The 121,896-nt window shown below is 43.1% G+C and overlaps 4 protein-coding genes across 9 annotated transcripts; 2 read left to right on the forward strand and 2 right to left on the reverse strand.

Annotated features, from left to right (window-relative positions):
• Positions 1–12,333: 12,333 nt before the first annotated feature.
• Positions 12,334–15,626, forward strand: LOC118384011 (frizzled-9-like). Its single transcript, XM_035770369.2, has one exon. The coding sequence runs from the start codon at positions 12,837–12,839 to the stop codon at positions 14,586–14,588; it is 1,752 nt and encodes a 583-aa protein (XP_035626262.2). The 5' UTR covers positions 12,334–12,836; the 3' UTR covers positions 14,589–15,626.
• Positions 15,627–30,782: 15,156 nt separating this feature from the next.
• LOC118384022 (tyrosine-protein kinase BAZ1B-like) lies at positions 30,783–59,069 on the reverse strand. Of its 4 annotated transcripts, XM_035770386.2 has the most exons (22): positions 58,570–59,068; positions 58,303–58,422; positions 56,771–56,887; positions 55,712–55,856; positions 55,331–55,550; positions 52,744–52,865; positions 52,271–52,468; positions 50,433–50,606; positions 48,745–50,269; positions 47,572–47,710; positions 47,189–47,334; positions 44,013–44,127; positions 43,763–43,861; positions 41,547–41,727; positions 41,123–41,308; positions 40,219–40,366; positions 38,386–38,532; positions 37,646–37,793; positions 37,239–37,357; positions 34,454–34,587; positions 33,765–33,871; positions 30,783–33,459 (listed from the first exon to the last, which is right to left on the reverse strand). In XM_035770386.2, exons 2-22 carry the CDS (start codon positions 58,419–58,421, stop codon positions 32,862–32,864), a joined length of 4,887 nt encoding a protein of 1,628 aa, XP_035626279.1. In that variant the 5' UTR covers position 58,422; positions 58,570–59,068; the 3' UTR covers positions 30,783–32,861. The 4 variants fall into 4 exon arrangements, with proteins under 4 accessions (XP_035626279.1, XP_035626282.1, XP_035626287.1 ...); XM_035770389.2 differs by lacking the exon at positions 38,386–38,532 and having other exon boundaries at positions 58,303–59,067; XM_035770394.2 differs by lacking the exons at positions 30,783–33,459; positions 33,765–33,871; positions 34,454–34,587; positions 37,239–37,357; positions 37,646–37,793 and adding an exon at positions 37,835–38,057 and having other exon boundaries at positions 58,303–59,069.
• A 13,551-nt stretch (positions 59,070–72,620) lies between these two features.
• Positions 72,621–75,834, reverse strand: LOC118384055 (B-cell CLL/lymphoma 7 protein family member B-B-like). The gene is made up of 6 exons (XM_035770409.2): positions 75,654–75,834; positions 75,147–75,222; positions 74,949–75,036; positions 74,559–74,729; positions 74,182–74,285; positions 72,621–74,023 (listed from the first exon to the last, which is right to left on the reverse strand). Exons 1-6 carry the CDS (start codon positions 75,743–75,745, stop codon positions 73,943–73,945), a joined length of 612 nt encoding a protein of 203 aa, XP_035626302.1. The 5' UTR covers positions 75,746–75,834; the 3' UTR covers positions 72,621–73,942.
• Positions 75,835–79,586: 3,752 nt separating this feature from the next.
• LOC118384067 (huntingtin-interacting protein 1-like) lies at positions 79,587–121,301 on the forward strand. 3 transcript variants are annotated; one of them, XM_035770423.2, is made up of 31 exons: positions 79,587–79,874; positions 95,399–95,462; positions 95,838–95,980; positions 97,044–97,100; positions 101,724–101,804; positions 102,267–102,343; positions 102,653–102,714; positions 103,747–103,887; positions 104,153–104,210; positions 104,352–104,427; positions 104,688–104,837; positions 105,171–105,271; positions 105,548–105,620; positions 105,769–105,952; positions 106,131–106,219; positions 106,464–106,580; positions 106,912–107,013; positions 108,316–108,510; positions 108,615–108,762; positions 108,973–109,059; positions 110,432–110,539; positions 110,879–111,015; positions 116,110–116,220; positions 116,468–116,526; positions 116,716–116,809; positions 117,080–117,180; positions 117,416–117,521; positions 118,511–118,634; positions 118,757–118,818; positions 118,918–119,035; positions 119,165–121,301. In XM_035770423.2, the coding sequence occupies exons 1-31, from the start codon at positions 79,755–79,757 to the stop codon at positions 119,173–119,175; spliced, it is 3,156 nt and encodes a 1,051-aa protein (XP_035626316.1). In that variant the 5' UTR covers positions 79,587–79,754; the 3' UTR covers positions 119,176–121,301. The 3 variants fall into 3 exon arrangements, with proteins under 3 accessions (XP_035626316.1, XP_035626310.1, XP_035626323.1); XM_035770417.2 differs by lacking the exon at positions 79,587–79,874 and adding an exon at positions 79,893–80,131; XM_035770430.2 differs by lacking the exon at positions 79,587–79,874 and adding an exon at positions 85,910–86,383.
• The last annotated feature ends 595 nt before the right edge of the window (positions 121,302–121,896 follow it).

The raw sequence follows: 121,896 nt of genomic DNA on the forward strand, positions 1-121,896 counted from the left end.
GAGTGTACAAAACATTAGGAACACTTGGTCATTCCATGACATAGACCAGGTGAATCCAGGTGAAAGCTATGTTTCCATATTGATGTCACCTGTTAAATCCACTTCAGTCAGTATAGATGACGGGGAGGAGACAGGTTAAAGGATTGTTAAGCCTTGAGACAATTGAGACATGGATTGAATGGGCAAGATATTTAACTGTCTTCGAATGGGGTATAGTAGTAGGTAGGTGCCAGGTGCACCGGTTTGAGTGTGTCAAGAACTGCAATGCTGCTGGTTTCCCAGTGTATCAAGAATGATCCACCACCCAAAGGACATCCAGCCAACTTGACACAACTGGGAAAGGGAAAGAGGATACCTAGTCAGTTGTACAACTGAATGCATTCAACTGAAATGTGTCTTCCGCATTTAACCCAACCCCTCTGAATCAGAGAGGTGTGGGGTTGCCTTAATCGACATCCACGTCATCGGCGCCCAGGGAACAGTGGGTTAACTGACTTGCTCAGGGTTTTTACCTTGTCAGCTCGGGGTTACTGAGCCAACGCTGCTACCCGCCAGGCTACCTGCCGCCCTGTGGGAAGCATTGGAGTCAACATGGGCCAGCGTCCCTGTGGAACGCTTTCGACACCTTGTAGAGTCCAGGCCCCATCGAGGCTGTTCTGAGGGCAAAATGGGGTGCAACTCAATATTAGGAAAGTGGTCCTAATGGTTTGTACACTCATTGTATGTTTTACTCCTTTTCTCTAAAACTCAGGTTCATTCTAAAACACAAAGGAGAGAAAGGTATTTCAGAGGAGATATTAGAAACTAGAAGTTCATTTCAGATGTATTGTTTTTACTATGTCTGGGGGTTTTCAAGCAGCACATGACAGATTTTGTGAAGAGGGATGGCAAATGCTAGTTTTACATTGATTTAGGAATATTGCTTATTACTTTAATAGCTACACCTGACCTTCTTGGCTACATTTCCTTCCAGTCCAAATGTAGTCCTTCCACCTCAGCCTTAACACAGTAGTAGTTTACTCCTTCCACCTCAGCCTTAACACAGTAGTAGTTTACTCCTTCTACCTCAGCCTTAACACAGTAGTAGTTTACTCCTTCCACCTCAGCCTTAACACAGTAGTAGTTTACTCCTTCTACCTCAGCCTTAACACAGTAGTAGTTTACTCCTTCCACCTCAGCCTTAACACAGTAGTAGTTTACTCCTTCCACTTCAGCCTTAACACAGTAGTAGTTTACTCCTTCCACCTCAGCCTTAACACAGTAGTAGTTTACTCCTTCCACCTCAGCCTTAACACAGTAGTAGTTTACTCCTTCTACCTCAGCCTTAACACAGTAGTAGTTTACTCCTTCCACCTCAGCCTTAACACAGTAGTAGTTTACTCCTTCCACCTCAGCCTTAACACAGTAGTAGTTTACTCCTTCCACCTCAGCCTTAACACAGTAGTAGTTTACTCCTTCCACCTCAGCCTTAACACAGTAGTAGTTTACTCCTTCCACCTCAGCCTTAACACAGTAGTAGTTTACTCCATCCACCTCAGCCTTAACACAGTAGTAGTTTACTCCTTCCACCTCAGCCTTAACACAGTAGTAGTTTACTCCTTCCACCTCAGCCTTAACACAGTAGTAGTTTACTCCTTCCACCTCAGCCTTAACACAGTAGTAGTTTACTCCTTCCACCTCAGCCTTAACACAGTAGTAGTTTACTCCTTCCACCTCAGCCTTAACACAGTAGTAGTTTACTCCTTCCACCTCAGCCTTAACACAGTAGTAGTTTACTCCTTCCACCTCAGCCTTAACACAGTAGTAGTTTACTCCTTCCACCTCAGCCTTAACACAGTAGTAGTTTACTCCTTCCACCTCAGCCTTAACACAGTAGTAGTTTACTCCTTCTACCTCAGCCTTAACACAGTAGTAGTTTACTCCTTCCACCTCAGCCTTAACACAGTAGTAGTTTACTCCTTCCACCTCAGCCTTAACACAGTAGTAGTTTACTCCTTCCACCTCAGCCTTAACACAGTAGTAGTTTACTCCTTCCACCTCAGCCTTAACACAGTAGTAGTTTACTCCTTCACACTGACCCAAAGTGAAATCTAACCAAGCCTGGCATTCCCTGTAACGGAGAATGCCTGCTGAGAAATCATATTCCGGGGAAGCAGAATATAACATATTCTCCAGTTATTTCGACCTTGGCAAACAGGCATTATTCTTCTGTTACCCGTCCACAGAAATGTGAATAATCCAAGTTTGCGAGTGTCAACAACAAACTACCTGATATCATTTGTATGCCTCCCTTCGAAGAGTTATCTTTATACTCTTCCAGAGCATTTCTGACCCCACTTTACCACCTTACAACCATCCAATCCTTCAAACCCCCCCCCCCTTCCCCTTACATTAGGCCTGTGACCACACAGTAATATTGCTTTCCATGGCATTGCTCCCCCAGGACCAGAGAGAGTACACGTGTGTATGGCCAGAAAGTTCATCTTTCAAAAACAAAAGGGAAAAGGTCAACATCAGGCTTCCCTTTCCTAACTCTCTTTATTACCTATATCTGTCACAGACTACACACACACATGCACACACACACACACACACACACACATTCTCTCTCTCTTCCTTTCACTTTGGACGTGGTTAAAAGGATAGATGAGAGTCAGGGGTTGTGGATTGGAATCACTGTTTTTAGAGAGATTATATTAAATCTCCTTTAGTTTTCTCTGCAGTAAATGATATCGCACATTTCTTGACATAGTTTGGTTGGATGCTATTGTTTGGACCTTTTTAATGAATCCTTCTCATAGAACTGAGAGCCCCGTTTATTTTTGAAATCCTTCAAAAAGATTTGCTTTGCTTGGCACCTCACATTCTTACCATACGTCTGAGGAGCCTGTCTGTGCTGCCTGGGTCCCTTGATTTGGAAAAGTGCTGGGTTTTGCCTACCTCGTTAAGTGCCTGTGTTCCCTCCCCTCTGACAGAGAGAGAGGAGTGGGGAGGACAAGGAATAGGCAGCCATTCACTTATTTTGTCTACCTGCCACCATCAGAGCTGTAAAGAACATTATCTTTCCACATCACTGAGAGATGGAGAACACAGATGGGTTGTGATGATGAAAGAATTTGTTCCTTTCAATTCTCTTACAATTCTCTGAACCAGTTACAGAATAGCAGGACAATAATAGTCCAATACTGTAATTCATGAGAGTTCAGAATATTAATAGTGCAGTAGTGCACTAGTGCATACCTTGTGCACTCACCCACTGCAGTCAATTAGGCAACATATTTCCTGCTACTGAAATGGTTCTGAAACTAACTGTGCACAAACATTCAGTGAGCACTCTACCCCACCCTCACTGACAAGGGATGGCCCCTCATTCTATAGGGTGAGACTTAGCTAAGGCCAGGGTATCAGAGCAGTAGAGGATTGGGACTGAATGAACAAAGAGTTAATTGCATCATCCGACCTCCGACAATATGCCATTATGCTCCCCGTCAAAAGCAGTATGGCCGACCAGATGTAGTGCTTTAAGTGAGAGATGTCTCTTGTTACACCCATAACGACCACAGACAGCCAACGTCTCTGGGAGAGTAATGTCAACCCAAGCTGTGGCAAGCTCTCCCATTGTTCTCCACGGCGTGTTTATGGCTTGGTGTCTGATATATGATAACCAATAAGTAAGAGGAGTAATAATTACAAGGCCCACACGTTGGATCGTCTGATTACTGGATGTAACACAAGATGGCGGGTTTGTTTGAAGGCTGGTTATTATAAAGACATACTTTACAAAAACCTGGCAATGGCAAGCTGTGTTATATTGCAGTGTTGGAGAAGGGGGAGTGTGTGTGTGTGTGTGTGTGTGTGTGTGTGTGTGTGTGTGTGTGTGTGTGTGTGTGTGTGTGTGTGTGTGTGTGTGTGTGTGTGTGTGTGTGTGTGTGTGTGTGTGTGTGTGTGTGTGTGTGTGTGTGTGTGTGTGTGTGTGTGTGTGTGTGTGTGTGTGTGTGTGAGAGAGAGAGAGAGAGAGAGAGAGAGAGTATGAGGGATTAGAATTAACCTCAACATTTGTACTTTCTTCCAAGAAGTGGGAAGTCAATTCTCGGGTTAGCCACCTCTCTCATGTATTCCTTCCTGATAGGTCATTCCAGTCATTGCGCCTTTGTAATGGGTTCAATTGACCTTTCAAATGGACTCAAAACTGTTACACCTTGAGAAGCTAAATCTAGATAAGTATATTTTTGTTAAGCCTTTTTGACTCTTAGGCCCTCTCACTTTGCCTCATGGCTTTGAAACCTGGGCCTTTTAGAAGTTAAGCATACGCTAGCTCTTTCAACGACATGAAAGAACTGTGAAGTATCGTACTAGATTTACCAAAAGCATCATGCTGATGTCGAGCAAGATAACATCTCTGTGTCTGGAATGCACTTCCTCTCTGGCTAGATGAGTATCAAGCCCCAATTTGAAATTGATGGCAAGGTGACAGCATATTTTACCAACTGCCAAATCTCATGCATCACCACATTATAACACTACGGCTTAAGTGGTTTTATTGCCTGCTTTCATCACCATTTGTCAGAAAAGATAAATAGTCAAAGCTTTCTCTCTTTCTTTCTTTCTCCCTCTCTCTCCCCCTCTCTCTCTCTCAATTCAATTTATTTTCAATCTAAGGGGCTTTATTGGCATGGTAAACATGTATTGACATTGCCAAAGCAAGTGAAATAGATAAAACAAAAGTGAAATCAACAATAGAAAATTAACAGTAAACATTACATTTACAAAAGTTCCAAAAATAAAGACATTTCAAATGTCATACAGTTTTTCTCAATTGCTAAAACACAATTTCTGAAACCTTGCGCCATTTCCTGAAAACACTAAACCTCATCTTCAAGCACTATTTACATAACCTCCGGCTCCTCTCGCAAAATGAAACATTCGCCTCAAAACAGTTTTACCTGTGTTCAAAATCAAACACTGCTCTCAAATCATAAACAAAGTGATCAAAAGTATACACTCTCAAGCAGTCAGTAAATACACTGAAAAATAGAAAACACATTGTTCAAAACATACAATTCTCAGGGAGAAGTACATTTTTTATCTAAAAAAATAAAATCTTATTTTTCCGTCATGGTCTTTTGATGAACGAAAACATGTTCTATTATAGTAGCTCGAAATTGATCAGAAATTACTCTGCTTTGCAATTTTGTTTTTTGTTCTTCCTCCTCCTTGTACCCCTATTTACAGTACTGTACGCTGCATCTCACAAACGTGTCCTTTGTCTCTGTGATACTGTAATTCTATGAACTTGCAACCAGTCAAAATCTATTGAGCAGTCAGTACTGTTACAGTTTCTCAGTCGCTTTGGTGCATTTCTTAGATCAAAAGTGCAATTCTTGATACTACTTGTACAAATTCCAAATCTAGTCACTTGTGCACATCATTAGTTTTTTTTGATTGCTTAAGCACGATTTTCAAAACAGGGCTCATGTTTTCAAAACACAATTAGCACAACCACACACCCAATTAGCAAAACACTACAGATCCTTTGCAAAATTAAACACTCTTGTAAAAACTATACACTTTTTTTAAAAACCACACTTTGTTACCATATGAAACACACACGTTTCACATTATTAAACTCTGTTTGCACGAGTTACACTCTGCTGTGATAAACCTAAAACCCTTTTAGCACTTCTACTTCCCTATGATTAGAGTAGGCTACTATTAACAAAGTACAAATATAATGTCAATTCACCAAACAAGACCAATGTTGCAGACTGAAGAAACTCATTTCTCAACACGCCCAAAATGTTGACATGGAGATTCATAATACTGTAACCAAACATCACTTTACGTATTGTAAGTAAAAAAAAAAAACTTTAAAAAAACTAGACATTGTCTCTTCGCCTAGCTGGATCTGGCCAGAGAATTTCATCAACATTAGCAAGACACCTTGGAAAGAAACATCTTGAATGACGAATCCATTCTTGTATTGCTGCTACCTCCATCTGGTCACAGGCCTCCTCCATGGCTTGGATGAGGGGTACCTCAGCCTGGAGACGGAGATCATATACCTTCCACCGCCATGCCGAGAAAAACTCTTCTATTGGGTTGAGGAATGGAGACTATTGTGGAAGATATAGGATAATCATGCCGCAGTCGTTCCACCATTTCGGAATTGCGCTCGAAAGGCACTGGATAAATTTGCTTCATTTGAATATGTTTTTTTTTCGGATGCGTGCCAGTGTTGATGTTGAGACCTGATGGATATCGTTGAAAATGGCATGGTTATTGACAATGTTAGCTTGGAACTGCTTGAGTGTTATAGCATTGTTGGCCAAAACCATGTTTACTATCTCCCTCTCTTGCTGTTCTGTGAACATAGGCCTTCCCCCTTGTCGTTCCTGACCCTCAATCCTATGTAGAAGAAAAAACAGTATACAATAGTACAGTAATTTCACAGGAAAAGGTAACAGAAGTGCTGATAGTGCATAGAATACAGTACTGTAAGCAGTTACTGAAACCGTGCAGATGTTTTTGATATGATGATATTTTTACAATACCTATTTTCCAGTCGAAATGTTCTCGTCATACTTGCCACTGTATATCGGCTTAGATTTGGCTGTACTCGCAGTCCAGCCTCCCTCAGCGTCAGGCCATGGTTGACAACGTGGTCAACCAGTGTTGCGCGGATCTCGTTTGTCAGAGTCGGTCCTCTTTGAGCACCTTCTTCTTGTCGTCCTTCTTCTTGTCGTCCTTCTTCTTGTCGTCCTTCTTCTTTTCGTCCTTCTTCTTGTCGTCGTCCTCGTCGTCCTCCTCCTCGTCGTCGTCGTCGTCCTCCTCCTCCTCCTCGTCCTCCTCCTCCTCGTCCTCCTCCTCCTCCTCCTCCTCGTCCTCCTCCTCCTCCTCCTCGTCCTCCTCCTCCTCCTCGTCCTCCTCCTCCTCCTCCTCCTCCTCGTCGTCGTCTTCTTACTCTTTCTCTGACTCTTTCCATTGTGCTTGAAGACTGATGAACTCACCTGCTGCTTTTTATAGTGCTCATACACCTGATTGGTGTGTCTACATTTAAGCAAAAGTTGTGTTTGCACACTTGATGACTGTGTTGAACCAATTGGTTGGACAGTGTGGTAATTTGACAGTCAGCGCTTTGGTATTGCAAGGACGTGACTTCATGATAGATTTTTGTGTGTAATGTATGTTAAGTGTGTTTAGTGTTTTGCAAATCACTGTGTGTATAGTTTTGCAACAAGTGTGAGGTTGACAATGTGCTTATAGTTGTGCAAATATGGGCTGATGTTTTGCTTCTTGAGTGTAAGGTTTTGCTAATAGTGTACTACTTTTCATTTTAGTGTGTAAGCAATCCAAAAAAACTGTAAAGCAATTTCTTAATCCTTTGAACAAATTGCAATTGATAATGTACAAGTGTCAGCTTTTTTCCACATTATCAATTGCTCATGTCATGTTGATCAAAATATAGTAGATGGTTCTCTGTTGAATAGTCTTACCCCTCAAAACATCTCGGCATTAGTTCCTTGCATAAGCCATTACATGCAAAATTGTTGAACTATTTGTCATAAACTGTCATGCATAGTTTTACACATTTCTATTAGACCTTTTGTACAAAAACGTGAATTGATGAATCGTGCAGGTGAAATTGACCCTCACTCATGAAGGAATGTAAAAGTGTTAGTTCAAACAACAATCAACCAGTTGTCTAAATTGCTCAAAGGTGCATCTCATGAAGAATCAATTGGCAAGCATATATAGACAGACCAAAACACAGAGTTGCAATTTTCCAATAATGGATGGACCAGGAAACGAACAGGGTCAACAGCCAAGAGGAGGAAGAAGAGGAGCAAGGATGCGTTGTGGAAGGCAAAACAGAGGAAGAGGCAGAAGAGGACATAGGCACATATCTGATGACATAACGGCCACTATTATAGACCGTGTTGTCAATCATGGCCTTACAATGGCTGAGGCGGTTCGAAGGGTGCAGCTGAATATTGGGAGATCAACCGTGTCCTCAATAGTTCAAATGTTTTGAAGAGAGAACAGGTATGTCCACCAATGTACAGTGCACTGTTACTGTATATAAGCAGTATACTGTATACTTCCTACAAGGCTTCATATTACAGTAGTCCACTTGTATTTCACAGCATACAGAAATATACTCTATACAGATACATATTGCACCTTACATGCCCCCACCTGTATGTTTTACAGTAAAATGTGTGTTTGCATAGTTTTTATCTATGTGAAAGTGTGTGATGCATCACTGCATTTTTCCCCACATAGGACTGCAAGATTACCTCAAACCGGTGGCAGAGGATGCCTTTTCACACCTCAACAGGAGGAGGCTATTTGCACCATGGTCCGAGCAAACAATGCCATGAGACTCAGGGAAATGCAAAGGACCATTATAGAAGACAACGATGTCTTTGAAAACATCCGTACGGTTAGCATCTCAACCATCGACAGGGTGCTGCATAGAAACCAGATGAGTATGAAACAGCTGTACCGTGTACCATTCCAAAGGAATGAGGACAGAGTTAAGGAGCTACGGTACCCGTATGTACAGGTAAAACATATATCTATGTAACTACTTTACAGCAACATTTTATAGTGATACATAGTTCAGTAAGCATAAACTGCACACATTTCCATAGCTGTGGAAGGAACATGCAATAGATGTACATTTTATGTCACTCTTTCTTACCAAAACAAATTCAACTGTGTGGTCTGGGATATAGCGTATAATGGAGTTGGAATCAAGTGAACCCTCTCACAACTTTGTATACGTGGATGAGGCTGGCTTCAACCTGACCAAATACAGAAGGCGGGGTCGGAATATCATCGGTCACAGAGCTACTGTGGATTTGCCAGGCCAACAGGGAGGAAATATCACCATGTGTGTTGCTATTTCGGAGCATGGTGTCCTAACCCATATCCCCCTTATAGGGCCATACAACACCCAGCATCTACTCAACTTTTTAGAGACTCTCTACAGGGCTCTCATCCCTGATGATGAGAGGGGTCTGTTTAGAGAGGATTTGCCAAAGTATGTGGTCATTTGTGATAATGTGAGTTTCCATCGATCAAACATCATAAGGCAATGGTTTGTGACCCACCCGAGGATGCTCATAGAATTCCTCCCACCTTATTCACCATTCCTTAACCCAATTGAGGAGTTATTTTCAGCATGGATTTGGAAGGTGTACGATTGTCAGCCACACACACAGATGACCCTGCTGGCTGCAATGGATGCAGCATGTGAGGACATCACAGTAGACGCCTGCAGAGGATGGATAAGGCATTCCAAAAGATTCTTTCCACGTTGCATTGGAAGGGAAAATATCCGGTGTGATGTGGATGAGAATATGTGGGCCGACAGACAGGAACGTCTGGATGTGTAGAGACAGCACAACAGTGCTGCGGGCAAAGTTGTGCCTTAGGGGTGGTTTCCTGTGTTTCTTTCTAATTTAGTTTGTTTTCCTTTGTGCCCCTTGGGTTGTCCAGTCTCTTTCAATTAATAACCCACATACAGTAATATGTAAATAGTACTGTTGAAATTGATATATGCCATAGAAGTGCAGCCTTGTGCATTTTCAATACAGTAACTGTCATCCAAACTGTAGCCTAAGTTTACATCAGGTAATACTGTCAAAGTACACAGTTACATTGACAACATGCCTAAACATTTTGACGACCTTGTTCGTGAACAATGACTCAATGACTTATCATTCTGATGACACTGACATGATCATTGGCATGAATATTTACTTTTGAGAGATGTACTAAGGATTTTTAGTGACTGACTAGCTTTAGAAACATATCTATTGTATATTGCAGTTTGTACAAATTGTTCTGAGAAATGCACTTATTATTTTGCACATATTAGGGATGATGTTAAAAATGCACCAAAGCGACTGAGAGAAACCGTAATAAATGGAAAGAGCAATGTTCAGGGCCATACAATTTGTCCATTGTACAGTATACAGCCTACAATGCACTGTACTACAGTATCCATTCTCAGACTTTCTCCTTCCCACCTTCAACAACCTGTTTTCTCTCTGAACTGGCTTATATTGGTTGTGTCGCATCATTTGAAACAGGTTAAATCCATTTTGAGTGGTTGTGTTCAATCAATGACATATGTTCTCTATTTGTATTTGATTGTTGCCACTTGTGTTTCCACTTGTGGATGACATGTGCATTAGAGTGCAGAATGTGTTTTGAGAATGTGTTTAGAGTTTTGCTGAAAAGTCTAAGTGAGATCTGCAAATTGTGTTTTACCATGTGAAATGGTTTAAGGTATTGACAACAGACTGCATAATTAGCTAAATGAGTCCAGGCAACTGAGAAATTTGTTCAGCCAATGGATTTTAGTGTTTTAGCAATTTAGAAAAACTGTATGTCTATATACAGTGTTGTAATGATGTACAAATAGTTAAAGTACAAAAGGGAAAATAAATCAACATAAATATAGATTGTATTTACAATGGTGTTTTGTTCTTTACTGGTTGCCCTTTTCTTGTGGCAACAGGTCACAAATATTGCTGCTATGATGGCACACTGGTATTTCATCCAATATATATGGGAGTTTATCAAAATTTGATTTATTTTCAAATGATTTGTGGGTCTGTGTAATCTGAGGGAAATATGTGTCTCTAATATGGTCATACGTTTGGCAGGAGGTTAGGATGCGCAGCTCAGTTTCCACCTCATTTTGTGGGCAATGTGCACAGCCTGTCTTATCTTGAGAGCCGGGTCTGCCTTCGGTGGCCCTCCTCAATAGCAAGACTATACTCACTGAGTCTGTACATAGTCAAAGATTTTCTTAACTTTGGATCAGTCACATTGGTTGAGTATTCTGCCACTGTGTACTCTCTGTTTGGGGCCAAATAGCATTCTAGTTTGCTCTGTTTGTAAATTCTTTCCAATGTATCAAGTAATTATCTTTTTGTTTTCTCATGATTTGGTTGGGCCTAATTGTGTTGCTGTCCTGGGGTACTGTGGGGTCTGTTTGTGTTTGTGAACAGAGCCCCAGGACCAGTTTGCTTAGGGGGCTCTTCTCCAGGTTTATTTGTCTGTATGTTATGGCAGGTTTGGGAATTGCTTCCTTTGCAGAATTCTGCATGCAGAGTTTCAATTTGCTGTTTGTCCCATTTTGTGAATTCTTGGTTGGTGAGCTGTATGTTCCTTTTGGTGGCATAGAAGGCCCTTCTTGCTTTGCAAGTGAAATAGATAATAAACAAAGGTGAAATAAACAAAAAAAATGAACAGTAAACATTACACTCACAAAAAGTTCCAAAGGAATAGAGACAATTCAAATGACATATTATGGCTGTATACAGTGTTGTAGCAATGAGCAAATAGTTAGTCACGTTCTCTCAATTAAGAGGAGTTCAAAGCCAATCCAGGTTTGGACATTGCCTCTGATGCAGAATAAACACTGCTGCAATTGGCCAACAATGAAAATACATGAATTCACATCTGAAATGACTCCTTGGGGAGATCTCTTTCAGTTATCTGTGACTGATTTCAGGAAACATTTTCATAAACTCAAGCGTTGGTGAAGCTGCCTATTTCAATATTTCATGCATTTTATAGAAATCTTTAATTTACCCTTGAAAGCTCAAACAGATTCAGCATCATGTGTCGGAGGTGCACCTACTTCATGAGCCTAATGTGCAGTTTCTGAACATGTCTGATATAATTACCAAGACCGTGATTTATTATGCTGTGTGTCACTGTCATATTATAAACTGTTGGATCATACTGTCTCTTTGATATTTCCTAGTCTCTCTTTGGCCTTTCCTAAGACAGCTTCATCAATGGGATTTTGTGCATGAGTAGAGTCAGTTATATCACATAGTGAATGAAAAGATCAAACATTTCTTTGAGATGTCAAGGGGGCAATTGTAGCCTACCATTCAGCCACTAGATGGTAACAATAGTATTTTTCCTAGGCACAAACACGTAACATAATATACATCATTGTGATACTGTATGATAAATAGTGACCGTTTCACTACTCACTTAAACCATTGCAGAAGCAGATGTGTAGCCTATCATAAGATGCCTTATAAACTATTTGGACAGAATGGGCCATAGCCTATTGTCATGATCACTCGGTTAAATTACAAGATTCAAGTTTATCCAAACCTCACTCACCACTTTCAAATGTCCAAATAAATAAATGTGGAATTAATATAGTCGTGCGTGCGCTTAAAGACGCTTCTCAGGTCGGTGGTGGGCGGTGCGAAATGGAAGCGTCGCGTCATGGAAGTGCCCACCCTCGCATCGGGTAAGAGCCGCAAATAGAAGAGAAAGTTCAGTGTTCTCAAACGATGGATGGAGAGCGGTTGTCTGACGTAGAGTGAAATGTATGTACTGCTGCAAACAGCTGCACGGATTTAGCTTTAAACATGTTTTATTCAAAACTAAGAAGTCCAGGATTAACACGTTCTATAATGAACGTTATTTGAGCTCACCAGCGTTATTTTCTCATTTCATTGCAAACTTCATTTTCTAGATTGAACTCTTCCGTGCTCGAATTGGCTCGGAGTCTCACCTTCTAAGGACATTTAAACATTTAATACCGTGGAAGCTTTTTAAAAATATATAATAGACTAATGTGTACCAACTGGAATTCATTTTTTTAAATTTGACCTGCATTTGCGTTGTATAGCAGCAGGAAATGCATTTGTAACAACGGATTTACAACGCTTGTTTTGGGGGCTGTGCTTACAATGGTAAAATAATATGGACATATCCGCATGAATTTACATTTTCGGTCTGAACAAATACAACTTGTTCTTACACTAAACATATGACTGAAAAGAAGCATGGAGGGGTCTCCTTTGAAGATACTGATTTCTCTCTGGTGTCAGTTGGTGGTTGCTGGCTACAGTGTGGAGCTAGGAACCTACGACCTGGAACGAGGTAGACCAGCCAAATGCGAACCCATAGTAATCCCCATGTGCCAGGGCATTGGCTACAACATGACCAGAATGCCCAATTTTATGGACCATGACAACCAAAAGGAGGCTGCCATCAAGCTGAATGAGTTTGCACCTCTAGTGGAGTACGGCTGTGATGTGCACCTTCGTTTCTTCCTCTGCTCTCTCTACACCCCCATGTGCACTGATAAAGTGTCTACCTCCATCCCAGCCTGCAGGCCCATGTGTGAGCAGGCCAGGCAGAAGTGCTCACCCATTATGGAGAAGTTCCACTACGCATGGCCTGACTCGCTGGATTGCTCCAAGCTCCCGACCAGGAATGACCCCAACGCGCTGTGCATGGAGGCTCCAGAGAACGACACCAAGACAGAGATCAAGAAGGGAGAGGGCATGCTTCCTGTTCCCCCTCGGCCAAGGCAACCGGGTAGCGGTAACGGGCGCTCCACTGGCAGTCTGGGGTCCTGCGAGAACCCAGAGAAGTTCCAGTACGTGGAGAAGAGCCAGTCGTGTGCTCCCCGCTGCTCCTCGGCAGTGGACGTGTTCTGGTCCAGAAGGGACAAGGACTTTGCCTTCATCTGGATGACGGTGTGGTCAACGCTCTGTTTCGTCTCCACGTCCTTCACCGTTCTCACCTTCCTCCTGGACCCCCATCGCTTCCAGTACCCTGAACGTCCCATCATCTTCCTCTCCATGTGCTACAACATCTACTCTGTGGCCTTCATCATCCGCTCGGTGGCCGGGGCCGAGAACATCGCCTGCGACCGGGAGAATGGCGAGCTCTACATCATCCAGGAGGGGCTGGAGTCCACAGGCTGCACCATCGTCTTCCTCATCCTCTACTACTTCGGTATGGCCTCGTCCATCTGGTGGGTCATACTTACCCTCACCTGGTTCCTGGCTGCTGGTAAGAAGTGGGGCCACGAGGCCATTGAGTCCCACAGCAACTACTTCCACATGGCCGCGTGGGGCATCCCGGCTCTGAAGACCATCATCATCCTCACCATGAGGAAGGTAGCAGGGGATGAGCTGACGGGTCTGTGCTACGTGGGCAGCATGGACTCTGGAGCGCTTACCGGCTTTGTGCTCATCCCTCTGTCCTGCTACCTGGTCATTGGCACGTCCTTCGTCCTCACCGGCTTTGTGGCGCTCTTCCACATCCGCAAGGTGATGAAAACCGAAGGCACCAACACGGAGAAGCTGGAGAAGCTGATGGTGAAGATCGGCATCTACTCCATCCTGTACACGGTGCCCGCCACCTGCGTCATCATCTGCTACTTCTACGAGAGGCTCAACATGGACTACTGGAAGTTCAGGGGGCTAGAGGGCAAGTGCGTGTCGTTCCCCGGGCGCCGGAACGAGGACTGCTCCCTGGATGCGTCGGTGCCCACTGTGGCGGTGTTCATGCTGAAGATCTTCATGTCTTTGGTGGTGGGCATCACCAGTGGTGTGTGGGTGTGGAGCTCCAAGACCCTGCAGACCTGGCAGGGCCTGTGCAGCAGGAAGCTGGCATCAGACAGGACTAGCAGGAAGCCCTGTGGCAGCGTGAGCTGCAGCACACACTGTCATTACAAAGCCCCTGCCGTGGTGCTCCACATGGCCAAGACAGACCCTTACTCAGAAAGCCCCACACATGTCTGACACTGATAGACAATATATTACCAGTATGCAGTTCATTCAATGCTCTGTCTAAACGCATGGAGCTGCTGGGGTGACATTGTAGTATATGGAATAAGATTGAGAGGAATGAAAGAAGTTATAATTCAACTGTCAATTGCTGCTTTTCTGTGCATAGGGAGAAAGCACAGGCTACAGTATGGAAGTAGACACAGCTTTCCTTATTTCAGTATTGATGCATTTCAGTATTGCTCTCTATAGACACACAAGATGTGTGGACTGTAATTACACAGAGATGCTCAACTGCAATGCAGAAAAGAACTTGCATGGACATTTTAAAGGAGAGGCATTGTTCTCCCCTGAACTGAGTATAAATAACTTCATAAATATGTTTAAATGTTAAACAGTCTATTTATTGTATATATATTTAATTGAAGTTTACTTTGGTTTCCCACAAGTTTGATTGGAGTGAACATGCATCTATTAGGCTGAAGATTAAACTCTTGAGAATCAAGGAAAATAAAGTGCCTCTTATCAAGTTCTTAAGAATAATAACATGTGGTATACATTTTCAAACGGTCTTTTAATTGTATGTTCTTGGTCAAGGTTTATTTACTATTATTAAGTTCAGTGTGAATCCTATATATGTTTCAATATGGCGTCGCTTCATTATATTGATTGAGGAAATTATATTTAGTGGAGACTTGAGAGGAAAATACATTGCAAAACATATCGCATCTTACGTTCTCTTTGATAATAATTTGGTTCTATAATAAATAAATCAAAACATTTCTCACAAAAGGAGAACTTGGTTAGATTACCTATGGCTATAGATATTCATGATTCGTTCATTTCATTAACCCAGGACGACCAGAATAAATCAGATGTGCTAGACTGTAGTAGGGTTCATTCTCTTTTGGGTGAAGTAGACTGTAGTAGGGTTAATTCTTTTGCAAATTAAAGGTGGCCTGATTCCTATGGTAATGCCAACATGCAAAAATGAACTGTAAACCTTTGGAGCACATACAATATAAGAATAAATACAACTGTTTATATTCCTAACTTTTGTAGCCTAATACACCCATCTCTTCTCAGCACAATGTTGTAGCCTAATACACCATCTCTTCTCACCACAATGTTGTAGCCTAATACACCCATCTTTTCTCACCACAATGTTGTAGCCTAATACACCATCTCTTCTCACCACAATGTTATAGCCTAATACACCCATCTCTTCTCACAACAATTTTTAATTTTTTTATTTCACCTTTATTTAACCAGGTAGGCTAGTTGAGAACAAGTTCTCATTTGCAACTGTATTAGGCTACAATGTTGTAGCCTAATACACCATCTCTTTTCACCACAATGTTATAGCCTAATACACCCATCTCTTCTCACCACAATGTTATAGCCTAATACACCCATCTCTTCTCACTACAATGTTGTAGCCTAATACACCCATCTCTTCTCACTACAATGTTGTAGCCTAATACACCCATCTCTTCTCACTACAATGTTGTAGCCTAATACACCCATCTCTTCTCACCACAATGTTGTAGCTTTATACACCCATCTCTTCTCACCACAATGTTATAGCCTCTGAATACATTGATCACAGGACATTAAGGCCAACATTTGTTATTTATTTTCCTGTCGACAATTTGGTCCTTAATTACCTCTCTTGCTTTGGCGCAATTTTCTACAGTGAGAATCGCTCGCCAACTGAATGGGCTGCGTATACTATATGCTACATCCTGGAAGCAACATCGACACACTATTACGCAAAGAGAATTGGAGATGAATAGAGTGACAATCCGTGGTAAGTAGTCTCAATGTTCAGGTCATCATCTTTAAAGAGATACTTGGGGATTTTGGCAATGGAGCCCTTTATCTACTTCCCCAGAGTCAGATGAACTCATCGATACCATTATGTCTTGACATCCAGTATGAAGGACGTTTGAGGCAGTTTCGTGAGCCAATGCTAACTAGCGTTAGCGCAATGACTGGAAGTCTATGGTATCTACTATAGCATACTAGCAGTTACCATAGACGTCCAGCCATTGCGTGTGTGCTAACGCTCGTTAGAAACTTCCTTCAAACTGCAGGCAGAGACGTACAAATGGTAGGCGTATCCAAGAGTTCATTTTACTCTGGGGAATTAGATATAGGGCTTCATTACAAAAAATCCCGAAGTACCCCTTTAAAATGCTGGAGCTGTTCACAGAAAAATATATTTAATTAATGGGTGTGCTAATCCTTTCCCTGAACCACTATTGTGCCCTCTCCTCCGTTCTGTTTGATCCCCATGCAAATACACGGCACCTTGATCCAGGAGGAGGAATTTGAAGTAGGCCAACTAGATCTCAGCACTAGTCCAGCGCTTTACACCTAAATTGGGAGGAATTTAATTTAAGATTTGTATTTGACCAAAAAGCTTCACAAATGTCATACTACATCCTGCATATTGGTCATTGGTTGCATGGTTTTGTCTCTGAATTTGGGACATCAAAGCCTTATTCTGGCAGCAACTGTTCAGTAGGCCAATAGATTACACACACACAATTAGGGTGTCAATGTCAATTATAAGCACACATGAATATAAGAGACCAGCTTTTTCACTGTAAGGCTTGCTGGGATGCATGGTGTTTGACAGTAAATGTAATTGTTTATGTCTGTCTGTGTAATTGTGTTCCGTGTCAGGCAACATATGGGGTGATGGCATGGAAAGATGTGAGGACCAGGAGTCACATTTACATCATCAGACTGCTGCTCACTTTAACGTTCAGATTTTGTCAAGCTTTGTAGACAGTTGTGTTGTTTTGGGGTTTTCATTGAACCTTTGTTACATACCATCAACTTCAAGATTATAAAAACTTAACAACTGCATTCAAATTCAGAAGATTGTGTGTGTGTGTGTGTGTGTGTGTGTGTGTGTGTGTGTGTGTGTGTGTGTGTGTGTGTGTGTGTGTGTGTGTGTGTGTGTGTGTGTGTGTGTGTGTGTGTGTGTGTGTGTGTGTGTGTGTGTGTGTGTGTGTGTAAATGTAAGGAGGGAGACGGGGTTAACCTCTGTGTTTTCCTTGCATGGACATTGTAGACATTGTCCATTGCTTGGCAAAGAGAGCTGATGTCTTGACATCGCCAACCACATTTAACTATTAAAAGTGAGTGTGAGTTTTCTTTGGAACACGTCGCTGGAACACAGTAACTGGAGGTAAATCCACATGCATCTGTTCGCGTACGGTTGAACGAGCTGCTGGCTTCCTCTCGGGTTTACGCTCTGTGACATGACCCAGTGAGGTGAAACATTTGCTCTTAAAAAACATCTAAGAAAGCCAGTCTCACCTGTGTTTTCTGTGATTAGATAGGAACTGCAGTGTGCGGAGGACAAGGGTTGAGTAAGGTAATATGGAGGCACTTGCTTTATTTGTGTGGCTGAACAGAGAAAACGAATCCCCAAAGACAACATACAGTGATTGCAGTAACAGGGAGCTTTTGCAAACTTGTGTTGTTTATAAACCTTGTTCAATGGGGCTTGTTCCAGGATTGAATGCTGTCTGTATATTTTCGTGCCAGTAGTTTGGGAATTTTCTAGCTGTTCTGTTCTATCTCCAGAGGAAAAACTTGTTCAGACTCACAACACTACTGAACTTCTATGTAGATGGAAGGGAGTATGGGGCTGGGCCCAGAATAGCTAAAACAGAGTTTGTTTGGCCTGTGTGTCCTGTGGGGCACCATACCTGTGGCCAACAGTGTAAAGCTGAATTTAAATACAAACCAGGTGGTAGAAAGTCAGTTGATGAAAAATTCGAGATTCATCCGAGGAATCAGGTAGAAAATTATCCGACGTGCCGACTGCTTCGAACTCTACTTCATACATAGAGGAAAACACACACCTCTGGTAACACCTGCCCTTCACACACACCTGTGCCAGCCAATCAGCACGACCATGGAAAGACACTTTTTTTAACAGAAAAACTCAATTTCAAGAGTGAGTAAGCTTGGTCTTGGTCGAAAGATTTTGCTTGGCCAAGGCACTGTTTTTTTTCAACCACAAGGCTCAGGGGGTTAGCCTTGAGGAGATATCCTTCTCTAACTACAGTCTGTGAGACAGATTGAACTCAGTGTCTGTCTGTCTCTGCACCTATCTGAAAAAGTTAGAGGGGACTTCAATATACTTTATCTTGCTTGTCTTTGTCTCTAGCTACTCTCCGGATCCCTACAGTGTATTGACTCAGACTGGAGAAGCATGACATAGGGGTCGGTATCTGGTTTGTTTTTGTGTGGGAGGAGGTTGATTTATCACACAGTAGAGTATTACATTAACTGTTTAGGCTGGATGAATTGGATTTATTTTCGAGGTGGGTTTGTTAAAAGTTAAAGGACTACTGAGCTGACAGTGTCTATGTGATTGTCTGGGCAGTCGGTGTGAATAGAAATCCGGCTGTCTGGTCATGCGTCTGATTAGAGGTGATCGTTATGGCACTGAGGCCCCTCCCTCCTGGCCCTAAACCTGCCTACCCCTCTGGGGTGCGGGGGAGAAAGCATCCTTCATTACCCTGCTGCTGTCCCTCCTCTGCCCTCCCCCACTCCCTCTCAGTACTATCCCTTTCCTGGGCGGTTTTGATGTGTAAATGAGTGCATTGAAAACCTGCAGGAACCAAAGAGATGCTTTCCATGAAAATGCTTCAGTCTGAGAGCAGCAGCAGAGTTCACACAGGTCAGACCCTTCACTACTGGCCTCCCACTGGGCAGCCAGTTCAACACCGTCTCTCTGGCTCTCTCTTACCAGCACACACGCACACACATTCACTAACCAGCACACACAGTTATAACTATTTAATACACATACAAAAACATAAACATTTTCATATATACAGTACATACAACTTCCAACAAAATCCAAGCCTAAACTTCTGATAAAGAGACTAGTGTGAAAGAATAACCTTATTATAGCCTGGATTGAAAAAAGAGCAGAATTTGAGAGAAAGGTCCATTGCTGAAAATTGCGATAATATCTACCATGTAAATTAAATTAAATCCGAGGAAAACCCAAAGATTTAGAGCATTCATTATCTGCTGTATATTTTTCAATGCCTTGGAATTTCATAAATATTTCAGACAATCATGAGCTATTTAGTAAGCAGCAATGATGGGGCTCCTGAGTGGCGCAGCAGTCCAAGGCTCTGCATCTTAGTGCTAGAGGCATCACTACAGACCCTGGTTCGATTCCAGGCTGTATCACAACAGCGTCGTCCGGGTTAGGGTTTGGTTGGGCTAGTTCATCATTGTAAATAAGAATTTGTTCTTAACTGACTTGCTTAGTTAAATAAAGGATAATAAAATGCCTATTGTTGTGACACAGAGCTAATATCCCTGTTATAACAGATGGTTACCCAAACCATCTATGTCTTTAAAACATGATGTTGTTTGTCCAACTACACGATAGGTATGAACAATCATAACTCTTTATAATGTAATGTCTTTATCGCTGTTATTTGCTGGCTTGCCAGTGATGTACCATATCATTGTAAGATGTCGCAGTCTCAACCGTCATGACATGCATACCAATGGTACAATCACATTTGATGTCAATATGAGAAATTGTACTGATCCGGTAAGGATCAGTACAAAGAGCTTACAGGAAAATTTACCACAGATAGCAGTTCAGTTGGATTTGGAACAGACAACTCCATTATTGTAATTAGTTGAAATTTCTATTTTTAAAAATATATTTTTTAATATATTTTTTCACAGTCTGTGATCAGTAAATCAGACAGAACTCTAAACGCGTCTCGTCCCTCCTGCCTCTGGATTGGTGGATGAGTTAGAGAACAGAGGGAGGTTCCGCCTCTCTTGCTGTGTAGCCGCTAATAAGCTAACAGCATCGCCGGGATCATAATCGGCTTTGCCTTCTCCTCAGATACATTCATTTCATTTCAAGTTAATTTAATTTCAGTGTTGCTTATACTCATCCTCTGTTTCGATTTAAACTCATCCTTTGATATGACCCGGGGTGCAGTGACTCGGGGTGGAGGCTAGCAATGGCAAGCATTTGTTTGAGGGTTAAAGAATAATGTTGCCCCTTTCATCATGTGGTTGTGTTGCGCCATAGATCAGAGGCTTGGGATTATGTAGGTCAGGCGTTTGAAAGAGAGAGAGCACCCCTTCGGTAGCTGCCATTTTGAATCGGTTGCTAGGCAGCACCCCTTTAATCGCCAGTACCATAGAGTCTCTTTTGGGAGGACATAAAGAGAGTAGAAACCACAAAAGACAACAAAATCAACAACAGCAACAAAGGACACAAAACCATGCTGCATTACGACCTGCTTTATAGAAACACTGAAAAGGAGAAGCGAAGTGTAAAGGACAGGATGTGAGTCTGTCTTCACCCTGCACACCTCTCTCCACTACCCTGCTTCGTATGTCTGTCTTCACCCTGCACGCCTCTCTCCACTACCCTGCTTCGTATGTCTGTCTTCACCCTGCACACCTCTCTCCACTACCCTGCTTCGTATGTCTGCCTGCACTTTACGCCTCTTTCTGTTTGTCCCCATTACTTTCAAGCCTGTCTGTCACACTAACTGACTCTTACCTCCTAATCCCAGGAAACAACATGACACACCGTTTCAAAATGGCAAGTGTGTGAGGCTGGCAGGTGTGTGAGGTGGGTGAAGAGGATGAGAGCTGCTTGCATCTCTGTTGGCTGGCAAGTGTGGCTGTCACACTGTTACCCTGTCCCAAAATATACTCATGTCACGCTCAGCCATCAAAGGCTCCCCCCACGGGTCTGTGCTCTTAGAAAGCCAGCCCAGCACAGCCTTCCTCCTCTCCCCAGGGTAGACAAAAATCTTCCAAGTTCCTCTGCCTTTGAATTCACTCCACACTTTGATTTTAACTTTTTAATCTCTGAGTGCTGTTTCATATTTATTTGCACTCCAAGGAACATTATTTCAGTCAGAGCCTTTTCACTACCACCAGAAAAAACAGCTGAGAACTTAGGTCAGCAGCATACCACCCTGCATCCCACTGCTGGCTTGCTTTTGATGCTAAGCAGTGTTGGTCCTGGTCAGTTTCTGGATGGGAGACCAGATGCTGCTGGAAGTGGTCTTGGAGGGCCAGTAGGAGGCACCCCTTCCTCTGGTCATTTTATTTTATTTTATTCCCCAGGGCAGTGATTGGGGACATTGCCCTGAGTAGGGTGCTGTCTTTTGTTTTGGATGGGACATTAAACGGGTGTTCTGACTCTGTGGTCACTAAAGATCCCATGGCACATATCGTAGGGGTGTTATCCCCGGTGTCCTGGCTAAATTCCCAACCTGGTCTTCATATTGTACCATCATGGCCACCTAATCATCTCCATCTTACAATTGGCTGTTTCATCTCCTCTCCCCTGTAACTATTCCCCAGGTCGTTGCTGTAAATGAGAATGTATTCTCAGTCAACGTACCTGGTAAAATAAGGGTAAAATAAATAAACATCTATTTTTACATCTTTTGTGACCCAGCAGTGTCGCTAACAAACCAGAAAGAACAATGCATTGCGATTGAGTGACAGATGAATGAACTGAGGAGTACTGAAGGGTTTTCAGCAGTGGTGTGATATTCAGCATAGCAGAGGTGTGTGTTAGTTGATTGGGATCTCCCCATGGAGATCACACACACACACAGAGGAGTGATTTTGCCTACTAGCCCTGGAGGCCTATAGGCCTATTGTGTTCTCTGGCCCATTGTGAAGCTGCTGGTAGCTTTATAGAGGGGTGTAAAGGAGAGCGACCTCCCTCACTACAACAATACCACTCCAACCCCAACCCCGCAACACAGGGAGGGCAGAATGGGACTGGAGAGGTGGGGGGCCTACTTAATTAAGCACAACCCAGGTGGAAAGAAGGAGGGCCAAAGGGGAGGGGGGTTGAGTGTCTCCCCCCTGTACCAATCAAACCAACCAGTGGAGTATAGCTGTTCCACTAGACATGCTCTGCATCATGGTCTCTGTTCTATACCATTCCCAGTAAACACCCTATATAGGCCTACATATTTTAGCCCAAAACCTCTCCTTAAACTAATCCTGAGTGTGCTCTCGGCAGATAGAAGACTTCAATCAGAGAGAAGACCATTAAGGCGTGTAACTGAGTATTAACCACCCCTGGACTCCCACCTCCTACACAGCAGAACAAAACACGGGCGATTCATTCAAAGAAACGGGCTGCAGCTGTTGTGTCCTGCAGTAGGTCAGATTCCTGTAAAAGAAAAAGGAGGGTTTTTCAAGAGGTGTGAGCAACCCTTCTAGTGTGTGTGTGTGTGTGTGTGTGTGTGTGTGTGTGTGTGTTTTCATAGGACAGTCAGAGGGGCTGCTGACGGCTCCATAAAGGACCCTTTGAATGGCGGAGCTCTGGCTAATGCACAGCAGATGTGGAGGAAAGAATATCCACCCAGGTTGAGTGGCCCTCCGCAGCCAGGCGACAGGAGCCCTGTCCAGGGCAGGTAGCCAGACAGCGGGCAGACACTCTGGTTCTCTGGACCCACCGCGTCTGGAGGTCTAGGCTTTATGTAGGCTTTATGCCACGTCTCCTGGCTCTGACGCCAGCGGGGGCTAGGATGGCGCCTCTTGGCCAATTAACATCCTCTCACACCGTTAGCATGGCCAGGTAACACACGATACGTTCGCCGTCTGAACTGAGCTGCTGACGCGAAGGCGACATTCACTGAGCCAGGTAACACAGAGGGCCTGTTCACTCTCACACACTCTTCATCTGTCAATAGGGCCACGTTGGCCAGGTGATCACAGGGCAGACAGGTGATTCAAACACCTCTGACTAGAGTACAATAAACACCTGCTGTACTGTACAGCTACCGTAGCTTACTAAATACAAACAAACTGAAGTTATTTTAATCCTGTGATTCATTTGATCTGGAAAAGCAGTGAAATAGGGGACAAGTAGTGAAATAGGGTACATTAGTAATACTATTACAGGTCTCACTCTTGTGAAGATAACTCAAGTAAAATGTTCACGTACAGTTCAAACCTATGAAGGATGAGGGGAGAATGGGCTGGCCATAATTCCAATTTAACAAGATAGTAACATATCCTACTCCCAGTGAGGGGAGAAGAGAGGGGGCGTTATTGGGGCTTGTCTGTGACCCAAGGTGATCCGCTTCGCCTGACCGATAATGAAAACAAACAACAAGGAGAGAAGTTTCACACCATCAGCACCTTCCGTGTAATACACCCTCCCCCGTTCCTCACTGCACACAGACTTACACACACAAACTTCTCCTCATGCCCCTCTGTCCCTCCACACAAATGGGACCCAGGGGGGAACAGAGACCCAGGGTGCGCCTCACTGCCCGGCATCACTTTCACTTTGAATGAAAACTTAACACCCAAAATAAATTTGGCCGAGTGGATCGCCACCCCACTACCCCCTCATTCCTTCCTCACAGAGAAAGTTGACCCGGCAGGCCAGATGTTTGCCTTAGTGAGGATAAATATCGAAGTGCCAGCTTTCTCTGTAAGGCAATCTGCTCGCTGTGTCGTTTGTCGGATTAACGAGGGTAAGGCAAACATGGGGATTATGTTCCTGTGGCATTTCCCGCTCTCTCTCTAACCGCTCTGTGTAAACACCCCGGGCCTCAGCCTCCCCTCACTTCAACTTTCAAGTTTTATTAGTTGTATGTACGGCGACGTACATGGTATATAACGTCCAATGAAATGCTTACGTGCAGGTTCCTTCTCGACAATGCAACAACAATAATAAATAATAAAAGATAGGAATACGAATGAAGTAAATGACTCAGTAGAATGAAATACATATTTTATCATCAGTATAATAAAGACGGACCAATTTAAAATCCAATATTAACACGTGTTTTGGGGAAGGGGGGTTGGGGGGCAATGTGTTTCAATTGTGCAGTATTTAGCAATAATAATATGAGTCTGGTAGCAGCAGTTGTGATGTGTGTGTGTGTGTGTGTGTGTGTGTGTGTGTGTGTGTGTGTGTGTGTGTGTGTGTGTGTGTATGAGTGAGTGCATGTGTGCTAAGTTGCGGAGGATCAGAGCAGGTGGTCAGTCCAGTTCAAGTGTTCAGCAGTCTGATGGCTTGTAGATAGAAACTGTCTCTGAGCCTTTTGTTATCAGACATCATGGTCTGATACCGTCTGCCCGACGGTAAGGGAGTGAACAGCTCATGGCTGGGGTGTGAGGGGTCCTCAATGATGCTGCGGGCCTCCCTCAGGCAGCATTTCGAGTAGATGTCCTGGATAGGTGACAGCACGGTTCCAGTGATGTACTGGGCTGTCTTCACCACCCGCTGGAGGGACTTGGGGTCGTGGATGGAGCATTTCCCGTACCAGGCCGCGATGCAACTGGTCAGGACGCTCTCGATGGTACAACAGTAGTATTTGGAGGACGGGGGGGTGGCATGCTGAATTTCATCAGCCGCCTTAGAAAGTAGAGACACTGTTGTGCGCCCTTGACAAGAGTGGTGGAGTTGTTGGTCCATGCCAAGTCCTCGGTGATGTGGACGCAGAGGAACTTAAAACTGCTGACTCTCTCTACTGCAGTCTGGTTGATGTGGATTAGGGCATGTTCCCTCTGCTTCCTGAAGTCAACAATCAACTCCTTTGTTTTCGTGATGTTGACAGAGAGGTTGTTGTCCTGTCCTGGCACCACAATGCCAGTTCAATTACCTCCTCCCTATAGGCTGACTCGTTGTTGTTGGTTATCAGGCCTACAACCGTAGTGTCGCCAACAAACTTGATGATGGAGTTGGAGTTTTGAAAAGCCACTCAGTCGTGGGTGAACAACAGAGGGCTGAGGACACACCCCTGGGGGGCCCCTGTGTTAAGAGTAAATCATGAGGATCACTTCCACCTTTGCTGCAGCATTTTGTGGCTGCAGAGTTCCCGGCTCCCCCGTGGCCGTTTGTTTAAGTAGCAGAGCCCCTGGAAGAGTGTTGGTTGTCACACATTGAGTGTTAGATAGTGCTGTCGGTTACACAGTGTGTGTGTGTGAGCAGGACAGCAGTTCATGAGAGTACAGGGGGTACTGCTAATCCCTCCTTCCCTTCTGTCTCCCCCCTCTGTTGTGTTCCCCAGGAACTATTTTGTGACACTTCAAACTGAAAACACTTGTGGAATTCCTCTCACAGGCTTCACTGAGGGCTTTGTCTCAGAGTGCCCTCTTTCTCAGGGTATCACTCTGAAATGTCTCTCACTCACACACACACACACACACACACACACACACACACACACACACACACACACACACACACACTTGACCTAACAAGAGAAATGCAGCCCTATCCCTGACACCCTGCAGCTGGACAACAATACCGGTCATGTTCCCTGTTGGTGCTGAAGGGCCTGGCATGGTGTAATAGAGCTAGAGGTCAACTGGTGTTGATGAGCACCTGGCCCAGTGTGGCTCTGGCCTGCAGTCTGGAGCCACTAATAGGTACTTTCTGGACACATCCGCCCAGCGCTGTGTCAGCCTTAATGAGGCTCTTCTCTGGCCTGTAAACAAGAACAGATGCAGAGCAGACCAACTACACAGGAAGTGTATTATTACCAGAACAAGGAAAGTCATGACGAAGAGAAAATTAAGACTGAGGTATTGAACTTAGCTGCAGCTAGACCTGAAAAAAACCATCACTAGCCGTCAAAATCATCACCGGCCAACCACCTCACTGTTTTCAACGCGTATATCGGCTGGCAGTTGATTTCAGTTCTACATCGAGCTGGCATGTACTGGTCAACACGTCACAATGGAGAACCATGTTCGTCTTAACATAAAGAACAACTTTCATGCAATAACTGTTTTTTCATTAGGTTTGGGGTGATTGAGCATTCCTTAATTTGCGGTACAAAAAAGGTCTAGTGTGTGTGTGACACTGTGGCCTATTGGCAGCCAGCTGGTTCCTCTTAGGGCTGAGCAGTCTAATGTACAGTGATCAGCCTAATTCATACTCCCCTGGCCGGAGACCAGGCTTAATTGATGATAGGAAAAATTGGAGCCAATCTTTCTGAACTGCCTATAGAACTGTCTTAATAGCCCCGTTTATACCTGGTTCTAACTTGCGTCCTTTGTCCTGATCTTTCCACATTGTGATTGTGCCCACAATTTTAGACAGGTGTAGACAATCAAAAGACACATTGTGATCTGATTGTAATCATGTCCACCTCCGGAGGTAGACAGACACACATTGTGTCTGGATATGTTACAAGTGTAGACCGATCTGGACAGAGAAACCAGTAACATTATTCCGAACTCTAAAATAATTGACAGGTGGCACCATTGACTAATTACATCAATATGTGTCTTACAATAAACATTATTCTGAAAAAATAGCTGTTAAATCATTTACACAAAGGAAGGGACCAGGGAATCTGGTCACAATGCAGACAGTGGACAGATAACAGAAACATTTTAATACCATGTGTGGACACATTTCTGGAAATGTGGGTACAATTAGAATGTAGACTAGATGTGGACCAACGACCCATTCTAGCACCAGGTATAAACGGGGTTACTGAATTCTCTGGTTTTCTTTGCCCATGAAACACAGACGGGGAAATTGGCAGGGGGAAGGGGCAGTGTGTTGGGCTAAAGCAATGTGTCCCAAAACTCCTCAAGCACCTCTAGCTGTTCCACTTTGATCTACTCCAGTACCACCAACATATCTGATTCAAATCAAATGTATTTATATAGCCCTTCTTACATCAGCTGATATCTCAAAGTGCTATACAGAAACCCAGCCTAAAACCCCAAACAGCAAACAATGCAGGTGTAGAAGCATTCAGCTGTTCAACTAACCATCCAGGATTAGTTGAATCACAGACAAAATAGGTGAAATGGCTGGGGGTACTTAACTCTAGATTAACTTAACTCAGGAACTAAATCAGCAGACGAGTAAGATGAAGGCTATGTTGAAGACTAGATGTGCTTCTCATGACATGCATACTGTCATATGAGTGGAACACAGGGAACAAAAATTGTAGAACAGGAACCCTTTGACAAGTGACGATACAAGTCTAAAAACTGTATTGAAATGACTGTCATTTGTTTTCCCACGTTAGACAGGCTTTCAATAGCAACCTGAACTGCTATTCTAATCCCGCCAATACAACAGCTGCAACATGTAACATGGCTAAAATGATCAAAGTGCCAGGATGTAACATGTAAAACCAGTAAACACCACAGCACCCCCGGGGTCAGGAGTGGATCACTTGAGCACTCCCCTCAACCTCTCAAATAGAAAGCCAAATGGATTCAGCCAGTATGCAGTCCAAGTCTGTCTGATCCGATGTAGGCTGTTTATTATCTGTCTCTTTATTCCTAGTTATATGTACATATCTACCTCAACTACCTCGTACCCCTGCACATCGACCCGGGTACTGGTACCCTGTGTATATAGCCAAGTTATTGTTACTCATTGTGTATTAATACTTGTGTTATGTGTTTTACTTATCTATTATTTCTCTATTGTCTTTCTCTCTGCATTGTTGGGAAGGTTCCCGTAAGTAAGCATTTCCCTGTTAGTCTACACCTGTTGTTTACGAAGCATACGAATAAAATGGTCTATTTCCGGATCCAGTCACAGCAGTGCATAAATCAGTGATGTAAATGCTGGGTGAGTTTGAACTCATCTGGGATGAGGGAAGGAAGGAGGGAGGATTTCAGAGAGCAGACTCCCATCGGGGTGATCTCCCTGACTTTCCCCAGGAGGAATCTCAAACTCATAACTTGTCTATTTCTGCATGCTGGAGTTTTTTTTTTTTAACAGCATTTTTTTTTATCATCAAAGGAGAGGAGGACGCACTCCTGTCGAGAAATCTGGGGTAAAGGAGTTTGGAGTAGAGGGCTGTTTCGTGAATAATGCATTAGTAATAATCTGAGCTCACATTGAAATGGGGAAGGGGATTTAATTGGGTGCATTGATGTTGCTGATACAGAGGTCTTGGGAGTTGGTTCTGTCAGTCGTTTTCAGGTCATTTTTTCCCCTCTGTGTGGTTCTGTGGCTCAGTCTGCTAGTCAGGCTGTCAGGATTGTTCTTGTCTGTTGACTTTGTTCCACAGAAAACGTTTCATCACCAGACCTTATATGAAGATCGGTACCCACACCACAGCCACATGTCATACAGACACAAACATACTCACACAATCCCCTTGTTGATCCACCTATGAAATATGTTTGTTTGCTGCTGTGAAATGCCCTCTGCACTGAACAAGACCTTGGACAGAAGTTGTGGGTCAATATTTGCTGGGTCAAAGGGGACTCTGCACATGGCGTGTGTTTGCTTGACGGTGGTGATATTTGCCTCGTTAAACCTGGGTACTGTTCATTAGGCACCAAACGGAAGAAAACAGATTGAAAAGGGAAAAGACTACCTGTTATTTACTAATAAGAAACACTAGGGTTCACTTTCCGTTGCAAAAAGTTTCCCCCCCGTTGCGTGCCCGAATGAACATGACAAGCTGTGTAAAACTTTAGATTCCCTGATGTCTGTAGCTTGAAGCCCTGCTAGTGCATTTCCATACTTTAGAGGTAGTTTGCGTTACCTTTTGCCCCAATGACCTAATGGTGTAGTCACACTTTCAGATGAAGAACATTGTTCCGACTGTACTTTATGAAAGGGGTCAAGTTGACATCGTGAAGATAACACTGACATCCATTTTCAGTTTAATAGTTTAACCCTGTGTAGTGAAACCCCAACCTACACAGTATCCCTACAGGGCAAACGCCTGGTCATTCGAATGTTATGCCGAGTCTGGCTACAGCTAAATGTTTTCTACAGGTAGGGCCTGGAGTGACCTAACACAGAGAAAACACTATTCTAGTTATATAGCCTATAATATTAGAGCCTAAAAAAATGTTCCCTGCCCAGGTCACATCATGGCCATCCTACCTAAAGGTAACAGAGCTGTAAGCAAAAGGGTTTGTTTACTCCATCCTCTCATTGCTGGAAGATGTCTGTAGAAGACACTGTGTTTAGAAATGAGCATGCTGTCTGAACATACACTTCTTTTCAAAGTGTAATCTTGGCTAATTTACAAAAAAAAATAGTGCCTTCAGGTATAGTACATTCCATCTGAGTTTGGTCAGTTTGGCTCTGAGGAATCACAGGACTTGTCGTCATACCAAGATGTTCAGAAGAGGTGGAGAGGAGACGCACACCCACGCCAGTGAGCAGACTCAAGTGTACACCGATTGGTCTGGCCTGACCTGATAGTCTCTCCAGAGACCGGTTGCCCTAGGTCTGGGGTTTCCCGAGATTAGAGTGAATATGGCTGAAGGTATTCCATGGCTGAAAAGCAGTGCACTGGTTGAGGACAGAGGAACGCTCTAACCTTTGTAAGGGAGTTTCAGATCCACTGACACATCCCAAAGGATTTAGGGAGGTTGGACAACCCGTCCTGAATATAAACAGAAGCCATGATGAGCCATACCAGATACAGAATACTTGAAGCATATCAACAGTGGTCTTCCCAACCACTGGGACAGAGGTTAAATCATGTGTACTGGCTGTACACTCAATTTGGATATAGTATCAATGATGAGTATAAAACAACCTTTTATGTCTAGATAATTCCCTGTATGGTTAACCATTCTTGAGTCTCCAACTAGAAACTGAGGAGCTGTCACTTCCTTAACTACTACACAGCAGCCCCTACCTGCCGCAGGCCCTCCCTCCCTCCACACAGCAGTGGAAAGTCTGGAGTCTGTGTGCCTCACAAGTGACTAGGGATAATTACCTGGTGCCTCCGGAGAGGTCCAAGAACAACACAAGTGTCTGTAATTAAAATAACGGCATGTTCTCCGTGTGAGAGAGTACAGGCCCAATGAGATGGGACCAGAGAGACCGACAGCAGACAGACTACTGAAGCCCCCACGACAGTGTTCCAGCCGTCACGGCAAGGCAATGAAACCCGAGACAGAGTTTCACTTGACTCCACAAAAGCTTCCTTAATAGGACAGCTTTTCAGGCAAAGTTGTCCCCCCTCAGATGACTGGGAGCAGCTTTAATTCCACAAGGCATCTTCAAACTAATTTCTCCACTAAGCATACATGTACTGGGTTGTAACCATCTTTCACAATGCACAGGACCTTTACCAACATTTACATTTCAGTCATTAAGCAGACAACTTAGAATCAGTGCATTCAACCGAGGAAGGTAAACCAACCACAAAGAATAAAGACGACAGATATGACAGTAGAAAGCGATACCATTGTATGATGTTTTATTAAAAAGTAAAGAAAACATAAGTCAGCCTGCGGTCCCATGGCTTACTCCTCCCCACTGGCAATTCTCTATCAGGTTTACCATTGGCAGTGATGGGCTGGGGGAATACTATTAACCTCAAAACAAAGGGGAGATCTAAACTTCATACCCATATCCAAAAAAAAAAAAAAAAAAAAAAAAAAAAAGGGGGGGGGGGGATTCTTTACATGTGAGCCCCACACCTGTCCAACCAATCCCGACCCCAGTTGCGACGATAAATATTTTTTTAAAGTGTAAAATACTTTTTTAGTTCCTCCGGAAAGAAAGAAAGTATTTACAACAGGAATTTTACTGAGGAGGGCTGTCACTTTTGCAATTCTTTAGATCTGCTCTTCCATCTAAATATTCAATGTAATTGAACAGCCAAAAATTACATTTCAACCATTTCAGACACAGAATTCGAGTAGTACAAAAAAAAAAAAGGCTTTTTAAAACTGCCCAAATGATAAGTACCAAATTAAAAATGAGATCATAGGCTTGACGATTCAATAACAGTAGTGTTAGAAAAGCACTAACATACTGCATAGAACTGCACATACAGGACAGGTCATAGTCAAGACATCTGCATTGTATGACTACCTAACCGGTGTTCTGTAAATAGATACCCCAACACCCCATCTGAGAATTACTCCCAAGGACCATAGTGCTCTCCAAGGTTCGATTATGGTACAGGGTACACACACACTAGCGAGGGAGAAGGTTTTTTTAACACCTACTCCACAGTAGAATGTGCATGAGGTTGTTGAAGGAAAGGATATGAACAAGACAAGAGGTTCTCAAGGGACCATGACTTGCACTATGCTGGTTAAAAGTGCAGGAGTATAGCACCACCTGGTGCTAATGAATGGAAACATACACAATAAGGAGTTTGAAGCAATGGTAATAACCTGAAGGATTTGAACCGAACAATCCGGCTCATGGTCCACGAACCCTCCTCCACACACAGATCGCCAACATCGGACTAGAACCTAACCAGACCTTGTATTGATGACACGGCATAAAGATGACCGCTGACAAATCTTTGAGGAAGGAAGTGGTTATCGCTCGCAAGTATTTCATATACTTCCTTTGAATCAATTCGGCCAAAATGTGCAACAAAACAAATCATGAAAATCCCATTTTCAAGTCAACAAAACACATTTCCATGCATTTAGACCATGGCTATGCTTGGATTTGTGGTTTAAAATAATAAATGCCTATAATGACAGTAGAGCCCTACCACAAAAGGCAGCCCTAATTTTACAGGGAGAGAACTACAGGGCGGAGTTTAAGGGGAATTATCTACTGAATTTGAGGACATTCTGGAGGTGAAAGGTCGGGCAAAGCGGTAGACCAGGAATGAGACACTGCAACAAAACAGAGTCCTCTGGAGAAAGAGGGGGTTAAAATGTACCGTTGTTTTTACAATAGATCTTTTCATTGTCAACACAGGAAATTGAATTGCATACGTAAAAACCTGGATTATCTGTATGGTTCAAATGTTTAGGCAGAATGATGGCTAGGCCGTTGGTGGAAGGAAGAATTCAGACATACACACCAAGGGATTTGGTGCCTTCGCACGGCTGGGTTGCCCAAAGGCCAGTGTTTAGTCACGTTAAAAAGCAAAACCAGAGAATGAGGACTGTACATCGACATTAATTAGTTATTTCCTGGACAACGGTTAACAGCCCATCCCTCACAGCGCAAGCCACACAGAAGCTAAATTACAACTTTAAACCTGGGAGGATGACCAAAATGTAAGGTGTGGGGGGGATAAATTAAAATTCTCAAAGAGCTCTGACAAAACCTCTCGTCTTAGATGTAAATGTCTGTTTGAAAAAAGTCACCAAATATTAAATCGCATTACAAATATAAATCAGTTTCTTTTTTTACTCAAAAATATTAACATAAAACCAAAAACACAAAAAACTCCATCTGAGAAGTTGAGTCCCATTTCCTCAGAATTGGGAGGGGTGTTCTGTTTTCATTTTAGGGGCAGAAATTTGAAAAGACAAACACAAGAAGCACCCTGGACTTCATTATGAACGTTTTTGCAGCTTGGAATGTCGGTGGCTGGCCCCGTTCTCCTCGTCACTATCCCCACCGTCGCCCCCCCGCTGCCTAGTTCTCCGGTTGCCGCCCTCCCCGCCATCACTCTCTTGCTCTCGGTAGTCTCTCCGGCTGGATGTGGTCGCCGCCCGCTTGCTCTTCCTGCTGCCCTCTTCCTCGCTCTCCTCCTCTTCCTTTCTCCTCTGCTCCACCACTACTTTCCTGGGCCGACCCACCTTGCCTTTCCCATTCTGCATCTTCCGAACCTTGGGCGTCTCCTCTTCCTCCTCGTCCTGAGGGGTCCGACTGACCCTCTTCCTCTGGCGCCGGCGCAGGTAGCCGAGGCCGGGTAGCAGCTTGTGGAGCAGCTGGGTGAAGCTCTGCTCAGTCTTGGCCATGCAGGAGAGCACCGAGCTGCCCGTCTGGTTGTACTCCTCGGCGTTGGAGAACACCAGCTTGACGTCCTCCAGGAAGTCCTGGGCGTGGCGGTACTGGCCCTCGCTGAACTTGGCCTGCATGGTCTGGAAGTCCATGGGGCTGGAGATGATGTCAAAGTAGTCCTCCGCCTCCTCTACTGACACCGGCTCTCTGGAGCGAGGAGAGAAGACAGGGAGGTTAGGGGTCAGGTCTACCGTCTCAGATCTATACATCTTGATACTATTTCCATGGAATTCACATGGACACTTACACTGAACCTGCATCTAATCAACGGTCTGATATTTATATATATATAGTTAGTGTCAATGTATATTGTTACATTGAGATAGGAGTACAAGTCCAAAGTTAGTTGTGCCAGTCAAGCCATAGCTTAAACACTTTCAGGGGACACTTCCCAGCTTCACAAATGTTTAACTGCATGCCAGTCTAACAGACTAGTAGTGCATCAGTCTCACCTGAACGGCCAGCTGTAGCGGAATTTGACCAGTTTCTGCAGGATCTCCTCGCTCCTTTCCAGCTCCAGGGCCTGCCGACGCACACCTGCCTTTGAGCTCTGATGCACCTGCAGCAAACCAAACACACCATATTAGTATTGGCAAGGGGTCAAGTTATCTGCATAGAAGCTGGCTTACTAAAGTCCATTTTTTTTGGCACTTTTTTTCTTTACTCTTTTTTCCTTCCCAATTTCATGGAATCCAATTGGTATATACAGACTTGTCCCATCGCGGCAACTCCCATACAGAGAGGAGAAGGTTGAGAGCCATGCGTCCTCCGAAACACGACCCTGCCAAGCCGCACCGCTTCTTGACACACTGCTCGCTTAAACCCGGAAGCCAGCTGCACCAATGTGTCCGAGGAAACACCGTACAACTGGCGACCGAAGTCAGCGTGCATGCGGCGGGCCCACCACAAGGAGTCGCTAGAGAACGATGGGACAAGGACATCCCGGCCGGCCAAACCTTCTCCTAACCCGGACGATGCTGGGCCAATTGTGCACAGCCGCATGGGCTCCCGGTCACGGGCCGGCTGCGACACAGCCTGGAATCGAACCCGGGTCTGTATTAACGCCTTAGACCGCTGCGCCACCCGGGAGGTCAGACCAAAGTCTTTCTAACCATGAGCCATAGGGTGTGTGTGTTCTCACCAGCTCGTCGATGTCTGCAGGACTGCTAGGGGCGGCCCTCTGTTTGCTGGGTTTACTGGGGGGAGAGTGCTTCTTAGACGCCTTACTGGGCGCCTTCAATGCTTTAGAGTTCTTTGTCTTCTTCCTTGATCTCACTGGGAAGCAGTTAAATATACACCGACACCATCAGAAAAACTTTTCAATCAGCCATTTGCTGTACCTGTATGAACTGTAAGAATAGGGGTGAAGCTATAATGACAAGTAAAATGCTAAAACATCCAGATTAAAAAGATATATTTTAATAGACATCCTAAAAATATCTCTGGTCGACTAGGCTCATCAACAAGCCCAACTTCTCAGAGGGAGGGAGCTATGTGAAGTCAAGAGACCTCAAAATGCACTGGGCTGAATTCTCCCTCACAGTTTGGTTTTCAATGTTATGTTGCCAGATCTGCAGAGGGAAAAAAAATGACCTGCTACGTTAGCACTATAACCACCAGTCTTCCAAACCCAATTGTGTGTGGTTACCTTACGTGCAGGCCTAAACTCACAGAGGATCACTCTGCCACATACCGTCAGCCAAGCCGGGGGTGAAAAGCCCACCAGATCAAAAAGGGACGACGACACTCAGACAATGAAGAGGGGAGAGAATGAGCTCAGAATACTGCACCACATTCCTGTCATTCCCATCTTTCTCTGCAGCCGTAAAATGTTTGGGTTGTTCAGTTCTCTCTGGTCAGGACAGGAGAAAGTCTGGGCCCTAGTATCCATGTAAAACCCCTGCTACACTACAGGCCCTTTAAGTCTAAACTAACTTGTCCACTAAGGAACATTCCTTGTGTTCTTGGTAAGCGACTCCGGTGAAGATTTGGCCTTCTGTTTTAGGTTAATTAATCTCCCAGTGTCTGGTGGAAAGCAGACTGACCCAGGTTTACCTCTAGGATTTTGCCTGTGATTTATTATCCTGAAAAACTCATCCTTAGCAATTACAAGCATACCCATAACATGATGCAGCTACCAATATGCGAAAAATATGGAGTGGTACTCAGTAACGTGTTGTATTGGATTTGCCCCAAACATAACACTTTGTATTCAGGACAAAAAGTGAATTGCTTTGCCATTTAAAAAAAAGTATTACTGCCTTTTTACCAGCAGGAAGCTTGTTTTGGAATATTTGTATTCTGTACAGGTGTCCTTTTCACTCTGTCAATTAGGTTAGTATTATTGAGTAAATACAATGTTGATACATCCTCAGTTTCTCCTATCACAGCCACTAAACAAACTAACTGTTTTAACGTCACCATTGGCCTCATGGTGAAATCCCCGAGGGGCTTCCTTCCTCTACGGCAACAGAGTTAGGAAGGACACCTGTATCTTTGTGGTAACTGGGTGTATTAATACACCATCCAAAGTGTAATTAATAACTTCACCATCCTCAAAGGGATATTCAATGTCTACCTTTTTGTTTTTACCTACCTTCCAATAGGTGCCCTTCTTTGAAAGGCCTTGGAAACTCTTCCTGGCCTTGGTGGTTGAAATTCACTGCTTGACATGACAGATAATTGTGTGTGTGGAGCACAGAGATGCGTTCATAAGATAAATCCTGTTAACACTACTGTTGAACACAGTGAGTCCATGCAACTTAATTGATTTAACTTTTTTTTTAATTTTACTCCTGGATGTATTTAGGCTTTCCATAACAAAGGGCTGAACACGTGACTCAAGGCATTGTCTAAAAACATGATTCCACTGGCATTATAGGGTATTGTGTGTAGGCCAGTGACAAATCTAAATGTAATCCATTTTAAATTCAGACTGTAACCACAAAATGGAAGAAGAGGTGGGAATACTTTCTGAAGGCACTGTACATAAGGTCCCTTGGTCAAGAACTGAATTTCAAGCACAGATTCAACTCATGAAAACTGGCAGTGATTGGTAAATGGTTAACAATAACAAACCAGACTTTAAAAGAGCTCTTTAAGCATGGTCAAGTTAATAATTATGCACTGGATTATGTATTAAGCCACCCAGACACAAAGATAGTCGTCCTTCTGAGCTGCAGGACAGGAAGAAAACTGCTCAGGGATGTCTCCATGAGGCAGCAGGTGATTTTAAAACAGTGGTGGCTGAGATGGGAGAAAACTGAGGATGGATCAACAACATTGTAGTGATTACATTTCTAATATATTGTCATTTTATTATTATTATAAGTTAGAATTTTATTACAATGTATACATTGTTGCTTTGGCAATATTGACACCATTTTCATGCCAATAAAGCAGCTTGAATTTGACTCCGAAATAATGACCTAAATGACAGAGTGATAAGAATACAAATGTACATAATACAAAAATTCCAAAACATGCATCCTTTATCATCACACCAAAGGAATAAACTGTTTGGCCTAAATGAAAAGCCTCATGGTTGGGGCAAATCCAACACATCACTAAGTAACTGCCTCATTATTAAGCACGGTGGTGGTTGCATCATGGTATGCTTGATCTCTGAAAAGACGGGAGTTTTTCAGGATAAAAATGAAATGAGATGAGCTAAGACCAGGCAAATCCTAGAGGAAAACCTTCAGTCTGCTTTCCACCAGACAGTGGGAGAGAAACTCACCTTTCAGCAGGACAATAACCTGCAACACAAGGTCAAATCTACACTGGAGTTGCTTACCAAGAACACAGTGAATGTTCCTTAGTGGCAAAGTTAAAGTTTACTTAAATCTACTTCAAAATCTATTGGCAAGACTCAGTACTGTTACATTGGGTAAGTAAGGGTCCCTACTGGGCTCAATAATACTCACAGCTGTGGCCCACGGCCTTGTAATCATTATCCTCCTTATCCTCTTCATCAGAGTCCTCAGATTCAGACTCCTCTTTGTCCTCAGAATCCTCCTCTTCCTCAGTGTCCTCATTGTAGTTTCTGGAACAACAAGTAGCCATCAGCATTCTGTTAAAGAGCGTTCATCCAAAAGGCTTTTCTTTACGCGCCGTAAGTTTGGAAGAACATTTGAAACTAGGGGATGATTTGGGGGCTCATCAGTGGAGTCAAAATAATAAAACACTACAGTATTTTCCTAATGGCTTCTACAGTACCACCTTTTGATTGAAACAGCTTAATTGTCAAGTTTGACGAAGAACCAGAAAGTTTAGACACAGCTAAGTCTTTAATCCTTCAGTGAGGTGTTGTGTGTTATCGTGTGAAACCTACCTTCCGCGGGAGCAGCGTCTTTGCACGGCGGGCTGGCAGGCGGGACACAGCCACTCCCCCTGGGGGATGCGGTAGAGGGCGGGGCGCAGACAGAACAGGTGGAAGGCCTTGTTGCACTCGTCACACAGGATGAGCTTGTCATCCTCACCTGAAGGAAGGATGGAGAGAGGAGAGAAAAATCATCATCGCAGACTTAGTAAATAGTTTAGGCCTAAACTATCATTAACTCTATACATACATTTTTAATTGTCTGAAGTCACTAAGACCAGCAAAAGTTATATTAAATAAGGAGAAGCCTCTCTGTATGGAGTGTGCGTGCAAAACCTACAACTGAGCAAACGCGCTGCATGCCTCACAGCCCAGGACCCACACCTACAAGGAGTAGTGGATGATACGGGATTGAGCCAAGAAGCTGCCATCACATATCAAAGTTAATTTGGCTAGGGCTCAACTTAGTGAGACAGTTGGTCAAACCCCCAGGGATAAAGGCACACCCATTATTTCTACCAAAACAAGGATTCATCATAATCATTTATAACCTATATAAATGTCTCTCATTCCCAAATATTTGTAGTTCAAGATAAGGTTACAAGCCATGTCTAACCTGAAATCACTGGGTGGGTTTCCAATACACCATCTCTGCTAATGTAAGATCAGCAACATGGATAGGAGAAAGCAGTGTGTTGTCACACCAATACTTATACAGGGCCTTATACTGTAGTATCATACTGCTAGTTCACCTGTAGTGTGGCTTTGTGGCAGAATGTGGTACACCTGCACCTGTCTGACACTACTCTGTCCCTGCTCTGGGCTCATCCACCTGCCCTGCTTGGGACTGGGGCTAACCATGTCCCGCAGCATGAGGACAGGAGGCCTCAGCCCTGTCCCTGGAGAGAGTACAGGCTGTTATTGGAAGAGAGAATGGGTTCCAATAACACAACTGGTTAAATCAGGTAATACATTTACTACAGCAAAGATCAACACATACAGTTGAAGTCAGATGTTTACATACACCGTAGCCAAATACATTTAAACTTTATTTTATAATTTTTTATTACAATTCCTGACATTTAATACTAGTAAAAATGTCCTGTCTTAGGTCAGTTAGGATCATCACTTTATTTTAATAATGGGAAATGTCAGAATAGTAAGAGAATGATTTATTTCAGCTTTTATTTCTTTCATCACATACCCACTGAGTTTGAAGGTAGGCCTTGAAATACATCCACAGGTACACATCCAATTGACTCAAATTATGTCAATTAGCCTATCAGAAGCTTCTAAAGCCATGACATAATTTTCTGGAATTTTCCAAGCTGTTTAAAAAAATACAGTCAACTTAGTGTATGTAAACTTCTGACCCACTGGAACTGTGATAGTGAATTATAAGTGAAATAATCTGTCTGTAAACAATTGTTGGAAAAATTACTTGTGTCATGCAAAGTAGATGTCCTAACTGACTTGCCAAAACTGTAGTTTTTATTTTTATGAAGATCGAAAGCCATGCTTCCTCCGAAACATAACCCAACCAAGCCACACTGCTTCTTAACACAGCACGCATCCAACCCGGAAGCCAGCCACACCAATGTGTCGGAGGAAACACTGTGCGCCTGGCGACCTTGGTTAGCGCGCCCGGCACAGGAGTCGCTGGTGCGCGATGAGACAAGGATATCCCTACCGGCCAAACCCTCCCTAACCCGGACGACGCAAGGCCAATTGTGTGTCGCCCTACGGACCTCCCGGTCACGGCCGGCTGCAACAGAGCCTGGGCGCGAACCCAGAGTCTCTGGTGGCACAGCTAGCGCTGCGATGCAGTGCCCTAGACCACTGCCCAACCCGGGAGGCCCCAAACTGTAGTTTGTTAACAAGTAATTTGTGGAGTGGTTGAAAAACAAGTTTTAATGACCCCAACCTAAGTGTATGTAAACTTCTGACTTCAACTGTAGCTGATAACGTCACATAGCAACTCCACTTCAGTCATTCAAAGACTCTATACATTAGTCAATCATGTCTTTCTGCCTGTTTGAGAGGTTTGACTCGAAGGCCATGAAAAGATTTGCTCATTTTTACTGCAAAGATTCCTTTAGTGCAGGGGCCAGCAAACCCCTAAAATGTTTGTTTATAAATGTTTTACTCAAACCACCTCGTGGGCCAGATTGACACTCCGGCTTGAGTGTGGGGTCTCCCTTGGGTGCATATTGTGGTTTTTGCCCAAGCACTACACAGCTGATTCAAATAACCAACTCATCAGCGTGCTTTGATTATTTGAATCAGCTGTGTAGTGCTAAGGCAAAAAACTTGCACCCGGGGGGCAGGACCGAGTTTGGGAAATGATGGTATAGCTGACTCAATACTGAGAAAGGTTTTCTTGATGAGACCTTGGGGCACGATGTGCAACCAACAACACCCCCCGTATTTTTTGAGTTTTTATTTACCTCTGATCGACTTGTGTTAAAATTAGATCCACTTTTAGGACACTATCTGTAATGGTTTCTTACTAATTGGCATTTCCTTTCCATTGACACCAGTTTCGGACTCCCTCATACAGCTCCAGGACATTGAGGATCACCCACCTTTCCTGCGGCACACCTTGCAGCGTGCGTTCTCTGCCGACATGTCCCACTTGATGCAGGCGTCCAGCATGCCCAGCAGCACGTGCATCCGGGAAAAGGTCTGGGCCTCGCGGATCGCTGTCTTCCATTTCTCTACTGCCGTCGCCACCTGCACGGCAGACAAATTACTACTTTTTTTAATAACTTTTTTTTTTATTGTATAGATTTTTACAGAAGTGTGTTTAAAGTGCACTTTAAAACATTTATTTGATTTGAAAAGACAGTCCTCCTTAAGCTCAAATACAGGTCGGGGTAGAAGCCCTTTAAAACCAGATCAAGGATCAGATTACCCTAGCTTCAATCCTATCCTTAACCATTAGCAGGATGAAGAAACAGACTCAGGACCAGTCGTCAGTAATAACCCTTTCATATACAGACACAAATCCCACTATTGTTAACCATGCCATCTTCTTCATACCACATTGTGTTAGTATCTGAACGAGATAGAGGGTAAAAAAAACAAGGTACATTACAATCCACCTCGAGACCTAGTCATGACACTGTAACCAAAAAACTGGTAATGAGTCTGCGAGAAAAGATCTGTTTTATGCAGGTAAATTCAATAACACTACTGTTTAACACCTTCCTAGTTTGAATTGCAAACAGGCTCCATGGTTTAATCATCCCTCTTCCAATTGCCGGTTACGCACTGACATGTATAAAAGGGGTTATTCAAAAAAATATAGATTTTTATTTATTTAACTGGAGAGCGTGAGTTAAGAACAAATTCTTATATACAATGATGGCCTACACTGCCCGAGCTACTTGCACGAAAGTGATAAAAAAGGGGCTGTTTGAAAAGGGGTTGTCTTGTTTTAAATTACAGGTAACATACCATGTTCTGTCTAAAATAGGTATTACTCACCCTTGCCTCCTCCGCCAGCTTCTTCTCCTCATCCACCTCCTCAGTTTTCCTGCTCTCCTCCCCTTCCTGCTTTTTCTTCTTCTGCTGCTTGGGGGCCATGAAGCCCTGCAGGAACTTCTTGATGACGCAGGCCTGGAGGGTGATGACGCACTCCCCAAAGTCCTTTAGGTTCTCCAGGTCACGCACCTGAACACACAGAGACAGACAGGAGTCAGAGGGGAATGGTCAAGTTCAGAGGTCATACTCTTCTGGATGTGCAAGGCCCAAAGACAAATACAGGTAAATGGGCATTGACAAAAATCTCGAAAAGTTTGTAGATACAGAATAATATGTATGGCCATTAGTTTTTCCTGCCCAGATCAGTGTGATCAGGATAAACTCCTGATTCCAAACATGTCAATTGAGTGTGTGAATAAATAGTTACCTTTCTCTCAAACTCATCCATGCTGTCGTCCATGTAACCCAGGCCGCCTTTCTGGAGGCGCGAGGCCACCTCGATGACGTCGCTGCGCAGGTACTTAAGAAGCTCCTGGTGGCCGTCGCAGCTCCTCAGCCCCGGGTTCCCCTTGCGGGCCAGGTTGATAGAATGGAGGATGTCCTGGTACCTGTCAGCGTACAACACCCAGTCAGTCAGTCACACACATAAACCTGATCCATGTGATCTAACCAGGAAAAAACACTGGGCCATTTGCATAAATAGGACTAGATAAAGTGTGGCGTCGCTCACAAAGCAGTCATTGGGTGAGTGAATGAATTGGTGGAGGGTCAAATAAAATTTTATTTGTCACATGCACATGGTTAGCAGAGTGTAGTGAAATGCTTGTGCTTCTAGTTCCTACCACACAGTAGTATCTAACTACCTTCTACACACAAGTGTAAAGGAATGAATAAGAATATGTACATAAAATGTATGAGCAATGGCCGAACGGCATAGGCAAGATGCAGTATATGGTATAGAGTACAGTATATACATATGAGTAATGTAGGGTATGTAATAGACGTCGACCGATTAATCGGAATGGCAGATTAATTAGGGCAGATTTCAAGTTTTCATAACAATCGGAAATCGTTACATTTTTTAACACCTTTATTGAACTAGGCAAGTCCGTTAAGAACACATTCTTATTTTCAATGATGGCCTAGGAACGGTGGGTTAATTGCCTTGTTCAGGGGCAGAACGATAGATTTCTTTACCATGTCAGCTCGGGGATTCAATCTTGCAACCTTACAGTTAACTAGTCCAACGATCTAACCACCTGCCTTACATTGCACTCCACGAGGAGCCTGCCTGTTACACAAATGTAGTAAGAAGCCAAGGTAAGTGGCTAGCTGGCATTAAACTTATCTTATAAAAAACAATCAATCACAATCACTAGTTAACTACACATGGTTGATGATATTACTAGTTTATCTAGCGTGTCCTGCGTTGCATATAATCGATGCGGTGCGAATTCACAAAAAAGGACCGTAGTTGATCCAACGTGTACCTAACCATAAATATCAATGCCTTTCTTCAAATCAATACACAAGTATATATTTTTAAACCTGCATATTTTAGTTAATATTGCCTGCTAATATGAATTTCTTTTAACTAGGTAAATTGTGTCACTTCTCTTGCAACAGAGTCAGGGTATATGCAGCAGTTTGGGATGCCTGGCTCATTGAATTGTGTGAAGACTATTTCTTCCTAACAAAGACAGCCAACTTCACCAAACGGGGTATGATTTAACAAAAGCGCATTTGCGAAAAAAGCGCAATCGTTGCACGACTGTACCTAACCATAAACATCAATGCCTTTCTTAAAATCAATACACAGAAGTATATATTTTTAAAACTGCATATATAGCTAAAAGAAATCCAGGTTAGAAGGCAATATTAACCAGGTGAAATTGTGTCACTACTCTTACGTTCATTGCATGCAGAGTCAGGGTATAACACAGTTTGGGCCGCCTTGGCTCGTTGCAAACTAATTTGCCAGAATTGTACGTAATTATGACATGACATTGAAGGTTGTGCAATGTAACAGGAATATTTAGACTTAGGGTTGCCACCCGTTAGATGAAATACGGAACGGTTCCGTATTCCACTGAAAGAATAAACGTCTTGTTTTCGAGATGATAGTTTCCGGATTCTACCATATTAATGACCTAAGGCTCGTATTTCTGTGTGTTATTATGTTATAGTTAAGTCTATGATTTGATAGAGCAGTCTGACTGAGCGATGGTAGGCAGCAGCAGGCTCGTAAGCATTCATTCAAACAGCACTTTTGTGCGTTTTGCCAGCAGCTGTTTATGACTTCAAGCCTATCAACTCCCGAGATTAGGCTGGTGTAACCGATGTGAAATGGCTAGCTAGTTAGCGGGGTGTGCGCTAATAGCGTTTCAAACGTCACTCGCTCTGAGACTTGGAGTAGTTGTTCCCCTTGCTCTGCAAGGGCAGCAGCTTTTGTGGAGTGATGGGTAACGCTGCTTCGAGGCTGTTGTGGATGTGTTCCTGGTTCGCCCTAATTTCTTGGTATCGAATTGTTTTAGTAGCTACTATCTTGTATCATCGCTACAACTCCTGTACGGACTCGGGAGAGACGAAGGTTGAAAGCCAAGCGTCCTCCGATACACATTATTCATTATTATGTCTCCTCACCTGACTTGCAGCTTGGTCTTCAGCTCACTCTCTCTCACACCCTGCGTGTGGAGGCTCTCGACCAGGTCATCGAGTTCCCGTGGAGCATCACACACAAACCTTCAACATAAGCGTGGTGTAAACACATAATATACCACAGCACAAATATAATCTGATCTCTGGTGTAAGTATAATTTTAACATTGTTATTGAACGACTAATGTGTTTGGTTATCAAGTCAACTAATGAACTTCTGTCAGTGAGTTTCTCACCAGAGGTTCTGTCCCTGGTTGGGAGTGGTGGTCTCGATGCAGATGGCGACTAGCGCCCCCTGGTGGGCTCCTTCGCTCAGAGCACCATCTAGACTGCCACCGTCCTCCTCAACATCTGCAGGACCAGAAACAGAACAGGGTCGTGTTCAGTAGGCACAAAGGCAAAGAACGTTAGGGACTCTCTGAACTTGACCAATAAGAATAGCTTATTTTTGTTTTTCCTGTTGCACTAGGTTTTTCTACAGTGTGACCTAATGAATACGACCCAGGTTTAACGCTGCAACCACTACAACTAAGAATATCAAGAATATTATAGGTTTCACAGAAGTGATTATATTATTCTCTTAATTCTTATTTCTTACTTGACATAGTCAAATAACTAACATTTATTTTCCTAAGTTTCCCAACAGAAACTACAGGGTCATGAGTAATTTAGCAAAGAATGGTAGTGTTATAAGCGGTTTCACTTAAATCCTCATATCAGTCGCCCTGTTTGCCCTAGAGACTAAACTTTGTATGTAGGCGTCTTTTAAATCCTGAACAAATTTGCCCGAAGGGCCCATAAGGTCACTCAGGTTCAGTACGTAGGCCTCTCTTAACTTCAGGGTTCATACACATTTTTGACAGGTGGAATATCATGACTTCTGGCTGCTCTCTGATCCCATGTAGCATCTCCTGTCATTGTGCAAGGCACGGTTAACAGGCTGACTAGCATCTATTGATTTGTCATGTCCCATATATTGGATGCCCAAATCAACTGGAAGTATTTTTTAAAAACAAGTTGAAGCCACATAATCCTAAAGAAAAGCTACAGCTAATCTTTTTAACCTCCTCAAAGTAGAATACCAGTTAGACAACTGTATAAAACACATGTGGTCAACCCTCAGTCTGGAGAGCTACTAGTTCTGCAGGCTTTTGATCAAGCTCTGCTCAAACAGAGGGGTACTGGAATAACAGCCTACACATCCACTAGCTGTCATGTATAACATTGCAACCAAATACATTATGCCTTTTGAAATAATTCACTAATTTAATACATTAAAGATCAAATGCTATGGTAGGCTACAAATATTTTTATTCAGCTGAAGCAAGCCCACACATGTTCAGTAAAATGTACCTTTTTGTGTAGTCATTTTGATCTTAGCTACATTAGAAGTGTTTACTTTGCAGGCTGACTAGCATCTATTGATTTATCATGTCCCATACATTGGATGCCCAAATCAACTGGAAGTATTTACAAAACAAGTTGAAAAAAGAAAAGCTAATCCAAAAGAAAAGCTACAGCTAATCTTTTTAACCCCCTAATGCTAACTAATACAATGGCGAAGTGAATCGTGTTGTACAAAATAATGGTTTAAATTAATCAACTTTATATATGGCCTTATTTGCAAGTTTCAGTGGATTTTTTGGGGGAACATGACGAAAACATACATGCTAACTGCAGCTAAACAGTTAACTACAGGGTACAATATACATTTTTAACTGGCTACCTAGTCTGTTCTCGATCATATTTTACAGGCTATATATAGACCTAACTGCTGCTGCAATGTCCGACAGTATCTCTCTGCGAGCAACGGAGAAGTTGATGGAAAACTTTTTTTTAAATTCCATTACTTCCAGGATTTTCATGACGTACGAACCCTGTAACTTAGTTTGAGAAAAACAAAGGGATTGGTTAAGACAGCGATTCCCAAACTAGGGATCACCCGATATAAAAAAGGGGTCGCGTGAGATTTTTCACATTGAGAGAGGAACTTGTGACTAATAAAATGTGTCTCCTTGCTTACGTAACAGACATATTTGGGAAACTGAACGACCTGAACACAAGCATGCAGGTGTTTAGGTTCCTGACTCAAAGAGAATATCCTGCCATCTCATTTTGATCATTAATGCCAAGTTCAGAACTCGAAAATCAGTGTGTTCAAGACAGCCGGGAACATGTATAAAAAATACATTTAAAAGAAGAGCTCAGACTAGGAAAAATTGTTTTGAACAGGTACAACTCAGAATCTCAGGCCTCTTTCGAGAACTCAGACTTTCTGACCTGAAGATCACTGAAGTCATGATTTGACCATAAAAACCTATGGCACCCTTTGCCAGCTAATGTCTGTGTGAAGCTGGATTTAGTGCTCTTGTCTGCAAATAAAACCAAACATCGATCCAGGTTGGATGTGAGAGCAGAGATGAGGTCGACCACACACCCTGACTTTGACTTAGGCTGAGTTATTAATAAATGAGGAAAGCAGATTTGACATGTCCATTGAAATCCTTTGTAAATCCACTCCACGATGGCCTATCAACTTGAAACTAAGTTTGGCACTGAGATCTTAAGAAATAAGGAAACTATTTTACCAATTCACCTTTTGATGTAACGCTAATGCTCCAGATAATCATTCAAAAAAACCTCAGGGACTAAGTCAGATTTACTCACATATGCTAAAAATACTACCAAAGACTTTTTCTTATGACCAAAATAACCACATTACATGTAGGCCCATGGTACAAGTCTTAACATAGTTTGAGAAAAACTTTGGAAATGGTCAAGAGTTATTTGATGTGTCCATTTAAAACCAGTGTAAATCCACTCAACATCGGACCATCAACTTGTCATCGCTATCGTGGATGTCCTTAAGATAAACCACACTGAATTTCGTATTGACATCTAAAACAAGGAAACTATTGTAACTCATTCTTTGCATATGTAACGCTAATGCTCAAAATCTGCAAGCATCTTCTCCTCATGAACCATTTGTCAGATTCACTCCAGATTTTGTATTTAGACTCATGATTCCACATAACAATAGTTTCTACATGATCGAGTGCTTGTTTTGTTATTCAACTGATCTTGTGTCCTTTCTGTATATATTTATCAATTATATTTATTTAATCTTCTGGGACATGAGGCACTAAACATAGCTAGTGAAGAGCATAAGCTGAGGAAGTCCTAGTACTAAGGTTTGCAGACTTTTTATTTTTACCTTTATTTAACCAGGCAAGTCAGTTAAGAACAAATTCTTATTTTCAATGACTGCTTGTTCAGGGGCAGAGCGACAGATTTGTACCGTGTCAGCTCGGGGGTTTGAACTTGCAACCTTCCGGTTACTAGTCCAACGCTCTAACCACTAGGCTACCCTGCCACCCCGACTCTCAGCTGTGATGACAGTGTACGAACTTACCATTAGTTTCCTCTTTGGTAGCCTCCTCGTCCTCAGGCTCGGCTGTAGAATCTTCCAGGGGGAGGGTGTAACTGTAGTCAATGCTGTCGTGCACCCAGCCCTTCTCTATGTACAGGCCAGGCACAACATCAGAAAACAGCCAGTACCTAACACACAGACAAAGAGTTGGCGGGTCAATACCGATGGTAATATAAACCAACAGTGACCTGCATCAACTGTATGTAGTAAAACGGTTTACATAGTTGTCGATTCCTAATATATCCAATGTCTTGGGACCGTTGAGGATGCATGCACTAAACCAGAGTACTATGTGCATGTATCAATAGTCGACTGTAAATAAAACACCTAAACATATTGTGAACCTTCAAATTTTGCGTGCTGACCTGTTATGGTTTCGATCAGTTCCCAGTGGGATTCTCCTCAGCACCAGTTTGGCTTTGGCGATGCCGTCCTGGAAGGCCCTCTCTGCTGCAGCCTTCTGCTTGCGGACACGCTCCTCCTCCGCCTCCTTCTCCATACGCTCTGAGGGGAGACAAAACAGAATTTGAGCCGGCACTCACTCATAACAGAGCATTGCCATTGCATAAATCACCTAAGCAACTATGGACTCAACCATAGCTATCTTATCCTTTCTAATTGTCCCCCACAATGAAAATCGGGGTGAGGACTGTGGATCTGTCTCCGTCTGTTAATAAGTTAGTCACATGAGACATCAGACCGTATTGGCCCCATTAATGAAACTTGTGTGAAAGACGAGTCTTACCATAGAGATGTGGCATTTACAAAATGGCCAGATAATGGCGCTGTAACAGATTGAAAATGCAAACTTGGAAAGGTCAAGCCCCTCACCGTTTGATCTACAATCATGACATTTGGAACATAGGTCTCTCTCCTCACAAGGAACATATATTTGCCTCAGACTCATAAGGTCAGACATGGAATTTCCACCATTCTCCCCATCTTTTTTTCTTTTATAAATTCAAAAAGAGTTCCCCGCGATTCTTCTGCCACTGAATGACCAATCTGCATGAAACTTGCATTGTCCATAGATGCCACAGCCACATCAAGCAATATTTTCCAGACTAGTACCTAAAAACATGGCCGCTATTGACCAATAAACTTTCATGTGAGCGTGGTCTGGCACTAATGCATATAAATCTGTCAACGATATTCATATTCTAATAACATTTGGTACACATGTTGAAAACACTCAAGAAACAACATATGCAAGAACAATCATATCGACCACACGGTGGCGCTATAACGAACACGTTTCTATTTCTTGATCGGTTTGACTCAGTGATGAAATTTGGACAGGAGTCTAGCTTACCCACAAACTCAAAACACCACTGGCTGAATTTTGACAAAACTTGAGTGAATGATGTGTCTTTCCATAGAGACCTGGCATTTTAAAAATTATACTGATTGGCTCAAAGGGGCGCTGCATCATTTGTGGGGACGACATGTTTACTGTTGCCTAATGATAGGGAGTATTTCCTCACCAGGAAAAGGAAAACTGGCCCATTCTAATGATCTACATGTCCAGCTGTCCTTACCTTTGTTCTGTCTGTCATGCTCCTCCTTTTCCTTCTTGGCCTGGATGGACATCAGCCTCCTACTCTTAACCGTACTGATCATGTCTTCCGGCTCCGCGGCCACCGGCTCTGCTTTCACCTTCACCTCTTTCTTGGTGCTACCCTCTTTCTTCTTCTCCACCTTGGTGGTGGCTGACGGCGTGTCGCCACTGGCAGCCTCCTCGCCTTTGACATCAGCTTGTTCCTTGCGCCGTTGCTTCTCAGCCCGTTTGCGGTCGTTGACCTCCTTGAGCGAGGCCAGCCTATCCTTCCACAGCTCGGCCGAGCGCTGCTGCATGGAGTCCACGTGGTCCTCCACCGAGTAGGTCATGAGGATGCGGTGAGACAGTGCCACCAGCAGGCTGGCCTTCTCCGTTGACGTCAACTCGAACACCTCCACCGCCTCCAGCCGCTCAAGGAACTCACTGCTTACCACCTGGTCGAAGCCCCCTAGGGGGCCCCAATCATCCCCCCCAGAGCCCGAGTCATCGCCGTGGGCGTCACACGGCCGCAGGCACAGGCGCACCAGCTCCGAGACAGAGTGGAGGGTGAGGGGGATCTCCGACAGGGGCATGTCCAGCTCGCTGTAGCCCTCGGCTAGCTCGTCCTGCAGCAGGGTCTGCAGCAGCACCACCAGCACACGGTTCAGGTAGAGGAAACCTGCCTTTTCCCCAGCCAGAGCCTCCATCAAGGCCACTGCCGTCACTGGGTACTGGTCATCGGGCATTAGCAGGCCCGCGTAGCAGTTGAGGAAGTCCGCCACCATGGCCACATCTCCGAACAGGGAATTGGGCAGGCCCTCTGGCATGTCGACCAGCTTGAAGACAGGCAGTGCCTTGCCGCCCTCGATCTCCAGGTCCTCATAGCGGCGCTGTTGCTCACGGCGCACCTGCAGCTCCTTCTCCCGCCGCTCCTTCGTCTTCTCCCGGAGCTTCTCCTTGATCTCCTCACGCCTCTTCCTCATCACGTCCCGCTTCTCCTCCTCGCTCATGGCCGCCCATTTCTTCTTGTGCTCCAGCAACTCCCAGCGCTTCAGGACAAGATCGCAGAGCTCCTCAGGAAGCCGGCCCCGGTCCTCAGGCGAGAGGGCCTTGGCCGCCTTGGATATGAGACAGGACATGGCGTTCCTCTTGTCCTCCTTGCCCTTGTGTTCCTTGTAGTAGCGCAGCAGATGCAGGGCCATGGGGTGCAGGGACTTGCCAAGCTTGGGGGTCCCTGGGCCGGTGCTCCGGGATCTCTTCTTGGGGCTTCCAGCGGAATGAGGGCTCTTGGCCAAGTCCAACAGAGTCATTTGTTTCATCTTGGGCTTTTTGGCACCTCCACCCTTTTCATCTTTTTTGAATGATGCCTTCAGGCCGCTCTTGCCGGGGGTCTTTTTGCCAGTAGCAGATTTCTTGTCTCCAGGTTTTTTGCTGGATTTGGGGGAGGAGAGTACAGAAGCCCCACCCTCTCTTTTCTTGGGGGTTCCGGAGTTCTTTACCTTCAGAGGCGAGCCATTCATTTTCATCTACAAAATAAATGGGATGCTTTATTGATTCAATCCACTGAAAGACTAAATATGCAAATTCAATTGAACATCTAACAAATCCTCTGATTCTTTAGAAAACCACTAAGCCAGCTAAAAATATATGCAAATGAGATTACATCAGCATGTATAAAATTTGAGAAACCTGCATGTGGCCCCAGATTGTAGGGCTCAGGGGCATGCCAAGAGAATCATTTTTCTTCTCGTTCCCCGAATTCCCTCCTCCCGGGGTGTTTGAGGTCTTCAGCTTCTTACTGAGTTTGCCCTCTGTTGAGCTCAGGCTCTTGCGCTTGGCTGAGACTGGATTCTCTGTGAAAAACTAGAAGGCAAACAAAACTATTAGTCACATACTTAAAAACAAATGTTATATAAAAACACAGTGCCTTCAGAAAATATTTATACCCCTTGACTTAAGTTGCATGGACTCTGAAATAATAAGTGTTGAACATTTGTTAAATGACTACCTCATCTCTGTACCCCACACACACAATCTGTAAGGTCCCTCAGTCGAGCAGTACATTTCAAACAGATTCAACCACAAAGACCAGGGAGGGCACCTATTGGTAGATGGGTAAAAAAACAAAGCAGACATCGAATATCCCTTTGACCATGATGAAGTCATTACACTTTTTCTTGGTGTATCAATACATATCACTACGAAGATAAAGGCATCCTTCCCAACTCAGTTGTCGAAGAGGAAGGAAATCGGTCATGGATTTCTCTAGGAGGCCAATCAATGGAGAAAACTGAGGATAGATCAACATTGTAGTTGCTCCAAAATACTAACGTAATTCACAGAGTGAAAAGGAAGCCTGTGCAAAATAAAACATATATTCCAAAACATGTATCCTGTTTGCAACAAGGCACTGAAATAATATTGCAAAAAAATTGACAAAGCAATTCACTTTTTGTCCTGAATACAAAGTACTGGATTTGCCCCAAACATATTACTGAGTAAGCCTCTCAATATTTGCAAGCATAGCAGCGGCTACATAATGTTATGGGTGTGCTTGTAATCTTTACGGACTGGGGAGATATTCAGGATAAAAATAAATAAAGACAGATTGGAGTTAACCACAGGCAAAATCTTAAGAGGTTCAGTCTGCTTTCCACCAGACACTGGGAGATTAATTCGCCTTTCAGTAGGACAATAACCTGAACAAGGCCAAATCTACACTGGGAGATTAATTCGCCCTTCAGTAGGACAATAACCTGAACAAGGCCAAATCTACACTGGGAGATTAATTCGCCTTTCAGTAGGACAATAAACTGAAACACAAGGCCAAATCTACACTGGGAGATTAATTCGCCTTTCAGTAGGACAATAGCGTGAAACACAAGGCCAAATCTACACTGGAGATTAATTCGCCTTTCAGTAGGACAATAACCTAAAACACAAGGCCAAATCTACACTGGGACCGCACACCAAGAAGACAGGGAATGTTCCGGAGTTGACAATTTAGTTGATTTAAATCTACTTGAAAATCTATGGCAAAACCTGAATATTGTTGCCTAGTAATGATCAACAACCAAGTCGACAGAGCTTGAAGAATTTACCAACTAATAAATGGGCACAATCCTGGTGTGGAAAGCTCTTAAGAGACCAACCCAGAAAGACTCAGCTATAGTTGCTGCCAAACGTATTGACTCAGGGGGTGTGAAATCTAATTTTTAAATTAGTTATTTCTTTATTTAATTTTCAATAAATTAACAAAAATATGTTTTCACTGTCATTATGGGGTATTGTATGTAGAAGGGTGAGATTTTTTAAACATTTCAATTCAGGCTGTAAGAACAAAAAGTAAAATAGGTCAAGGTGTATGAATAGTTTCTAAAGGCAATGTATGATGCTGTTTTGTCTTCATGTTTTATTTTATCAACATGTCCATCACATAATCCATTGCTCCAAAATCAACAGGAGATTATGTGGAGGTTTTTGGACAAAAAAAAAGAAATTAAAACCCCATATAAATCTAGGTTTACCTTGTGTGGATCAAGGAGGAAGTCGCTGAATTTGCTGGGCAGGTTGAACTTCTTCACCAGTTCATCCTCCACCACCCAGGGGGCCGTCTCTCCCATCCCAAGCCGGAGTGCATAGTGGCGGATGAAGTAGCGCATGATCTCCTTGGTCGGAGGGCGCTCAGTCCGGAAGAGGCTGTCCACTGGGACATCACTGATGACCTGTTGGTGTAGGGTTTAAAAATGTATAGAAATGACATAACATAGACCCCGGTGTTATGTTCATTACAGCATGCAACGGAAAATATTTTCAATCTATTTGGAAACGGAAAACAAAAACGTGCATTTCTTATTCGACAAATGTAGGTAGCCCCTTCCTGTTCCGATCCCCCCCCCCATTGTGTAACCAATGAACACGACCCAGTTACATAAAACATGTGCACACTTGATGGCCAGAAATGAACCAGACATTTTAAAGCAGTGGAGAGGACGCCAACCTTGTCCTCACTGATCAGCTTCACGTCATACTTGTGTGGCAGGAACTTTGGCATCACCCATCTCTTCTTCTCCTCCTTCATAGCGGTGGGAGTTTTCCTGGGGGAGCGCCGTGCTCGGTCACCTAATGGGAAACAAGCACACAGTATATTTTTACACGCATGTGAATTTTTGGGGATCAGGCCTATGTGGATTTTATGCTATATTTACATGTACAAATTTGTCCATTTGACAATTCTCTTTAATAATGCAAAAACTGAGGTCTCTGAACTGGCACACATCTTAAAGCTCCATGTGCTGTATTTTAGGGATGTGTCAAAACTGATGGTTTTTGGTTTCAATTAAGACAACCAGTTGAGGTAAGTTGCTTTACTAATCAGTGACCTTAAATTCATCAATCAAGTAACAAGGGAGGAGTGAAAACCCGCAGTCACTCGGCCCTCAATGGAATGAGTTTGACACATGGTTTAAACTGACATGTTTATTATTTTTTGCATTGCATTCATATATAAAATAGTTTTCCTTTAACCTCTTAAAGCTAGGGGGCAGAATTTTCCCTTTTGGATAAATAGCGTGTCCAATTTCAACTTCCTGCTACTCATGCAAAGAATATAAGATATGCATATTATTCGTAGATAGAAAACACTGAAGTTTCTAAAACTGTTTGAATCATGTCTGAGTATAACAGAACTTATGGAGCAGGCAAAACCCCGAGGACTAACTGTTCAGAAATATTTTGTGGTGACGATATATATGGACAGAATTAATCTAACAAAAGGACCAATTGTGATGTTTATGGGACATATTGGAGTGCCAACAAAAGAAGCTCGTCAAAAGTAATGCTTGTCTTATATTTTATTTCAGCATTTTGTGTAGCGCCTGCTATGCTAGCTCCATTGTTTACTGCTGGTGCAGATAGTGCAGGCTATCAGATAATAGCTTCTTATCTTTCGCAGAAAAGCATTTAAAAAATCTGACATGTTGGCTGGATTCACAACGAGTGTTGTTTTAATTGAGTATCTTACATGTGTGATTTAATGAAAGTTTGAATTTTTCAAATTTTATTTGAATCTGGCGCTCTGCATTTCCCCCAGCAATTGGCCAGTTGAGACGCTAGCGTCTCCCCTATCCATATTAAGTACCTTACACCACTGTAACTGCACTGCAATTAACATTTTGTTGGGAAAAAACAAAAAAATGGGTCAGAGTTTTCCTTAACCTCTTGCTCCTACCTGACACGCAGGCGTCCCATCTAGACATCTGGAAATGCAAATGCGCTACGATAAATGCTAATAGTACTAGTTAAAACTCAAACGTTCATTAAAATACACATGCAGGGTATTGAATTAAAGCTACACTCGTTGTTAATCCAGGCAACAAGTCAGATTTTTAAAATGCTTTTCGGCGAAAGCATGAGAAGCTAATTTCTGATAGCATGTAACACCCCAAAAGACCCGCAGGGGACGTAAACAAAATAATTAGCATAGTCGTCGCTACACAAATCGCACAAATAAAATATAAAACATTCATTACCTTTGACCATCTTCTTTGTTGGCACTCCTAGATGTCCCATAATCACTATTGGGTCTTTTTTCCGATTAAATCGGTCCATATATCGCCTAGATATCGATCTATGAAGACTGTGTGATAAACGAAAAAAATAGCGTCTTATAACGTAACGTAATTTTTTTAAATTAAAAAAGTTGACGATAAACTTTCACAAAACACTTCGAAATACTTTTGTAATGCAACTTTAGGTATTAGTAAACGTTAATAAGCGATCAAATTGATCACGAGGCGAAGTATATTCTTTAGCTGTCCGTCTGGAAATAATGTCCGGGCAAATCTCAACCAAAATATCCGGTCGGAGACCGGAAGAAATGCGCTGCCTTGCGTCTGTTTGACCAAGAAACAAATAGTAGGCAAATGACAAGACTCTAGACAACGTGTGGAAGCTGTAGGTATTGCAACCTCAGCCCCATTAAATGTGGTTCACCTTTATCAATGGGTTCAAGTCACACATGGATATATTTTTCCATTTTCAGTGATCAGATTTTCCTGCACTTTTCGATGAAATGCACGTTATGTTATAGTCACAGCAGTGATTTAACCAGTTTTATAAACGTCTGAGTGTTTTCTATCCACACATACTAATCATATGCATATAGTATATTCCTGGCATTTTTTTTTTTTTTTTTTTTTTTTTTTACCTTTATTTAACCAGGCAAGTCAGTTAAGAACACATTCTTATTTTCAATGACGGCCTGGGAACAGTGGGTTAACTGCCTGTTCAGGGGCAGAACGACAGATTTGTACCTTGTCAGCTCAGGGGTTTGAACTTGCAACCTTCCGGTTACTAGTCCAACGCTCTAACCACTAGGCTACGCTGCCGCAGCAGGGCTCTGAAAAGTTGCGCGATTTTTAACAGAATGTTTGAAAATGTAGGGGGTAGGAGTAACAGGTTAACTTTAAGGATCCCAATTTAGTTTAAACGTTCACACACCTACTGTGGTGGATTTTGGTGTATGTTACCCAAAATCTAATAATTGTATTTGTTAGCACAACATGTCCCAAAGGTGCTGTACTCACTGAGGCTCTCTCTCCTGCTTTCCCTAGTCTCCCTGGGGCTCTCCTCCTCTCTGGGCAGCTGTTGTTCCTTCTTCTGGTTCTCCTGGCTTGCATTCTCCTTGTCGCTGGAAGGAGAGTCGCAGGCTCCGTCGAGCTTCTTCTCTGACGTCTCCCCCTCAGCGTTCCCCTCAAGCGGGTGTATCTTTACGACCTTAACCCGCAAACTCTTTTCCTTCCCCACCTTGATAAAAACAAAATGAATAGGTGGAGGGGGGTAAAAAGCTATTTCATTTTCTATCAACATATATTCCATTAACAGTATTTCTTCCACCTTCATTGACTACTATCACACCACATGAAAACAAACATTCACAGCATTCGACCAAAATAAAGAAAACTCACCAGAAAGTCACACTCCTCATCTACGGCGTACTTGGTGAGGATCTCCACCCAGGCCTGGTCCACCAGCTTGTCCAGGGAGACCGTGTTGTGGTGGACCATCTCCAGGACGGGCTTCTCAAACCATAGTGGGTATTCCTCCTGAAGCCTGGACATAAAACACTCATGTCAAACATTAATTTATCTAACACTCAATAGAAAATGACAGCAATAAACAGTTCTTACACTAACTGATTTGGGTTTATTGGTGCACTTCCACTCAAATCATTTTGACAGATAGCTTAGTATGGCTACTGTTACTTCATTAATCAAGTCACCTGCAAATGCTTTCCGTAATTCATAAACATGCATGGAGCAGTCCAATCCAAGGAATACGTACAAATTAACACACCTCAATGAAACAGACTGCTAGGACCACCAATGCCTATCCTATCTGTACACAACCACTTCTCCAACAGGGGGAGCCAATTCAAATCCTGGCTTCCCTGCATGGTATAAATAGACATCTTTAAATACGGCTGCTGATCCTGACTGGCCTGCGCTGAGGGTGCCGGAGGAGCACAGCCTGGCTGTGGCACTGCTCTGAGGTCATTCGTGTACACAGAACTCAAAGCTTAATGTCCTCCCACAGCACTCAATGCCACAGCAGCCAATTTGGACACGTATCAAATGAGAGAACCTAGACCTGGTCTATAAACAATCCCTTCAGATGCACACAAGTGCCTAGGGGTTGTTTCTAGACCAGGCCACACTCTTATTTTGCACCCTCTTCATTTCATGAAATAAAATGCATTCTCCCCATCACTGGATTCACTAGATTCCAGGATGACTCAATCCATACGTCCTGCAAATAGAAAGGAAGGAGGCGAGCAGGGAACGTCCAATAACACAGGTGTAAATCATGTGACCTTCAACTGGAGTCAGTGAGCAGTGTGTGCTACAGACAGAGCTACACTGATCTTTTTAGCCTCTGCATGTAATGATGATTTATATTTCTTTTGAAACAGAGCATTTATGTTAGCGGTCGTAATGTCGCTCAAGCTAGACTTGCTTGTTACTCACAGTTCAGTGACTTCTTGCTCCTCCTCCCAGGCCTCCTTGTGTGTGAGCTGGTTGCTGCCGGTGCTCTTGCATGTCCAGATGCGTTCGGCGTATCTCTCCAGGCGCGCCTCATACTCGCTGTAGCCATTTCATCAGGATAACAACATATATTCCCCTCAATCGCATAGTGTGAGAGTACTAGGACACAGGATAGGAACATCCACTTAGTCACTTGACTCAGTTAGCTCTACAGCATACCCAGAGAGACCCCGCATTCATAATAAATGAATCATGTTAGGAGTAATTGATCTCAATAATTAAAAGGCCGGATGTGAGGGACATCCCACACCAAGCATACATTCTGGATCCTTTCATAACAGAGCCAAAGCGCTAATAATAATAATCCCCAGAAACACTGTGCTCCATCTGAAACTAAATGTGACAAGTCTTCCTCTCTGTAGGGACTAAGCAATGTGTTAAAACACATGTTTATATCATTCGGACATTGGCATCTAGAACTAGATGTTAAGCAGTACAAACTTTACTTATTATATTGCACTGACTCACAAAATGCAGAGCACAAACGTTTTGTTTGATGATGCTTTGCACTGGTATAGTAGTAGTATTAGGGTTTGTTTACAGGTGGCTCGTAATTTGCTGTTTATCAGATAAGTTTAGTGTACTGTACCTTTAGACTAGACAGACAAAAAGTGGGGATCTTGGCCTAGTGAGTTATGCAGCCTCAAGGCGCAATACATGTCAAACTCACGTGGGGCACCAAAATACTTCTGTATATTTTGGTAGTAAGGCTAGGGGACCTCAAAACAATGTATTGAACTGTATTTGTATTACACCGCTGAGCAACCTGAACGATGCATTAGTATATCAATCCGGCATGCCTGGCGGCCATGCACCGGCTACACTTGATTGGAAAGCGATTCATGTCATATACACGTTTGCCTTTTCTTACAAGTCATATTACAACCGTTGTATTTCCAACAAGTCAAACTTACAAGTTTGATCTGCAAGTCAAATCCTTCCGATTTGATCATGAGCTAACGTTAGTGTCTGAAGTGACGTGATATAATCTGCTTGTTCTTCAGGCTACACTGTAAAGTTAGCTAGCCATGCTAGTAAACGCGCCACCGAGACAAACTCCGAGACCGTGAGAATCACCCAAACCAGTTATGCATAGATCAGCTAGATAGCGCAATTGTCAAGTAATAGTAGTAACTTTAGTACTTAACTAGACAAACCGTAACGTTAGCTAACAGTTAACTAGTTTTAAAAAGAGAGCACAACTTTTACTACGAAATAACCGTGAGTGACTGTGTTGGCATATTACGATAGGGAAAACAATCCCAAAGAAGCACAACAAATCCGACATAGCTAACGTTAGCTATTTAGCTATTATTAATCTTCAGAAGCTGAACAACATTTAAAACACTGACACAAAACGCGATGTTCCGATAAGTGTGCATAATGGTTTTGCTTTGACAGTCAGCTAGCTAGCTGGCGAACGGAGTCGTCTTTGCCATAATGTGAAAGGATACTCTTTGTTCCTGAAGGCCTCCTTGGTGTGTTCGATGATGTAGACCTCCTCCTCTGGGCCTGGCGGCTCGGCTAGCGGCTTAACCAGCGGGTAGGGTTTCCGGCCCAGCAGTGGTGCCATCCTGAATACGAAACGGCAGCGATGAAGTCTTAAAAAATAAAACTCCTACCACAAAACTACGCAAAATATGACAATATGGCCTTAGCATGTAGTCAAGTATCCAAAAATATTCCAGGAGCATTCAACGTGTAGCATCTAGCTAGCTCACCTAGCAAGTCGGCTAAATCCTCGCAAACAATAACACAGCACTTCTTGCTAGCAGTCAAATCGCATCCTTGTTCTGTTCGCCGGTAGTTGTGACATTGTTAATCAACACAAACTTGACAAAAACAGCTGTTTAAAAATGTGCAATGATAATGGACTCTTCGGGTAGGCTATCCGGAGAAACTTCTGCTAGCTTGTCCCAAAGGAGGATGGAGAGGCGAGCTGACAGAATTCTCCAACTCGCGGCAACAGCGGAGGTTCTCGTCAGGGGGTCTGGCGCGCTCTCCACTCCGGTCTCAAAGACTAAGCCTCTTCTCATGGAGCGATTTTTTTTTTGACTCGCAGTTTCCGTCCATGAAAGTTTAAGTTGTTACAATGATAGTAAAGGGTTGTAATAACTTAATTGAAATGTGCAAGAGATTAATTACTGGGTTGAAAAAAATGGCGGGAGTTTCCGCCCGGCAAAAATACTGCACAACCCCAAAACTCAGTTTCCCGAGCAGCAAATAGCGTCGTGTCGATTTATCCCGCCCCTCTCTCTTTCGATTGGTCTAACAAAGTGCGATCCTATTGGTGCGTTATAGCTCTAATTAGCATATTTCCGTTAAGAAACACCTACTCTGAAATGCGCTTGTGCAATAACTCAATTCGCCGTTGTACTACTTATAAACAACGCATTTGTTTTACTACTTTTGCAAAGGGTAAATTTGACTAAACTTAGTTCACTCTATTCGCAACATATTTTAGTTTTTGGAACAGAAAACTGTATTGAGATAAAACGTTTAATCAGTGAGAAAATTAGCCAAAAATCCATCTTGCTGCATGTTCTCCCATTGCCGGCGACTAGGCTTTTTCTCATCCCCATATTTGGTAGTGAGTGGAAAAACAAACCGGATGCTTCACATTTATACATCTGGTGAAATACCTGGCTCATTGTCCAATCTGTGACTACAAACTGACGAGCTCTATTGTTTCCAACCAATGTGATTAAGCCCATTTCATAGCTAGTATACTTTGATTTGCCGCTGTTGTGTCAACACATTATTTCAAATGTCAAGTAATTTTAGACATTTGTCACTACCCGACCTTTAACTAAGGCTTATATCATGTTAGGGGCGTGGTTTAGCTACGGGGGCTGTACGAATATTAAATAATAAAGCAGTGAGTAATCTCGCTAACTCGTGTTTGGCTCTGCCCCCTCTCCTCGCTTGTTCTGCCCACTATGACTAATTTGTTCCCATTGGAAACGACCGGCTGTGGTCTGTCTTGGGTTAGTTATACAAATCTTTGTTGTAGTCCTAAAACCCGGAAATCTCTGGTTCGTTCAGCCACATTTTCTAAACCCAGAAGGCCACACATTGCGAGACTTCCGGGAACGTTTGCGAAGCAGACTCGGTAGACCAGACCTGGGTTTAGGGTTTGAGAACTGAATGAGAGAAGTGGACAATTCTTCCTTAGCTGTTGATTTTCTTGAAATCTAAAGAAACAACCTATATGTGAGTCAATTCCTCAAGTAGCTGAACATATTATTACTCCAACCTCCGAAAAGTGCCAAGCTGACACGTTTTTATTTTCGGCAAAAAAAATGTTGTTTATATATAGGAGTGCCTTTGAGTTGATAGTTTGCACATGCGCAGTTCGGAGCGAGACGACCGTTAGAACAGATTACGTATTTTTTTGCGCATACATTTAGCAAGCCAACGTCGCCAGGACATTGCCTACAAGCGTGATCAGGAATTTCTATTGAAGAAGCATTTCTACATATCTTCATACTAAACCATCTTTGGTTCAGCCTTCATGTGGGAAGAATTAATGATGAAAGAATAGGGTTTTGGAATTAACGCGAAAATAAGGTCTGAGGCTAACACAGGTTTAGGAGATCTTATACGTTTTGTTCTATGAGATAACAGCAGTCAGTTAACATGAACTTTATGAATTATGAAGTCTTTATGTGATTGTGTTTTTTATTATTACATAAATTCTTCAAAATTCACAAAAAGTTAAAGATTATCTCATGGAACAAAATGTATAAGATCTAAACCTGTTTACCACAGACCTTTTTTTCAGCATTTATCCAAAAACCGTACAAAAACGGCATTCATTTTCCTCATAGGCTTTCTCCAACGAACCATGCCGTATTTAGTTCCTACGAAAAGACACCATTACTATTTCTCTATAAGGTATGTGGTAAACACAGGCTTGGGAGATAATCTTCATCAGTCACTTTTGTGTATTTTGAAGACTTTTGAAGAATTTATGTAATTTAAAAAAACACGTAAAGCACATAAAGGCTTCATAATTCATAAAGCTCTTGTTAACTGACTGCTATTATCTCATAGAACAAAACGTATCAAATCTCCTAAACTAGTGTTACCCTCAGACCTTATTTTGGGGCGTTTATACCAAAACCCCATTCTTTTGCCATGAATTTTTCCCATAGGGATGGCTGAATATATAGCTAATTTCCAGGTTTTAGGACTTCAAGCTGGCGAGCTCTATTGCAGCCGACTTTAAAGGCGAGTCGAGACTGACTGATCTACAAATCACCTGGCTTGCATCCTAAATAACTACTCAATATTATTTGTAGATCAGTCAGTCAGTCACAATTTACCCATGCTACATCATGGTCTTGATGCTCTTGAACACGGCCACTGTCTGTGGAGTATGCAGATGGCAATCTAGACCTTTTGAATATTTTATTTTATCGGGATATGTCATCAAAATAATAAAGATATTATACTGTAACAGCATGTGGGTAGCAGCTTCTGACATGCTGTAAAATTCCATCAGCCACTGTAAATAATGTATCTACAGTGTAAGTACCATAATCAGGATTTGTTAGAATACCACAGTATGTCATAATACTCATAAAACCTAACGGTCAAACTTAGAAATGGTTCCAATTGATTTTCAACCATTAATTTTCCCCATGGGGGATTTTAGAAACACTTGAAATTAAGGGCTGTGTTTCGTGTAGGCTTACCCTGATGTGACGCTTTGATAACGTGTGTAAATCTCTCAGACAAGGTGACTTTTATCAAAGAGGAAGAGAGAGGCCCAACTCAGCAGAAAATCTGTCTAAGCCGTTGGTTGTTTTTTCATTGTTTTTGCCCACCAAGTAAGGACTTTTTGTATGGAGGTCAATAACAGAGTGTCAAATTAGCTCAACAACAAAAATAATGGTTATTTGCTACGTGAGATGTATTTTATCTCATAAAAGTTTTGTAATGCTTAAGTTGTTACGAGTGTACTGATATAAGTAGGACACGTGACATCCCGGCATCTTTGCGAAAAAAACACTTTCTATTGAAGATGTCTCGAGATGGCTATGCATATTCATGTCATGGGGCTAGTGGCATAATATTTCTCTCCATTGAATACTGGCGGCTGACGTCAACAATCCTCATCGAATATTTAAAGAAATATTACAATAATAAGATGTATACACCAATCCAAAGAAAGGATAGGCGGGACCTAGACAGCCCACCATGCCGCTTTGTGGACAACGACTCCCATTGTTAGGACGGAGACACCTGTATCTTGTCAGTATATCCATAATCTTTGATTTGATCAATATATAAACCTGTAGTTAACTAACTAGCTAACTTAGATGGTGAAGCTAGGTGTTCTGGATAATGTTTGTTTGTGAATGTGTGTGAGGGATGGGTAGCCTACTTCAAGTACTTATTGACTTGTAGCAGCCCTAGCTAGCAGTATTATTTTGGTCTGGCTTTTTGTGAGGTTTCAGAGATGGACTCATTGATTATCATTCTCTCTTGAGTCAACAGTGTGCTTACTTTACTACAGGAATACATAGATCTGTTTGCTGTTACCCTCTGGACAGCAGATCATTAGTAGAGCTAGTAGGCATGGTTATGTAACCTTATTTAAATAAATAAATTGGTATTCACACGTCTGTTTGTTTTTTGGTCAAATTACTGTCATGTTATTGATGCCAAATTGCAAACCTTATTTGAACCTTTTCTATTCCAGAACCAATGTGTGTGCCTGAGTCTTATCACCTCTCAACTAGGTAATCTGTTTCAACCTGGAACACTGTGTTCCTGCTTTGGTCTGTTTTGGTCATTGCAGGAAGTCGTGAAGAGCAGGAGTGTGTGAACGGTTTTGTCCCAGCCCAGCTCTAACACCAGACTTAAATAATCATCATAACGAATCACCACGATAGGCCTTGATTTGTAATATGGTATAAACTGAACAAAATTGTATACTGTACACGCTCCTGCTATTCATATCTGGACCCGCCCACCCCTTTAAGTCATTATTCTGTACTATGGGTACAGCTGAACTTGTTGACTGATACCAAGGAGGCGGATGTTAAGAAGAAGGGAGTAGCTGCGGACCAGAAGACTGCAGTAAAGGCAGCACTGGTCCACACCTGCCCTGTCTTGTCAGATGAGTAGTATTGGTTGGTATTGTATGTGCTTTTAGGTTACTCTCTATGTGTAGGCTATTGTACTGGCCTGTGTGGTACAGTCTTTCATTTTTTTAGTAGTTTGTTGGATCTTATTGCTTAGTTTATAATTTGTGTTAACTTTGAATAAAATATAAGCCACAGATTGTTAACTTCCTCCATTTTGTACTTCACCTTTATACAGTAGATGCAGACCCGAAGACATTCAAGCAGCACTTTGAGAGCAAGCATTCCAAGTCTCCAGTGGTCCCAGTACTGGTTGATGTGTAGGTCTAAGTGACCATACACACTGAAATGGACCTACAGCTGAGGTAAGATTATTCCATCATTCACACATAGACATAGTGTAAACCACCAGGTTGTTAACAAAACGCTGTCCTCAATGCCCCCCACAGTCCCCCCACCCCCAAATAAAAATAAAAAATACAATTAATTCCATTCCCCACCCCCAAGAACCTCTCAATATACCAACAACCAAGAGAATGAACTAAAGAGACAAAGGAAAAAGACAGAAGAAAACAGCAAATAACAATGCAAAAAATATATAATTAAAACAAAATAATACATTTAAAACAAAGGACATCAAGGACAACTAAAATCATAACAGCAATGCCAACTGTATATGTTTGTGTGCATGTCTGGCACTATTACATGTATGTGTGTGTTCTTGTATGCATTTATTTTAATCAGTGTGTGTCTACAGTGGGGCAAAAAAAGTATTTAGTCAGCCACCAATTGTGCAAGTTCTCCTTAAAAAGATGAGAGAGGCCTGTAATTTTCATCATAGGTACACTTCAACTATGACAGACAAAATGAGGGGGAAAAAACAGAATTAATGATTTAATGATTTTATTTGCAAATTGTTGTGGAAAATAAGTATTTGGTCAGCTACAAACAAGCAAGATTTCTGGCTCTCACAGACCTGTAGAGGCTCCTCTGTCCTCCACTCGTTACCTGTATTAAAGGCACCTGTTTGAACTTATTGTCAGTATAAAAGACACCTGTCCACAACCTCAAACAGTCACACTCCAAACTCCACTATGGCCAAGACCAAAGAGCTGTCAAAGGACACCAGAAACAAAATTGTAAACCTGCACCAGGTTGGGAAGACTGAATCTGCAATAGGTAAGCAGCTTGGTTTGAAGAAATCAACTGTGGGAGCAATTATTAGGAAATGGAAGACATACAAGACTACTGATAATCTCCCTCGATCTGGGGCTCCATGCAAGATCTCACCCCGTGGGGTCAAAATAATCACAAGAACGGTGAGCAAAAATCCCAGAACCACACGGGGGGACCTAGTGAATGACCTGCAGAGAGCTGGGACCAAAGGAACAAAGCCTACCATCAGTAACACACTATGCCGCCAGGGACTCAAATCCTGCAGTGCCAGATGTGTCCCCCTGCTTAAGCCAGTACATGTCCAGGCCCGTCTGAAGTTTGCTAGAGAGCATTTGGATGATCCAGAAGAAGATTGGGAGAATGTCATATGGTCAGATGAATCCAAAATATAACTTTTTGGTATAAACTCAACTCGTCGTGTTTGGAGGACAAAGAATGCTGAGTTGCATCCAAAGAACACCATACCTACTGTGAAGCATGGGGGTGGAAACATCATGCTTTGGGGCTGTTTTTCTGCAAAGGGACCAGGACGACTGATCCATGTAAAGGAAAGAATTAATGGGGCCATGTATCGTGAGATTTTGAGTGAAAACCTCCTTCCATCAGCAAGGGCATTGAAGATGAAACGTGGCTGCGTCTTTCAGCATGACAATGATCCCAAACACACCGCCCGGGCAACGAAGGAGTGGCTTCGTAAAAAGCATTTCAAGGTCCTGGAGTGGCCTAGCCAGTCTCCAGATCTCAACCCCATAGAAAATCTTTGGAGGGAGTTGAACGTCTGTGTTGCCCAGCAACAGCCCCAAAACATCACTGCTCTAGAGGAGATCTGCATGGAGGAATGGGCCAAAATACCAGCAACAGTGTGTGAAAACCTTGTGAAGACTTACAGAGAACATTTGACCTCTGTCATTGCCAACAAAGGGTATATAACAAAGTATTGAGATAAACTTTTGTTATTGAACAAATACTTATTTTACACCATAATTTGCAAATAAATTCATTAAAAATCCTACGATGTGATTTTTCTGGATTTTGTTTTCTAATTTTGTCTGTCATAGTTGAAGTGTACCTCTCTCATCTTTTTAAGTGGGAGAACTTGCACAATTGGTGGCTGACTAAATACTTTTTTGCCCCACTGTACATGTGTACAAACACCTTCATGGCATCAGCCTCAGGCAAACCGGCATTAGTTGCTTCCTTAACTTGTTCTTCTTCTGATTTGATAGTATCTAGACTCAGTAACACATGTAAAAGTTTTGTGGTGTACTGTTTTTGCGACTTTTTTTCACCTGTGTAGAGCTGTCCTGTCTATTCTGGGGTTCAGTCTGAATGCAGTGGTAAATTGACAGCAGCAACATTCAATCGACAAGATGGGTGTTGATATAACTGTGTTTATGCATGGCTTCCTTGTTTTGTTTCTCATTCTGCTGGAGTTGACCTAGTATTTTCTAATAAACCTACCTTACACATCCAGTTGTTTTTCCATTTGTAACTCACCCACCAAAAATCACAATATGCTGTTTTACATGTTGTGTTATTTGTGCTGGTCTAATTCCTAAAATGGAAAATCAGAAGAATCTGTGGCTCTCTGACTGTAATAACAGTTCATATGGTGCTCTGCGATGTACCAAGTTTGTAGCATTGATTAATAAAAAATGTAATCTTTACTTCAAGTCGGATATTTATACAGTATGTTATGTATGAAAGGCATACTGTATGTATGCATTGTTTACCATTTTGATTTCTTTAAAACAATGTCATTGTTGGAGTTCAGGTGTTTGACGTGATTGATGGGAGACTAGGAGCATTCCTGTCAAATAAATATGAATTCCTGATTATGTTTAAATTCTGTAAAAAGTCGGCAAAACTTAACGGAACATGTCCACAAGTTAGTTCTGAATTGCTTTAATACAGACGTGCATTCTGACACCATGAATTTAAATAGATCTCCTCATTCATTTAGTTGGCAGAAATGATAAAGGATTAAATATAGACCTCCACTGGCTGAAGGAGAAAAGGATCTGGTAAAATAAGGGTATGTTGCTAGCATCATTTAGGTAGCTAGCTAGCTAGCTTCTTTGCAAAAAAAATAGTCTAGTATTCATGGCACATTGTAAATATCTGACTGCTACTAGGATACTATTCTGTACAAGACCAAATGCATAAATAAGACAACAAATATTAGTTATATAAAATATCTAACAGTAAATGAAAATGTTTGGAACCATTTCCATGTTTGACCGCTAGGTTTTATGGGTATTATGATGCATCCACTGTGGGGCTCTGTTGCTTGAGTGGGCTGGGTACCCCCATAACTATCAAATATATTGACATCGTTGGGCCCCTCCAGAAAAAGAAAGAAACATGTTTTTTTATACATAATTTCCCTTTACATTTAGTATCCCTGTCTGAAGACACATTGTATGCATTAGAATTTTGAAAACTCACCTTATTCCCCTATAATCCACATTTGGTTATATTTTGAGTGAACTATTCCTTTACATTCAATTACAAGCAATTAAATATGTCCTATGATGAAAATGTGTAGTATGACAGGGAAATTGTATTATTTACAAATAATGAAAACACTACAATCGCGTTTTTAAAACAATTTATACTGAAATTAAATTATTCCTATGCAGGTATTCCCAAAACATGTATTTCTTCTTCACCTTTTCAAACAGTCCATTTAGATTTTCCAATGGGTGAGGTTTTTTTCTCGCCAGAGTAGCCTCATTTCACTGCCAAAAATAAAATTAAACTATCGAGTGTTCAGCAAAATAACAACACAATGTCAGATACAGGTAGCCTCGTCAAATAATTAACATCCAATCACATTAACCATTACTCTCTCGCGGGAATTCCACTAACAGTCTGTATGTAGCCAAACGTAGCTGCTGCTCATTTCGTTTGCTCGAAAAGTGATGGTTAAAATCGTTTAAAAAAGTAAGGCCCTCATCCATAGAGACACATACCAGCTCTACTGGTAGTACTGCTACTACCAGCAGTACTACACCTGCATCTGTCGACGACACAAGTTGTTCTGCTTCCACGAGCACATCCAATGCTAGCATCAGTAATTCTACATTTGTTGTTAGCCCAGCTAGCATGGACACTGACAGATGTGAATCTGATGCAGCTGAAGAGCTACTGCCCCCTTACCCGGGAAAGCACTGAACAACAGACAGGGGACGTTGGACCATCAAAGAGGTGCAAATATGATGAGAACTACATTGATTTGGGGTTCACTTATATTAGGGAGTAGTGCCTTTCCTCAGCCACAGTGTGTTGCACATGTGCAAAGGCACTATCTCACAACTGAATGAAACCTTCACTCTTGCAAAAACAACAAAGTAACGGATACCATTAATAAGAAGGGTCTAGAAGCGTCTTATAAGCTACCAAGTGGCTATGACAGGCAAGCCCCATACTATTGTGGAGGACTTAATTATTCCTGCTGCTGCGGATATGGCTGTGACAATGCTAGGGGAAAAGGCAACAAAAAACGATACAGACAATGCCTCTAACAAACAACACCGTTTCACAACACATCAGTGACATGGCAGGAGATGTTTTGAAACAATTGCTGCTTTGCATACAAGCCAGTGAATTCTATGCATTACAGCTGGATGAGTCAACAGGGCCTGGTACAGCTCCTGGTATATGTCCTTTACGTTTAAGGGGGGTCAATGAAGGAAGACATCCTCTTCTGGAAACCAGCACATCAGGAGAGGATATTTTTAAAGTACTGGACAGCTTTGTAACATCAAAGCCAAGATTGGCTTCGGTGGTCAAGATGTGTTGGTATCAGTACTGATGGCGCAAAAGCCATGACAGGGAGACATAGTGGAGTGGTAATGCATGTGCAAGCAGTTGCTCCCGATGCTACTTGGGTACACTGCAGCATCCACCGAGAAGCTCTTGCTGCCAAGGGAATGCCTGACAGCTTGAAAGATGTTTTGGAAACTACAGTGAAAATGATTAACTTTATTAAAGCAAGGCCCCTGACCATCATTTTCACTTGTCTGACTTGATGACGAGTTTCTCACACGACTGGCCTTTCTGGGTGCTGTTTTCTCTCTTGCCTGAATGATCTGAATCTAGGATTATAGGGACTCTCCGCAACTACACTGCTCAAAAAAATAAAGGGAACACTTGAACAACACAATGTAACTCCAAGTCAATCACACTTCTGTGAAATCAAACTGTCTACTTAGGAAGCAACACTGATTGACAATACATTTCACATGCTGTTGTGCCAATGGAATAGACAACAGGTGGAAATTATAGGCAATTAGCAAGACACCCCCAATAAAGGAGTGGTTCTGCAGGTGGTGACCACAGACCACTTCTCAGTTCCTATGCTTCCTGGCTGATGTTTTGGTCACTTTTGAATGCAGGCGGTGCTTTCACTCTAGTGGTAGCATGAGACGGAGTCTTCAACCCACACAAGTGGCTCAGGTAGTGCAGCTCATCCAGGATGGAACATCAATGCGAGCTGTGGCAAGGTTTGCTGTGTCTGTCAGCGTAGTGTCCAGAGCATGGAGGCGCTACCAGGAGACAGGCCAGTACATCAGGAGACGTGGAGGAGGCCGTAGGAGGGCAACAACCCAGCAGCAGGACCGCTACCTCCGCCTTTGTGAGAGGAGCAGGAGGAGCACTGCCAGAGCTCTGCAAAATGACCTTCAGCAGGCCACAAATGCGCATGTGTCTGCTCAAACGGTCAGAAACCGACTCCATGAGGGTGTTTTGAGGGCCCGATGTCCACAGGTGGGGGTTGTGCTTACAGCCCAACACCTTGCAGGACGTTTGGCATTTGCCAGAGAACACCAAGATTGGCAAATTCGCTACTGGCGCCCTGTGCTCTTCACAGATGAAAGCAGGTTCACAATGAGCACGTGACAGACGTGACAGAGTCTGGAGACGCCGTGGAGAACGTTCTGCTGCCTGCAACATCCTCCAGCATGACCGGTTTGGCGGTGGGTCAGTCATGGTGTGGGGTGGCATTTCTATGGGGGGCCGCACAGCCCTCCAGGTGCTTGCCAGAGGTAGCCTGACTGCCATTAGGTACCGAGATGAGATCTTCAGACACCTTGTGAGACCATATGCTGGTGCAGTTGGCCCTGGGTTCCTCCTAATGCAAGACAATGCTAGACCTCATGTGGCTAGAGTGTCTCAGCAGTTCCTGCAAGAGGAAGGAATTGATGCTATGGACTGGCCCGCCCGTTCCCCAGACCTGAATCCAATTGAGCACATCTGGGACATCATGTCTCGCTCCATCCACCAACGCCACGTTGCACCACAGACTATCCAGTAGTTTGTTTGATGCTTTAGTCCAGGTCTGGGAGGAGATCCCTCAGGAGACCATCTGCCACCTCATCAGGAGCATGCCCAGGCGTTGTAGGGAGGTCATACAGGCACGTGGAGGCCACACACACTACTGAGCCACATTTTGACTTGTTTTAAGGACATTACATCAAAGTTGGATCAGCCTGTAGTGTGGTTTTCCACTTTAATTTTGAGTGTGACTCCAAATCCAGACCTCCACAGGTTGATACATTTTATTTCCATTGATCATTTTTGTGTGATTTTGTTGTCAGCACATTCAACTATGTAAAGAAAAAAGTATTTAATAAGAATATTTCATTCATTCAGATCTAGGATGTGTTGTTTTAGTGTTCCCTTCATTTTTTTGAGCAGTGTATATTCAATGTGCGGGACAAAATTGAGGCTATGATTAAGAAGTTGGAGCTCTTCTCTGTCTGCATCAACAAGGACAACACACAGGTTGTACAGTGCCTTGCGAAAGTATTCGGCCCCCTTGAACTTTGCAACCTTTTGTCAGATTTCAGGCTTCAAACATAAAGATATAAAACTGTATTTTTTTGTGAAGAATCAACAACAAGTGGGACACAATCATGAAGTGGAACGACATTTATTGGATATTTCAAACTTTTTTAAGAAATCAAAAACTGAAAAATTGGGCGTGCAAAATTATTCAGCCCCTTTACTTTCAGTGCAGCAAACTCTCTCCAGAAGTTCAGTGAGGATCTCTGAATGATCCAATGTTGACCTAAATGACTAATGATAACAAATACAATCCACCTGTGTGTAATCAAGTCTCCGTATAAATGCACCTGCACTGTGATAGTCTCAGAGGTCCGTTAAAAGCGCAGAGAGCATCATGAAGAACAAGGAACACACCAGGCAGGTCCGAGATACTGTTGTGAAGAAGTTTAAAGCCGGATTTGGATACAAAAAGATTTCCCAAGCTTTAAACATCCCAAGGAGCACTGTGCAAGTGATAATATTGAAATGGAAGGAGTATCAGACCACTGCAAATCTACCAAGACCTGGCCGTCCCTCTAAACTTTCAGCTCATACAAGGAGAAGACTGATCAGAGATGCAGCCAAGAGGCCCATGATCACTCTGGATGAACTGCAGAGATCTACAGCTGAGGTGGGAGACTCTGTCCATAGGATAACAATCAGTCGTATATTGCACAAATCTGGCCTTTATGGAAGAGTGGCAAGAAGAAAGCCATTTCTTAAAGATATCCATAAAAAGTGTTGTTTAAAGTTTGCCACAAGCCACCTGGGAGACACACCAAACATGTGGAAGAAGGTGCTCTGGTCAGATGAAACCAAAATTGAACATTTTGGCAACAATGCAAAACGTTATGTTTGGCGTAAAAGCAACACAGCTCATCACCCTGAACGCACCATCCCCACTGTCAAACATGGTGGTGGCAGCATCATGGTTTGGGCCTGCTTTTCTTCAGCAGGGACAGGGAAGATTGTTAAAATTGATGGGAAGATGGATGAAGAATACCTGATGGAGTCTGCAAAAGACCTGAGACTGGGACGGAGATTTGTCTTCCAACAAGACAGTGATCCAAAACATAAAGCAAAATCTGCAATGGAATGGTTAAAAAATAAACATATCCAGGTGTTAGAATGGCCAAGTCAAAGTCCAGACCTGAATCCAATCGAGAATCTGTGGAAAGAACTGAAAACTGCTGTTCACAAATGCTCTCCATCCAACCTCACTGAGCTCGAGCGGTTTTGCAAGGAGGAATGGGAAAAAATTCAGTCTCTCGATGTGCAAAACTGATAGACATACCCCAAGCGACTTACAGCTGTAATCGCAGCAAAAGGTGGCGCTACAAAGTATTAACTTAAGGGGGCTGAATAATTTTGCACGCCCAATTTTTCAGTTTTTGATTTGTTAAAAAAGTTTGAAATATCCAATAAATGTTGTTCCACTTCATGATTGTGTCCCACTTGTTGTTGATTCTTCACAAAAAAAAGACAGTTTTATATCTTTATGTTTGAAGCCTGAAATGTGTTAAAAGGTCGCAAAGTTCAAGGGGGCCGAATACTTTCGCAAGGCACTGTATGATTTTGTCATTGTATGATTTTGTCATTGTACATCATTGTATGATTTTAGGTGTACAAATTAACTCAAGCTTGCGGACAATGTCAAATGTGATATAGCGCAGCACCTGAGTGCTTATTTGGGTGCGCAATTACGCATGTACTTTCCCGAAAAGGATGACACAAACAACTAGATTCGTTATACCTTTCATGCCCTGCCTCCAGTCCACTTACTGATATCTGAACGAGACAGACTCATCAAAATTGCAACAAGCGGTTCTGTGAAAATGTCATTTAATCAGAAACTGCTGCCAGATTTATGGATTGGGCTGCGCTCAGAGTATCATGCCTTGGCAAATCGCACTGTTAAGACACTGATGCCCTTTGCATCCACCTACCTATGTGAGAGTGGATTCTCAGCCAACTCTCTCCAATACAACCCAACATTGCAGTTTTGTGCATTCTTTAAAGCACACCCTTCTCATTAACCTGTTGTGAGTTATTCACAGTTTTTACATGTAAGATGGCTAAGTAAAGAGCTAAATTATTGATTATTATTGTATTATTATTTGTGCCCTGGTCCTATAAGAGCTCTTTGTCACTTCTCACAAGCCAGGTTGTGACAAATACTCAGTCATTCTTATGTTTAATAAAATGTATCGTAGTGTGTGTGGCAGGCTTACAATGATGGCAAAAAAAACAATATTTGAGAGTGCGCTGACCCTGGTGCTAGAGGGGGTATGCAGCCGGAGGTTGAATGTTTGAAGGGGTACGGCTCTATAAACAGTTTAGGAACCACTGTCCTATAGTGATGAGTTACTTACTTCCCATGGATTTTAACGTTCAATCAAGAATAATTCTAGCATCTCTATCAAGTGTCATGATTTTATTTAATGGACTGCTTAAAAAACCCACAGTGCCAAGACTGGCGACGGATGGCCAGTCACGACCCAAGCTTTCTATGTATAAATTGAGGGCCCAAGGCCATGGATTTGCAATCTGATCATTTCCATGAAAGATAAAATGCAACCAAGTCAAGTGGTCATCCTATATGGTGAAAAACATTTTGGACAATTATTTGAGAGTGTGGGAGTCAAAAGATGCAAAACACTGCAAAAAGAAGACACAATATCAACCATATTTTACTATGGAGCAGGGTATATTCCAGCATGTGCATCACTTTTGCAGCAGAAAATAAACACTTGAGAGCATGACCCACCTGACCATAAGAAATTATCTCTGAATAACAATACAAGGTCTTTAACTACTTTTCAACCTCGTTCACCATTCAAACTCATGCTATACCAGTCACATCCAATGCCATATGAAAATTTAAGAAGCAAGATAAGAGTATATCAAAAAGGATAGACATGACAAACAGTTGTCTAATCTTATTTGCAAAGCGAAGTACAAATGTAAAAAAATATTCCAAAAACTTCAGCCCATATTCGATAAAATCCAGTGACCGGAATGAGTTTCCCCTCATACTTCCGTGCTGCTTGGATAAATGTATTTAACAAAACAGCACTAACCGTGTGAAACAAAAGAAACTCAACAGATTGTTAATTAATATATGCTCAACTTCATCCCTCAGAATTAACAAACCCATTTCATTGAATAGGGGCCATAATGATTTAGATCTGTGCAATTTCTACGAATAGCATAACATATGAGACACTTGTCTGACAGAAAATAAATATATAGTGTATAATTCAGAGCGATAGGCACTTTTTTTGAGCACGACTATGTACAGTGTAACGCATTAAACGGCTTAAAATTACTTTCAAAGCAGAGAAAGTAAAATTGTATTTAAAAAAACAACTTAAAATAATAACTTCAACTTTCTTTTTTAAACATATTCCATTTGTAGTGACTTGATTAACAGAAATGCATATTTTATAATAATGTCTGTAGGGATAACTGCCAAAATAAAGGAAACACCAACAATGTCTTAATAGGGCGTTGGGCCACCACGAGCCAGAACAGCTTCAATGCAACTTGGCATAGATTATATAAGTGTCTGGAAATCTATTGGAGGAAGACGACACCATTCTTCCATAAGAAATGGCATAATTTGGTGTTTTGTCATACTATGTTTTTTTTAAACATATCCATGGTAGCCAAAATAATGGCCATAATAATGGCCTGCCTGGCATTTTTATACACGACCCTAAGCACATGGGATGTTAATTTCTTAATTATAAGAATAAGGTCATAAGGTGAATGCACCAATTTGTAAGTCGCTCTGGATAAGAGCGTCTGCTAAATGACTTAAATGTAAATGTAAATGTAATTAACTCAGGAACCATACCTGGGTGGAAACACCTGCTTTCAATATACTTTGTATCCCTCATTTACTCAAGTGTTTCCATTATTTGGGCAGTTACTCGTATGTCCCATTTGAATCCTTCAATAGAGTGCATGGGTTGCATGCATGTCCATCCAATCAACTAGTTATCTCAGTACAGACTTTTTTTTCAGTGCAAATTTTCTTCAGTGGAGGGGCTCCTGATTCCTCTTCTTCTTCCTGTTGGAAATGTTGATATTTAAATAAATTGATTGTGGTGATTTATTTTAATGTTATTATTAAGAGCATAAGCAATTACCAATCACAACTTTTCTGCAGCAATTTTTTAACACTAATAAAAATGGTCATATCCTTTATTACTACAGAAAATGACTTACCTCTGTGCATGGAACTCTTACTCGAACACCAAGGGGCAAAACCAGGTCTTCCTTGATCAATGTGGGAGGCTCATCAGCAACTTCATGTGCTGGCTGGGATGGCTCTGCATATAGAGTGAAAGACTGAGTGAAACACTTAAAAGATATTGAGATATTAACTGTAATATAGCCAATATATTATACCTCAGCTACAACATTTACATTTACATTTAAGTCATTTAGCAGACGCTCTTATCCAGAGCGACTTACAAATTGGACATAAGAGTGACATAATAGCTAGGGTTTTTCCTAGTCAGGTTACAGGTTCTGGAAAAGCTCCTGGCCCTACATGGGTGCACTGTGCAGTGCGATGGTGTAGTATGCTAAACTAACTGTACCGTCCACACTCTCCTGGCCCAGCATGGGTGGTTGAGCATCTTCGGCCATGCGGAGTGTTGTGGTGTGAGGAAGAGGACTGACTGCCTCACTGGCATGCTGGGAGCTTGAGCTGCTGCTGTCCATTTTGGGCTGGTAGACATCAGACAGGAAACTCTGGTTGCTGCATTCATCTGCGGTGAAAGAACAGGAGCAGTCTTGAACGGTTTCAGACCAATATAATTTTCAATTGAGGAGGTGAATTTAAATTCCAATTAAAAAGTATGTAAAAGTTTTATCTGCATTCAGTGAATTTCCATAGAATTGCCCACAACCCTGTTATATATAGTATTGCAGTTATTTAAAACCTGCTCCAAATTGCTTGTGCTTCTCACAGCCAGTCAGTGCCTCACCTAGGAAATCCATGGTAGAGCTGGTGTTTTCCAACACCACATCTTTTAGACCTCGAACCTCTCCAGTTATGGATTTGCTCCGGTATATCTGAAAGAGAAAAAAAGAGGCAGAGTGATAAGGTTGTTCTGTACACAAACTCATTAGATTCATGAACCATAGGATGGTCTGATGCAGTCATCTATTATTAGATACCAAACCTGTTTAGTGTCTGTCACAGGCACCCACTTGAATATGCGTAGGGATGTGTCTCCCACAGTTACCCACTTCTTCTCCCTGAAAATGAAATGTAATAGAACAGAGAATAGATTTACTACATTCAGTACTAAAAGCATGAACCAAAGATGCTGCTCATTTACTGGTGGCTATGCACAAAGCTAGGCTATGTAAATAGCCTATGTTCAAGTGCATTTTTCTTGCCTAATATTCCTGAACCTCGCCGAAGGAACGGATATTTTCAATGTGGGTCACAGTTATATCAGAATGCGTAACGTTGTAACAACATGTGGACAAGTGTAGCCATTTTGACAGACTGAACAATTCCGTTAGTCCTGCCCATAGAATTGCCGGGCTTCGGCAGCTTCGTCTCTCCATTGGCTGTTGTTTCAGTCACTCGCCAACCCTTCTAATATTTTCCGTGTGAAGTTTGTTGTGTGGCGTTGCAGATGTTTACATTTAATTTACATAATCTCCGCGGTTTTACTTACCATTTACGCACTTTTTCAATTGCTGCCAGCACCTTTTTAATATCATCTTTAGCACGACTTCGTGTCTCCGCGCGACCTGACCGTCCAGACATCTTTAGTTGTTACTTTTTGGAGATGTCTTTTCTTGCAACTCCAATCTTGCAGTGTGCTTACTCCTCCAATAAGCTAATATTCTCGCGAGGTTTTAACACCCATTCCCCTTTCCTAGTGGTTGGTTTGTCTGTTTTCTTCATCCTCCCCATCATCTTTGATACGACGTCATCACATTACCATTGACAGTAAAATAATAGGTTGTTATGATGGAAATTATGGATATCTGGATATTCTAACCCCCATAAATGACATAAACGTAATGAATCAAACTGGATATAGTGTTTTTTTTTACGAAGTTGGTTTATAAAGGATTTACAAAATTCACTATCAGATTGAAAGGGTTGATAATCCTTGGGTATGAGAGGAAGTGAGGGTGGTGAAGAAACTACAATAGAGAGGGAGTGATTAGATCCAATTATGCACAGCTGGAGCTCCCTCCCTGCCTTCTATCAATCATATGGTCAAAGATTTTATTTTTATGTCTTGCAGAGGGTAGGTAGCACTGAACAATAAACACTGATATGGCATGCATTTGTAATTTCAGTTCAATTGAGCAAACCAGTGCTTGACTTGGATTGAAATTGGTGCCAGTACTTTGTGTGCCGTTTCTGTTTATATTTATGTGCAGGAACTCTGCAATAGTTTTAAGCCAATATTATATCAGTGGTGCAGACACTGAAGCAGTAGAACATTTTAGGTGCTGGTACTCAGTTCCGGTGAGCTCCTGCCCAAGTCAAGCATTGGACTAAACAAATATTGATTGGCAGGCTCAATCAGCAGGGTGAGATATTTGGTGTAACCTTTATGTATTCTGATCTTATAGCTGTGGCTAATTACTTCAACTAGCTCTAGAAAAGACCCAGAACAGCGTAGCAGCACAGCTAACCTGGATTCTGTGCTTGATTTAGTTTGAGTGGCACAACGGAACCAACTGGAAAATCCTCCAAACTCAATCAAACACACCTCATTTTACATTTCACCCAGGCAGATCAAATCAAATTGTATTCCTCACTTGCTTTGAAAACAACAGGTGTGGACTAACAGTGAAATGCTTACTTACAGGCCCTTCCCAACAATGCAGAGAGAAAGAAAATAGAGAAATAATAAAAAAAGTAAAATGCATAATATCAAAAGTAATAGTAGATACACAATGAGTAATTATAACTTGGCAATATACAAGGGGTACCAGTACCAAGTCGGTGTGCAGGGGTTCGAGGTCATGGAGGTAGATAGCGTATGTAGATACTGTATACATATAACTAGGAATAAAGTGACAGATAGTAAACTGTAGCAGCAGTGTATATGATGAGTCAAAAAGTTAGTGCAAAAAGGGGCAATGCAGACAGTCCAGGGAGCTATTTGGTTTAACTAACTATTTAGCAGTTTTATGGCTTGGGGGTAGAAGCTGTTCAGGGTCCTGTTGGTTCCAGACTTGGTGCATAAGTACCGCTTGCGGTAGCAGAGAGAACACTATGACTTGGGTACTGGAGTCTTTGACCATTTTTAGGGCCTTCCTCTGATACCGCCTGGTATAGAGGTCCTGAATGGCATAGAGCTTGGCCCCAGTGATGTACTGGGCCATACGCACAACAAACACTCTGTAGCGTCTTGCAGTCGGATGCCAAGCAGTTGCCATACGAAGCGGTAATGCATCCAGTCAAGATGCTCTCAGTGGTCCAGGTGTAAAACTTTTTGAAGATCTGAGGGCCCATGCATTTAGCTCCTCTGGCTGGCTGGTTTATCTGTGATAGTTTGCAAGCCCTGCCACATCCAAGGAGCTTCAGAGCCGGTGAAGTAGGTTTGATAGTTTTTTGGAGGCCGTAGCTATATTTCTTTTAAGCATCCGGGTTAGTGTCCCGCTCCTTGAATGTTTGAAAACCCAAATCTTGCAATTCTGATGCTGTTAGATATTTTTAAGATGATGGACACACACTTTTCACACACACTACTGTCAAAGTACTTCACAGAAAACCAGCTTCTTGCCAGCTATCAAATATGAGAGGGCCAGCAGAAACCATGGAAATTATCTAATTCAAGGCCCACGGGAGTGGACTGGTGACCTGCAAGCTCCTGTGACCTATATAATAACATATTATAACCATATCCATAAAAACACATATTACACACATATTATTAGATCATATTATAACCACCATATTATTAATTTAGTTCTGGAGATTAATTGTTTATTCTGAATCAAAAATGAATAGGCCACTGGCATTTCTATTATGTAGGCTATTGTAGCAAAAACTCAATTAGACACTGACTGTAGGCCTACAGTCATAACATTGACTTTTCTATATTTACATTAGGGTGATAAAGTCTGTACAAACAACCCAAACGCTATCATGTGCCTTCAATCATGCGTAATTGCGCCTCATATCAAAATCAATAATGGTCCCATAATATTGATGTAGATGGGCACCAGCAGAATTCTAGCCAGTCGTTGACATTTCTGGGAGGAGTCTGTGACAGTTGCATCTGGGCCATAGAGAATGACAGAGATCTCTAGTGGCCAAAATACCATCTTTAGCATGGGCAGCGCAATTGAGGGCTTCCACAATTTTAATATAGTCAACTGGCTGGGACTTTCCAGTCTGGTCTCATAGACTAGATGTAACATAGTAAATGTGAATCCGGGATACTCAAATTAGTGGAACGGTTAAATAAGACAGAAGGTATAACGCAAAGGTCTAGTGAACGTCAAGGAACCCAAAGGTTGTGTGTTCGGATCTCATCGCGGACAACTTTAGCTTTTTAGATAATTAGCAGCTTTGCAACTAATTACATATTTGTAGATACTTTACACCTACTTAGCATGTTAGCTAACCCTAACATTAACCCTTTTACCTAACTCTTAAAATTGGAATTTGTAACATATCTTACGTTTAACAGATTTGTAACATACTGTGTGAATTACAATTCGTAACATATCATACAAATTGGAATTCGTAACATATCATATGACATGGTTGACGGACATCCACAAATTAATACCTATTATTCAAAATGTAACATTGGCATGTCCCGGATTTACATGTACTATGTTATGTTGACTTCTGAGTCCAGGTTGGACTTCCAACTTCATTGGCTGATCCCTTCTGGTGACACTGCTGGAGTCATGATCAACCGGGTCATCTGGAAGGTTTAGCCAATCGTGAAGAAGAAAATTGACTACTTCAAAATGGAGATAGCCTCAATGGCACTGCCCATGCTGTCACAGACGCTATAATAGCACAGCTACAAAAATAAGTCCTCTATCTATTTCTATGGTTTGGGTAACTATTGCCCTAGTTCATCAGTGTCAAAACAGTGCAGCACATTTGCAAAAAAGCTGATTTAGACTGCATAGGGAGAAAGGTAATCAACATGAGAGCATTGGGATTATATTTTAAAATCAGCTTAGTGCAACCAGCAACCTCACTGTACATCAGGCTTAATGCTGCATTCGTAACCAAGTGGGAAGTGGGAATTTACTACATACGACTGGGAAAAATCTGCTTGAACGGCCCTCCAATTGATTATTACTAGTGGGAAACTCATCTATCATACTGAGCTCCCATTTCTCCCACATGCTGACATCTGACGTCACATACTAAGAAAACGACCTTGATAATAGCATTTTGGCAGTTTCGTGCAAAAAACAAAGCATTAACTATAAAAAGCAATCTATTAATATGTTTTCTGAACATTATCATTTGTTTACAAGCTTGATAGCTGTAGTTTGAGTTTATGGTTAACACAGCTTGTTGGGCATGAGCGTTTCTCAACGTATTCAAAGCACATGAATTAATTTACGACTTCACAACTAGTAAATTCCCACCTCCTACTTGGTTACGAACGCAGCTTAAAAACATGACATCGTCTACACAGGGAGACGCGGTGGACAGGCGAAATGACCTCCTGAATTTTGTCGACTGCCTGAACTATTATTGTCCAATTTTATGAATAATTTGACGATATCTCCGTAGAAATATTATTTTTCAGTGGAAATTCTAAAGAGACACAATGGACCGAGTGAAGAGCTCCATGCAGCAAGTACCGAACCCAATTCCCAAAGCGCTGATTCGTCGGACTGGTGGTGCCAACAGTTTAGAACTTGAAAAGGAGAACTTTGAACGTGGTCAGGTAAAGCACTTGTTTAGTGGGAATTCTGGATTTCTTGTACAGAATTAGAAGGGACTAAGAAATGTGAAGATATTATAATTGTTATGGTGAAGCTTCGAGTTGGAACCGTCCGTTGCATTGAAGTTGGCAATGATCCGTTCAGCGTGAAAACTTGCGGACATGTCATGGTTTATCAGTTTGGAGTGATTGGTGCTGCCTCGCAGGTTCGGATTTCCATGGAATTTTCTGTGAACATTGCTCATGATCTATGCATGAAGGTGTGTGCGCGCGCCAACTTGACCTACATGATTGAGTGTTTACAGGAATGCATTGTTTCCGATGTTTGTAATACAATGTAGTAATATAGTACCACCACACAACAGCAAGCCAACATCATCATCATCCCTCATTCTTAGCAGTGGGTAACATATTTGATACGAATGTTTGATAGCTATGCCTCAAATAGCTTCTACTAGATTAGAAAAGGTATCGTCACAAAGTTGATATTGCAAAGATTATAGAGACATGACATCATTGTTGGGTCTTCAGTGCAAGATCAAAATCTGTTGAAATGGGTCAGTCCTAAGAGCACAGATTTAGTTATTTGAGAAAAACTGCCTGATAAAGAGGTCTGATTTACCATCTCTCAGGAGAGGTGACGCCCACAACTGTGGAGAGAGAGGCAAAATGCTGTATGTGTCTGCCTGGACTATCCATAAAACCACTACCATGTATCGAACTACAATAAAAAGCCTTTAAGTGCATCCTGGACACAGCACTAGAACCAATGGCCTGAGAGATATTGTGATGGGTTCTGGAAAGTACAATCAGCCTACAAACTGGGGTGTGTGAGAGAGAGCTGGGTGGGAGGGACTATCATTGTTGCTTTTATCCAGATAAATAAGTTTGATGAAAGGGTAGGACTGAGCAGCACTGTTTATTGATGCCCTTTAAACTGGCAATCCACAGTTAAAACAATAAGTGTTTCGGTAAAACGCTGAGGGATGGGGCTGTAACGACTCTCAAATTCATAGAACAAGCTATGGATGCAAGACTGACCATCCATGATATCAACATTTTTGTTTTAATCATGTTTTGAGGTTATATAGTGTTTGTTTACAAACATTGGAGTAAAGCAAGCTTATATTTTGTGTTTTGATGGGGAATCAATGGGTACATATCATTAATGTATAAATAAAAAATGGGATGCAGTGACTTCAGATGGCCCCTTTAATGGTTTGGATGTACTTTGAATTCTCAATCCCATATAGCTGACAGTCTGTTACTCGAGCTGTCGTATAGAAAAACGCATGCTCATTTTTCATGCAGCGTGGAGAAGACACTTCCTGCTTGGCAGTCTCTTCCCAGATGGAGGGGGGGTAGTCAAAAAGTAGGTCAGATGAATCAAGCCCTTTAAATTACCCTGCTCTGCTGGGTTTTTTTTTTTTTAGCGGCAGATGCAACCTGCTTTTCCCCTCTTCTACTACAACCACCGCTAAATTAGCCAATGAGCTTTTGAGCACTCATTTGCGGGACTGACGATTGATCCAGAGAGCAGAGGTTTGCTGTCTCTTGTAGTCATAGTGTGCTATGACTGTGACATTGATTTTAGATTAAAGCCTACATTTATACATTTAGCCTATCATACCACATTCCTCTAAAAATTGCTCAATTCAGATACGATTCCTAATCTGGTTGTAGCAGTTGTTTTTGTTATGGTTGATTTTTGACGGCAGTCCTAAAGCTGTTTCGCCACAGAGGGAAGAATCAATGAAATCTTGTTTGTGCTTTAATACAGGGATTAGCCCCAAGTTAATCTGATCTGTTGTGGCTTGGATCTGCCTGAATCTCCTGGCTTTCACCACTGTCCCAAAACCACCAGTGGCTCTGCTCTAAGACCTCTGTTCAGGCACAAGCACTCTAATACAATCTATACTGGTCCCAGATCTGTTTGTGCTGTTACACCAATGACCATAAGAGTTTTATGGTGTTTAGAAATGTGCATTGACACAGAACAAGTCTCTAGAGTAGACAGATGGTGGTAAGGGTGAAGTCATGGGTCGCAGGGCTCCTAACTCGGTTTCTTAGAGCCTGAGAGTCGGGTAAACAACAAGGGTGTGTTCAGATTCAGAGTACTCACTACTTCATTTTGTCCGCAGAGTTATAAAAATACCTCGCCCATGCCCAGATAACACATACAGCATGCATGTAATGACATGTTTAGAGAACTGAAATAAGTAGTGTTCTCTCTAATTGGAGATGGTATGAATCTACAGTGTGCTTGTTTATGAAGGACTGCCATGCCTCTCTGTGGAGTCGCAGTTGTACTGCTACGTAACAGTATCCCATCGGTCATGAAATGTAACGGCACATTTGTTTTAAAAAAAGAGCTCAATGACCAGCTTGAGAGAAACTAGTTTAGTCGTTTCAACAGTCCACCTCCACTTGAACACTGTACCACTTTAATTAGCCATTTAACTTCCAGAGCTGCCATCTCTTTCTCTTCTGGAATGACAGGCCCGACTTTGCAGGTAGCCTGGTGGGTAGGAGCATTGGGCCTGAGAGCTGACACGGTAAAAATCTGTCATTCTGCCCCTGAACAAGGCAGTTAACCCACTGCCAGAAACCATAGCTCAGTACTGCCTGCTACAATGACGGCGTGTCTGTCTGGATAGTGGTCTGAAATGAGAGAAACATGGCTGCGTCTGTGAGAAAGCTACTTCCGTTCAGCCTGGCACCCCACTTTAGAACCTCTCCTGGGTCTCTCAGCTCCCAGGCGGGGCTTTCTATTGTGGGATACATCCTGAGAGTGACTCCACCACACAGCAATGTGGCTTACATAATTAAGTCTTAAATTTAGATCCAGATTCTTCCTGCCTGTCTCCATCTCACAGCTCTCCAAGACAGGCTGCCTCTGGATATTCAGTACGGTTCGTTCCTTGTCATTTCAGCAAGTCATGACACCCACCATCTCAGATTGTTCTGAAATTGTTTCTGTTAGAAACAGATAAGACTAGCATTCCTGCAACATTATTTGTTTGAAATCCAATTAGATCTCTGAGAAATTAAGCTAATTGATTGCACCCAAATTGGCCATTTTTAATTTATAGGATGAATATAATATTCAAAGAATCCAAAGAAATTGTCAAAAGCTCCCCACGGAACCCCTACACCCCACACCAATCAGTTCTCTATGTCTGACAAGGAGCGTGGAGTGTGAAAAGGATAATATTGGCACCATTTCTTTTTTTTTTTTTTTCTTTTTTTTAAGTTAGCATTTGAAACAGTGGACAACAAAACCAACACATGGATTGCTGTCATACCTTCTCAATAGACTGCTTACAGGGTAAGGAAACCAATATGTAATTGAGTCATTTTGGTTAATGATCCCTTTAACATTGAGCAGTCACCTGGAACAGTACCATCTTGTGGCCAGAACCTGGCAATATCAGGGTGTAGGATGGGACATAAACCTAACAACTTCAATGACTAATTTCACTGAACAGGGGGGGGGGAAACATCACCAAATTCACTGGGAATACATTACATAGGATGTAGAAACAATACTCTGAGCCGTAGTACCATACTACATGTCAGACATAGAGAACTGATACTATATACTTGTTGTTGGGGATTGGCGTGGAGGGTCTGTGGGTGATAATTTATTTTGATTCCTCATGTCTTACTCATTGTTAGAAAAAGGTTTGGTCCAAATCAGATGTCAGGTACTATATTTATTGAATATTATATGAATCCTATATATTACAATTGCCAATTTAGATGCAATCAATTAGCTTAATTTGTTAGATCAAATTATATTTGAACTAAATTATGTTGCAGGAATGCTAATCGTATCTGTTTCTAACAACAGAAACTTTCAGAAAAGTCTGAGATGGTGGGTGTCGAAATCCACTTGTGCTTTTTGAGCATGAGAGTCATTCTGACACTTTTTGAGGATGTTAACAGTTTGCTTCTTAGATGATGTACCTTAGTTTGATTAAGAGATGCTGTGGCACTGCTATATCTCTATCTGGTAATCAATGATGCCCACCCCACCGCCTGTGCCCCCTTTAGTGGAGCACTGTGGTGCACTGGCAGCTGTGGAATTTGGAGGAGGATCCACGACCATGTCCCTTGGGCACAAGCAGCACAGCATGGCGGACCCAGACAAGCACTCTCTAATCTCTCTCTCTCTCTGTTACACACACTCTTGGTCTTCCTTTCTCTTCCTGCCTTTGTAAGATACCCCCACTCTGTGCTTGTACCCTGTCATTATAACCAGGGTGAGTTGGAGAGGGGTAGTTACACACACGCACGCACAGGGAGAACGAAAGCGGCCCGGGCCCATTAAAACCACCGAGGCAGCAAAAACAGCAGGCACTGGCCTGTGACCTCATTGCACCGGCTGTAGATTAAAACGTCCCGGACATGAGTGGCAGGTCAGCCATTGGAACAAAGTACTGAAATGAGATCAAAATGGCATTAACTCTGGCTTTAATTTGGAGGGATTAGATATTTTAAAACCTAAAAAAGAGTTGATTGGACATTGGATGCTTTGGTTACATCATCACAAGGACCTACATTTGTATTATTGACTTTTAGTTCATCATTACAATAATACTTGTGATTTTAGATCTAACTTTCTGACTTCATTATTGCGTAAATCCATTATAGTTTCGGGGATACTGTTCACACACAGTAGTGATTTATTATTTTTTACCTTTATTTTACTATGCCCTAATGTCTGGCCAACTGGATAGAAGGGCCTACTCAGCGATTACATGTCGTTGTGACATACCAGTAAGTAGATTTTTGTTCTGTTACGGTTTTGTCTCAGCCGTGTTCAAGGCCATTTATATGAACTTTGCCCACAGAATTGAGACAGAGAGGCTTTCACCCTTAACTCGCCGTGTGTGGTGTGATTGTGTGTGCTCGGCACCACCCTCACTAAGGCGGAATTAATGTACGGGAACCCAGACGAAAAGAGAAACTCAGTTGTTTCAAACAATCAATATTCTACATCCCTTCTACAAGTAGTGATAGTCATAAAGGCCTAGAGTAGTGTATGTGAGAATTGCAGCCTCTCCATAGAGCCGTGCTCGATGGGTCCACCCACACCATTGGCCCACACCGTACCAGGAAGTGAAGAGACTGTAGTGAAGAGCAGGCTTTGTCTGAAGACAGTCTGTTTGTGTGTAGCGGCCAGTCTGCCAGCAGGAGAATGGGTCACATATTGATTACTGTGGACTATGCTCCTCACTTGGCCCAAGTAATAATAAAAATTGTAACTTTAATTGTTAATGTGCTTTTCATGCATGACACACAATGAATTCAGAAAAGTACTTAATTCCATATGTTCCGTTCCAAATGCCTGAGGTTATTACTAAAGAATGATATGTATAGTCTAATATTGACTTGTTTGTGCTTTGTCAAAGTTGTTTTTTACCTATCTGAAATTATCTGAGCTGTTTGATTTTGTGTGTGAAGATTCCAGACAGTGCAATAATTTCACGATTATGATATAAACCTCTGTCTGAGAGTAACCAGAGGAGGGCACTATTTACCTACAATGACTGATGTAAGCTAAAGTTTATAACCACATTGCCTCAGCATAGTTGAAGACTGAAAACGGCTCCTTTTTGCAGTGTCACCGTATAACTTTGATATTGACAGTGACTTACTTTAATTATGCTACTGTAGGCTACCCTTTTCGTATAGCACATCCTATTTCAATATGGCCCATAAATATAGGCCTATATCAGACAGTAATGTTATGGTCACATGTAAGCAGTCCCCAAATCACAGATGATTTGTTACACTGTTGCACTGGTTGTGGAAAGTTACATTGTTTACCATCATGATGATTTGCAGTGTGCCCGAGCCGCGCTGGTCTAGTGTCTCGCCGTCTCATCACGTATTTGATATTTTTTCAGGACAGTATAATTTGTTACATGGTGAGGTACGAAGTTAGTTTGGGCGGGGGTTTGTGCCATCCCCAGTCTGCACCTATTGTTTCACAGAGAGAGCACGCTGTTGTTTACACAAAATCCCCGGACAGATATTCAATTCTTGATGTTTAGAACCACCTGCCGTCCTGTTTAGAAATATATATTTTTTAAATATTGCAATCTACAATGCTATACAACATATTCAACAACTACACGAGAGGGAGATGTTCCCGTGTGTAGCCTACTCTAGAAGTAGGTTGTCGTTTTCTAGACAGTTCTGTTCCGCTTCTCGACAGTCGGATGCTGTGGCTGGGAGCCCCCACTGTTAACTGAGCACGTAGGACCGGGAGAAGGGACACGAAAGGAAAGGAATTGGAGAACATTTGATATCAAATCAAATCGGGACACATGTTGAGTTAACGGGTCCACTCCACCACCCTCTACCGTCTACCTCATAAGCGATTCTAGATTTCTAATTTCCCAGTTGTAGACGATTCTGTCGAAGTATTGCCATCGACCGGATTCGTCTTTGAGCTCACAGCCACCCTGCATTTTTCTGGGACTATGGATCTTAGTAAAATGGTAGGTTTCCAGATATCGATTTATTTTTCCAGTGAACATTGTTACAAAGGCGCAACAAATATGTGTGTTCGGGGTGAGAGCGAACTAATTTGTTACCAGGTTTGTTTATTTAGGAAATTACAAGTTAGGATAGATACTGCCTTCGGGATATATGTTCATGGTCGCTCTAAATAATTTGCTGATCATGCAACTGTATCGAGTGGTGTTTTTTAAGTTGGCCGTGTATGCTATGGGTTTGTTATAGGATAGTCCAGACTCTAGTCGGATGCATGTTTTAGTGTAGGCTATAACTAGTGTATTGGGCTATAGTTTGCTAATGAATTTCCCCCGACTGATCGGATGTTTCCCCCTTATTTTCTCACATTGGCCCGTTTTCTATGGTCATTAGATAACGTAAGCACGCGCACGTTTTCCACGGTGACTAGAATATCAAATAGCTATCTGACTATAGTGTTGTTTTCTTTGGGTAAAGCGATGTCAGTCAGACTTATGGTAGCCCAGCTACTTTGCAATGCGTGTCGTGGGTCAGTTAAATACTTTCTATAAGGCTACTAGAGACAGCAGCATATCTACTAATCGGTTGGATTGCACAATACATTTAAAATATTTTACTAACCACCAGGGACATAAGATATAGCGTTACAAACCATACATGATTAGTTCGGGAATAATAATCACTCTTATTGATAGAGAACCATCACATTTTTGTTACTTCATGAGTGTCATTGCAAATATAATGGCTGATAGTGATAGAGGCTATGCATGCTGTTTTGTATGATTGATCATGAATGGCCTACAACAGCAGATGGAGAGCATTGATTTAGTCATTTGTGAATAGGGGAATCCCCACTTCAGAAATCCCCCCTCAGGGTCAGTTCAACACTGGCTGGACTTGGTATGAGAGTTCCAGAGCAGGTGCACTAGCAGTGCCAAAGCACCAAGACTGCCCTTTCAATGCCAACATGGTGTAGTAGGCTACTATAGCTCTGTATAGAGGGGTGGGGGAAGGGGGTCAATACCAAGCTTTGTGCTCCTCCTGAAATCTCATTGATGTGGAGGTAACCGTTGAACACGCACACAACAGTTTGTTTGAGGCAAACACCGGTTGTGATGGAATACGTTCCTTCGTTGTTCTTGGAAGCAACACCGGTTGCTCAAAGTCACGTTATAAATATGTTATTGGAGCGCTGTTCACCGCTCTGGATCAAACAGGCAAAGCCTCAAGGCTGCTCTCTGAGACAAGTTCCTCTCTCTCGACCAAAGGAAGATAAAGGCCTGCCTGCCACCTGCCTGTTAGTGTCCTCTTAGCTCAGACTCCTCTGCTTTGGTTATTTATGTCATGCACTGAGAGACAACGGTATGAAAACATCAACACTCTTGGCAGATGCAAGAATCGAAAGCAGATATCGAATCGTTCTCAAAGAGGGCCCACTACTGTTGTTAAGGTGAACTAAAACCTAGTCTTGTAAGACTGTATTACATTTCTACAGTGTCATAGCGTCTTTATCAAGGTAAATTAGTGGAAATGTCCATAGAGAAACCACAAACTAATTCAGCGGCTGATGTGCTTGCCCTTTTACTTTTATGACATCGGCACTTCTTCAGGAAGTTAGCTCCACTAGTTACACAAAGCAGATAGGAGGCCTCCCTCACAGGAGGTTGCAGAAAGCTGTCTTGTCAAAGGAGGCTCGTAAACGGACCATGGGGTTTAGGTTTTATTATGCCAGGGCCTTTGGCCCCCAAGGTCCACACTCCGGCCAGTATGTCTCTTCAACCACCTGCCGTCCTGTCTTCCAGCCCAAGCCCCACAGGAACAAAAGCTGTTGTCGGTGAGGTTATAGACTTTGACTAGCTCAATGCTGGCGGTTTTGAACTGATAATCCACCTGGCCGTGCTGCTGCTACAGTTTCAACTGTTCTGCCTGTGGCTATGGAACCCTGACCTGTTCACCGGACGTGCTACCTGTCCCAGACCTGCTGTTTTCAACTCTCTAGAGACAGCAGGAGCGGTAGAGATACGCTCAATGATCGGCTATTAAAAGCCAACTGACATTTACTCTTGAGGTGCTGACCTGTTGCAACCTCGACAACTACTGTGATTATTATTATTTGACCATGCTGGTCATTTATGAACATTTGAACATCTTGGCCATTTTCTGTTATAATCTCTACCCGGCACAGTCAGAAGAGGACTGGCCACCCCTCATAGCCTGGTTCCTCTCTAGGTTTCTTCCTAGGTTTTGGCCTTTCTAGGGAGTTTTTCCTAGCCACCGTGCTTCTACACCTGCATTGCTTGCTGTTTGGGGTTTTAGGCTGGGTTTCGGTACAGCACTTTGAGATATCAGCTGATCTAAGAAGGGCTATATAAATACATTTGATTTGATAATGGAGTCTTAATAGACATGAGACAATGAGAAGTAGGGCGACAATACAGTAGTATATACCTATTCAGTGTACAAAATATTTAGGCCTACCAGTTTGATTCTGGACAGTATATTTCCAGTATTTTGTCTTACTTTGGTCCTGAGTAAGGTCCTGTGTTTTGTTTCTGTGCACATGACCTGACCAGGAAAAACTCTTTACTTAAATGGGGAGGGACAATCTAAATTTGTCCAATAAGAACACTCAATTTCTGTTGCAAAACATTTTGCTACGGCGTGCCCTAATGAACACAACCCTGGTCTAATCCATGTTTGCTTTATGTTCACATAGACAGGAAGAGTGGCCATGCTGGAGGGATTGTCTTTTATGTTTCCTTTCCCTACCGTGCCAGGCTCTTAGAGGTGTAGAGTGAGTGTTCCATGGGAGTGGAAATCGATGTCAGAAATGTGAGCAAATTTGTCAAATGCTCCTTTACCGAAACAAGTAACATAGAGGGCCCTTTTCAGTGTGCTGACCTTTTAAGATTGGTGGAGTTCCAACCTGAAGAAATAATATAACCTAAACCCTCTCACTTTTACACTCTATGGCTTTTACAACTTGTTGCTTTGAGGGACGTTAGTAATATGCTTGGTTTTAGGTTTTCACATTTGCTTCCTAAAAAGGTGTGTTTTTAAGTGCATAGTATGATGACTTGTTTTCACACAGCCTGTCTAGTGTGACGTAATGTGAAGTGAGTAATTTTTCAGGAAGTGGCTATTACATGTTTTTAGTTATTTCAACATTTCCATCTCAAGCAATCCTTGTCAGCAGGAGAGCACTATTGGTGTCAAACAGCTACAAATTGTGTGTGTGCAGGCGTGACCTCAGGTGGGGAGGTAAAAGTTTAAAACTATGTCCAGTTGACCATTGGCCTGGAAGATGCTGGCAAAGGAAACATTATAAAAGGGGAGCTGTGAGGTCTGTTTGGGTTGGCACCGGGTACTAGGCCTGAGGAGGAGGAGGAGGAATAGTGGAGGAGCTGGGTGCATTTTTCGACAGGCAGGAAATGGGCTGGACAGGGTGTGCCAAGACAGCAAGCCTGACTGAGCACCCCCAGACCCACTGACCCTCTCCCCACCACAGCACCTCTGTGTACAGTGGCGACGCATTCACAGGCAGCCATCCATATTTCCTGTTTTCATTCCCTCCCCCCATCCTTCCCTGTTTACCCATTCCTCTTGAGGTGGTGGGCAAGTCTTAGCAGTACCACCGCAGCAGCCCGCCGTGCACCTCCAGTCCACGGTGCCTGATGAAAGCACTGTGGGAACAGGGAATAGTTTGTGCTGCTTGGCCCCTGCTTGTGTTCTGGTGTGGTGTCAGCACAGCGTGAACAGCAGATCATCTGAAATGCTATCTATCAAGACCACTAACCAAAAAGCACTCTTCTTCCCTGTCAGCCATGTAGATTATGTATGGATAGAAGCTCGCCAAACTCATGAGAACCCAGGCTCCTTTATTTAGACTATTATTTTGATTGGATTGATTGAATTAATCCAATCAATGCAGATGTTTTTCAACCATCATTAACTTTATTCTGCTCTTCAACCGTTTTCCTAGAGTAGTGATGAAAATATACTGCGTTGTCGTCAAAATCATCTCGTGTCCTAGTACCGATATGTCTGCAGGAAAAACTTGCAATGCAAAATTTCCCCATTATGCCATGGGATGGGCCGTTAGTCATGTTCATGTCAAGCAGTCAAAACCATTATTCAAATGCTTTCTTTGGGGAAATGACTCATCAATGAGAGATCGCTGCATTATTAAACAGGCACTGACCAGGCGGCTTTTAGGGCACCGGCTATGTCTTGCTCAGTACTAGACAAGACAGGCTCATACTGAATCCCAATCCACCCCTAAAGCCTGGGCACTCTTGTAGATCTCAAAGGATCTGATAGGTTTAAGCAGTATGGTAATTCCTTCACCTTGTCTTCTGATAGGCTGGGTGGAGTTTTCACCATATTGCTTGCATTTATCCTTTAAGCTCAACAAGTGTGTAGGCCATTTGGGTTTGTTTCTTGACAGTGTCACTGGCACACAGCCAGGCGAGGACTAGCATATCAATGACAACAGGAGAGGCCTCTAGAGTTCTCTGTGCATTACATAGGTGGGCCCAGTCCAGACTAGTCTGTCTGTGAGGCAAGCCTCATCCTCTGTCTAATCTCCCCAACCGCAACACACCCACCACCACAGTCTGTTTCTCACCTACTAATTCAATTTTCTAGCAGTCATCATCTCACTTCATCGGCTGGCCATGCTGCGACGAGACGAGTTAATAGGCCTGTCGATGCCAGCGAGCCGCTCCAGCTTCTAGTCCCATTGGCTTGCCAGGAGTGCTGAGCAGCTGGCACTCTCTTTCAGACGGACGACAAAGTCGCACTGTGGACTAATTGGGTCGTTCCTGTGTGGGAACTGCTTGCACAAGTGCTGGGAGCCTTCCATCGTTCCTTGGAATTTTGAACGTTTTTTTTTTTTTTTTTTTTTTACGCAAAGAAATGGTGTGGGGATTTGACTGAAATGTAACGGTAGTGCTATTTTTACACTGAACAAAAATAAAAATGCACCATGGAAAGTGTTGGTCCCATGTTTCATGAGCTGAAATAAAATATCCCAGAAATGTTCAATTTTGTATTTCACAAAAAAGTTTGGCACAAATTTGTTTACATCCCGGTTAGTGAGCATTTCTCCTTTGCCAAGATAATCCATCCACCTGATAGGTGTGGCATATCAAGAAGCTGATTAAACAGCATGATCATTACACAGGTGCACCTTGTGCTAGGGACAATAAAAGGCCACTCTAAAATGTGTAGTTTTGTCACACAACCCATTTGGCATGTTGACTGCAGGAATGTCCACCAGAGCTGTTGCCAGATAAATGAATGTTCATGTCTCTACCATAAGCCGCCTCCAATGTCATTTGAGAGAATTTGACAGTTTGTCCAACTGGCCTCACAACCGCAGACCCTGTATGGCGTTGTGTGGGCGAGCAGTTTGTTGATGTCAACATTGTGAACAGAGTGGTGGCCTTGGGGTTATGGTATGGGCAGGCATAGGCTACTAATACCGATTGGATTTTATCGATGGCAATTTCAATGCATGGAGATAAAGTGACGAGATCCTGAGGCCCATTGTCGCGCCATTCATCTGCCGTCCATCACCCCATTTCAGCGTAATCCACGGCCCCATGTTGCAAGGATCTGTACACAATCCCTGGAAGCTGAAAATATATAATTTCTTCCATGGCCTGCATACTCACCAGACATGTCACCCATTGAGCATGTTTGGTATGCCTTGAATCGACGTATATGACGGTGTGTTCCGGTTCCGGCCAATATCCAGCAACTTTGCACAGCCATTCTAAGAGGAATGGGACAACCTTTCACAGGCCAATCAACTGCCTGATCAACTTTATGCAAAGGAGATGTCAATCTGATGCAAATGGTGGTCACACCACATACTGACAGTTAATTTTTTTTTTTTTTTCACACCCCTAGCTTTTAAAAATATATCTGTGACCAACAGATGCATGTCTGTATTCCCATTCATGTGAAATCCATAGATTAGGGACTAATTATTTTTATTTCAATGGACCGATTTCCTTATGAACTGTAACTCAGTAAAATCTTTGAAATTGTTGCGTTTTGTACTTGTTCAGTAAAGAAGATTCTGAATGTTTTGGACTGTATTTGCAAGTGAAATCCAGATATGAGATATTGTCCTTTGTCCAGACTCCTGCAGAGCTGTTTTCAATACGTCTCATCCATCCCGCAGTAGATTCTCAGACAAACAATGGTGACACTTGAAAAGGTCACATTCGCTTGCCTGTCATTGTCAGTAAACACAGAGGAAGCCACAGGATACTTCGGTCAGATGTATGGCTCTGGGTGCAGTGTTGACATCATGGCATACACACAAATCGCTTGGCTTGTGCTTGATTATGTAGCAACAGGTGTTCCACCTGTAGCACCAGTGTCCATATCAACCCTGCATGTATGTTTAATGATCGAAGGCATGACTCGTAGAGCTGAGCATGTTTTGTGGTTCATCCTCGGCAGGGATACAAGCTAAGCACAGAGACGTGGATGGAGTGGAATTTGAACCAGGGAGCAGTGTGTGTTGAGAGATGTTGGCCAGCTCTGCATTCCTCTCTTTATCCTTGTCCTCCTTCTCCTCTTCAGAAGGCACAGCTGTGACTTAATTAGACAGTCACCCTGTGAATCGATCTTGTCAAGACAAAGCCCGTCTTTGTCACCTTGAGCTGTGAATATGCCATTTGTAATGAGGCTGAGAGAAAAAGACAGAAAGAAACAGGCTACTTTGTCTACTCTTATCATGACTCTTGCGTCCTTAGTGTGTGTATAAAGGTTTGTTGATTTGATCACTAGAGAAACAGTCTACATGTCCGAATGAACAAGGTGTCTAAATAATCACCAATAAAGCATGACTGTGTAGTGCACTACTCCTAGGTTATTCCTCTGAATGCCATGGTCAGCAAGTCATTCCTTCGTGTGAGACCAACGCACTGCCTGCGCTCCCAGTGAACCACCAGTGAAGTGAACCTGTGATGATTTATCATCATCTGCTTCCCCTCCCAGAGAGGACTCAGGACATCTGGGGGAAGTGAGGTGATTCAACCTGGCCTGTCCTTTCGTGACCCTCCAGCCACTCCACTTCAGACTTCAATATCACTGTTCTTTATCGGACAACATGCTAGATGTGACACCGGTATTCATTTAAAGCAGAGATGGGCAACTGGTGACCCCCCCCCCCCTTTTTGTAGGCCCACAGATCAATTTCTAAAAATGGAGAGGGAAAAAAAGTTAGAGAAATTCAGTTGGTCTCAACGTACTGTTGAGAGTTAAAGTAGTAGAATACACCAGGTGCGATTTCAAAATGTGGATGTGCATCAGCAGTTTTTCTCTTGTTATATCAGTCAATGATAGTCACTCAATTAGCCCATGTCATCCCATGTTTGATTGCTAAGTTAGTCTAGCCAGTTATCTAAACTTGTAGTAATCATGGTCGATTTATGGACCGGGGACGGCCCCCGTTTTTGATTTTGTAAGTCACTCACTCAGATATCATATTAACATGGCATAAGTCTGAGCAAAAATGTGTAGAATTGCAGGAAATAAGCATAACAATTGCAAACATTTCTGACTGCCCCATGGCAAAATGTATAGAATTGCATCAAACTTGCTTTAAAACTGCCACATTTTCTCTTTGCCCCTTGGCAAAATGTGTAGAATTGCAGGAAATTAACTCACTTTCTCTCCTCTGTGGAAGGCCGCAAATGTTCTTTTCAAGGTAGGGGGGCCCCCTAACAAAATATAGCATAGGGCCCCCAAAAGAATAGGGCCGGCTCTGACTGCATATGTGGGTATGGATGTGAGTATGGATGTGGGTACATAGACCCGCAAGTCACTGCGGCCCCTTATGATAAGTTCAGATTTTTTTTGTGACCACCATCAGAGTTGGCAATCCCTGATTTAAAGGCTCAGAGAAGAGGTGGAGGTGCATAGCAGGGCTGCTTTTCCTCTCAGATGGAGGCCGAGATCAAATAGGCCTGAAAGGGATACTCCTAATAGGCCTGAAAGGGATACTCCTAATAGGCCTGAAAGGGATACTCCTAATAGGCCTGAAAGGGATACTCCTAATAGGCCTGAAAGGGATACTCCTAATAGGCCTGAAAGGGATACTCCTAATAGGCCTGAAAGGGATACTCCTAATAGGCCTGAAAGGGATACTCCTAATAGGCCTGAAAGGGATACTCCTAATAGGCCTGAAAGGGATACTCCTAATAGGCCTGAAAGGGATACTCCTAATAGGCCTGAAAGGGATACTCCTAATAGGCCTGAAAGGGATACTCCTAATATGCCTGAAAGGGATACTCCTAATAGGCCTGATAGGGATACTCCTAATAGGCCTGAAAGGGATACTCCTAATAGGCCTGATAGGGATACTCCTAATAGGCCTGAAAGGGATACTGATGTGGCTCTTTACACATAAGTTAAAAGAATGTCTCCTAAATTGAAAAATTACAAACCTGAAGTGAAATGATTCTTCCTCTGTGCGGCTGGTGGTATTTTAGTGGGGCCCATTGTATGGAAGCACTAGGCTTTATGGGAGTGTGTGTGTGTGTGTGTGTCTGTCCTTGGCATTTGCTCAGCCCTGTTTGTTTAAACCTCTCGGCTGGAGTTAGGCTACCACCACCCCAAGTGAAGCCCACACTGTGCCAGGATTTACTGAGGATTGCGTTCTTGAATATTCAGTATAAATAAGTAGGCCACAAATATTCTCTTTGTTACTGATCTATTTATATATTTTTATAGTCGCTGTGTGTGTTCCAATGGTTCAGTTAGAGTATGGTGTTGGAAACATCAGGGTTAGGCTTTGATTGACACATCATGGGCCACATAGACCCGTAGCCTACTGTATGTGTAACTAATTGTAATTCACTTTGGCATCTGATAATTCATATAAAAAGCGAGAATTCTGAGTGTGGTGTGTGGTGTTCTCATACTCCTCACTCGAGGAAGACAATCAGTGCAATGCTTTTCTCTTTCCTCTCTCCCTCTCCACTTCCTCCTCTGCACAGGCTGTGAGCATCAACAAGGCCATCAACACGCAGGAGGTCGCCGTCAAAGAGAAGCATGCCAGGAATATCCTCTTTGTCGAGCCGGGTGTGTCGCTGTGTGTTTGTGTGTGTGTGTGTGTGGGGCACTGTGTGTGCAGTGTTCCTTCATGACTCAGGGTTGTGTTCGTGCAAAACAATAATGGAACGTGACCCTGATGTCTGCCGGGACCAGGCCATTAGTGTGTGTGTGTGTTTGAGAGAGAGAGACCGAGAGACGGACTGCTCTGTAACGGTCATTGTGAGATGTGTGGGAGATTTTCAGCCCCTCTTGAGAGAACAATGGAAGTTGAATATGCAAGCAAAACACCTCTCTATGTTAAAACCCCCCCAGCAGCCTTCGTCAGAATATGTGTGCTCTCTGTCATCTCCCTCGTGTTTCTCCTTGACTGGTCTGTCTCACCCTGTATCTTGGGGACCCACCATGAGAAGGGCGCCCACACTTTCTGGGCGGCGGTCAACCGTCTACCGCTCTCCAGCAATGCGGTGCTCTGCTGGAAGTTTTGCCACGTCTTCCACAAGCTGCTGCGAGACGGCCATCCCAACGTAAGTCTGAACCCACCAACACAGCCCTGATGGGACACACACCTGTGTCGCGATCTGTAAGGCGTGCAATAGAAAACATTTTGTAGCAGAAAACTGAAATTAGCATTTATTATTGGACAAGACTTGTCAGTTCCTCCCTGTTTCACTACGTTTTCCTTTGGTCCCTAATGAACACCACCCTGAACATAGTGCACGCCAGGGACATGCCCATCTCTCCATAGACTTGTGCTCAAGAAGTCTCGAATGATACTATATTCCCTGTTTATTACTCTGCTGGATTTGGTTTGAAGCCAAGCAGGGTAGGGCTAAAATGGGAGACTGATGCTCTGTGATCACTAAGATCCCACAACACTTATCCCAAGACTAGGGGTGTTAACCCTGGTCGCCCCGTCTTAATTCCTAATCTGGCCCTCCTCATCCCCAGATTCCAATTGGCTAATTTCAACCCCTCTCCTGTCCTCTCCCCTGCATCTCTTTCCAAGGTCATTACTGTAAATGAGAATGTGTTTTCAGTTAATTTGCCTGGTAAAATAAGGTTTAGGTCAACTAAATATAGGGGTGGTTTCCCGGACACAGATTAAGTTTAGTCCTGGACTAAAAAACAATTTTTAAATGGAGATTCTCCATTGACCATGCTTTTAAGTCCAGGGCTATGCGTAGTCTGTGTCCAAGAAACCGGCCCATAGGGAATATCATTTAAGATTTGCACTTAATTCAGAATAGCTATTAGTCTGGTCCAAGATCTGGATGTGCTGCCTTGCCAAGTCATGCCAAACACAAACAGTTCTGGGACCAGGCCACATAGCCTCTACTTCTATTAATGTATCCTACCGTACAGTGAGATGACAACCACCAGGTTAGCCACAGTAGCTACTACCTCCAAGAAATAGCATCATCCACCATGCACATTCATTCACTTCTGAGGACTCAGGCAATCGCCCAACACACTGGCCTTCTAGAACACACCCACACAATGCATACAGTACAACTTCACGTGTGGTGGTCTCTCTGTTGTATCAGTATCAGCCTTGTCTAAATTTTCTTTCTGTCTCTGTGTGTTCAGGTGATAAAGGACTCGATGAGGAACAAGGCTGACCTGAGTGACATGAGTAGAATGTGGGTAAGGATCAGGACACAGCACTGATGGTTGGCATTACGGCCCTAATGCCCTTCCCAACCAGACCAGGAACAATTCTCAGCCCCAGTCATCATGTCTACCACTCTTAACCAGCAGGCTGGCATGGACACATTGGCTGCGTCGGAAATGGCACCCATTTCCTATATACTGCACTAGATCCCAAATTAATACATACAACCACTAGCATAAAAAAAAAAACATTTTTTACACAATGTGGCTGACGCAAACAGATCAGAACATTTAGCTTCAAAACGTTGGTAAAGTATTATATGAACACATTATATGTGCAGCAATGTGCACACAGAAGAACAGATGTTCCGATAGCAGGAAAACACCATTATCAAAAGTGACCGCAAATGCGACGATGCATGTAATGCTTTTATTATTAAGGTGGAATTTTTATGGTGAAAATGATCTTCTTAAAGCTCACGCGCTGCTTATGTATGCCAGTTAGGCTCTACACCCCTTGTAAAACAGATTAATGTGCTTCATTTTAAGATATTTGCCCACCTAAGGTATGATACAAGCCTATGGGCTAGGTGTGTGACTATGATTCGAAAAAGTCGAGGGGGAGAAAGAAGGCATTGTCTCTTGCCTTACGCTGGTCATAATTCACAAGGGATAGTGTATCATTTACAAGTGATAGGCTAACATTGTCACCCAATCAGGCTATTCTTGATTTAATCTTGTTTTTACATATACTAAATAATATATGTGTGAAATTTGTTTTGATTTAGAATGGACCGTTGTCATGCACTTATCCTGAAACAGGGACATGGGGAAACAAAATGTCATCTATGCGCTTAAAAAGGGAATGGAGGACAGCTATCCCCTTGGTTCAATTTCTATGTATTTTCTTTTGTCATTGTTACCCCAGCCAGGTAGGCTATACTCCTGTTGTAAAGATAAACAATTTGTTGAGTATTAGGAAAGTTGAGGAATAAATATAGTAGGCCTAGCCTTTAGAAAGCTGATGGGATCCTGCTCTTTTTAATAGAGGCCATAACTCTGTTTTCTTGCACAATTGCATGGCCAATGAAAATGTTGCACAACATGAGCTCATGGGGGCTCATGAAGTGCTTGATTAAATTTTCGATCACATTTGCATTGATGCCAGAGTGATTAGAGGAACAATAGAGTGCTGAGTATCAGGCCGTTAGCAAGTTTGGTAGGCTGCTTATGACCATCGGCAGCATCAGAGCTGGGCGAAGCCGAATTACCGTGACTAAACGGAAACGTGGAATTTGACTGCCTTCACGTGTGTCAGTAATACGGTCACCGCAACAGCCCTAGACCCAACTTAATAGTTGATATAACATTTCAAGTTCGTTGCAGGCAGGCCATGCATGGCCAATGTGATTCATAGGATATTTATTTTCAACAGGATATTTTCTACCTGCAGGCTGCAATGTTTTTATTTGTTGGCTTTATGTGGGCTATTTTTTACATAGATAGCAATAGAAGTTACTTTTTTAGGTTTGTAATCATTTTCATTTAGATATAATTTTGATTAACCACTTGACAATGATTTTGATATACGAAGACGTTATTAAATTAAACTTTTCCACACATGTGCATATGAAAACCATAACTGGCACACAGATTGGTAGAAATGGTAAGATAAATTGGCATTCCACATGAAAAAAGTTGTTTACTGACCAATTCAGGATAATAACGGCAGAATCTGCGAAGCCAGCAGGAGCAGGAGGAGGATGGTTGCGTCAAGTTAAGGTTTCTTTCTTCTGGCTATCTTGATCTCTGGCTCCCTTTTTGAGTAATTTGTGTCTTATTTCATCAAACAGTGCGCTTAAAGCATCAGACAAGCTCAATGCACATGCATTGAACAAAATATAAATGCAACATGTTTCATTTCATATAAGGAAATCAGTCATTAGGCCCTAATCTATGGATTTCACATGACTGGGCAGGGGTGCAGCCCAGTCTGGGAGTTCATAGGCCCGGCCAATCAGAATGAGTTTTCCCCCACAAAAGGGCTTTATTACAGACATAAATACTCCTCAGTTTCATCAGCTGTCCGGGAGGCTGGTCTCAGATGATCCCACAGGTGAAGAAGCCTGATGTGGAGGTCCTGGGCTGGTGTGATTTAAAAATGTTTTTTTTTAAAAGGTTGAAGGCGGCTTATGGTAGAGAAATTAACATTCAATTATTTGGCAACCTCAATGGATTATCTTGGCAAAGGAGAAATGCTCACTAACAGAGATGTAAACTAATTTGTGCAGAACATTTGAGAGAAATAAGCTTTTTGTGCGTATGTAAAAATTCATAAATCTTTTATTTCAGCTCATGAAACATGGGACGGACACTTTACATGTTACGTTTATACTTTAGTTCAGTATAGTTGATTTTATAAAAAACACATAGGGTGTGTCTATATATGGAAAGATACACGAATAACAAACTTTCGGTCTACCAATATTTATTTATTTGGGGACAATCCTAATATAGGGAATATGGTGTGATTTTTAGAACATGCATGTCATATACTGTACATTGACTGGGGGGTAAAATCATGATCACCCTCATTATTTCCCCTCAACGCAATATCAGTGTGGTGCGTCCATGCCGGTCTGCTGTCAGTTAGTGTTGCCATCGCCATCTGAGTAATAAACATTCTAATAGGTGACAGTCACCCAGCAATGTGGTCCTGCTAAACCGGAGTCAGACTCAACAACACACACGCTGTTGTTATGGTATCCTAATGGTGCTACTGTGTATAGACAATATATTTACACTCTTTTGGAGGGCTGACTGTGGACTGAAACAAATGTTTCCATCCAGTTAAAGGATTGATTTAGGACTGTTAATTTGGCATCCGTAAAACGTTTACATTAAATAACCACATTTCAACAAAAGAGTTGCCTCTGGGTTGCAGCAGTACAGTGGAAAAGCCAAACCGTTTACTGCCCGTGCATTCAGTGAGCAGGATGGACGGGGGAGCAGTAGAGGCTAATGCTGACAAGTAACCTTTTCCTGGAAGTACACTAAGTTGGGTCTCTCTTGGTATTTACTGATGGTACAAAATATACTAGGACTCTGGGAGAGTGACCTTGATGACCAGTCAGTACTGCTTCCTTCCTGTTGTGACAACACACTGAGGGCCCAAAGAAAGGGAAGTGAGAAGAAGCTATTTACTTTATAGCTGGCTATTCATTCTGACACACACACATGCACACTAGTGATGCATGGGTTGACTCATAACCCGCAGTCACCGTGGTTATATCTGCGGGCGTGTGGGTTTAGGGTCATGAAATATTATGTGGTTGAATAAAGAGAAAAGAATACCTTAAAAAATCCATCTATAGGCTACATAAAATGTTTATTTCATTATTTTAGGCTATCTGGCATTAGTGCATGAGCCTAACTTTAGGGCCTGACTGTATGCACGCCATAGGCCTATGGCATGTCAAGGGAACTGTAACCTACTGTTCAGATGGGTTCAATAGTAACTGAAATCTGGACACTGACTGTAGGTCTATAACATCTCACAGCCTTAATATTAACTCCTGCAGAATGAAACATTACTTACAGTAAAATGATACACCAATTGTAGGCAACATTTTGACTGGGGAACAAGATTTAGATCTTTTAGCATCTTGAGAGAATGTGAATGTGCATTTCGCCCCTTTACAGACGATACATATCTTTATATAATGTGTTTCAAATCTGTTGTCTGTATTCTGTCTCTAAATGTTGTCTTTCACTAGCAGCATCATATCGCCAAGTGAAATTCTGAGTATGTGTAAATGTACTTGGCAAATAAAGGTGATTCTGATCAGCGTCATAAAAGCTGATTTAGTATTTCAACCACACAAAATCTGCATCCAAGCCGAACTGAAAACTTATCAGAAACATGTTGGGTTGTTTTCACAGCTTTCTCTTTCCTTACAACCGGTCAAACTGATCTACAGAAAATCTTTCCCGTTTAAAAAAAAAGAATAATTATTGCATTTTCTCCCCGGTCTATAAATGTCTTTGCTCCGTGAAAGGAGCAGAGATGACGAAGAGAACTTTACCGATGTCAACTAGATTCAAACATTCATTCTATCCACTTATTACATTATTCTGGTGAGCAAAAGTTTTAGTCTTCTAGGCCAACATTTAATGACAGAAGAGAAGCTAAATGTATCTAATTATAGATTATAACAATTACAAGCAGAAATATGTCTAAATCGGGCAAAACAAATCCTGCACCCCTTGTCAAAAATAGTTTTTGCCGTCACTGACTAGCCTACAGCGCATTTGCTTTATTAAGGGGTTAGGGTCGGGTGTGGGCCTCAAATTTTCACATTATCACATATAGTCGGGCAGTTGCGGATGGGTTAGCAATTGCGAGGGGGTGCAGGTGAACAACAAGCTGACATGCGTACCACTAACAAACAAACACACACACAGGCCTGCACTCATGCAGTGCAAGACATTGCAGAAGAAGATCAATTTGATTTAATGATAAAATACCTTCTGCAACTAGCAACTCCTTTGGAACTCTCCAAAGGCCCTGGAGAAGACCATGTCTATCTCACTTTGATCTGGTCTCTCTCTCAGGCCTCTGACTCCATCTGTTCCCCTTTTCCCCTCTGCCCTCAGGGTCACCTGAGTGAAGGATATGGGAAGTTGTGCAGCATCTACCTCAAACTGCTTATCACCAAGATGGAGTTCCACATCAAAGTGAGTAGTACCCCAGCCTGTATGAACGACAGGCTGACCAGTCTCCCTCGTCTGTCTCTGTCTCTCGCATATACCCTCCTGTAAGGATATTCCTCACACAGAAACACTATTCTAAAACTAATTGCCTTTTAGACATCAGTAGTTAATAGATAGCTAAGCTCAGTGAAATACTGCAGGCAGCAGACTTGGTGTTGCTCTGGGGTTTTTAGTCATTGTTCCTGGAGATGGAGATGCCTACTGAAGTGAAAAAAAAACGAGGTTAAATCTAAATTGTATTTCTTTGAATCCTCACGTCCTCTCTCCTCATCTCCTTCTCAAAGCACATTGGAGCAGAAGATCTGAGGTTCCTCCCCTCGAATCTTCTCCTCCGAGAAGGACAAGGAGAGATGAGACGAGGGAGCAAGAAAATACAATTGAGATTCAGCCCGTTCTGATATGACTCGTTCTTCTCTCTCCCCTCAGAATCCCCGTTTCCCCGGCAACCTTCAGATGTCAAACAGGCAGCTTGACGAGGCGGGAGAGAACGACGTCAACAACTTGTGAGTGTCGCTTGCCTTTGTTGTTTTCACCAAACCACAGAGGGCTGGATCTATAATGATACATATTCTAATATATCCCCAATGTTCCCTTGTAATCATAAATAAAAGTATTGAAAATGACAAGAAAATGAATAATGTATTGGTTATTGCCTTCTATTAGATACTCTATAGCATATGACTATTGTTATATGTAGACAAACCAACTCTGGTTCATTGCTACATAGGTCTTACAGCCTCCTCCACTTTGTACATGCTGTGAACACTCCAATCCAACCCCTCTCTGCGTTTGTGTGTGTCCTCTCACTACAGCTTCCAGTTGACAGTAGAGATGTTCGACTACCTGGAGTGTGAGCTCAACCTATTCCTCGGTGGTAAGCTATTCCTGTCTCTCTCTCTCCATCTCTCCTCTGCAACCACGCTTATCTAAAGATGTTGTGACATAACATGACCCTTCTCTCTCTCCATCTCTCCTCTGCAACCACGCTTATCTAAAGATGTTGTGACATAACATGACCCTCCGCGTTCACTAACAACCATCTGGTTCTAGCTTTTATGACAGGGTCATGTTCATCCGCGTAGTCAACGGGAAAAGTTTTGCAACGGAAATCAAACATGAGTGTTTCTTATTGGACAAGTCTAGGTAGTCCCTTTCTGTACTTGTCCATTCTCGTCCGTTTGGTGCCTAATGAACATAACCCTGGTTTTGGCTTCATAGGCTACGTCCCAATATCCACACTAGCATACCACTTAGAATGTGTGCCCAATAAATTGCTTAATTGAAAGTAGTATAATAGTATGGACATTAAAACAGAGCTATACAGTACTCTCCTGTCTCTCGGCCACTATAAGCTCTTCACAAAGTAAAACACACATCTTCCATCTATCTCAACATAAGTGCCCTTCTTCCTCCATTTGAACACTCAGTAGGACTAATTTCTACCCTGTCTCCACCTCTTCTCATCACACACACACACACACACACACCCTTTGCCTCCCATCAGGAGAGATGTTTTGCAGGCTAAAGCATCACGTCACCCAGGAGCTGAGAGGTGTGTGTGTGTCTGGGTTTGACTGTACAGGAAACCACACCTCTGTGTGGAGGGAACGACTGGGTCTGTAGGGACTGGCATCAAAGCGGGAGGGAGGGAGTGCAAAGGAGATGGAGGGACTGAAAGAGAGCTGTAATGAGAGAGGAAGAAAGAGAGACTTGGAGTACATACTCATTGGTTGATTCAGTCTAGAGCAGCGGTTCCTAACCACCTGCGTGCACAAACAGTGTTTGCCTTTATTTGTGTGTGACAGTCACGTGTGTGTGTGTGTGTGTGTGTGTGTGTGTGTGTGTGTGTGTGTGTGTGTGATAGAGCGAGATGATCACTGATGTGTGTGTGTGTCATCCCTTGCAGTGTTCAGCTCCCTGGACATGTCGCGGTCTGTGTCGGTGACGGCGGCGGGCCAGTGTCGCCTGGCTCCCCTGATCCAGGTCATCCTGGACAGCAGCCACCTGTACGACTACACCGTCAAGCTGCTCTTCAAGCTGCACTCCTGTGAGTCCAACACACACGCCACCCGCTGGACAAATGGCAGAGTGACAGCCTGAATAACTCATACTTGACTACAAATCTAGGGCCAACAGTTTTTCCTGTGACTGTCCCAGAAAAACTGTGGCTATTCCAAGGGCACGTCATTCACATAATTTTCCTGGTCATATCATGGGGTTAGGAAATGGCTAAAACCTTAGTACACACACATTTTCAGTAGTTTCATACACACACATTCCAAAACTCTGATCTGTTTGCCTGTCTGTTCCAGGCCTTCCTGCTGACACACTCCAGGGCCACAGAGACCGCTTCCAGGAGCAGTTCAAGAAGTGAGTTCACGCACAAGTCATGGACAGCGTCTCAAATAGCACCCTATTCCCTATATGGTGCACTACTTTTGACCAGGGCAGGGCTGAAGGTGTGATGATGAAGGTAGAGTGTTTCATCCGTGTGTGTGTCGTCTCTGCTAGGCTGAAGAGTCTGTTCTACCGCTCCAGTAACCTGCAGTACTTCAAGAGGCTCATTCAGATCCCACAGTTACCTGAGGTAAGGCCTGGAGTCCTCCTGAACTAGCCTGTAGATTAGACAGGACCTCTGCTGTGTATTATCAAGTAAATACTGTATCATTCACACACGCTCACACCCATGCACATGCATGTAGTCTCCTATTTTCTCTGTTGCCCTTGCTTCCTCTTGAGGAATTTGGGCCCAGGTTGCTGTTCAGCTACTTGGGTTAAGTGCTATACAAATACAATTTGATTAATTGTCTTGTGTCTCTCTCTCTCTCTCTCTCTCTCCGCTGTCAGAACCCACCTAACTTCCTGCGGGCGTCGGCGTTGTCGGAGCACATCAGTCCGGTGGTAGTCATCCCGGCTGAGTCGTCCTCCCCCGAGACGGAACACATGGTGGACCTGGTGACAGAGGACCTGGTGGATACCGACATCCCCGTCCAGCCGGTAGCCCATCTGAACATGTCCCAGTACTGCTTTCGTTTGTAACGTTTGTAACATGCGCCGTTTGTAACATGCCATATTGTGTGTGAAAGATGAATTTTGTGCGCTCGATGACTCAAACTTATCCCATTCCTGTGGCATGGAATATTTTTTATTTTATTTTTTTACAGAATATGGCATGTTTCAAACGGTGCCCCTTCTGTCCTCGGCCTTAGTTGTACAGTATCTGTGTCTGTCAACTGAACCTAATGAAACCTAAAGCCTATAGAACGGCTGGCTGGCTGGCTGGCTGACTGTCTGGCTGGCTGACTGTCTTGCTGTGTTGGTTCCGACTAGGCTACTGTGGTAGAGCCCAGGTTCGACGACCTCTTTGGCACGTCCGCCGCCACGGACCCCTTCAATTTCAACAGTCAGAACGGGATGCGCAAGGACGACAAGTAAGACAACAGAACCAAACTGGCTGCACTCTGGATGACCGAATTTGACATTTGTAGGATATCCTTTGTCTGTATAGATTGGTCTGAATTGTGTGACAAACTGAAAGCCCTGCAGCTGAGGTATGGCCTGGGCACACCGTACCAAAACGTTTTGCAACGGAAAATACGCTTTTATCATTGGCCACGTCCAGATAGTCCTTTTTCTGTTTTGGGCCATTTTCTTCCGTTTATTTTTTGCCTAATGAACTCAACCTTGTCCTGTCCTGTTTCCATTAGGGACCGCCTGATTGAGCAGCTGACACGGGAGATCCAGGCCCTCAGGGAGGAACTGGAGTCCTTCAGATTGGAGGTGAGGAGGTTTAATGAGGCACTTGAGTCACTACAGAGGCAGTTCTCCATAATGCCTGAACTTCTGAGTGTTTACACACTGTTGAACCATAACATTCTGTCCCTCCTCTCTCTCTCTCTCTCTCTCTCTCTCTCTCTCTCTCACACAGAGTGGGCGTCTGTGCCAGGCCCTACGTGGGCGTGTCAATGAGCTAGAGGCGGAGCTAGCAGAGCAGAGCCACCTGAGAATGCAGGCGTTGGGAGAGAGCGAGTTCCTGAGGGCGGAGCTTGACGACCTGCGCCGGGTCAAAGAGGACACAGAGAAAGAGCAGCGAAGCCTCACCGAGATCGAGAGTGAGTCCAGAGACAGCCCGGGCACATCTGCACAACTCCACCTTCTAGCAGTTACCCACTACCATCCGACACTCCAGTACCCATCTATACCACTTCACATGTGTTTTGTTAGTTAACGTGTGTTCAGCCCTCTGTGACTGTTGTGACAGTAACAGCGCTGTCTGTCCATGTGTCTCAGGGAAAGCGGTGGCCAACGAGCAGCGCTACGTCAAGCTGAAAGAGAAGTACACAGAGCTGGTGCAGAGTCACGCTGACCTGCTGAGGAAGGTAGGTCCATCCAGACCCCTTACGATCAAAGAACCTCACCCCCCAGACTCATGGTGCAGGCTGACTCCTACCCCTCTCAGCCCTTGTTTGCAGATCTGAAGGGTCTGGATATGTATGAACAGTGTAGTGGTGGATATTTCACTATATTGCTTCCAACTTAGCGAACTGCAAACATCAGAGGTGTTCTCTCTAAAAGCTCTTCCCTCCCCTAAAAAATCTTGTGTTTTTCTGTTTGTGGCTTTAGAACGCGGAGGTGACTCGTCAGATGACGGTGGCGCGGGCGGCTCAGGACGAGGTGGACAGCGTGAGGAGAGAGATGCAGGAGAAGGTCAAGGCTGCCCAGGAGGCCGCGGAGAGACAGGTGAGGGCAAGGCACACGTTGTCCTGAAATACAGTTTCTCTCTCTCTCTCTCTCTTTTCCCCCCTCTCTCTCTTTTCCCCCCTCTCTCGCTCTCTCACTTTCATGGACACAGATGACTTCCAATGTAATACACTTAACATCTTTATACTACAGTACATTGAAACCTTCTCTCTCGATCTCATTGTGTAACTGAGATGCCTTGCTGTACATGTAGGTGTTAGAGAGGTAGGAAAACCCCTCAGAATAAACTGAGGTAGAGGGATGGAGACCTCGCAGATGACATCTCTCTCCCCCTCCTTTCTCCGTCTCTCCCGCCTCTGTCCCCCTTCAGGAGCAGGAACAGGTGGAGCAGCTGCAGGAGCTGCAGAGGGAGCTGATCTCCAGTAGGGTGGAGCTAGACACCCTGAAAAGCACCATGGCCTCATCCCAACAGGTGGCCAACTCTCTAGCCAAAAACACTCACCCAACAGTACACTCCTCTCCACTCTACTCCACTTGACCTCACCCTGACACCTTCACGTTTTCTTTACTCTGTCTTCTATCTTTACATTCCCCAACTCCATGTTACTCTTCTACCCGTGTGTGTGTGTGTGTGTGTGTGTGTGTGTGTGTGTGTGTGTGTGTGTGTGTGTGGAGGGGGGTTGTGTGGAGCGTGATCCGACAGTGTGTAGGCAGGCCTACCACTCTTCACTCCTGCCAACCCTATTTCTGAATCAACACACTCACTTCTCTCTCGCCCTACCCCCTTATTTTCTAATTCTCCCTCACACAACCACTCCCTCCTGTCCTCACACACATACTCTGTCACACATTTCACTTACAAACTCTTTCTTCCCGTTTCACATTCCTGTTCGCATGCTCAGGAGGGTGCCCACAAACAGGTGAGGGAGAGTAGAAGAATGGCAGTTGTCATATCCACATCTCCTCGCACTTACGGCGTAGTCACCATTAAAACGGTGTTATTAGGAGTGTATAGTGTGTGAGCCTTGTTGTTCATTTCAGCAGATAAACACAGAGATAGGTACGATCCTAAAATACTGTATGTGTATCATACTGTTCCTTCTCCCCCACTTAAATCAAAGTTAATTTGTCACGTGTGCCGAATACAACAGGTGTAGGTAGCCCTTATAGTGAAATGCTTACTTACAGGCCCTAACCAACAGTGCAATTTTTAAGTAAAAAATAGGCATTTAGGTAAAGAAATAAAAACAACAGTAAAACGACTATATACAGTAGCGAGGCTATATACAGACACCGGTTAGTCAGGCTGATTGAGGTAGTATGTACATGTAGGTATGGTTAAAGTGACTATGCATATATGATAAACAGAGCAGCAGTAGCGTAAAAGATTGAGTGGGGGGTGGCGGGACACAATGCAGATAGTCCCGGGTAGCCAATGTGCGGGGGCACCGGTTAGTCGGGCTAATTGAGGTAGTATGTACATGAATGTATAGTTAAAGTGACTATGCATACATGATAAACAGAGAGTAGCAGCAGCGTAAAAGAGGGGGGGCGGGACACAATGCAAATAGTCCGGGTAGCCATTTGATTACCTGTTCAGGAGTCTTATGGCTCGGGGGTAGAAGATGTTAAGGAGCCTTTTGGTCCTAGACTTGGCGCTCCGGTACCGCTTGCCATGCAGTAGCAGAGAGAACAGTCTATGACTGGGGTGGCTGGGATCTTTGACAATTGACAATTCACTCACTTTCCTTCTCTCTGTCTCTCTCAATCTCAGTCGAGTGAGGAGCTCAGTTCGCAGCTCTCGACTGTGGAATCGGAGAAGGTGGAGCTAGCGGGATCCTTGTTGAAGAAAGAGGAGGAGCTTGCAGGCCTGGGGGAGGAGCTAGAGCGTGTTCAGAGCAGCCTGGCCAGTGAGAGGGAAAGTGGAGTGAAGACTGCCGAGGCCCTACAGAACCAACTCAATGAGAAGGTGTGTTTCAGGGGAGGTAGCTGTTTGTGTGCGTGTGGCCTGTGTTTCAGCCTCTCAGTGAGCGTGTGTGATATCTGATTCTCTCACTGACCCTGTGTGGATAGGAGAGCAGGGAGCAGGCCCTGGAGAGGCAGCTGGTGGCAGCCCGCTGGTCCACCCTACAGGGGGCTGTGGAGGAGGCAGAGAGGATAGTCCAGGACTCACTGGCCCAGCTTGACGACCCAGCACATATCAGCTGCACCAGCTCTGCAGGTCAGCCTCTAACTCTCTCCAACCTCTGTCTTAGGCACACCTGATTACAGCTTTGTTCCTGTCTGTCCCTCCGACTGTCTGAGATGATGCTACATTGTGAAACCCGTGCTGTGTGTGTGTGTGTGTGATGTCGGATGATGTCCCTTCATAGTGGTGTGTTTGTATGATGGAAGATGCCTACCCCTTACTGTGTACCTTCCTTGTGTGTAGACTACCTGGCGTCCAGGTGTCAGGCATCTCTGGACTGTATGGACAGACTTCACTCTGCCAGAGACGGCTACCTGGCAGACAACACAGGTCAGATTCAGATCTGCTCTCTTACTCCCTTAGTCAGCTTTGTGCCATCACACACACACAATCTACTTTCAGGCATCTATCGAAGCCGTCGTCGTTCTTGTGTAGCAGGTCAAAAGGTCGCTGTGCAGTTTGACAGTAATTAACTCGGCAACATTAACGGGAAGAAAGTGTGTGTATGTATGTATGTATGTATGTATATATATATACACACACACACACAATACCAGTCAAAAGTTTGGACACACCTACTCATTCAAGGGGTTTTCTTTATTTTTACTATTTTCTACCACAATAATAGTGAAGTTATCAAAACTATGAAATAACACATATGGAATCATGTAGTAACCAAAAAAGTGTTAAACAAATCATATATATTTGAGATTCTTCAAAGTAGCCACCTTTTGCCTTGATGACAGCTTTGCACACTCTTGGCATTCTCTCAACCAGCTTCATGAGGTAACGGGTGTTTCAATTAACGGGTGTGCCTTGTTTAAAGTTAATTAGAGTTACCTCTGCTGCAGAGGATAAGTTCATTAGAGTTACCAGCCTCAGAAATTGCAGCCCTAATATATGCTTCACAGAGTTCAGGTGACAGACACATCTCAACATCAACTGTTCAGGAGACTGCGTGAATCAGGCCTTCTTGGCTGAATTGCTGCAAAGAAACCACTACTGAAGGACACTAATAAGAAGAAGAGAATTGCTTGGGCCAAGAAACACGAGCAATGGACATTAGACCGGTGGAAATCTGTCTGTTGGTCTAATGAATCCAAATTTGAGATTTTTGGTTCCATCTGCCGTGACTTTGTGAGACACAGAGTAGGTGAACGGATGACCTCCGCATGTGTGGTTTCCACCGTGAAGCATGGAGGATGAGGTGTGATGGTGTGGGGATGCTTTGCTGGTGACACTGTCAGTGATTTATTTAGAATTCAAGGCACAATTAACCAGCGTGGCTACCAACGCATTCTGTAGCGATACACCATCCCATCTGGTTTGCGCTTTGTGGGACAATCATTGCTGGTTGAGAGAATGCCAAGAGTGTGCAAAGCTGTCATCAAGGCCAAAAGGTGGCTACTTTGAAGAATCTAAAATATATTTTTTGGTTACTACATGATTCCATACGTGTTATTTAGTTTTGATGTCTTTACTATTATTCTAAATGAGAAAATAGTCAAAAAATAAAGAAAAATCCTGGAATGAGTAGGTGTGTCCAAGCTTTTGACTGGTGCTGTGGTAAAAATTTGTATTTTATTGTTCAAATACTGTGTTTTTCAGCATTACAGCCTTCAAGTACTTCATATAAAAGTGGCATATCCTGTTTATTTGTATATAGACTTATCAGTTTGACCTTTGACCCTTGTTTCTCCAGGTGTGTCGGAGCTGGTGCGGGCAGTGACCCATCTTGCACACCTGGTGGGCGACACTATTGTTCAGGGCAGTGCCACCTCTCACATGGTGCCAGTGGAGCAAGCGGACGGTGAGTGTGAGCTGCCCCTGTGTCTTTTCAACTGAAATGTGCACTCACAGGACAGGACAGGAATGCGCCATGATTTTAAATAAAGTTTGATTTGATCCATGTCTTTTAAAAACCACTACGCCCCTATATACATGTTAGAGAAGTACTGATAATGCGCAGACAGGCAACGATAGCCTGATTCCCTATCTGTTTGTGCTGTCTGTCACCGGGTGCCGGCGTTGGGAGGACGGCACAAACAGATGAAGGACCAGGATAGCAGTTAGCCACCCACTTCCTCTAAGTCTCCGTACTGTGTGTGCATCTCTGACCGTCCTCTCTGTTCGCCGTCTCTTTCCACAGCGTTGTCAGACAGTGTGAAGGCGTGTGGGGCTGAAGCCCTGGCCCTGCTGGGTCAGATGAAGGAGCAGGAAAGCCTTGCTACGGCAGACAGCGCAACGTTGAGGGCAGCGCTGGATGGCATCCTGGCCACCGCAGAGGTCAGTCCAGTCTTTATGGTCATACAAGTTTTGTTGTTATTGCTTTATTCTTAAGAGTAAAACATTGTAATTTGCACCTAAACTGTACTGTCATTTGATTTCATGAAAACATGAGATTATTACACAATTACTAGCGAGTTAAAGGGAGGAGGAGGTCTCTGACGTTGATACTGATGATACAGAACCATTGAAAGCCTTAGTCAGGCTGCAGGGACGGAGGGATTCATGGATAAACTAGAATAGGCTACATGTCCAGTTGATCTTAAGGTGAACTACAGAAAGTAAACAATAAGGCTGTCATTAAACACTCATCAGAAGAATCACAATCGAAAAAGAACAATCACAATTTGACTACGTGTTCAAATGATTTTTTAGCAATCTGTACTATACCTACTGGCAAGGATATCAATCTGTACTATACCTACTGGCAAGGATATCAATCTGTACTATACCTACTGGCAAGGATATCAATCTGTACTATACCTACTGGCAAGGATATCAATCTGTACTATACCTACTGGCAAGGATATCAATCTGTACTATACCTACTGGCAAGGATATCAATCTGTACTATACCTACTGGCAAGGATATCAATCTGCTTTCAGCCCTGGTTTCTAGCAACAACCTGCCGCTCGCAAAAAATCTGTGATATCTCTCTGTCTGCGATATCTCTCTGTCTGCGATATCTCTCTGTCTGCGATATCTCTCTGTCTGCGATATCTCTCTCAAGAGGCCGACACTGATCTTGTAGGTATTCGCCTGGTCGTAGAATTCGTCTCCCCGGACGGCTGCCGGTTGGTGCTGTGTTATGTACACGTCTTCCACAACGAGCCGGTCGTAGGGGATCTTGACAATGATCCGATCCATGTTCTTTTCGGGAGTAAAGGGTTGTCTGTTATCATAAACAACATCATTTGGCAGGCTGCCAGCACCGGGGTTGCTTATTGTATTGAGGTTGCCCACTGCAAAGTAGAGTCGTGTGGTGTAATTAATTGCTGGGAGTAGCCTCTCGGTGTTTCCAAAGGAATGGAAGCCATATTCCAGCCGGCGTTGAAACCAACAGAAATGGCGTCTGTGGGGGCATGGATGGTCAGCTGTTGAGCGAACCAGTAGATCAGCTTGAGACCGTGACGTGTATAGCTGTGGACAAACTCTATGGTTCTCAGTTCATTGATTGATTGGAGTTCTCTGATGATGGCTGAAGAGACTAGGAGCCTTTTCTGTCCATGGTGAATGTCGGTATAGTTAGAATCTTGGCTGGAGGATGCTGGAATCTGGATGATCAGGAGTGCAAATCTCGTCTCCAACTCACCATTTTATAGAAGAATTTTGGTGTGTCACAACAGTACTTACTCAACCAGTTACTGTTATTGAGATGAGAAGCAATCTCTGATATTCTGCTGAAACTGCAGATCCCATGTTTATTGTCTTGGTAATAATGAGGGGGGGGGGGTGTAGTTTTCTTTCCCGTAAACATAAGTTCCAGAAAATGTTAGGTCCAGGGTTCTAGTGCTGCCGTACCGCACCGGAGCAAAACGCCGCCACTACTCAGAATTTGGGTTGTTTAATAGTCTGGGTAAAAGTTTAGATCAAAGGTCAAACAATGTTTGGGCAAGATCACTTAATGATTCATTTGTATTCTACACAACAGACCCAATTTAATAGCACAGTTTAACATTAATGTTAGACAAAAAACAACATGTAATTTCTTATAAAATTTTAGGATGATTTTACTGAATGGTTGTGTTAATTGAAACAAAATACAGGTACACTACATAACCAAAAGTATGTGGACACCCGCTCGTCCAACAGCTAATTTCAACATCATGGGCATTAATATGCTCTCCTTTGCTGCTATAACAGCCTCCACTCTTCTGGGAAGGTTTTCCACTTGCTTCCATTCAGCCACGCGCATTAGTGAAGTCAGGCACTGATGTTGGACAATTAAGTCTGGCTCGCAGTAGGCGTTCCAATTCATCCCAAAGGTGTTTGATGGGGTTGAGGTCAGGGCTCTGTGCAGGCCAGTCAAGTTCTTCCACACCGATATCGACAAATCATTTCTGTATGGACCTCGCATTGTGCACGGGGGCATTGTCATGCTGAAACAGGGAAGGGCCTTCCCAAAACTGTTGCCTCAAACTTGGAAGCGCAGAATCTTCTAGAATGTCATTGTATGCTGTAGAGATAAGATTTCCCTTTACTGGAACTAAGGGGCCTTGGCCGTACCATGAAAAACAGCCCCAGACCATTATTCCTCCTCCACCAAACTTTACAGGTGGCAGGACGTTTGGCATTGCACATGGTGATCTTGGGCTTGTGTGCAGCTGCTTGGCCATGGAAACCCATTTCATGAAGCTCCCGACGAACAGTTATTGTGCCGATGTTGCTTCCAGAGGCAGTTTGGAACTCTAGTGAGTGTTGCAAACGAGGACAGATGATTCTTAAGTGCTACGGGCTTCGGCACTCGATGGTCCCGTTCTGTGAGCTTGTGTGGCCTTCCACTTCGTGGCTGAGCCGTTGTTACTCCGAGAAGTTTACACTTCACAATAACAGCACTTACAGTTGACCGGAGCAGCTCTAGCAGGGCATACATTTGACGAGCTCTGAAAGTCACTGAGCTTTTTAGTAATGCCATTCTACTGCCAATGTGTCTATGGCGATTGCGTGGCTATGTGCTCGATTTTTATACACCTGTCCGCAATGGGTGTGACTGAAATAGCCGAATCCACTAATTTGAAGAGGTTTCAACATACTTTTGTATGTATAGTGTATGCTGTAGCACGTTAACACAATCTGCTCGTATATTTGCTCAAACAGTACAAGATCTAAATTCATATTCCCATGAAACTGATTGAGATCAAATGGTAGGCATGCAGATGCAGCTTGGGCATTTCACCGATTTAAAACCAGAGGAATTATCATTCACAATTGACAGTATGTATTTGAGCCGATATGTGTTGGTATAGGCAGATGATGCATTTCTGCATATTATGGTATTGGTATTGAATGGTATTATTCAATGGTCTACGTCGGTACAAACTTTGATTGAGAAACTAGAGGTCGACCGATTATGATTTTTCAACACCGCTACCGATTTATTGGAGGACCAAAAAAGCAGATTTTAAATTTTGTATTTATTTATTTATTTGTAATAATGACAATTACAACAATACTGAATGAACACTTATTTTAACTTAATATAATACATCAATAAAATTAATTTGGCCTCAAATAAATAATGAAACGTTCAATTTGATTTAAATAATGCAAAAACAAAGTGTTGGAGAAGAAAGTAAAAGTGCAATATGTGCTATGTAAGAAAGCTAACGTTTAAGTTCCTTGCTCAGAACATGAGAACATATGAAAGCTGGTGGTTCCTTTTAACATGAGTCATCAATATTCCCAGGTAAGACGTTTTAGGTTGTAGTTATTATAGGAATTATAGGACTATTTCTCTCTATACGATTTGTATTTCATGTACCTTTGACTTTTGGATGTTCTTATAGGCACATTAGTATTGCCAGTATAACAGTATAGCTTCCGTCCCTCTCCTCGCTCCTACCTGGGCTCGAACCAGGAACACATCGACAACAGCCACCCTCGAAGCAGCGTTACCCATCGCTCCACAAAAGCCACTGCCCTTGCAGAGCAAGGGGAACAACTACTCCAAGTTTCAGAGTGAGTGATGTTTTAAACGCTATTAGCGCGTACCCCGCTAACTAGCTAGCCATTTCACATCGGTTACACAAGCCTAATCTCGGGAGTTGATAGGCTTGAAGTCATAAACTGCTGCTGGCAAACGCACGAAAGTGCTGTTTGAATGAATGCTTACGAGCCTTGCTGGTGCCTACCATCGCTCAGTCAGACTCCTCTATCAAATCATAGACTTAGTTATAACATGATAACACACAGAAATACGAGCCTTAGGTCATTAATATGGTCGTATCCGGAAACTATCATCTCGGAAACAAGACGTTTATTCTTTCAGTGAAATACGGAACCGTTCGGTATTTTATCTAACGAGTGACATCCATAAGTCTAAATATTCCTGTTACATTGCACAACCTTCAATGTTATGTCATAATTGCGTACAATTCTGGCAAATTAGGGGGCCCAAATTGTTGCATATACACTGACTCTGCATGCAATGAACGCAAGAGAAGTAACACAATTTCACCTGGTTAATATTGCCTGCTAACCTGGATTTATTTTAGCAAAATATGCAGGTTTAAGAATATATACTTCTGTGTATTGATTTTAAGAAAGACATTGATGTTTATGGTTAGGTACACATTGGAGCAATAATACGCACCGCATCGATTATATGCAACGCAGGACACGCTAGATAAAACTAGTAATATCATCAACCATGTGTAGTTAACTAGTGATTATGATTGATTGATTAATAGTTTTTTTATAAGATAAGTTTAATGCTAGCAAGCAACTTACCTTGACTTACTGCATTCGCGTAACAGGCAGGCTCCTCGTGGAGTGCAATGAGAGGCAGGTGGTTAGAGCGTTGGACTAGTTAACTGTAAGGTTGCAAGATTGAATCCCCCGAGCTGACAAGGTAAAAATCTGCCGTTCTGCCCCTGAACGAGGCAGTTAACCCACCATTCCTAGGCCATCATTGAAAATAAGAATGTGTTCTTAACTGACTTGCCTAGTTAAATAAAGATTAAATAAAGGTGTACTTTTTTTTGTTGCCAAATCGGTCTCCAAAAATACAGATTTCCGATTGTTATGAAAACCTGAAATCGGCCCTAATTATTCGGCCACTCCGATTAATCGGTCGACCTCTAGTGCTGACCTGCCATGGTTGTGAAATTATCTGACATGGTTGTGACATCGGTCTACTAAATTTAGTGGAAGTCCACACCCTGCAATCATACTGAGAACCTCAATGTCTTCATAATGCCTATTTGTGCACATTTAAACCAGGGGATGTCATCATGATAAGATGAGTCTCAGTGATTCCTATCCTTTCAACAAAGTATGTGACCCGTGGAGGGGAAATCACAACACTAGAAGTTGACCTTCAGGCACAGGTCAGCTCCCCCAACACTCTTTCTCTCTCCCTCTCTGGTCTGTAGAAACTGCGTCCTCGGGGTCTGGAGCTGCAGCAGGGGGAGTTGGGAGATCTGGTGGAGCAGGAAATGGCTGCCACATCAGCCGCCGTGGAGTCAGCAGCCGCCAGGATAGAGGTAACCAGCTCAATTTGTGTGTGTGTGTCACCATCATCACCAAGGAGGATCCAGACAAAAACAGAAGTGTGTGTGTGTGTGTGTGTGTGTGTGTGTGTGTGTGTGTGTGTGTGTGTGTGTGTGTGTGTGTGTGTGTGTGTGTGTGTGTGTGTGTGTGTGTGTGTGTGTGTGTGTGTGTGTGTGTGTGAAAAGAACCCTCTGGTTTCATTTTACAAAAGGAGTCTAATTTGTTCTATTCCATTGACAGGATATGCTCAACAAGTCGCGTGCAGTCGACACAGGGGTTAAGATGGAGGTCAACGAGAGGTGAGTCTCCTGGACATGTCCAGTAAGAAAAGCAATTTTTTTTCCCGTCCCCTTTTTAAAACATTTCCATGGCGTGCCCTAATGAACACAACCCTGGCTTTGAGAATCACATAACTTTCAAATGAGTGAAACGTTTCAGATCAAGATGTAGAGCTGCCGAACTAATGTGTCCTCTATCGCCCCCCATAGGATCCTGGCCTCCTGTACAGACCTGATGCAGGCCATCAAAGAGCTCGTTCTGTCTTCCAAAGATCTGCAAAGGGACATTGTGGATAGTGGCAGGGTGAGAAACAGAAACCTATCATATGTGCATCATAATGTATAATAATATAATATACGGACGGAGTGGCTGACTCCACTATTGATGCAGAGATTAATGCGCATGTACTGTATTTAAATGTAGCTGCTGCCCTCTTTGCTGCCTATATAGCTTCTGCTCAGTGCTCCCACTGCTGCTTCCAACCCTCATTGACATGGAGGGGGAAACTTCAGTGTTCCTAATGTTTTGCGCACTCAGTGTATATTCCAATATAATATATATTCGTTCCGCCAGGGGGCAGCATCCATGAAGGAGTTCTATGTCAAGAACTCTCGCTGGACTGAAGGCCTGATCTCAGCCTCCAAAGCCGTGGGCTGGGGTGCCACGGTAATGGTGTAAGTAGTATCACACTTTTTCTTCTAACGTAACCTCGTATTACTGCACCGGAGCACTGTTACAGCAGTGTTGTTACTACTCTACAACACCATGGTATTCTGGAATACACTCATTTAGGCCACAGGTTTTTCCTGACTACACGACTCCAGCTCCTTACTGTATAGCCTATAACCGTTGAAATAGTAGCATGATGTACTACATTACCCATAATGCTCTGCGTAATGTTTCCCATAGAGATGCAGCAGACCTGGTGGTGCAGGGCAAGGGCAAGTACGAGGAGCTGATGGTGTGTTCGCATGAGATTGCAGCCAGCACTGCACAACTGGTGGCCGCATCCAAGGTGAGACGGTACTTCTTGTGTGGTGATATCAATCAATCAAATATATTTATAAAGCCCTTTTTACATCAGCCGATATCACAAAATGTTGTACAGAAACCCAGCCTAAAACCCGAAACAGCAAGTAATGCAGACGTTAGAAGCATAAAAACTCCCTAGAAAGGCCAAAACCTTGGAAGAACCTAGAGAGGATTCAGGCTCTGAGGGGTGGGCCAGCCCTCTTCTGGCTGTGCCGGGTGGAGATTATAACAGAACATGGCCAAGATGTTCAAACGTTCATAGATGACCAGCAGGGTCAGATAATAATAATCACAGTGGTTGTAGAGGGTGCAACAGGACAGCACCTCAGGAGTAAATGTCAGTTGGCTTTTCATAGCCGATCATTCAGCGTTAGAGACAGCAGGTGCGGTAGAGAGAGAGTCCAAAACAGCAGGTCCGGGACAAGGTAGCACGTCTGGTGAACAGGTCAGTGTTCCATGGCCGCAGGCAGAACAGTTGAAACTGGAGCAGCAGCATGACCAGGTGGACTGGGGACAGCAAGGAGTCATCATGCCAGGTAGTCCTGAGGCATGTTCCCAGGCCTCAGGTCCTCTGAGAGAAGATAAATAATTAGAGGGAGCATACTTAAATTCACACAGGACACCGGATAAGATGGGAGAAATACTCCATATATAACAGACTTACCCAAGCTCCTCTACACAAACTATTGTAGCATAAATACTGGAGACTGAGACAGGAGGGGTCGGGAGACACTGGCCCTGTCCGACGATACCCCCGGACAGCCCAAACAGGCAGGATAAAACCCCACCCACTTTACCATGTGGTAACTGAAACTGTGCATGTGTGCGTGAGACACTCACAACCGGATGTACATATGCCAACCTACATCTCTCTCATCACTTGGTGTGTCAACCATATCTCTACATGTGTTTAACACACACCCATGACCCATTCGTGTTGGTAACCCAGCCACTCTCTGGTCTGTTGGGCAGGTGAAGGCAGACAAAGACAACGCCAACCTGGGCCGCCTGAAGCTGGCATCCAAAGGGGTCACACAGGCCACCGCCGGAGTTGTAGCCTCCACCAAGTCCGGGAAGTCCCAGATCGAGGAGAAAGGTGAGTGGATTAACATTAGTGTGGCCATGGATTTACAGTGAGAGATCAACATGACTTAATGTTTTGTGACTGAATGCTGAATGTCTTTCTTTCTCTCTCCCTCCTATGACTGTGTGCTCTAGACACCATGGATTTCTCCAGTATGACCCTCACTCAGATCAAGAGGCAGGAGATGGACTCTCAGGTAAGAGCAGTGTGTGTGTGTGTGTTACAGGTCTAAGTAAACAGTGTTTTTGTGTGTGTTACAGGTCTAAGTAAACTGTGTTTTTGTGTGTGTTGTCAGGTTTCGGTTCTAGAGCTGGAGACAAAGCTGCAGAAGGAGCGAGAGCGTCTAGGAGAGCTAAGGAAGAAGCACTACGAGCTGGCCGGGGTGGCCGAGGGCTGGGGGGAGGAGGGCGAAGGTGCGTATGTGTGTCTCAACATGATTACTCAGAGGCACTATGGCAGAAATAGCAGTTGTGTGTGTGATTTCTTTTTGGTCTTTTGGTTGTGTTGAAGCCCAGTCTAATATTCCTCTACTCTTCTCACAGGTACAGGTTGAGGTTTGCTCCCCACCTCTCCTCCAACCACAAGACTGACTTCTCTCTCGCTCTGCCTCTTGCCTCATTTATACACTCTTCAGTCTTTCTCTTCCTATTTATTTTTACATTTTTATGAAAGCCAAATAAAAAGGTGCTTTTTTAAAATGCTCCTCTTGCTCCCGGTGGCTTCCAATGGGACAGTGATGAGGAGGGAAAGTGACGGGGGATGGATTGACTACCTCCCTGGCCCCTCTCCCTCGACTGTTGAGGAATAGCACACCTGCTGATGGATCCTTTGTCTTCTACCAACGGTTCGTTTTGTCCCAGTGGGAGCACCACTAGTGTGTGTGTGGAGCGACCAACCACGAGCACAAGTTCTTCATAACCAGACATCCTACAATGCATTGCACAAGGGCCAATCCCTCATCAGAGGGAGACTTGACTGATTGCCAGTTAGACCCCACCCAATGTCTCATCAGTGCAACAAAAACAGGCGTGTGTGTTTTTCTCCCACTAAACAGTTGTTGCGTTGTTATTCTAAGTCGTAGAGTTGTTGCCCTCGCCAGTTTTCTTTTCTCCTGGGTCCTCTTTTTTCCTCTCACTGTGAGCTTTTACCTCTCTAACCCAAACCCCGTCTGAGCTATATGCCCACCGAGATACGGACTTCTGCCTTTTTGCCTCCTGGTTTAAAGACCATGATGACTGTTGTTGTTGTTATTAGAGTTGACTGTTTAGACACCCAGCTACCCTGAGGATACACTAGAAATAGATCTGTCCCTGAAGTGAGCTCTGTCTGTTGAAATTAATGGGGTTTAGGTTCTCTAAAGACAGTAGTGTGGCGTGTCTGACCAGAGAGGACTGCTGCTGATGTTGAAGTGGTGTGTGATGCTCTGGGGCTGCTTTGAACCCCTGGTTGTGTTCATTAGGCACAACACAGAAGAAAACGGAGTGAATCTAAAAGGTACTACCTGAACGTGTCCAATAAGAAACACTTGTTTTCGTTTTCCTTTACAAAACTGTATCCTACACCTTGTCCTATTGAACACGACCCTGATCATGCTGGACCGTTGATTGGCTGTTTGGCTGTGAGCTTCCTGGTCTCTGTAACGTAGCTGGAAAATGGACTTCAATAAGCTGCCATCTGATAATTTACTATTTTTTTCCCTCGAGGGGCTCCCCCACATTGATTTGAAAGGAATGGACTTAAGAAAGATGGTGGAGTGAGCAAGTAATAAGCAGAAAGGCAGGGAATTGGAATGCAGCCATACACACCCACAACGTAGCTGTAAAGCCTAGACAGAGAAACTTCCATCTGTCTGCAATAGCAATAACACCTGGGCCGTGTTCATTAGGCACCAAACGGAAGAAAACTAAAACGGGGAGTATATACCTAGACCTGTCCAATAAGTTACATTGACACAAGAGGGCAGTGTTTCACAGCAGAGCTACTACATTACAGAGACTCGTCATGAATTCTCCTCCACCTCTCTCTTGCCAGTGGACACTAGTGCTCTTCAATCTGGCTTTATGAAAAGAAATGGGAACATCGTATGTTGTCGAGTACACAATGAGTTAGGTTAGTAGGGTTTCATCCGGTATTTGTTTTCCTTTGAAGTACTTCAGCTTCTCTTGAGCTTGTCTGGCGCAATGGAACCAATGAAATGGTCCCAAATGTGCTTCAAAACACACCCATCTGGCACTCCAGTCAGGCTCAATGAAAAGCAATGCAATTCAAAAATGTATGAATCCTATTTGGACCCAGATCTGGTTTAATCATAGCATACTTTCTCTTTTGAGTTTGTCTTCCTGTGTGTCTTAATGCCCCTTTGAGTATTTAATATTCTGCTATGCTTTTGGCTGTTTTCTATAAAAAGTTGTGACACTGGGTATTTAATGACGATTTAGCGGTGTACTTCCGTCACTACTTCCTGGTTATTAACCTCTCACCCTTTGGTTTGTGTCTGTAGTCCAACCAGCTCAGCCAGCCTTTCAAACTGCCGCTCACTGTAGTCGATGAGAAACAAACAGTACTCAAAATAACATTTGAAATTATGTCTTTTTATGATATACTAAAAACTATGTATGTGGGTTTGTTTTATTTTTTCAGTTTTTAAAATAAATATTTCAACTCATTAATATGACCAAAGCTTGTTTGTTTAGTTATTTTGCTCACTTCGATGAGGACTGGTCAAGGTAAGCTGCTGCAATTTTTTCAGTCCTTGAAATTTTCATGAATATTTAATTAGTTCATGAACCCTTAAGTGATTAGGAAAATGTATCATTCAAATGATTAAGTGAGAGACTCGTAGGCTATTTCCAGATAGCCCGTCCCATTCCTCTTGTAGGACGCTATCTCATCATGTACTCTTTCTAAGGATTCTATGAGATGTAATGCACTGGGGAAAATGGGGATAATTATTATGACCCTTTTTAATCATTGTGATTGATACAGGAGCTGTAGGATGGATATCTGTCTCTGTACTGTCTAGCGTGGATTAATGTCAACATTTAATTATTGTTTAAATGTAGGAAGATTACCAAAATTCCTTCTGTGTGAGTTGTGCAGTAATACTGTTATATAAGTGTGATTAGTTGTGGCCCGGAACACTGTGTTGTTCAATCTCAAGACAATGGGACTAAAGGTAGATGGCGAGGGGGGGGGGGTAGTAGTCATATTAACCCAGTATTTACCAGTGTTGTGGAGAAATGTCTCCCTCTTCTCAATAATAAGGTTTCTACTA

Source organism: Oncorhynchus keta, chromosome 1, assembly GCF_023373465.1.
Source record: "Oncorhynchus keta strain PuntledgeMale-10-30-2019 chromosome 1, Oket_V2, whole genome shotgun sequence".
NCBI classification, from domain to species: domain Eukaryota; kingdom Metazoa; phylum Chordata; class Actinopteri; order Salmoniformes; family Salmonidae; genus Oncorhynchus; species Oncorhynchus keta.

Bases quoted from the DNA above. Each gene is read 5' to 3' on its own strand.
- LOC118384022 (XM_035770386.2), bottom strand. From the start codon at position 58,421: ATGGCACCACTGCTGGGCCGGAAACCCTACCCGCTGGTTAAGCCGCTA. The intron at 38,533-40,218 runs GTGGGTGATCCT...TACTCTCTCCAG, and splicing joins CAAGGTGTGCCGCAGGAAAG to GGACAGGGCTGAGGCCTCCT. The intron at 37,358-37,645 runs GTAGGTTTCACA...TTGTTGTTCCAG, and splicing joins AGACGCTGCTCCCGCGGAAG to AAACTACAATGAGGACACTG.
- LOC118384011 (XM_035770369.2), top strand. From the start codon at position 12,837: ATGGAGGGGTCTCCTTTGAAGATACTGATTTCTCTCTGGTGTCAGTTG.
- LOC118384055 (XM_035770409.2), bottom strand. From the start codon at position 75,745: ATGTCTGGACGGTCAGGTCGCGCGGAGACACGAAGTCGTGCTAAAGAT. The intron at 74,730-74,948 runs GTGAGGCACTGA...CTTTCACCGCAG, and splicing joins CTCTACCATGGATTTCCTAG to ATGAATGCAGCAACCAGAGT. The intron at 74,024-74,181 runs GTAAGTCATTTT...CATTTCCAACAG, and splicing joins TAAGAGTTCCATGCACAGAG to GAAGAAGAAGAGGAATCAGG.
- LOC118384067 (XM_035770417.2), top strand. From the start codon at position 79,958: ATGGTGAAGCTTCGAGTTGGAACCGTCCGTTGCATTGAAGTTGGCAAT. The intron at 97,101-101,723 runs GTAAGGATCAGG...CTCTGCCCTCAG, and splicing joins GTGACATGAGTAGAATGTGG to GGTCACCTGAGTGAAGGATA. The intron at 110,540-110,878 runs GTGAGTGTGAGC...CTCTTTCCACAG, and splicing joins GCCAGTGGAGCAAGCGGACG to CGTTGTCAGACAGTGTGAAG.